Consider the following 144,179-nt stretch of genomic DNA (forward strand, 5'->3'; position numbering starts at 1 on the left):
TCATGTGATAATACGATGCACCCCCTCACACTCTAATATAACCTTTGATACACCCAGTGTTAAATACAGACTACCATTCTTGAAACCATTGACACACCAATACCAGCTACTACATACGCACTCACAGATTCCTAGGTCTACACACACATTCACTCATTCACCCATAGAATCACTCATACATACAGTCACTCATCAATACAACACTATCATATGCACTAATACACCTATACAGACACTCACACACTGCCACTCATCCATGGAGTTACTCACACACCTAGTCAGTCATGCAAAGAATCAATTACACTTCCATTTCCTCAACTATACAGTTATACACACAACACCTTACTTATTCAAACATATACTAACACATACTTACTCTCTTATACAATCACTGATACAAGTACACAATGATCCATACAGCCACTCGCACATTCACTGGCTCTCATGTATAGTCATTTATATATGCCAACTCTCACATTCACTGTGTTTTACATATGTACTTACTTGGACATGTAGCACTGAGATATCCATTCACTCACCAACACACCCTTGCACACAGTCAACCTCCCATATATCTGTTCCCACATGCACTCTTGAACTCATACACCTAGTGAATCAACTGCTCACACATCTATGAACAGAGCCACACACCTCCCAGCCACCCACACACACACTCAGTCTCCCATTCAAATACGTGGGCAACCAATCAAAACCCATATAGCTACTGATCAACACATGCAGCAGCTTACACAACAACAGACATACTGATGCACACATTCAGACAGTTTAGTCACTAACCCATGCATTTAGTAAGACACATTTAATCACTCACTCATACAGTCAGTCACGCACCTACTAAATCCTTCATCCAGACACTTATACATCCACTCATTCTTCAATATGTAAAACTGATTTAAACTTTACAGAAACACACAGTCACTGGATGATGTCATCAGTGATGTCAAATGAGATGTCATCAGTGATGTCATCAGTGATGTCATTTGAGATGTCATCAGTAATGTCATCAGTGATGTCACTGACCATGTCATGAATGATGTAATATGTGACATCATCAGCAGTGGATTGCGGGTGCGCGAAATATAGTTAGTACAACTAACTATATAGGAGCAATTTCAATGGTTTTTTAAATGCTAATTCCTAACTATATAAGGCCTGAAACCTATGGTTTTTTAAGTGAATATATATATATATATAGCCACAGCTTCTTCTCTCCACTTCTTGCAGATCAAAGGACACGGCACAGCAACAGTTCGTTTTAGCGTTTTTTATTATTTACACACCAGTGCAAATATAACGTGCATCAAAAAAGGACGGTATATATAGCCACTTTCCTACAGTGTGATATTTAATTCACCTGATAAAATCTAACCCCCTCCGAATCGGAAATTATCGGGTGCAACAATAACCCTCGCACTCTGCCCCACTCTACATGCATACATCATCTTTACCCCTTCGGTTGTTTCCCCTCCCGCCAAGGAAAGCCACTACACTTCTTGTCTTGTGGTGGTCATTTGTTGGCCGCAGTTTATTAAGGTTACAAGGAAACAGGTATATTTGTACTTTGCATGTTATTTCATTCTACATTTCCTTGTGATCCTCTCTTGGCCCTTTGGGCTGGTTCTTTGGTAGGTTGGATTTTTCTTTGCGCCTCGTTTGCGCGGGGAAGGGGGTAGCCTTTGTCCCCAGAGTTAGGCCCCCTCGCTACCTTGTCTGACTTTGTTGTGCCCTGCTATCCGGCGGGGGCTGGGCTGCGAGCGCCATCTCTGCTTGCGACCCCTTCCCTTTTGTAGCAACGAATCCCAGCCGTGAGGCATCCCAAGGTCACTTTCCTTAGTCCACCTCACCCAGCCATGCGGCATCCGAAGGTGAGTGGAGCTATTCTGGCGCACCGCCCTCCGGTGTGCCTCCGTACCAACCTTTCTCAGCGTAGCCCTTCGCCACGTAGTTTGCCCTTCACAGCCCTGCGACATCGCTGTTCCTCTGGTGTGGGTGGGTGGGACAAGCTCTTCGCACTTCCGTCGCGCTGCTCCCCCGCTCCTGGATGCTACGAGCTTACCTGGGGGAGCTGCGCTTTTAAGCCCCCCAACTGCAACTCCGGGGTTCGCGGCACTTTGGGGATTGGGGGGTTTGAACCCCGCGCGCCCTCCTGATTGGCCGCTACCCCACCAGGGGGGGGGGGGCTGAGAGGGGTAGCACCGTCTCTGCTTGCTACCCCTTCCCTTTTGTAGCAACGAATCCCAGCCGTGAGGCATCCCAAGGTTGCTTTCCTTAGTCCACCTCACCCAGCCGTGCAGCATCTGAAGGTGAGTTGACCTATTCTGGCGCACCGCCCTCCGGTGTGCCTCCGTATCAACCGTTCTCAGCGTAGCACTTCGCCACGCTGCCAGGGAGGCTGCCATCTTCCTGCGCCCCCCCCCCCCCCCTCCTACGTCCTGCTTTTACTGACACCCTGCCAGTACCATGGCGCCCCACAGGTTGGGCCAGAAGATTCTCATGCCCTCCTCAGAGAGGTGCACCTCATCGTTGGCGTAGTACTCTGGGCGGCCCGTGTGTATCAACCCGTGCCTGACTGATCCCAGGCCGTTTATCCTGCAAAACTTACTCACTGCGAGGTTCAACTTTTTCCTTGAGTTTTCCACCCCTTTGTAGGATTCTGCTCCTCGCCATTCCTTTCTACTGATTAGCTCGGACAATACTATTGCTGTGCGCCCAAAAACCCTGGACGTCTCGATTAGGTCTTTTTGTATCCCGAGGAGCAGCGCTCTCCGCCCCATCCCGGCTAGGTCATTCCCTCCCAGGTGTATGATCAAGACGTTCGAGTGCCGGCCTGCGTCTTTGCGTAGGCCTTTGAGGGCTGACGCCAATTGTTCCCAACGCATGCCTGACCGACCGAACCACTGGATGCATGTGTGTGTCGGTCTGTCCCCTAGTGAACGCCCTGCTGTTTTCCACCACGCCTCCATTCGTCTGACAAATGAGTGGCCCACCACCCAGACTAGGTGTGGTGTGCTGCCTGTTGGAGCAATGAAAAAGAGGCCGGTCACTAACCAGGCTGCCCCGCGCGCCCTTTGGTCATAGCAGCTGAGGGCGTACGTATGTTTTGTATGCTTGCGAGCGCCATCTTCCTACCGCTTGTATTCCTGCCTCGGACATCCCATGCTGTGCTGCGGTCGTGGCCGCCCCTATCCGGAAGGAGTGGGACTCAAAGCTGAGTGCTAGGCGCATTACTGCCGTGAACTGGAATTTGCTGAGGTGCGTGCCTTCCCTGTGTTTGAGCAGTGGCCCCTCCCCCGCTGGGGGCACTGCCATGAATGCCCGCAGGCAGCACATGGCGCAGTGTCACTGATCCTGAATACAATGTAATCTGATTATGGCCCCTTTTCCTGCCTGGTCTGTTTTTGACCGCCTTAGGACCATCTTTACTCCCTTCGCCCTGGGCGTCACATCGCTGGCCTGAATGCAGTGCTCGGCCAGCCCTTCTCTGGCCGGTGCTACTTACTCGCGGATGCGGAATGCCCCGAAGAAGGCCATGGTGAACGTGGCCCGGAAGAGCAGCCGCTCGTACCCATCTGTTGTTACGCCCTTCAGTGCCTCTAGAAGCACTCCCAGCTTTTCAAAGTCTATTGGGCGTCTTGTGCCCACCGCCTTTTCTTCCTTCCTTCTCCACCCCTTCATTGCTGCCTTGATGTAATGGGATGCACTAGGGTTGTGCCCTGTTTCTAGTTTTGCGTGGTGTGTCACGGCTGCTAGGTGGGCCTGTGCCCACAACCTAGATTTCCCTTCCCTGTAGGCCCAGCCAATGAACTGTTCCGCTGCCCTGTTGGTGTCATTGTTGTTAGCTAGGGACTGGATGCCCCCCACTTCCATAACTGTCTCTATGTATTTACTGTAGCGTTTGGCTGCTGCTGGGGCAAGAGCATGTGTAATCAGTTCCGACAGGTCTGTTCTGCCAGCTCCCACAGCTGGGCCGGGAAGGGGGTCATGTTCCTCTCTGCTTTGGGTGCCAGCTCCCTGATTTTGCCCATCATGTTTCTTGAGAGTGCGTCTGCTACGTCCTTCTCCACCCCTGGTACGTGCCTTGCTCGCAGCTCTATGTTGCCCTCCAGCTGTAATGTAACCAGATGCCGCATTGAAATGAAATGAAAAATTCCACTTATATAGCGCATAACCACCCGGAGGCCTCGAGGCGCTTGGTGCATTAGTCTCAGTGTGTCTGAACACCTGGCTGACCCTTTGTTAATCGCCTGCACTACGCCCTTATTGTCTGACAACAGTGTCAGTTTCTTGTCCTGGAGCTCCCCTTTCCAAATTACTAACGCCATTACGATAGGGAAGAGCTCTAAAAATGTTATGTTGCCTGTTATGCCTTGCCTGTGCCAGCTGCTGGGCCACTGGCCTGCGCACCATTGTTTACTGAAAATTGCCCCAAAACCCGTGCTTCCTAATGCACCTGTGTATAGCTCGATTTGTTTACTGGTCAGCCAGCCCTCCCTCCAAATCAGCACCCCGTTGAAGTCCGCCAAGAAGGTGTCCCACATCTGCAGGTCCCTCTTCACCTCGGCCCGAGCCACACGTGGTGATGCCTGTGCTTAAGGCCCCGTGTCAGCTGTGTCAAACGCCTTGCGAACACCTTGCCTGCCGGTATGACCCTTGTTGCGAAATTCAGTTTTCCTATGAGCTGCTGTATGTCCCTCAATGTGGCCTTGTCTCGCCCGCATAGTTTCCTTATGTCCTGTCTGAATTCTTCTACCTTCTCGTGGGGGTAGCCTAGATGTCCCTGTGACTGAGTCAAGCTCGATCCCTAGGAACACGATCTTCGTGGTTGGCCCCTCGATTTTGTCTTTGGACAGAGGTATCCCTAGCTCGCCCGCTAGCTGAATGAATGCCCCCAGTGTATCCTTGCACACGGAGGACCCCGCTGGGCCGGTAAACAGGAAGTCGTCTAGGTAATGCAGCTTCCCACCTGCCGGGTGCCTATCGTGCAGTACCCACTCTATGAATGTGCTGAACAGCTCAAAGTATGCGCATGACACTGAGCATCCCATGGGCATTGCCTTGTCGTGATAGTATTGTCCCTCCCACTGGAAACCTAGCAAGTGGAAACTATCTGGGTGGACTGGGAGCAGGCGGAACGCTGACTCAATATCTGCCTTTGCCATGAGGGTACCGCTGCCTGTGGTCTTTATCAGGTCTATTGCGTCGTCGATCGTGGAATATGTTACTGAGCACACCTCAGCTTCAATTCCATCGTTCACTGACCTGCCTTCTGGGAACGAGAGATGGTGGATCAACCGGAATTGCCCTTGCTCCTTTTTCGGTACCACTCCCAGCGGTGATGTGATCAGTTCCCTCCCCTTTTTGGCCGGGAGGGGGCCCTCAATCCTGCCCAGTTGTCTCTCCTTCTCTATCTTCTTGGCCACCACCCATGGGTGTAGCATTGCTGACTTCAGGTTTTTCTCACAGGCGAGGGGGAGTGGGCCGCTGAAGGGAAGGGGAAAGCCATTCTCAAAGCCGTGCACTAGTGTCTCCGCGTCTGATTTGTTGTGGTATCTATTGGCTAGCGTCCTTAATCTCTGTGTGTTAATGGGGGACGACGCTAGCGGGGGCTGTCATGTTCCTCCGCCCCCTCTCTGCCCCTTCCGCTTGCCTCATTGCGTCTTTTTCTCCATTTTCTCGCGTTTGGGGTCGTCCTTGCGCCTACAGCTCGCTGCGGGGTGCCCTCCCCCGCACGTGGAACATGTGTGTTGGAATTTACATGCTGGCCCATATGTACATTCCCCAGCCTCAAATTTCCAGCATATAGCTGGTGGCCCGTTGGTGTGTGCCCCTCTACCTACGCTGGCGTGCTTATGCTTCTGAAATGGCTGAAAAGGCCTCCCTCTTCCCTTCTGAAAGGGGGGCCGAAAGGAGTGATCGCTTCTCCCCCACCATGTCCTGACCTCTTTTGCTACCATCATCTTATGGATGAACTCGGATACGTCTTCCTCGTTCCATTCCATCTCAGGGTGTGTCTGCATTTTTAGCCTGACGTCATATTCTAGCCATGCGTCGCCCTGGAACTGTCGCTGTGCGTTGTGTATGTTGGCTTCGTACAGCCATAGATCGGCCGCACAGCGCGGGAACTTTTCGACTATAATGCATGCCATGATCCTGAATGTGTCTAACCAATTGTCAAATGTCTGCTCCTTGCGCTCCTTCATTCTCTCCTTCCTATCTTCCTCCTTCTTATCGCACATTGTTAAATCCAGCCCTTCTAACTGAATCTCCAGCAACGAGAATATATCTATAAACTCCTTCCTCCAGATCCTTTCTTTTACCGCTAGGGGTATGAGGCTAGCTAACCCCGTGGCTCTGGTGGTCAAGGATGCCGGACCTGGTGAGGGCCGTGCGTATGTTTCGGGTGATGGACCTAGACCCGGGGGCAAGACTGCTGGCTGGGCGATACCCCAGGCTACCGTGGGCGACCCTGACTCCCCCTCCGCAGGTGCTGGCCCTAAGTGGTGCTGTTGCGCCGCCCCTGGGTTGATCAGGTGCCAGGGTAACCCTGTGGTCTCTCCCCCTGTGGGTTTGTGGTTCCTCCCGTCAGCCCCGTCCCCTGCCCCGCGTTTGCTTGCGCCCCTTGTGTCACTGTGCCTTGCACCCCCAATCCTTTCAGTAACATTGGCGCCATAGCCCTGCAACATTCCTGAATTATTTCGCTAATTTGCTCACCGTCAGTAGCTGTGTCCTTGGGCCCCTGGACCGGTCCCTCCGCCGCCGTGGTGGCTAAGGTGGCTGGCTCCGTTTTCCAGGCGCTTTCGTGACTTTCGCTGCGTCTGCGAATTTTGCTGGCATCTTCCTCCTCCTTTTTTCTGCCGATGGTGCACCCTCGCCGCGATGTTGTCTGCTGATCCCCTCCCCTGGGTCGCGGTTGAGTTGTTGCTGCAACCATTCCTCCCATGCACTGCCGCGGCTGCTCGCATCCTCCTCAGTAGGTCCTGCAGGTCCTCCTGCTCCTGCTGTTTGCCCCCTTTCCTTGCCATGTGTCCTGCGCGGGGTGCTGCCGCGGTGTTATGCACCAAATAAACTTGTGGTGGGCGGGGTGCTGCCGCCAATGCCCCTGCACCAAACTTGCTGTTGCTCCTTGGCGCTGCTCTTTGTCTTGCAGTTCACCAGGCCTGAGCAGCTTCCTTGTAGCAGCCCGTGCTTATTTCGAGTCGAGTCGGGCTTTTCGTCTGGCCGTCCCGCGCTGACCCGGGTGGGCTCCGGTCGCGTCGGGTTCCTTGTCCGGCAGTCCTGGGCTGACCCGGGTGTTCCGGTCACGTCGGGTGTCTGCCGCGGGTCGCTCCCTCGCCGGGTGGGCACCGGCCGGGTCAGGCGCTTCCCCTCGTACCATGCGCTGGCCGGGTTGGCTCCGGTCGCGTCGTGCAACCGCTGGCTGTATGTTCCCCGGGTGGCACCGGGCGAGAGTCGGTCCTGTGCTCGCCAGGTAGGCTCCGGTCGAGGCAGCTGTGCAACGCGGCGGCGTTGTCCAGGGATTCCGTTGTCTTCAGGTGCTCCTACGGCGTCGAGGCCTCCCACGTCGTCGCACACAACAAGCTCTTCGCACTTCCGTCGCGCTGCTCCCCCGCTCCTGGATGCTAGGAGCTTACCTGGGGGAGCTGCGCTTTTAAGCCCCCCAACTGCAACTCCGGGGTTCGTGCCACTTTGGGGATTGGGGGGTTTGAACCCCGTGCGCCCTCCCGATTGGCCGTTGCCCCGCCAGGAGGTGGGGGGGGGGCTGAGAGGGGGACACCTTGCCCGGCGTGCCTGCCTTTTCGCGCCAATCCGTGTCACCCTCCCCTTTTCTTCCCGGTGCTCTGCCGGGTTATGGCGCCGGCTTCTGAGCCCCTTCGGGGGTTCGCCTCTGCGAATACCACCCAATGATGAGATATTGGGGAAAACATGCAGATTTCAGTACATACTCCAACAAAATGTGCATGTTCTGGTAAACACTGGGTATTTTCACCCACCCAAAAAATATTGGTAGGTTTGACCTATCCATAATATCAAAAAAACTCATAATTTCGTTATGTGTGTTAACAGGAGTTACTGCACATATTGCAATTATCTGGACTGTTCGTACTGATGAACTAAATAACAGTACATGTACTTGGGATAAGCCACAAAATATACGTGTAATTCCCCATTTTGAAACCAATACTTGTAATTACAAAACCAAATATTAAACTTTTGTTCTAATACAAAAACGAATCAATTTGTATACATTACACAAAATGAATAAAAGCACAACAAGCATTTTGTAATATGAAGTTTTTAAAATTAATTATGAGACTTCAACTGTATGTGTAAGAATAAGCATTTTATATAACGAGAAAATCATACGAGCGACGTAGTAGTCTTTCTTCTCTTTTTTTTCCTTCACATTTTGGAGGCGGGCGATAAACCCTTACAACGCAGAGCTAGTGCTGCGTGAGCGCTCTAGTGTTTGGCTGGTCACATGTTTGATTGAAAATGGCAACCTCCGTGCTGGTAGGTGACCTGAGAGAGTACTGTTGTCATACATATTCCTGCAGCTATCCCGTTGTTTGAGTTGTACAGTTTTGCCCGCATTTTCCTTGCGTGATCGTTTAGAAGAGCTGACTGCACACTTAGGGCTTTGCACCAGTGACCATTATCTTTGTAACTTTTATTGCTTTTTTTAGCAATGGGATTTTTCGGGCTCAAGCTACAAGTGAATTCAGAGGTATAATTGGGCGCATCGGTCTCTCGCAGTTATGCTGCGAATTGCTATTCGATTGAATATCGTTTCCGATTTACGTGAGGAGAAAAGTAATATTAATTTAAAATGGATTGAGTTTGAGCTCAAACATTTGGAATTTTGCACTGAAATACCGAAATCTAAAGGCAATTTCAAGGACTTCAATTATTAATAGTTTATGTCTGAGGGCTTGCGTGTCATATAGAAAGGTGAGAAACGGGTATCATAGTTGTATAAAATCAATATATGAACTTTAAACCCTGCCCCGGTTACAAAGCGACATGTCTCTTTCGGCGACACATGCAGGTGTTTTCATGCACACTTTTACTTTCATATGGAGGCATGTTACCAGTCTAGCAATTTCGCAAGACTGTAAATACATTTATTTTATTATCATCAATTGGCTCAATCGCACACATTTAGTCGATCCCAAAGAATGAAGGGCTAGACCATAACATTTGAAGATGTACATTTTCCTTAAGATGACAGCAGTAACAACTTTAACACATTGAACAACCCCTCCAGCTATTGACTGAGTTTATTCCGCAGCTAGACAGTTTAGAGGGTTAAGGTGCATGCTTTAGATTTTTGTCTTTAGCAGGTCGTCAGTGATAATATATCTTTGGTAGTTAATGCACTTGCTACAGTGACCTGTGTTTAACCGACTGGTCAAACGTTTATATCAACATAATCTAGCACATGCGTTGTTTGATGTGCTCACAGCAGAATACTAAAGGTGACCTGCGTGTCACAGGTTTGAATTCCTGTAAGCTTATTTTTGCTTGAAACAGTGAGCCCTGTGTAAACTGCAGATAGCAAAATCCAATCATCACTAAATAGCTCCTTGAATTAAGCTCCCACAAGAACTGCTGCATGTAATCTCAAAGGCCTATATTTGAATCACAGCTGACTTTCATTCTTCTTGGCACTTGCACTTTAAACCCCACCTATGTGTTACTGCTAATTCTAGCCATATGTTTGGTTACTTCCGCTTTCCTTTAAAAAATAGTTTAATGCGAGAATTCATGTTATAATGGCTTACTTGAATGAATTATACGGTGGCAAAACAGGGCGATAGGCACTTTGGAATTTTAATTCACCAAGAGTTGTGCACAGGGGCACAACTAGACCTGATCGTCTGGGGGTGGGGGCGGAGGGAGCTATCAGGTCAACCAGTAGCAGCAGGACTAGCACTTCAAACTATGGAGCATAGCTATCCTTAGAGCCAATACAACAAAATAGAGTGGGAAACTGTGCTCATTGAACATATTAGTCAAACTCAATATGATTATAACAAAAATGGTTTAGTGGTTTTGACAGTATTTACAGGCTACTGATAGACCTCTCTAAAAAGGGGATTGAGTGATGTGACTACCAAAAAGCAGTTTCTACAGATTTCAAGCCAAAGTGATTTAGAACTAGTTTTTGCAAAGTTATTTCGAGATGACAACTCCTTGGTGCCAATGATCTTAAAAAAATCCTCTTAAATAACAAGCTTGTGACATATGTAATCCCATCCTCAGATAAATGCTACTGCCGGTGATTGATCTAAAGTGTATTTTCAGTTCGCTCATCAGGACTTTGCAAAATATGCTTGTTTTAAGCCGGACACACATTATTGAGCTTAGTGGGTTAACCCATCTAATTTTGGGAAGTGGGACTTTCATTTCTTGGGTTTTATTACAAATGTATCTTCTTTTCCTCCTGAGAGTGTAAATGAGTTAGCAATATGACCACCTTTCAATTTCTCTGCCAGAAACATGTGCTATTCTAAATCCAAATAGTTGTTGTTCGCATCCCACATTGAGCTGTTCTCAAATGAGATAACTGAGCTACTTCCAGGGAAAAATCTAACCAGATGTTAAAAAAAAAAATGGCAAAAAGGTAGTTTAATTGAAACAACTTTGCAACAAATGGAGCTCTAGCTTGCAGAAGACACATGTATTAATTCAAGCTCCAGAACACGGTGGAGGAAGTGTGAAGAAAGAAGTGGAGAATGCTGACTGGGTGGAGCATATACTGCTTCTCTGTGCCTTGTCTGATGTTTGGGAAAAGGTCCTGGAAGGGTTCCAGACTACAATGCATGCTTTTCCGATGGTGATTTCATCTGCTGGATCTTCCGGTCTCTAAACTCAGGTTCCTTGTTCCTGCTCTCAGCAAATTTAGTTGCATGAATATTGGACCGCTTATAATTGTGCAGAACCAAATTCCAAACGGGAATTCCTCTATGCATAGTTCCTACTCTTGCCCCGTTTTTTTCATGGGCACCTTGAAGGACTGGGTTTTTCTAAGACCCAGCGGTGCCAGGGATAACACCTGAAACCTTCGTGGGTTACCTGTTCCGGCGTACAAATGACAGAGACACGGGACACTTCCTTTCGACGTCAAAGATTCGAGGTTTATTTACTGCAGGGAACACAGAAGTCACGAGAAGTACATAGCATGTAGGTTCACGGAGCCTGCTTCGAATTGTATCTGTGGATCGCTCCTTTTATACAGTTTTTCGTCATAAGATAACATGGCGAACAAAAGTTTACAACCCGGTTCCCACAGTACATTTCATAGGGGGTCGCTTTCATGTATTCAGGGCCCGGAACATAATTACAGTAGCATTTGTCGGTTCCCAACTGTAAAAGTACATCTTCCACCATTAGTGCATTCCGTTCGGCTGTAAACGAATCAAGGAAGAGACAGAAACAGGTGTAGAGGAAGACGAGGATAGCGAACAGATCGAAGAAAGTGTAAAAGGGGTGGTATCAGGAAACACGATTGCAGGGATCAAAGGAGACATGCCTAGTGAATGCACAACTGAGACAATAGACCGGCACGGCAAGATGAGCCTCGAGCGGGGCCCTCTGCCTTACAGTGTCATCCCCCTCATCATAAAGACACCCTCAAAGGAACACGTGTCTTCCGCAAGAGTTTGGGAATCCCAGGGTCGCGAAGCGGACAGTGTCCGTTCGCTGGCTACTTGAGGGCAAGAAACAAAATGGATGCCACATCTAAAATGGAACCCGTGGGTTCAGAGGAAGAAACCCACGAAACAAACGAACGGTTTAGGCTAGCACAGCGAAAACGTGCACACCCACTAAACTCGTCATTTGCGGTTCATAGATATCAGACTCGAACATATTCGGGCGAGTCAAAAACACCACTTACAATTGTCACGGAACCTCAGACGCTCCTATTGCCCTCATGTAGGCAAGCACTAGTCGGAATCAGAATCGATCTCGATATTCATCAGACCATCCAGATGTTGCTGCAACATTATTCTATCCATCAATGTTTCCTTGGTAACAGGCGGCCGTCTTATACACGTCGTAGCACAGAGGCCACATAAGGCAGGACCACACTGCACACAAAGACAACACATGAACAGAAATGCTACAACAACTCCAATGATCATCAGAAGCTTCCAACCCCACGTCGACATCAGGCCCCAAAACCACCCTAGTAGCGTCCAATCCCCTACGTCCACGTGTATGGACTCGGAGATCTTATGCAACTTTGAGATGGCTTGATAGACAGTTGGAGCGTTGTCAGGAATAAAAATGCAGCAACTCGAATGGATCACCTTACATACTCCACCTCTATCTGCTAGGACAACGTCTAAAACCATACGATTTTGTAACGTCATAAGCCTGTCCGCCTGAAGCTCTGCTGTAATATTGCCAAGGGCGCTCGCTGTGATATTAGCGGTCGATTCCACCACTCGAGTCAATTGTCTCAGGTTCCTACTATTGATCATAGGTCCCCAAAACGGCAAGAAACCCTTAAAGAAGTCTCCTGCTTCTTGACCGGCAGTGTCCTCTTCGCTAATCATGCCTCTTACAACTCTGGTCTTGTGATAATCAGACCCAACAGTAAAGGTCGGCGGCAACAAATTCGCAATATAACATGTGCCTGAGAAGTCACGAGGCAGCCATGTATATGCGCGGTCGTAACAAACAAAGTAAGTACCCTTGGCAGTCAGAAGAACAGGGGAAGAGGTCGTCGGCAAAACATAAGTTTCGGTACAGGCACTCCTCCCAAGCTGAGCTCGCGGGCTTCGGCCTAGGCCTTTCAGACAGAAATTACCGAGATGGGGGTACGATCCAGATCGGAGACGAGCTTTTAAGCTGCCGATCACCCACTGACATGCTATACTCAGCCTCACTCAGATCTCGGTATGCTCGCACCTCTTCCTCTGGGATAAGCGATGCGTCGAAGATATCCCTATGTAAATCGGCAATCGCTCTTGCCAAAGGCTTGTGGTACGGGCCAGGACCATGATCTGCAGTGCGTGGCTCTCGATGGGGGTAAGAATCTAGTGCGCTACGAAACATTGTTTGGAATGCTCGAGCAGAACCCTGGGAACTGTAAGGAAGGACCAAGTACGGAATTCCCCTATCGGTGGTATCTGGCATTAACCCACACACCCAACAATTGGTAGTGTTCATTACCAACTGATGCTGATGAAGGAGCTGAACGAAGGAATTGTTCATGAATTCCGCACGTCTAACCTGCTCGTGTTGGGGTAGAATATGAAAAGAATGAGGGGAAACAGTGGAAGTAGGTTTAGGTTCAGAAGAAGGGGTAGGTGAAGCAGAAGGCAATAATAACTGTATCACATAATACACTCCACCCACCAATAACGAGGAAACAGTTAGGAATAGAAGGAACACCTGAAACATGAAGCATTTAGTACGTGCAATCCTATGTAATTCGAATCTTTGAGATGGAGTCTTTTCCACCTCCGACAGCTTTGAGAAAGCCATCCTCTAAAACCGTCCGCAACGTTCTTGACGCACTTCGTTCTGCGTAGCAATAGTCAATCCCCAGGAGTTCCTAGGAATCGACGGCCTCCAACCTAGTGTCAGGACCTACTAAACAGAAGGAAGTACCCGCACGGCCCTACGGTCCACCCGGATGTAAGGGTCTTTTAATTAAACAATATATACAAAATTTCCTAGCTGTGGAATCAAAGGCACATATACGGAAAAGAACTCAGAATTTATACAAAAATCACAGTTGCTCAAAAAAATGTTCAAAGTGATAATGGGGTAACGTGCATTTTCAAAAAGGAAAAAGCAAAAATAATTTTCTTTTATTAGTCTCTAGTGTTAGAACGGAGAAAATATCTGCTTCTTCCAGGACGAGTCTGTTCTTCAAACAGTTGGTCGGATGATGGAACAGAGTCCTGTCGGTCAGACAATAGTTCAGATCTTGAGTTCTCCAATGACAAATGTTCAACAGTATCGTCCGGCTGCACTGCAATCTCTCCCACAGGCTGAGCGTCACTGAATGGCACAAAATTCGGCAAAACCTCCATTTCAGATGAGGCGATGCCCGTCCTCACCCACGAGTCCGCTGGTAAAGGTATTGGTACCTTTTTGGTGTGGGTGGCATGCACCCAATGCTTGCGGCCTTCCAAACGAACAGCAGTTCTCGTGGCAAGGAGCACTTGAAAGGGCCCGATAAACCTTGGCTCAAGATTTCGTTTTCGGCCAAAGTTCCTCGTAACCACCCAGTCTCCGGGTTGGAGCTGGTGGCCTGGACCCTCCGTCTGCGCCGGCAGTGCTTCAAAGACCTGTTGATGAATTAACCTCAGTTTAGCAGTCAGATCATGAAGGTAATCAATCAGCATTGGATACTCAAGATCAGTAAATGCACTGGGTCTAGGAACCCCCCAAATATTTGCAGGACGGCCAAACACAATCTCATGTGGGCTGAGCCCTACTCGAGAGTGTACGGTCGCCCTGGTTGACAGAAGGGCCAAAGGCAAAGCGTCAGGCCACGAGAGACCAGTCGTAGCCTGAATCTTTGCGAGTTTTAGTTTGAGAGTACCATTGTACCCCTCAACCAAACCTGCTGACTGGGGATGGTTGGCACTATGGAATTTTTGTGTAATTCCAAGGCCCTTACACACACTCTTCATCACACTCCCCACAAACTCACTTCCGTTATCAGACCATACAATCCGTGGCATTCCATACCGAGGAAAGTATTCCTTCAGTAGGATCTTCGCTGTAGACAGGGCAGTATTGTCTTTGAGAGGGTAAGCTTCGATCCATCGAGAGAATGCGCAAACCACAACTAAAACGTATTTTAGGTTATTGCATCGCTCCGTATGGATGAAGTCCAACTGAATTACCTCAAAGGGACATGAAGGGGGAGCAAAGTGGCCAGGGGGTGTAGGAGTTCCCTTGCCAGGATTGTACATCATACATACCATGCAATTCTTAACCAATCTCTCAGCACACTTAGTAATACCATCATTCCTCCATACAGGGGACAACAACTTACAAATACCTTTCGCACTAATATGTGACAAACCGTGTGCCATGGTCACAACAGCTAGCACGTATGCATCCGGCAGCAACCACCTTTTATTCTCCGACAAATCAATCCAACAGCCATTCGCATCCATCTTTCCCGTACTCTCTTTCCACTTGGTCTTTTCAGTCTCGGTGGCCTCATTCTGAATCGCTTTCCCACTCTCAATAGTGTCTTCACACATACCAGCTTCTGCAGGCCACCTTACCGAACTCGTCACATACATTCTAGTTGTAAGGTGTCTCGTAGTCTCCTTAGCAATCTCATCAGCAAACGCATTGCCACGACCAACATCATCCGTCACCTTACGTGCACTACATTTAATAATCGCCACCTGCTTGGGCAATGTAAGTGCATCCAAAAGATCATTCACAAGCTGTCCATGCTGAATCTTCGTACCATGCGATGTCATAAAACCTCTCTCTCTCCACAATCGTCCAAAACTATGCGCAACACCAAACGCATACTGACTGTCAGTAAACACATTCACCCGTTTCCCTTTCGACAACACACACGCTCTGGTTAAGGCAATCAGCTCTGCCGCCTGTGCAGAGTTCTGATTCAATCTTGCAGTCTCCACAACCGTACTCAACGTCACCACAGCATACGCAGTCGTCACATCACCATTCGGCAACTTAAAACACGAGCCATCCACATACAAAGTACCATCGGGTTCTTCCAATGGAGTGTTTTTTAGGTCAACACGACCCTTCGTTTCCTCCTCAGTTCGCAAGTAACAATCGTGTGGTGGTACTTCATCTGATTCCGTATTTGTTGGCAACAAAGTCGCCGGGTTTAGGACATTGCAGCGCTTTATTTGAATGTGACTTGCCAGAAGCGTCAACTCATAACCAGACAACCTTGCGCTCGTCAAGTGTTGGGTTTTCGTACGATTCAAGAGAGTGTCAACTGCATGCGGAACCATCACCGTAAGCATATTATCCATGACCAATCCTGCGGATTGTCGGATGGACACCGCAGCTGCCGCTGTTGCTCTCAAACAACTCGGCAATGCTCTAGCTACTGGGTCTAAGGTCGAGGAAAAATATGCACATGGACGTTGCTTACCACCAAATTGTTGCGACAAAACACTCAACGCACAACCTTCCCTCTCGTGAACGTATAGTGTAAACGGCTTACTGTAGTCAGGAGTACCTAACACAGGGGCCGAACACAACGCATCACGCAGTTCAGAAAAACTTTTCTGACTCTCTTCCGTCCATGGCAAAGGAGTTGGAACATCCTTGCACGTAAGAGCTATCAATGGTTTCGCTAGCAATGAAAAATTCGGAATCCATTGCCTGCAATATGACGTGATACCTAAAATGGCACGTACATCTCTCTGAGTTGTTGGCACATTCATTCGAGCGATCGCTGCGATTCTCTCTGGGGTCAACCTTCTTCCCTCCTTTGACAATAAGTGACCTAGATAGGTTACTTCTTGGCAACAATATTGCAGTTTAGAAGGTGACACCTTGTGATGTAAATCACAGAGATGTTGCAACAAAGACACCGTAGCAGTTTTGCAAATGTCCTGCGTGTCCGCAGCCACCAATAAGTCATCGACATATTGGATCAAGGCCGCACCAGCCGGCAACACAAACGCATCAAGTTGGCTCTTCAGGGCTTGGCTGTATATTGATGGACTCTCACAGTAGCCCTGAGGAGCGCGTTTAAACCTAAAGCTGCGGCCACCTAAAGAGAAACCGAAAAGGTCCCTGCTCTCTTCAGCAATCGGAATGCTAAAGAAAGCATTCTTTAGATCGATCACTGAGAACCAGGATGCGGATGCTGGAATCAGAGTCAGTAAAGCCGTAATGTCAGGCACCACAGGGAACTGAGGAACCACAATTTTGTTCACCTCCCGTAAATCAATGACAAAACGATACACAGGAGGCTTAGAGGGATCAGTGCGTTTCAAGATGGGTAACACAGGGCTATTACACACGTTTCCCCGAGTCTCTTCGATAACATCTTTCTCGATCAAGTCATAGATGATCGCTAACAACGCTCGCTCACCATCAAGGGAGATACGATACTGGGGAATACGTGGTAATCGCACATTCGATTTCAGCTGAACAACATAAGGGGAGATGTCTAGCAGGCCCACGTCATTGGGACCTGTTGCCCATAAAGATGCAGGAAGAGAACTCAATTCCGGTGGGAGCTTATCGATGGACAAGTACATAGGAGAGATCACTTTCTCACCCAACGTCAGCTTCACTCCCGCAGGAGAACAATACAAAGTCGCATACAAACGTTTCAGCAAATCCAGACCCAGAAGATTTTCACCACAACCAGTAGTCAAAATCAAAGGAGCCTTCAGCTCACGTGGCCCAATTGTAAGGGGCAAAGGGCGAGAAACCGGATTGCTAACAGGGGCGCCGGAGAATCCAACGGAAACATTTGTTAAGCCAGACAAAGGTGCGCCAGGGAGTTTCGAATGCATGATGGAACTTTTCGCTGCACCAGTGTCCAACAGAAAAGGCTCAACTACGCCCGAGGTGGCAACTGCGACGTAAGGCCCTCTCTGATCAACCGGAACTGATACTACTCCCTCTCCTTGTCTATGGCTGTCCTAGTAATTACCGTCGTCAGTACCCTGATCGACGTAATAATCATCCACATTGTATTGTGCGGATCTACCTGATGATGACCCACGCTGATCAAAATTAGAATCAGAGGAATTATTAGAACGATCATTTTGATTTTGCGTAACACTGCGACCTCTACCTCGTGAAGCCTGTTGAGGACCACTACGGCCTCCTCTAGATGAATTTCCACTATTTCGATCACGCAAAACTGGACAGTCAAATTTCAAATGACCCTCACCTCTACAATAGGCACACTGATTGTACCCAAGCATAGATCTCTGCGAAGAAAAGTCATTTCGCGATTGTGACCTAGCGGGCTGTGACTGCAATCTATTCCGCTGCTGAGAATCATTCTGAGTCGAGCGCGGAGGATATGCTTGTTGCAACAAAACTTTCGTTTTGAGCTCTTTCGTCTTTTTATCCGCACGATCGCTTTCTTCTTTCTCTCTATTTTCATAATATTGAGCCGTAGCCAATATCTGGGCGGAAGTAGAAACAGCCCACGCACTCTCTGAATTCTTCAATTTATTGCTCAGATCAGGCAACAAATTCGACACAAATTTGTCCACAAACAATCTCTGACCTCCCTCAGTGCCCATATCTTGTCCACTATGATCGATGAATGCCTCCTCAAATCTCGTAAAGAAATCGGAGACACTCTCATCCTTCTTTTGCTTGCAAGCAGATAATTTGTCCCAGTTAACTTTCATAGCTGGCATAAGCGTTTTCATAAGGGTAATTATTCTTTGGGGAAGGTTAGCGATGAGCTGTTCAGGCTTAGCTCCACCAACCTGCAAACCGTCAGCCGCCGTAAGGGCAGCCCAATCACCACCTAATTCAGCTGCATGGTCTTCATGACGTATTTTCGCCCATACCGGTTGCGGTACGACATTACCAAACAACATATCGATGTCGGCAAGATTCATTATCGTAGCATCCACTAACTGAGACAATTCTTTATAGTACCCTGCAGGATTTTTGCGAGGGTCAGGCAAAGATTGCTTGACCTGTAAAACTTCCGATCGCTTCCATGGGAGGTGTATCCAAACTCTCTGGAATTGTGGCAGGATCGGAGGGGCAGCACCAGGGTTACCTGGCATATACACTGGGGGAACCTCTCTCATAGGATACTGACCAGGCGTCGCCATCCACTCCTCAGTTTCGTCTTTAAACAATGCTCGGGGTATCACAGTGGGACGAAAAGATAGAAGATGCTCAAGAGCGCGTCGAACATTGCTACCCACAAGTATACCACTCACAAACTGAAGCTGAAGTTCAGTTACATCAACCGGTACGTCGTTGACCTCATCATTAGATATTGCTTCACGTAAGATTTTGCACATTTCGTCAAACACAAACCTCTGTGTTGGCTCATTGAATTGAGAGAAAGTCTCAACAACTATGCGCGGGGGATTTTTAAGGGGGTATCTAATCCAATTACGCGCCATTTTGATTAATTTATCACGTTCCCTACCACCAGGAAGCTGACTTCGTCGTTGGGGAACATCAGAATCGTCAGACCCAAGAAGCGGTCCAAAAGGAGAATAGAGATTAGCAATAGTGTTAGGAATGCGTCGCCGAACAGACGGAGAAGAGGAGTAAAGTACAGGGGCAACAACATGAGGACTAAAGGTAGGAGCAGCAGGAGCAGTAGGAGTAGCTACAAGAGCAGAAGTAGCGGAAACAACAGCTTGAGAAGGTACAGACGGTGGAGCAGTAGGAACAGGAGCAGGTAGAGGAATAGGAACAAGAGGATTCGCAATAGCAGGACCAGCGACAGGCGGATTAACAACTACCGGAACAGCAGGTTGAGGAACAGGAGGAACCACGGGAATTGTGGTATCCTGCGCATATGGAGGTGGCGACTTCAATAGATAGGACAACAAAGGGTCCTCTACTGCGTCCTCTCCTTTTTTATCCGTACCCGTCGGCAAAGCGGGGTAACATTTATCCACTGTCATACGTTGCAATCTATCAAAAACTTCCTTTTCCTTCTCTTCTTTATCTCGCTGAAACTGCTCTGCATTTCTCATCGTTTTAACGATACCTTCTCTCTTATTACGTTTAAGCTGTTTGATTTCTTTTTGCTTGGCTTCTTTACGCCACAACCGAAAGGAATCAAACATGGCCGGCCTTGCTTTTCTTTGAAACAATTTAGCTTCAAGATTATCTAAAATCGGGGTCTCAAAGCTACCATGAGGTGGCTAACTAAGGACACCGTCATCTTTGGTGTAGCGAACCCAGCAATCATTGAATGTGATAGGACCCACACCATGGCGACTATATAATTCGTAAATTGGAGTTCCGACCGGAGGTATCGGACACGAGTCCTCCAATCGGGAATCCGCACCACAACCTCCAAAGCAACTAAACAAACTACTACGGCCAGGCATCGTGCACACTAACCGAGTTTCACAAACTTCAAGGGTTATTGGATCACAATGTCCCCGCAAAAATGCAAAAACCCTTGGTTTTTGGCGACTGCAGACGTCAAATAGAACAACTAAGAACAGAATACGAAGGACCACAAAAGCAATGGAACCATGCAACAACTAAGCACCCACAACAACTAAGGATTTTGGGAGCGACCCACAAATACTTAACTCAAAGAACAATGGCGTCACCAGGAAGGCCCGTCAATCGTCTCGCTGTACCAAGGTCTACGCCAGGCGCCAAAACAGGTCTACAGTCAGGGCAGCAGTCCGTCGCAGCCGTCAGGAGGCGGGGATCTTCGCGGGAAAAAGTCTTCGGGCCACTTGTTTCGATAACAGGATCGATGAAGCGGGGTGCACCTTCCCTCGGAGATTTCACACGAAGTTCCTCACGATCGTCGGGCTTTGGACCGGTACCACTGATGCAGCCCAACGTTGGGCGCCAACTGAAGGACTGGGTTTTTCTAAGACCCAGCGGTGCCAGGGATAACACCTGAAACCTTCGTGGGTTACCTGTTCCGGCGTACAAATGACAGAGACACGGGACACTTCCTTTCGACGTCAAAGATTCGAGGTTTATTTACTGCAGGGAACACAGAAGTCACGAGAAGTACATAGCATGTAGGTTCACGGAGCCTGCTTCGAATTGTATCTGTGGATCGCTCCTTTTATACAGTTTTTCGTCATAAGATAACATGGCGAACAAAAGTTTACAACCCGGTTCCCACAGTACATTTCATAGGGGGTCGCTTTCATGTATTCAGGGCCCGGAACATAATTACAGTAGCATTTGTCGGTTCCCAACTGTAAAAGTACATCTTCCCACCATTAGTGCATTCCGTTCGGCTGTAAACGAATCAAGGAAGAGACAGAAACAGGTCTAGAGGAAGACGAGGATAGCGAACAGATCGAAGAAAGTGTAAAAGGGGTGGTATCAGGAAACACGATTGCAGGGATCAAAGGAGACATGCCTAGTGAATGCACAACTGAGACAATAGACCGGCATGGCAAGATGAGCCTCGAGCGGGGCCCTCTGCCTTACAGTGTCATCCCCCTCATCATAAAGACACCCTCAAAGGAACACGTGTCTTCCGCAAGAGTTTGGGAATCCCAGGGTCGCGAAGCGGACAGTGTCCGTTCGCTGGCTACTTGAGGGCAAGAAACAAAATGGATGCCACATCTAAAATGGAACCCGTGGGTTCAGAGGAAGAAACCCACGAAACAAACGAACGGTTTAGGCTAGCACAGCGAAAACGTGCACACCCACTAAACTCGTCATTTGCGGTTCATAGATATCAGACTCGACCATATTCGGGCGAGTCAAAAACACCACTTACAATTGTCACGGAACCTCAACCTTGCAGGTGGGCTGGCTAGGCAGAGCAAGTTCAGCATCATGAGAAGCAATGAAAAAATAAACAAAGCTCTCTACCAGTAAATGACTTTTGGATGACCTCAGTGGTTGAACTAGGTGGAATCTATTAGGAACAACATCTTTAATCTTTTAGAAACATTTATAATAACAGTTTCTGTAAAAAAAAAAAAAAACACCATTCCAGAACGGATTAAGGGGAACTCCAGGTGAAAGGACTATCTGAAAGGACTCCAAGGGAGAGGCAGACAGTGAAAGAAGAAACAAGCCTTCTTGCTACGGTGGCTGCTACCTGAAAAAAATTAAATCTGTGCATTTATTTAACCAGACCTAATGGCTGGTTGGGAATTAGTATATGGCTCAAAATGATTCAGTCATTAGAGGCTTTATGGTGGAAAAGGTTTACTCTTTTTTTCTAGGTAATTTAAGGGTGATATCGGCTGCGTTCTGGAGCACGTCCTAGTGCAAATATATTTTTTTTAAAAAAGGTTTGCACTCAGTACTTTCTGACTACATATTAGTAAAATACCTTTTTAATGCAGGTAGGCTAACATTTCCTAAGAATATACACCTGGTAACAAAAGTGACGGGAACCAGTGCAAACTGTTGATTTGGCTGGCTTTAACTTGGAGAAATGTTTTCTATTTGTCCAAACCTTCTCCATCTTTGCATGTGTGCTGCTCTACACTGCACATATACAAAGTGGGGAAATAAATTGTTAATCTATGATGTCTAAGCATAGTATTTTGTACGGGAAGGATACCCTTCCAGCACAATACCTCTGATTGTGGGGGGGGGGGGGGGGGAGGGAATCTGTCTCTCTCTCACCTTAAGTGTGTCAGCGCTTTTGCATAATATAATTTTAAAATAACGGCTTGCACATTCATGACTTTCAGTCGCAGCCTGGGACCTTGAACCACCATAAATACACATCAGTATTCTACCGATGCCCCAACCGAGATTCAGTTGTGTAACTGTCTGGTCACACCTACATCTGGAGTAACCACTAACCAAATTGATCCTTCATAGCATACAAGAATGCATTTCGCACCAATTATTTGAACACATTTTTTCCATGTAAGGTGTATGTGTTATGCTTTGTATGTATTTATCTGAAGGTAAAAGGCAACAAAAAAGCTGCAGAATATGATGATCTTTTTATTTTTTAATCATGTCACCTACATTCTCTCAGGATCAGAATTCACATTTTTATTTATGGATCTGGACCTCTCGATGACCTACATAATACTTTGTAAGAGGCGGTCATTGAGGCCCCATCTCCAGCACAGCCCAGCTCACATCAGCTAAAGAACTCTGTGTCTTGAAAGCTGCATCAACCCAGGCTGGGAAACACAATAAAGGGCGTGCTTGGGGGTGGTGACGGGGGTTAGTATTGTTGGATAAATCTCTTTCAGCCCTGTGGTCCTTACATGTATCGCATAGAGCCGATCCGATCTTTGGACCCATTCCCATGTGGGGACCCTTTTGTGCCCCCTCCCCTTTCTCTCCCCTGAGGCTATCCCTTCCCAAAGGTGGTCTTTCAAGTACTTAAAAAACAGAGAATCCGGAATCAATTTTACATACAAGGTTCACAAATTATTGTCTGCTGTCCCTGGGCAGCCTATATTTGTAACACCAATTCCATCGCAGGCAAAATGTGGGTAGATGGCATGTTATGATGTAGGCCATGTTCTTTTTCAATAATAATAGGGGCATTTTCTTTCTTTTGTGTTCATGTTTCAGCTATGGATAACTTGATCTATGAGAGACATTGGGCATTGTTAAACCTCTAATTTAGGGGTTATGTTGGGAGGTGGTGAGGCTATTTGGTATCTGATATATAGTGTTAGCATTCGTAAGGTTAGTGGTTAACAAAGTCACATGACTACAAAATAGAATTATATTTCTAAGTTAAACCTCACTAATGCACGTAATTCCATACATTCATTCCTGTTATGATCCTCATCGAGTTGTATTATAAGTACCTAGGTAACAGGAAGCACAGCACTCTCATCTGGAATAGATCTCTCCCTTAGGGAAAACTGAAATAGCCAAAAAGTAATGGATTTTTAGTGCTTCAGCCAGAGTTTCTGGAATGACACTCTATTTCGCCATTCCAAGGCAAACCCCTCACATTTGTTTGGCAATTACTCATATTTATGCAAGTGAGGACTAATTATTCTGTGTAAAAGGGTTGGTCCCTAGCAGTAGTAGGCTGGAGGTATAATGGCTATGGTTGTGTGGGTTTTTCTACCAATGGATGCCACTGACTTTGCACACCGTACATAATTCCAACAGTAGTCCCATTACACGAAACCGCATTTAAATAGAATAGGCTACAGATGCCCAACTTCTGATTATTACTCACGTTAGTACCCATTTAAAAAGCAGTCATGTACTCCCTACCTGCCTAACCTTGTGCAATTGGAAATCTAGGCAGAGAAGTCAATAAAATGTTCTAAAGAAGTGGGTTATGAAACAAATTAAACGTTATGGACTGTAAGGTAAACAAGCATTGATGAACCTAATAGGTCTTGGCTATGAGATCTATTGGCTTTCCAAATGTCTTTTGGCCATTGTGTACCGGAATTGGGCTGTTATGCAGCGTGACTGAAAGATACCAAAAAAACAGAAACATCATGACACGGCCAGCGCTGGCTACGTCATAGTGTTTTTTTGTTGTTGCTGACAGCAGGAGAGAGTGGGAGGGGCCAGGAACAAGACAGGACGTGGGACAAGCAACAATGCTGGACTGGGGCAACCAACAATGTGGGGTGGGGCGGGAGGGCAAGCAAGGCAAGCAACAACATGGGACAGGAGGGCAAGCAACAGTGTGGAACAGTAGGCCAAAGAACAGCGCAGGATGGGGGCAAGCAACCACCAGGTACGGGGCAAGAAATGATGCATGATGGGGGCAAACAACAACACTGGATGGGACAAACAAAAGCACGAGATGGAGCAAGCAACACCATGTTATTGTGGCACTTAACAAAATGGAGCACAACGGAGGGTGGTTTGGGGGACACAGAATAACGCGGAACAGGACAGGAGGATGGCTGGGAACAGGCAACAACATTGAGCAGGACATGAGGAGTGGGCGCAAGCAACAACACAGTGGGCGGAGAAGTGCGTGGGGCAAGTAACAACATAGAGCAAGCAACAATTCGGAGCACAATGGGGGGGTGGTTGGGTGGGCACATACAACAACACGGAACACACAGAGGTTGGGTGGGGGATACAAGCAACAATGCAGAGCACAAGGCAGGGTGGGCACAAGCAACAACACAGAATACAGTGGAGGGTGGGTGGGGGACAATGGATGTGGCATGCATCTAAAAGGTAGGGCGCAAAAGCACGCCGGTATGAAAGAGTGACATGGGATGTAGCATATGAGGGAGATGGTCTACAACTCATACACTCTTATGGAGTACTTATGCTAAAAGAAAAAAGTAGCTCCAAAAGTATGAGAAGTTGTAGGAGACGGGTACTTGGGCCATGATTCAGAGGAGGGACAAACGCAGGAAGAAGAAGTGAAGCATGTTAGAAATGGGGGTCTCTAGTTGGCAGAGGTATGCACCTGTGTCCAAATAAGGACTGTTCGTTCTAGTCAAGATAGGGGAGTTACACACTTTAGATAACCCTTGCTCACCCCCTTGATAGTTTGGCACGAGCAGGCAAGCTTATCCCAAAGGCAATGTGTAAAGTATTTGCACCTGGACATGCAGTAACACAGTGAAAACACTACAAATGGACACCCCACCTGTTTAGAAGAATAAAGTATTCTTATCTAAACCAAACAAGACAAAAACGGCAAATATCCAACATACCCAATTCAAAATATGGCTTTTAAGAGGTTGCAAGCAATTCTGTCTATAGAACATTAGGAATGCATGACTTTTACACAAAGTACCTCTACTGTATCAAAATGTATAAGGCCGCAGAGAGGGGAAGCATTGAAAAACACAGCAATGCGTCAGTTCCTAAGTCCTTCGGGAGGCGATGCAACAGTTCTGCTGCACGGAGGAGAAGTGATGCGTCGAATCCGGACTATAGGGTGAAGTGATGCGTTGATTCCCGGATGGTTCTGGCTGGTGGTGATGTCGGAAAACTTGCAGCACAGGTGTGATGCGTGAGACGCTTGAGGTCGATGCAGCGGCAAACAGGCGCTGCAGCGATTTCTTCAACCTCGGTCTCACTATGCTTAGATTCTTTCAGACTCACAGCAGGGCCGGAGCCGGAGTCGTTGCTGTGATCTTGGACTTCAGAGGTCGGTGCACTGGACTCGCAGTGCAGCGGATTTTTCCAGCCTCTGACAGACACTGCATCGATCCTTTAGCTGAATGGCGGCAGTGCGGGGTAATTTTTTATGTGTTGTGTCAGAAAAACAGGCACTGGATGGCCTATTTTCTTGTTTTCTTCAAGCTTTTTCAGCTCCCAGCAACAGGAACAACCTCCAGAGACCCAGAACTGGAACAAGCTCCTCCTGTCCGGTCAGAACTCCCAGCAGTGGAGTTTAGGGACGCTGGTGGTGTAGTCCTTGTGGCCTTTGGAAATTCTTCACAATCAAGTTCACACCAAAGTTCTATTCTTTGTCCTCTCCTTGATAGAAGCAGCAACTGCAGGCTAACCAAGCAAACCAATTCATAGGAAAGGGGAAGTCTCCTCCTTATAGTTCTTCAGCTCTTCTTCCCTAGCTGAGGTTCCTCTTGATTCCAGAAGTAATATAATGTTCTAGGTCTAATATTTATACCTCATGTACTCTTTGTAGTCTTTGTTGCAAGAGTCTCTGAGCTCAGTAAATCAATAAAAAACAAGTATGTCCTCCCTGGTCCAGCTTCACTACAGGAGGTGGCGACAGCATTGTGCAGAGCAGACACAGCCTATTCAAGTGCTAGTGAAAACTCCTCCCACCACTTTGAATGCAGAAAGGTCTATTCATTCTGGCTACGAGTCACCCAGGAAAGGCAGGACGCACCTCAACTCTCCTTATGACTGTCTTGAGTGAATGCACATCCCCAGCTCCTGTCACTCCAAAACCAGACGGTGAATACACAAACAGGTAGAGGCACACAGAATGGTTAAACAAGAAAATGCTCACTTTCTAAAAGTGGCATTTTCAAATACACAATTTAAAAACCACCTTCACTGAAAGGTGTGTTATTAAATTCTGAATTGAGAGAGCCTAAACTCTAAATCTCAATCTTGTCCCAATGGAAAGTTACACTTGAAATGTTACAAGGCAACTCCCATGTTAACCTACTGGACAGACCGCCTTTCCAGAGTGAAAAACGAAATGCACAGTATTTCCCGATCAGGACATGCAAAACACACCAGCACATGTCCTACCTTCCACATACACTGCACCCGGCCCATGGGGGTACCTTGGGCCTACCCGAGGGGTGCCTTAAATGCAAGGAAAGGGAAGGTTAGGGCCTGGCAAGTGGGTAAACTTGCCAAGTCGACATGTCAGTTGAAAACTGCACACGCAGATACTGCAGTGGCAAGTCTGAGACACATTTACTGGGCTACTCATTAGGGTGGCACAACCAGTGCAGCAAGCCCACTAGTCGCATTTTGTGTACAGGCCCTGACACACACACTGCAATTTACGAGGGACTTACCAGTAAATCAGATATGCCAGTCATGGAAAACAAATGAAAACCACAATTTACACAGGGGCCAATTGCATTTTGGAACTGATCAGCAGTGGTAAGGTGCCCAGAGTACATAAACAAGCAAAAACGAAATCCCGCACACGGTCCAAAAATACAGGAGGTAGGAGCAAAAAGACCGGGGAAACCATGCCAAGGATGCTAGATCTAACAAAGCAGACACAGGATGATCAAAGAAAAGCAAGGAAATGAGAGACAATAAAGCCAACTAATGGTAAGCAAAGGGCTACCTTTTAGCCCACTGTAACCTAACAAAACGGCTTGTAAGCTACAGCGTACACGCTGTATCAGGCAGGACCTAAATACAACAAACAATGGACTCTTTCTTTATCATGTTCAGCATGTGCATGGTGTACATTCATGAACTTCTGACACATTAGTAAGTATGTCGAGTCTTGTAACAAAGTGTCACTATTTTTAGATCTCGCCTGAGCCAAAGCATGTGCTGCTCTGGCAAGACTTTTAGTAAGTGGGCTTTAAAAATCCGACCACAAGCTTTTTGTGTGGCCCAAAGCATGCGGTTACGTGCATAAGCGCCATCTGGCTTTCCTCTCTCTTCCTCATTAAGCGCATCGCTTGCGGGCACCCTTACAGCATGCACACATCGAAAGTCAGCATTAGTTGATCCCGCTCGACGTGCAGGCATAGGAACGGACAATACAATGCACGCGAGCTCACCTGGTCAGACCGACGTCGTTTATTTTTAACAAGCCTTTAAACTGTTTTAATTCAATTTAGTACAACACCACTCTAAAACGGGTCCCTTCTCTTGCTCGCTTCCTGGATTGCTGTGCTCCTTTGCTTTTCTGTGGTGCTGGGTAAGAAGTTCCTTCCTCTCCCTATCGGGCCGCGTGAGGATAGGGTCTAATATATCGCACGCGCACGCCGTAATTAACTTCCTCCATGTCCGCTCAGCTGCTTGTAATGGATAAACCACTTTCTCGGGCCAAGCTAGTCTTCAGCGCACGCAAAAGAATTTTCCAGCAATGCGATTATTTCATTGTGTTGATTAATTCACTGTATTTTAGTGCTGTGTTTAACAGTTTGGCTCATTATTTTCTGGAAAATTAAATGACTCTAGATCAGATTTATAACACTATCCTGTATTTAACGGGATAGCTACTTAACCTGGAATAGCAATGCTGCATTATTAAGGTAACGGGCCTGCCCCACGTTATTGAATAGGATGAAAACATGCTCATAAATAAGACACACTTGCAAACAGATCTATACGTTGGAGCAGCCAATGAGAAACCTGTGTTCTGCCTCGGATACATGTTTAAGGGACAAGGCGCGAGGAAGCCGGTGAGCGCACCATATGCAACCGTCTCAATCAAATTAATGAATGCCGAAAGTTTAGACATATGTTATCAGTTAGGGTCACACATGGAGCATTTTGAAAATTAATCAACAGACGTTATTCAGAACTATTTTTTATATTTTGTTGTATGCCTATAAAGTACTGGATTTGTAAAAAAAAAATGTATACTCCCAGGGCCGAAAGTTTTTAGGGGCGGCTCTGTGAGCCTCTCTATGGCACCAACGGGCAGTCTTTGCTGCCACGTCGGCACCTCTAGCTGGGTCATGGATACTGTCTTATTCTACCAAAAGGATTCCACAGTGATGTAGATAACCAATTGTGTGAGCAATTGTACATGAAAACAAGCATTAAAAATGCAATAGGTCTCGCCTTTTATTAAGTTAAAGTCATTTGCTTTGCTATACAATACCATTAGCAAAGCAAATGGCTTTGACTTAACCAAAGGCGAGACCTGTTGCATTTTCAATGCTTGTGTATCTCTTCCTTTCATCTTAAATGCCGTCTTTTCTCTCTCTCTCTCTCTTTATTGCACTCTCTCCCATTTCCTTCTGTTCTTTCGTTTCCTTGTCTCATTTCTTCATTTCGTCCCTCTCCCTTTGCCTTTCCTTTCCTTTCTTTTTACCTTGCTCTTTCACACGCACCCACATACAGGTTGATATGTACGATGTCGGGACACGCATGCACTTCCCCAGGCACACTATGCTCTGTATTTCTGCCCAATTACTGACACGTAGTGCAGAAGTCCATCACGTGTTGGACGCTTTGTTTTGTCGTATTCCAAACCCAAGGGACCTGGCCCATTTCCAAGCTCGTGACAGTGTTTTACTCGAGAACAGCAATGTAACTGAACCAAGGAGCATGGCTATAACTCACGGTGTATGTCCTGCGTAAAGATGTCAGTATAGTTTCTACATGCCTAGGAGCACATTCTCAGAAAAAGAAAGGACATATAGAGCGGGCGGGTTGTTCAATCCATTGCGTGTCCCCACAGGCACTTGCCGAAGTCCTGCCTGCCTGTTTCAAAACACAACAAGCGTTTCCCAGCCATGCGCCATCATGAAATAATCGCAGAGAAATCTAGTAGCTTGATAAAAAAAGCAGGCGCTGCCCGGGTGAGGAGCGAAGAAGCCCCTCCCGCCCGGCGTCAACGAGTCTTCCGTTTCCAGGCAACGGCCCCACCGGCACCAATCCCAGCGCGGCTCCTAGTCTGACGTCAGAGGAGCTGCGCTCGGGATTTCTGAGGCTCCCGAAGTTCCCGGGCTGCGGCGGTGTTTACGGGGAGGCAACTTTAAATTTCCGTACAATGCCGCTGTGGGAGGCGGCGGTGATTTCAAACAGCGCTCCTTCTTGCACAGAGCTCCACAGTGCCTTCCCATGCGTAAGGGGAGAGGAGCCCGGTGAGTGGGGTTGAGGGTGGGGGTGTACGCGCGTGTGTCTGTTTGAGTGTGTCTGTGCGTGCGTGCGTGTGTCTGTTTAAGGGGGGGTGCGTGTGTGTATGCAGCGTGTGTCTGTTTAAGGGGGGGTGCGTGTGTGTATGCAGTGTGTGTATGTGCGCATGCGTGAGAGTGGCTTTGTTTGCGAATGGGAATATGAGGCACGGCGATGTGCGCGCTCCCGAGGTTAAATCTCGGCAGAAAAAGCGTGTGGAACTCTGCTGTCCACATTCCCCCAAAAGTAACAACATAAGTCGTCTCGCCCTAGACAGCAAAGCTTCGCTTTGCTTTCGCCTAGGCGAGACCTAAAAATGCATATTTCATAAAATAATAACCGTCATATTTTGCTTAAATATTGAATGCAAGAGTATACAAAAGTCAAAAGTAGAACATTTCTCTCTTCTCATAATTTGTCCTCCAGAGCATGTTGCATGAGCAGGAAAAATGCAGGTTTAGAGTATTAACTACTTCATCTTCTATATATTGGCTTTACACCATCTACATTTTAAAACTTTCTAACAGGGTGTTTGTTAGACAAGGAGCATTTGTCTCATTGTAATGCATTGCACTGGATTTAAATAGTGTATGTCGTATTTCTAATAAATACCATAGTTGAAATAAAAAGTTTCAGCCCATCAAAAGAGGTTTCATTTTACTCATCCCTGTTTTTCTATTGTTCTCGTTTTTGTCCTTTCATTTGAGCCATGTGTAGATATTGCTTTGTTGCTATGGCCTTGTGTGTGGATCTGCCTCTGTTTTACCCAAATCCAGATTGGGAATTTCTATTCTAGTGTTGATCTCTCTCCCAGTACCCACGTTTTGTTTACTGTCATTTAGCCCTGCTCTGTACGATTGTCAGCGTTGCTAACCTCGTTTTGGATTTCATTTTTCCAGCGGTCAGTATCTCCTTGTCCCATTTTATTATGCTTTTTTGTTGTCCAGTGACTGTGCTTCCGTCTCGGTGCTCATTTCTCTGGCTTGGGGCGATTTTGAATATACTTCTGTCCATCTGTCTCCATGCCTGTAGTCCGACTTAATCTGATCGATTCTGTGCCTTGCTCTCAAGGTAATGTCCAAAGTGTTCCCTATCCCCATGTCTTTATATCCTGATGCCCATGCATGTTTGCCACCTAACCCCGCTGATGGTACATTTGTAATATTGTTGCCTTAAATCGCACACATCAGCTTGAAATCAGATGCTTGGCATAGCCAATAGGTCTCGCCTTTGGACCTTATAAGTGTTAAGTTATCCAGCACAATATCCTTCTTGCAACAACATCAACTGTTGCATGACCTATTAGCTACGCAAATGCTTGTTTTTTCTTGAAGTAAAAATTTTCTGTTTTTGGCAGCATATTGGACAGGCACTTCAGAGGTGCTGAATGAACACCTGTATAAAGAACTAGGTGAATATTTAGATGCTCATCATAGTGACTGATCTGAAAAATACCGATTTATTTTTTATTTTTTATTTCATTTTGGCAAGACAAGTTCTACATTCTCATCTACATTTTGTGTAAGCGCACATCAGAAAGGTAATTTTGTGTTTAACAACATTGTATTGTATTGTATTGTATATGGCATTTATAAAGCGCAACAAACACCCTTGCAAACCTTGCACCATACTACTGTTAGTTCATTGTACTTTGATTAGGAAATAATAAACCATCTGTGAATCGATTGCAGTGTTTTGCATACCGGAAAGGAAGGAATCTGGCTTGTATTTTCTTTCCTGGGTTAATCTATCATATAAGGAACCTAAAGCCTAGGTGAGGGTTCACTGAGCACCATCTAGAATGTTCCTGATTCTAGAATGTTCTCGATTGAGTGAGAAACGTGGCAAGGGGACCATTCTGTCACCAATGCTGTTTCCCATAGCGATTGAACCATTGGCGGAATGGGTTTGAAGGGACGCTCAGATGACATTTTTGCTTTATGCGGACCACATCCTATTATTTATACCCAAACCAGAGTTTATTATTGGATTATGGCCATATGACTGTGTGGGAGGGTGGCACCCCTTCGATAGAATTAGGGACACTACTTAGGTACGTGTACAAAGGAGGAATAAGACTCCTAAATATTAGATTTTTTTTTAAATCAAGAGCTGCCTAACATTGCACAATAAATAATTGCTCACGTACCCCTGTGGACGAACCAGCTTTTAAAATCCACAGACCGGTATTGGGTTACAGAAGGTACTTGTATGCGCTGTATGAATGGGTAATGCTGGGCATGGTCCCTCCGTCAACCACCACATTGGTAAAAATATGGCATAGGCTTAATAAGGAAATGGGATTGGAAAGCCGATTTACCCCAAGACACTGTGACTAAGAGAGGTGACCGCCTATGGGCAATTCAGACACTGGGACAACATTCAGATATCGACTCTAAAGGGGATGCCAGTGGGATCGTCCCATTCACACACTAATAAGCGGAGTATGATATTCGTAAATCACAGACGTTAAGATTTCTCCAACATAAGAATGTATTATCTGTGAGTATTTTGGCCGACGTTGAAACCATGGAGGACTCAATCCTAGAAAGGAAGATACTAGAAGACTATTGGCTTTATTTACTGACATTTTGCCTGCTTGCCTCTAATTTTGCTGAATTAGTTTTTGTGGGCCTTAGGATTCTGTGCACTTTGCCACTGCTAACCAGTGCTTAAGTGCTTGTGCTCACCCCCTTAAACATGGGTTGATTGGCATATACCTAATTGGCATATTTAATTTACTTATAAGTTCCTTCTAGAGTGGTGTACCATATACCTAGGGCCTGTAAATGAAGTGCTACTGGTGGGCCTGCAGCACTTGTTGTGCCACCCACCTAAATAGCTCTATAAAACGTTTCCCAGGTCTGCCTTTGCAGCATGAAGGCATTATCACCCTGCAATGTCAACTTGGCATTTAAAACCCCTTGCCAAGCCTGAAACTCCCCTTTTATTACATATATCTCCCCTAAAGTGGGCTATAGATAGTCCACTGGGTAGGGTGCTGTGTAAGTAAAAGGTAAGACATGTACCTTTAAGTTTAGCATGTCCTGGTATTGAAAAACTTCTAAATTCGAATTTCACTACTGTGAGGCTTACTCCTCTCATATTACACTTAATAAGCTGTGATTCCTAATTTGGAGAAGGTAGATCATGTTTAGTACCTATGGAATTATAATGGTTAATCCTCTTTAATGGCAAAGTCACATTTATCATTACAGTTTTGAAAACGCCAAAGTTTACATTTTTGCGCTCTTAGCTCTGTGTGCCTGCAGCCTGTCTCTGTTACACATCAGGGGAGGGTGACAGCTGGGCTTTGTGTCTCCTCCTAGACAGCCACACAAAATGGAAGCTTAGGTGTGACTTGATGGGCCATCCTGAGAGGGTGGGAGAGAGAGGATCTGAGGACAGTCCACCTGAATAGGCTGTGTCCTGTCCCCACACAAAGGGCTGTATAACTTTGTGCAGTGAGTCTGGAGCCAAGGCAGGAAGAGAGGATCCCTGTGCACTTCAGAGTTCCTTCTTTTGAAGTCTCCCCCACTTCAAAAACATCATTGCGTATAAGAACTAGACCTCAGACCCTACCACTTCTGTACACTTCCGGACCTGCGGATACTCTGCCAGGAATAAGGACTGCTGTGCTGCTGAAAGACTGCCACTCTGCTGGACTGCTGCTACGGAAGAACTGCTTTCTTGCTGTACTAGCCTGCTGCTCCAGGTTTAGGCGAGAAGGACTGGACCTGCATCACTTGACCTCAAGAATCCAGAGTGTCTCCAAGGACTTGTTGGGTGGCCTCCTGATCTTAAATCTCAGGGACATAAAAGACCTCAACTATCCAGCTTCTGCACCTGGACTCTGTTCTGCCAAGTGGTGCCACCCCGGTCCTGAGCCCTTGGTAGTGGTCCTACAGTTCTTGTTTCAGCTAAACCCACACATCCTCTCCCGAACCTGCGCATCAGCACTGTTGCATGGATTGAAACCAGCAAATCACCTGTGCTGCTTGACCAGAACCGGCGCATTGCCTCTGCTGTGTGGACCAACCCAACGCATCACCTTCGGAATCTCCACTGCTTGACGCTCCTACCAGCTCGAGTTCTTCGTGTCTCCGTCGATAGCAGTCTCGACGTCAATGCCAAGAACTCTGCATCGCAGCCCCCTGCCCTCATTGGAGAGGTTGCATTGCTGAGGGTGCGCGAATAAGGACAGCGCATCACTGCTGCTCTGAGGATCAATACTAACGCATCACTTCGATATCAACGCATTGCTTTGGCTGCATCCCGCATCCTCCTCCTCTCCAGGATCTTTGACATTAATGCAACCCGGACTAAGGTACTTTTGCTCAGCGGGTCAAGCCTGGGCCCTTTAGTTGGCTCGCACTCCATCGCGGACGGCCCGAACATTTGACTTTGTCCTGGTCCAGCACGACAAGGTATCCCTTGTTGGCGCTTTGTGCTTTTTGGCGTTATTTTCACGTAATACTTTAAGAATCAATTCTCCGGTTTTCCACATTGGATTTTTGTCATTTTGGTGTCAAATAATATGTTAAAATATTATCTAATCTTTTAAGTTGGTTTGTGATTGTTCTGTTTTCACTTTATTACTGTGTGTGTGTGCTGCATATACTTTACTCATTGCCTCTAAGTTAAGCCTAACTGCTTGCATGCCAAGCTACCCAGGGTTAAGCACAGGTTAATTTAGTGGCTTTTTGTGGTTCACCCTGCAAGGAAGGGATTGTGCCTGTTGGTTGACCAGGGCTCACACCCTAGTCAACCACCAACCTCATCTCTTACACGTCTTGACTCCTGACCTTATGTTAACAATATTTTCTCTTAGAAAGTTGGCCACTTCTTACTAAAGGATCCTTCAGCGAACCCATGCGTTTTAATCGTAAGTTTGAGATGGATAATAATTTCACAATCAAGGATCTCCCTCACCTTTGGCAGGCTCAGAGGCCATACCCTTAGTAGCTCTCATATAGGATGTAAAGTGCCTTTCTGCCCAAATTAAGGCATAAGTGATATAGCATTCAAATCTTTTTTTACTAGAAATGGCAATGCTTGTTGTTTTTTGAAACGGTTAGACAAAAGTCTTTTTTGGTCTTTCTTTACTGTGTGTAATGGACTTTAAAAAATATTTTATCCTTATTAAAAAAACTTGCAGTGGATAGATTTAGTATGGCTGTGGGACATTGAGACATCAGATTGGGATTTCCGAATTTCAGACTGTTAACTGTTGCAATTATTTTGAATGGTTTAATCGACCTACAACAAACATTTTCATTCTGTTTAGCTAAGGCCATGCAGGAGATATATACGCGTTCTGGATATCTTCTGTCGGAATACCAGCAGCTCGGCCAATCCCTTCCAGAGGCCACTGAAGCAGACGATTCTCTCCTACCTGAATTCTAGGTTTTATGACATGGAAAACATCATCAACTGGAGCATCAGGTTGAAGCACTGGAGACTGCGCAAAAAAAATGCGTATGTGGATGGCGATAAGGTTTTTTTTAATCCATGGCTTGAAATGTAACAAACTTGTCTAATGAAAATATACCACTCTAGTTTGAAGTTTGCCTATTTCCATAACGGACATCTAACACTCATAGGGCACATGAATTGAACTAAAACAACCTTTGATTATGAGTTCATGGAGTTGAAAGACCATAGCTGCAACAATAGAAAGGTCCACCTATTATGCTGGCATCACAGTCTCCTGAAGCACTGTGTGCCTCACCTAGGGAATTATTACGACTACACGCGGTGGCGGTCTGTGGACCGCCAGATTTGCAGACCACCTGCCCTAATACAATTAAGGTGGTTGGACCGCTATAGGACCGCTGTGACCTCTGTGGATCTGTTATCCCGTGGCAGTCTTGCAGCATCCTGAGGCTGCAATATGCTGGCGATAGTACGGTGGCACCGCCAAGCTTACATGTTTCTTCACCGCAACAGTTTTCATGGTGGTGAGCCTGTCATGAAAAGTGTTGTGGTGAGGAAGTACTGCTGCCTCTGGGCCTTGGGATGCATCCGGAGGGGGAGGGACACATGATATGCCCCGCAGTCCATGTCATGCAGGAACGTGCTTTGGTGCTGCCATTGTGGTGCCTTTCTAAGGCACAAATATGAGCCTTAGAAAGGCACTGCCATGGGACCACCAAAGCACCTCCTGCCAGACCCAGATTAAACTCGATGGCTTTGGCAATCTTGCATTGGGGCGCTGGAGTGGCAGACCGCTGCTAAACTTCTGAAGTCTTAATAAGGCCCTTAGTCTTCAGCGCTCTATTTGCTGTCACTATACTTACTAATTTGTGCGTACCACAAACTAAGGGTATCAAGTCCTTTTATTTTTTTTATGGCAGCAAATTTACAACTTTTGCATTTCTGATTTATGCTCCAAGTTTGCTTGTTTAAGTTGACCAATACGTAAAATTTCTGAGCACGTTTATATACCTCAGTCTAGTGAAACCGAGAGAAGGTGGAAAATGTATGCATACCATTTGTAGGTGTCTATGCACAGTGGCTAATGAAAGCTATTATTTTTTCTGTTGCAACATATTTTGTTTCAGACCTTTTTAATTCCTGGATGTTGCTGTATTCGCTCACAAAATAATCCGCTCCACAGCGGGGACAGTAGTGACAGCTTTTATTATTTCCTTGTGATGTTTCAATTGTTTTAATTGGATCACAATCTTTCTATGTTTTGGATAGAATTTTTCTCTTGCTTATGTGCAATATCTGCTAAGCAAGCCTTTGGAAAATAGGAAGGATACCCTTGACATTGATTTTGATTTGTGATTATCAGCAACGAATGATGCACAGGTAAGCCTCTGAAATTAGCAGCACTTAGCCATATCTACTCATGGCTTACAGCCTACACCTCAATAACCAGAGGTAGAACCTCTCTGTTCCATAGATTGATTTGCATTGAAGTTACTGCAAGTTGAAACCACTGTTAAATATTGTGTTGAGTTGTAAGTCTCTGCAGGGCAGCTTGGAGAGAAATTAATCGAATATCATTATTGCATGTAATCGCCTACTGAACTGTAATTTTCCTTTACCATCAGGATGTATCCTACCAAAATATGCAGTAACTCTACTCCAGGCAAATGTGAAGTAACATTTCAGAACCTGTCTCCTGTTTCTGCACTTCTTCAGTGACATGTTAAGCTTTTTGCAATAAGTAGCATGATAGCAGATCATCTGCAGAAATTGCTGCCTGATATGAAGGCAACCTTTGAGACTAAATACATCTTTCCTTTACCTGCTACAGCAGAATATTTAATTTAAATAGAAACTCCCATGTTTTCATGTTCTAATGAATTACTGTTGTTCTCCCTAAGAAATTCATTTTGCTCCACAATTGAATTCAATACTCTGGTATCAAAATGTCAGGTGAAAATCTCTCCGGTGTTCCTACGTAGGCAGATCAGCTTTTGTATATTTAAATTACAGGTCTCTAAGCTCTAGATATTTTCTAGAAAATCATGCTGGCAAGAACATGTGCTGAAATAACTCCCTATTTTTCTGCAGGCATTTCACATACACAGAGAATCTGTACGGAAAGTATGTGGCAGCCGTATATTTCGTCCTTTGTCAAAAAGGGGCAGCAAGGTATGTATTTTGTAAAAGCAAGCATAGTAACAGAAGCAAGATGAGTTTATTTATTATATTTATTTATGAAATTTGTTAAGCGCAACAAATACCCTAAGGTGTCTCGGCGCTGGTCAGATCAGGTGCGTGGGCTCAGGACTACTGGTTAAAGAGCCAAGTCTTTAATTGCCTCCGGAAGATCATGAGGGAAGGACATGATTTTATGTGTAGGGGGAGAGTGTTCCACAGCCTAGATGCAGCGACCGTGAATCGCCTATCCCCCGTTCACTTTTTTAGTGCGGGGAATTGGTAGCAGGTTAGCAGAGGAGGAGCGCAACGCTCTTTTGGGTGTATCGGCAGAGAAGGCTTGCCTTAAAAACTCTGGGCCTGTGCTGTTCCTGGCCTTGTAGGTGATGCATAAGGCCTTAAATTTAATACGGCTCCTAATCGGAAGCCAGTGCAGGTGCCGAATGATTGGAGAGATGGATGAGAATTTTGGTGTATGGGTTAAGATTCTGGCAGCAGAGTTCTGGACGAGTTGTAGCTTGTTCAGAACTTGTGCTTGAGCGTTTAATAGTAAACCGTTGCAGTAGTCAGCCTTGGATAAAACCAAGGTTGACATCAGGGTTTTGCCTGCACTGGCTGGGAGGAACGGCAATAGTTTCTTAATCATCCTCAGAGTGTAAAAAGATGCCGAGACAACCGCGTTAGCATGGCTTACAAATGAAAGTTTATTATCAAATAGGACACCTAGGTTCCTGACTTAGTTCACCGGTGTCGGGGGAAGGCCTAAGTCAGACGGCCACCATGATGGAGACCAAGACGGGGTCAGGCTGCCGAATATCATGACCTCCGTCTTGTCTGAGTTTAATTTTAAACAGTTGCGGTCCATCCAAGAGCTGATGGCCATCATTCCGTCTTGGAAGTTAGCTGCAACCGCTCTTCCATTGTTATGAACGGCCAGTACTAACTGATAAGATGTTAAACCTATACCGTAGGCTTTAATGACCCTCGCCAAGTCCGACACATAGATGTTGAATAGTGTCGGACTTAGCGAGGATCCCTGAGGAACACCACACGGCAAGGTAAAGATAGAGGAGATGAAATCACCCAGTTTGACGGACTGCTCATGGCCCGAGAGAAAGGAGGTTAGCAGTGATTTGGCCTTGTCCTGAATGCCGATCCTTCCAACACGGTCGATCAAGATGTTGTGATCGACCGTGTCGAAAGCAGCAGCAAGTCCAATAGTATCAGGACTGCTGCACCTCCTTGACCATTATTACTCTGACCTCGTCTGCTGCCTTTATGAGGGCAGTTTCGGTCCCATGGCCTTTCCTGAACCCAAATTGAGTGTCATCAAGAAGATTGTTCTGGTCAATATAATTGGCCAACTGGTGATTCATGATTTTCTCGAATATTTTTGAGGGGAAAGGAAGGCATGCAATAGGTCGATAGTTTTTTGAGTCAGAGGGGTTCAAGCTTGGTTTTTTTAACAACGGTTTGATAAATGCTTTCTTCCAAACCGAAGGATAGGATCCCGAGTGAAACATGGCATTGCAGATATTAGTCAGCATAGGGGCTATCAAGTTGGTCACTGGTTTAATGATCCTAGGAGGACATGGATCAAGTGGTGATCCTGAGTTGATAGTAGTTATGATTTCCATTATCTGAGTAGGGGTGATATGAGCAAATTCTGACAAAGATGTGGAAGTGGGGGAGTGATTTGTATTATAACTGGTGGATTCTAAAGTGGGCTTTGTGGAAAAGGTGGAAAATATGTCGTTGACCTTAAGTTAAAAAAAGTCTGCCAGTTCATTGCAAAGCTTTTGGGTTGGTTCTATTGAGGTACAGGTCGGTGGGGTGGACAGGTTTGAAACCACTTAATAAAGTAATTTAGTGGAATTTTTAGCTGCTTCTATTTGCTCCGTGTAGTATCTTTGTTTTTCTGTGTTTAGCATTGATCTGTAGATGGATAGCTACTTACATGTATGTATGTGATTTACATAAAAAACTGACTGGTGGAAATCTGTTTAGGTTATGCTTTATCCACAAACCTGTGTTTCCAGAAAAATTTCAAATTGAATGACATTCAAAAGTTGTTTATTGTAACTTGGTAAGTGCCTTTCATCTATAGTGGTGCCGCAGTTCCTAGTTTTACCTTAGCTAACTGTTGTATTTTCTTCTTTTTTCTTCTCCTCTCGTCTTTACCCTCTCTTCTCCCGTTATGCGAATGCCAGCTACCAGCTCGCCACCACCTCTCTTCCCTCTTGTTATCGCCATAGACAAACCACCACCTTTTATGGTCTTGCTTGACAGCACAGCTGTCGCCAATTATGTGAGCATTACTAGAGAGGGGCTTTGACTCCGTCCACATGTTTAGTGCCAGGAATACATGTTTTGATTGGGTAGAAGTTATGAGCTTTCACAAAGAAAAAAGTGCTTGCCAAATTGGATTCAGAATTAAAAAATGTATTTTCAGCAGCTGTTATATTTTCTGATATTTGTGGTTCCAGTTTATTCTTTGGCATGCTGTTGGAACGGATAAGTCCTTTGCATGGCGATGGACATACTCTCCTCCCCTGAGTGCCCAAACGCACTGATGCCTGGGCTGCAAATGCTGATTTTTGTTGTCATAGGCAAACACAGTGCCAATTATACATGGATACCCTTATCTCCCCACGAAGACCAGGGTGAACATACTAGAATACAACAAATGTCAAGTAGGACTCATTCACAGCAAACCCCTTATGTGACTCTGAGGAATGCACTATTATTTCATCATTCATATCTTATTAAATAATATCAGATTAGCACATGACACTGTTCTCTTTATAGATCCTTGATATATGTTTCTGGAATCTTTGTGCAATATATGCAGTGTGAGGATAATGCAGATGATGCAGTGCTCAATTGAAAAACATATATGTACAATTCGTATACACAAAGACACTGTAAAACAGCTACCTGGTTGTCAAATAATTCTCTTCAACTTGAAAGGCAGTATATGTTTGTATCAGAATCCCCCATGTAACTTGAATACTAGAGCAACCAAGGGAGGGGTGCCGATATTTTGACCCGCATTTACTGTTCGGTCTAATCAGTACCAATGTCACCTGACTTTCGTACCTGCATCAAAAGGGAAAATAACACTCAGCCCATGTAATATGATGTCCAAAGTACACCTTGATCGCGCTGGTGCTCCTGGTTGAGTACACCTTGATCTCTTCAGTAACGAAGTCTACTCACTATGCTCAGTGTGAGGATCTGGGCACTTTCAGTGGTTTAACGTTACAAGCTTCAATCTATGTAAACAAATGGAGCAAAACTTTCATTCCCCCAATTCCCCCAAATGGTACCAACATGTATGCACGAAATCGCACCTCCTGGGTACAAAAAACCCGCTAAATGCGGCCACCTCAATGTTTCATGCAGTGATTCAAGGTAGAGTTATCTTAGTAACTATGAAGCACGTGTCCAAACTATGATTTATGTGTTATTCGAAACACTCATCTGTCCACTGCCGAACTGTGATCCGCCCATGCGATATAAATCAATCAACTTAACCCGGTGGGGCAATCCACGGAGTGTCCCATACTTAGGTGCGTTACTTACTTAAAGAGACCACACTACTGGTAACTAATATCATACTAACTGTGAGCTGACTAAACTTCTAATTAGGGCCTCTCCCAGGTGAAAATGGATCGATATTGCCAAACACATCAATCCTGTATTCAAGACACTGAGACTCAACTATCGTTATGCATGTAATGACCATGCACACCCCCTCGGCAGGGGCCAGCGCCCGTAAAGCGCCCATATAGTGATAAAACTTCCACTCATTCTTGACGCGGACAGCTTCACTTTGTGTGCGACTCATTCTGTGTATGTATCTGTGAAACACACTCCACCAGAAATTCATACCATGCTGAAGGAATCTGGCTCTTTATATAGTGGACCAAAAACATGTACACTGTGTAAAGAGTCCAGACAAGCCACCAAAGCAATTACAGAGGCACAAATAACATCCCAAATGCTCTTTTGTGGTAGTGTGGCTGAACAGTTACTCATATCGGAGGGTAGTGCTAAGCATTTATTGCACACTCAAAGACTGTAAGTGAGACACACACTCAATAAAGAAACCCAACACCAATTTATAAAAATAACATACTTTTATATGAATTTCGATACCAAGATCCTCAAAATCAGGTAAGTACTTTTCGAGTTATGAATTATTACAGTTTTCAAAAGTGCAATTTGTGCAGTTTTTGGCAGCTGTAATGTTATTATATGAGCGAAAAACGTGCTGCTTTCGGGCACTTCACAGCAACTTATGAGACCAATCTCCTAGACTTAAAGTGAGTATGGGGCAAGGTCCAAGGCCACACCAACAGGTCACCTCAGTCTGGGGCGTCCGCATGCAGAGGTGTTATTGCGTCAGGTGTCCCAAGTCTGGAGTCCTCACAGTTCTTTTGGAGTGCCTGCAGGGTGCGGGGAAGCAGCTCCGCTACTCCATGGGAGTTCCTGGGTCTTTGTTGAAGGCAGTCAGTCCTCCCAGGCTTTTGGAGGCACAGCAGCTGCACGACAAGATGACTTAGAGGCAAGTTTGTCGGGAACAGTAGACAGGCCGGAAGGGTTGGCACCAAATCAGTTGCTTCTCCACAGTCCTTGCTTCTCGTGTCTCTTCAAAGTCCTTCTTCTTAGGTCGGCAGGAATCTGATTTCCTGGTGCTCCCCTAAATACTAAATTAGGGTTGTTAAGGGAGAGTAGGGTAGTAGCCAATGGGCTACTTACCCCTTGGGTCACTATGCCCCCTATTGACTATTTCCTGTGGGAAGAGGGAATAACCCTGTCCCAGAGTTCCTATTTCTGCCATTACCAAGATGGCAGATATTAACATTTCGCATCCACATCAGGTAGCTCACCTTAGGGGTGGAACTAGCCTGAGGGCGGACACACCTCTCTGACTACTAATTTTCCTGCCTGTCCAGGTGCCAAATGGGCCCTGGTCAGGGGGTTTGGCATCCCCTCACCTGTGAGGGAAGCCAGATTCGGTTACGAAAGGCAGTGGACTCTTTGAAGCTCCTTGCTTTGGGATGCTAATTTTCCAGCCTTCTTGGAGGAGGTGTAAAACACCTCCCTCCAGAGCAGGCATTGTTCCTGACATCTTGGGAGCGTGGACTCTCCTCATCCCTGGGGGTCAGAAACTCGTCTGTGTGGCTGGTTGGACTGGACCAGTCAGTCAGCACACTTGAGGACAGGTAGGGTTGAGGGGGGTACCTCTAAGATATATTCTGGGTGCATGTATTATTAAATCCATCACTGAAGTCAGTGTGGGTTTATTAATGCGAGGTGTTTGATACCAAACACCATATATTTCATATAAACCATTATGTAGCTGGGGAACTCGTTTTGACCAGTACATACCTTAAGATGGCTTTCCTTTCACTTGCAATATCCAGTCATAGAACTAGACATCAAAGGTGCATATGCCCTGACATAAAATGATAGTGCACCCTGCCATAGGACTCCAAGGCCTGCTGTTGGGGTGACTTACATATATTCGATGCAGTGACTTGGGCATGACACACAGGAGTGTGCAATGTCCTTAACAAAGTCCTTAGCCAATTGTAGGACAATTCGACAATGCCTTGTTTTGGGGAAGGAGCACTGGCACTGAGGTCTGGTTAGCAGGCCTCATTGCACTGTCGGAGTCGAAAACCTGCATGTAGTAGCTAAAAAGAGGGCAAAAAGTGGGTGGATAACTGCAACAAAAGCCCAGTTACCTACACATGCAACTCGTGGGCCGCTTCTACTATTTTGATCGGGTCCCACTCACTAGTCCGATTCGATCCATTACAAATCAAAAACAGTATGGTCACACAAGGAGAAACAGGAGTATGCCCTGTATCATCATTCTATCTTTATTATCTACCAAGGCCTGTGATTACAAGAACCTTTGCCATCAAAACTGCCACACCTTCCCTTCATCTGTGAATGTGCTCCTCTTTAATTTTTCTCTGTTAATTTAAAGCCAGATTAACACGCGGCAAACACTCCTGTTTTATCACCGCAAGTGTCTAAAATAACTAGACCGTAAGCCTACCACTTCCATCCTGGAGGTACAGACCTATCATAAAACCAACTCACTACAGTACCAATTGCAATATTGAGTTGTTGATAACTGTGTATGTTCATCCAGAACCCTTATTAGTGTTTCTAGTCAACACTTAATTCATGTAACCCAACAATGGACAAATCAGTCCTACACTGGTCCATGAATGAGACACCAGGACTTCACTCCACGTTTGTCATTACATCACACCATACATAATACAATCTAAATTTGTCTCATAAATTAGAAACCATGATCAATGACTTACACCTTATAATGTTGCTGTCAGGATCCCTTTTAGAGGACCACTGGGCATGCAGAGAGTACTGGATCCAACCATGGTGGCGGAGGCCTTTTACTGCTGATGTTCCGGGGCCAGCCTACTATGTATTAGCAACTGGGCTAAGTACCCCTTCCTTACTTGACTCTCAGTGGTAAACGTGGGCCAGCAGTCCCAGGCTCCCTTGGGGGAGGTTGTGGATACAGATTAGTAAACACCGGCTCACAGCTCAAAATGTGTGGAGCAGCAACACTAAATCAATGCCCAGCCAATTACTCACTTTTATGAAAAAAATAAGTATTTTATTTCTACCATTAACCACCTAAAGAATACAACATTCACTAACCTCTAAACAGTCCTCCCCTTAGGTCGGGATTCTAGTATCCCTCTGCCGGTTCCCTGTCCCACTCCTCGCATTAGCCATTGTGGTTATTCTCCATTCGCTATTGGAAACCTCCAGAGTATGCCCACAGGTAGTCAGAGTCTCCACTTCAACTCTGATTTAAAGTTAATAATGTTCCAGCATACAATTGATCGACTTGGAAGCAAGTTCCCCTGGGAACATAACCGCATCAGTAGGAAGGAACCGTTCGGAGCACTGGAATGCGCCCCTTCCACAATTGCTCACAGCAGGTCCAGTCAGTTGAGTCAGCTGCACGCAGATTCCCCAGCTGCACTCAGCATGTGCTGGCTCTGTCCCTCGTGGCTGCACTCCAGCAGCAATCTGAGGTTTCCTGAGGCATCTCCTGCAGCGTAAGAGTTCAAACACTCCCTAGGGAGGGTGAGGGGGTTAATTATGACAATTCTGATCTTGACCCCACGCTTGTGTGACAGTGCTCCCATGGCGTCCTTGCTTATCGAACAGGGTAGAACAAGTTGTAGCCCTTGGTGGTTCCAGTGACTGCTGATATATGGGTTCCCCTCCGCTCACTGTCCACAGGATGTATCTTAGTCAATATGACAGAGTTATGCATGGCGGCCCCTTCTAGTATATGGGGTCCCCACACCATTGGGGAGAATGTAAGCGAAGCCTACATGCAGGATGCACTGTTCCTAGAGAATATTAATTCTTGTAGAGATCATACATATGTTCGTATATTTATGTACATAACTGTCTATGGAAGATAATTCTTTACATAGCACAATGACACCAAAGGTTGTGAAGCAGTGTCGCCCGATGCATTTCGGGAAGCCCTGTTCCCTTCTTCAGGGGCGAATACCTAAAAGAATATAGCTTGAAAATATACTGTGAAAATACATCATATGACTTTTATAGAGGTTAAGCTCAAGAAATTCTGCACAGGGGGGAAAAACATCATCAGTAACAAGACACTATGATGGTGTACTAGGGAATATCTCTACAAGATTCTTTTTGAAAAATAAGATATAGACACACATTGTGTTTGTGATGTATTATGATAACAATATGCAGGAGCATAGTATAGTTTTTTGTTTGAAAATGTATGTTGAACAATAAATACACTAAGTGTAAAAGAAGTCCATAGATTATTTATTTTCTAAAGTAGGTATATTATATTTAATTTGTTGAGAATTAATATTCTCTAGGAACAGTGCATCCTGCATGTAGGCTTCGCTTACATTCTCCCCAAGTTGTTCACAAACTGTGTAGCCAGCACAGTTTAGCAGTTTGCACCCTTGGTTTACTTTGTACAATCAAGTATATTTAGATGAACAATAGAGTGCTCCTCTCTCAACTAGTAAGTCCCCACACCATTACCATACAGGGCTTCGGCCCTTACCACACTGCCGTCTTTCACCACAGCGACCCCTCCTGGCATTTGGGGTCGCCACAGCGCTACTGTACAAGGCGTCGACCCTTACTGCATGGCAGTCTTTACACGGCTATCTTCAGGGTGGCCCTCTCCTGGCATACGGGGGCTTCCGACTCTGTCCTGTACACGTGCAACAACCTGATTGGTGTAGCAACATTTTCTCGTGCCTCACACAGGTAGTCCAATTGACAGGGCTCCCCACTGGACCTTCCTCCCTCCATCGCTCTCCTCTTCCTCACAGAGCACACTGGTCCTGGCAATCAGGCAGGCGCTGGTGCTCCAGGTTGAGTGCTCTTGGATTCCCTGGGGGATGTCCCCTGATCAAGCAGGGAGAGTAGCAGACCTTTACCCCCAGTCCACAGACAGAAGTCTCGCAGAGCTTACCCTCCCCTCCTCATGCAGCCTGTCTGGCTGCTTGGCAGATGAGTTTTTGGGGTCGCAACCTCCCCTTCTTATAGTCCATTTCCAGAAACAAAATGTGATTTAGGGTCTGAATGTTTCATGTTGGGCTTCTGCTTCTTTTAAAGCGTATGCTCCTCTGCTCCCTCTTGAAAAACAGTCTGTTACAGTAGGGATGTCTCTGAAGCTGACAGTCCCACAACACAGGCCTTAAAGTTCACATGCATGTGGATGTCGGCCACAGTGATATGTGCATCAACCGGTTAGCCTAGGGCTCCCAGCCCTGTTCTTTATTATTCTCTTATCGAACCCTTAAACTGCAAGGAGGAGCCAAAAATCCTATGGTTGATTCTTAGCATGACCACGTGTGAGGAACTCTGGCCCTGCTGAGTGCAGCCAGCTGGGCAGCGTGCGGTGAAAAGCCTGATTTAGCTGCTGTTGCTCTAAGACCTTGCAACTCTGGAACTCTAGATGCTCCAAACATGCAGGTGTGGGTAGCACTGAAAACAGGCCAGTCGGCCCTGGGGAAATTTGCTTGGTAGTTAGCTTTGTGGAGCTGGAAAACTGTTGACTTTAAAATAGTGTAAGAGTGGACTCCTAAGACTCGAACTACTAGTGGGGCTTGCCCTGGATATTGTCTATAGTGAATGGAGAATAACTACTATCGCTAGGATCGAAGCGCTAGTGGGACCGCCTAAAGAAACACTAGAGCCCTCATCTCAGGGGAACTGTGCACTTGTTTGAGAATGTCCTGTTTCTCCTTTGTGTTGGTAATGGTTTTTTTTCTCATAAAAATGAGTGTTTTGCTGGACAGTGATTTATTGCTGCTGCTGATAGCATTTTGAGTTGTGAGACCCCGTTCACGTCTCTGTATCCACCTCAAACCACCTCCCTCCCGAGGGAGTCTTGGACGGTTTGGTCCCGTAACAACCCTTGCTTGCCCTCTGAAAGGGATACTGACCCATGCTGAGAAATTCCCAACTTCATTCTTTGCTTTAAACAATTGTTGTTCTGCCCCTGCATTAGACATTTGTGGATGTGTCTTAGAGGAAAGTGGCATTGAGCTTTTCTGATAGGTAGTCTGTTGGGAAGTTGTAAAGGAGAGGAGGAGGGAAGGGGAAGCCTGATGCACACTATATTTGTTGCCTTTATCACTGTTCACCAATCACATTACATTGAGTCCATGTGTTAATTGCATATTCAAAGCTCCCATGTTGTTGCCTCTACTCTGGCCTCCCATTTTCACCATTATTCAGACCTGTCCTTTCCTGTGCGCTTTTGGGATCAAGGGTCGAGAGTGGGTAATGGAGAGCAGCAGCCACTTTGCTTGGCCCCTAGTGGCCTTATACTCGTCCGATGACACAGCTTCCCCCACCAGGCGCTGATCTTCACCCTTTAACCGCCACACCCTAAAGAAACATCAGAAGCAGCTACAAACCAATTAAAAGTGACCAGACTTATCTCTTCTTTGTTATATAAACACATAAAAACCATAAAAAAGTTTTACAACCCACCTGTAAACTTAAAATACTTGAGCGTCTCCTCTTGTACGTTTACTGCATATGAAAAATAAGGCGTTAGCAGTCTGTGTTTACTCCTGCCTCTTTAAAAATGTTAAGTACATGCACCTCTTGATTTCTCAACAAGTCAGCGTAGGTGTTGCTCACTAAGCTGTTATCTTGTAGGTGAAGATGTCCTCTGTGACAACCACAGCGTCCTCTCACTTCTTACACTTCTTCACACCTGCATCAAAAAAAAGTCAGATACATTTTGCAAGAATTTTCCAACCCATGCCTCCTTTCCCATGCTGTGCCTAAAACATAATAAAACAATAGTATGCTATCCCTCCTCAAAGATTATGACCTAGTGGTGTTCCTGAAGAAGATACAAGGGCTCTGAGCATGCACGTATCCTGGCTTGTAACTTCTAATGTCCTTTGAGTTATTTTTCTCTTAACCATTTCTACATACTGTTTGAGGACAAAACACTACTTCCTGCATTATATATGCTGTTCATGGACACCAATATTTCTAGTCTGGTATGCCCTGGAAAGACACGTTAGCATATTGGGGAGAGCGGAGGAGGGATAGTGTTGGTACTGGTTATGGCTTGCTCACTTCGTTACCTGTCTCTGTTCGACCTCTCTTTAAATGCTATACTTGAGTAGATATCCATCAAGCCTTAGACAGGAAGGGAGAAATACACCTTGCTGCCAGCCAGTCCCCTTGTTATTGGAGAGAGGCTATAATGTGTGCTTCTCTGGGTGCCCTTTTGAACCTCTCTCACCTGATCAGAGAATGATTGCTACTAAAAAAAATTATGCTGATGGACACATTTGATTCATGCATATTTGTCAGTGATATGTTTCACATAGGATGTCTCTCAGGCTTTAGAGGACAACATAAGGTACCTGTGCCATGTTTAATTTGGACCACAGGCCTCTAAGCCTGAGCAGACCGTTTTGGAATTCCATGATTGCCATGGGTATTTTATCTTTAAATATATGAAGTCTGATCTTTCTTTTTGTCTTATTGAAGGTTTCAGGGTCAGGAGGAGTGGTTTCTGGCAAACAAGAAAGGAAAATTTAGCTGGGATTTCATAAATCACAAAGATGTACCTGTAGAAGCTGTGGATTTGAGTGGCTCTCTGCTTAACTACGATGGGATGGAAAACATAGGTGAGGATGTGATGTATTTTGCTTATGTATATGGTCAAAGCTGCTCTGCGACAGATCTACTGTACATTTTCATTTGAATGTATTTACTATAGGTGGTCTATTTAATTTTTCATCGTAACCTCCTTACAATTTCAGTTTTATAAGTACGTGTGATAGTTTTCGTGGTACCCTTCTTGAATATGTGGCTGATTGCTTGGAGTGCCTAATTCTATGCTTTTTTGAGGATTCCATAGGTTTCTGAACCATTAGACACAAAGTCGACCTTGAGACTGTTGAACACACACCACCTGGGCTCTTATTTTGGACTCTACCCATTACCTTACTTCTGTACCTTGCTACCTAGGTTGTATTATAGAAGTGGCCTGGGTTCGTAACAGGTGTTCCGCCCACTTTACACCCCACCAGGGTACATTGGTATTACAGAAGGGGCCGCAGACGCTTTTGCATCCCCTTCTGTAATACCGATGGCGGACATAAGGCACCAGCGCCATCATCCAAGGGCGTTGCCTCCTTTGGCTTGACCCCATGCAAATGAGGGAATCCCTTTGTCTCTGTGCCGTATTACAGACTGAGGCGGAGAGGCAAAGAAGCTGTCAGGAGGCGCACTGACATTGTGCCACCTAAAAGGTGGTGCACTGTCAGTACGCCCCCCTGATGGCAGCCCTCTGTAGGGGGAAAGGGAGTCCCATGTACCCCCTCACACCCAAAGACATCCCCTTGCAGGCGGGTGCAGTCACTCACTGCATCCGCCTGCAAGGAGATCTCGAATACCCCTTAAAAGTGCAGGCAGTTTGTATCCTGCATTGTGAACACCAAGCAGCTTCAAAGCCGACACTTCGTTTTTCACATGAACGCGCTGGCCCTGATGCTTTGGAGGCAGCACATTCATCCCTGTACAATGCATTTTCCTTGTTTGTGTCCGGCGCACCTTTTAAAAAGTGCGCCCAGCGCAAGCAGGGAAAATCGGCCGTATGTGGAAAACGTCCCTGCTAAGCATGGGCTCTCAAAAAAGACTTCAGTTTGCTCGTTCCTTATGTTCTGTGTTTTCTGGATATCCAATATGAATAAGCGTGATAAAGATTTCCAAAATTTCAGCTGAGATTGTTTTCCATTTGTTGCTCATCTTTAAAAACCGAACTGGATTGTGCTATGAAGCCGCTGAATGATCAGTCTACTTGGGAACTTAGTACCACTACTGTGCTTTTTTGGAACGTAAAGAAAGCTCTGTTCCAGCAGATTTTCTCTGAAGCAGCAGCAGATTAGCGTAGGAGTTTATTACAAGCCCTTCTAAACCTAAGATGAATTAGTTACAAATAGAGAAATATCTATAGAGATGGCCACTGACTGGCTGTAGATGAAGAGTTTTGTCAGCCAATTGAGTGTATGTGCACAGTAGAAATTAGCTGCCACAGGTAATGAAGTCTAGCTTTATACTAACAAATTATGGTGTATTCAGTTTGAGGCACTGCTGGTGCCAAGTGACAGATGGAGAATGTCAGAAACAAATATACACGTATATAGTGGTGCAGTGAAAAGGAATGCAAAGAAATCACCCCTGGGACGCAGTACACAGATATACAATACAAACACACATATGATTGAAGGAAAAAGCTTTTAACATCAACATTACCTCCAAAATGGAAAAACTCACGTGTGGCAATTGGAAAGATTATGACCCGCTTGCGGCCTGGCCTGATGAACTGGGATCGCTGCATAAATTATTGAAGGAAGTAAGAAACCTCGGAATGGCCATGGACTCCCAGCTAACGATTAACAAACTAGCAAGATCCAACTTTGTTACTATAAAAACTCTGCGACTAATCTATCCCCATTTGGGATTTCCACACAAGGTCCAAGCTACCATCTCCCTTGTTCTGTCCAAACTTGAATACGCCAATAGCCTCTACCATGGATCACCTTTAACGTCCATGAAAAGACTACAACGGATTCAGAACTCTGCTGCCAGACTACTCTTGCATATCAAACAGCAAGACCACATCTCCCCTGCCTTGAACGCCCTGCATTGGTTACCGGTTGCCAAGAGATCCACGTTCAAGCTGCTTTTGTATCACCCACAAAGCCGTACATGGAATGGGACCGCTCTTCATCAGGAATAAAATCACCAAACACATTTAAAAAAGGAACCTCTGCTCCAGAGTGGCACCTCGCCTCAAAATCCGAATATACAAGAAAAAAACTATGGGTGGCACATCCTTCTCTGTTCAAGCAGCTAAACTATGGAACTCTTTACCCCCCAACATAAGATCCACAGACAACCACCTTATCTTCAGAAAACTACTCAAGAATTGCCTCTTCCCCACATAAGCACCATATGCAAACAGAAATATACAGCATATCACTCTGTATATAAGGATTTATTTGTATTATAGATATGTACCTACATATGTGTATTGCTTTGTATAACTATACAGTATATATGTGTATTGCTTTGTATAAACTGCTTCAGTTTTTTAAAAAATTCTAGAAAAGCATGAAAATGTTCAACTGACCTCCTTTTGTTGAGTCTCAGAATTTTACTCATACCTCGCAATCAGGGGTTAGAGCTGGTTTCTCACTGAATCAACTCTACTAGGAGTCACTGAAATGTTAAGGCACCGGTTCGATGAGGGTGATACGGTGGCACTTATCTTGCTGGATCTCAGCGCCCAGTTTGACACCAGTCTCACTCTGTCTTGTTGAGAGCCTTGCAGTCCTTGGGTCTGGCGGGTTCCGCCTTGCAGTGGCTCGGCTCTTTTCTACCGGATTGAGCTTTTGAGGTCATCTCTGCGTCAGCCAGCTCTAGCTCTTATCTGTCCCATTATGGAGTTCCTCATGGTTCTGTGCTGAGCCCTCTGCTATTTAATGTGTATGTCCTTCCTTTGGCGGATGTTGGTGAAAAAGCTTATATGTCCCTTTTTTCCTATGCTGATGACACCCAGATCATCTTTTCCCTTTCCTCTTCTAAGGGGTCGGAATCCTCTGTTCTTCACTTAAGTCTTCAAACAACCTGCTCAAATTAAACGGGGACAAGACTGAAGTCACGATCTTATGGAAAAAACATGATCTTTGGGGACCTCAACAGTGGCCCTCTGAAATGGGGGCCTTACCCTTGCCATTACAATATGTTTGTAAATTGAGCTTCATCGTTGATGAAAATTTATTGATGATACAACAAGTCACCAAGGTGTCCACCACCTGTTTTACTGGTTTAAAATGGTTGAAGAAAATGTTATGCAAGATTTCCCCTCTCTGGTCAGAGAACGGTAGTCCATGACCTAGTTACCTCTAGGCTAGACTACGGCAAAGTTCTTTATCTGGGCTCAAACAAAACAACGATCCAGAGACTTCAAGTGGTGCAGAATGCAGCTGCAAGACTGCTGTGTCATGTGCCTAAGTCTTTCTCTCTCACATGCTTCCTTCGTGACCTACATTGGCTGACGGTGGAGAACCGAGTCAAATTTAAAGCCTTGTGCTATATGTTTAAAATTAAAACTGGAGTGGGCCTGAAATATTTGCAAGATCTATTTCAGCGCACCCAATCCTTGCGCCCTCTGCGCTCTGCCCAGCAGACTAGGTTTATTGTCCCGAAGGTCAAACTCTCTTGCATGCATGGTCGGTCCTTTTCTTATTTAGGACCAACCCTGTTGAATTCTCTACCTATCTCACTATGCGAGGAAACCGTGTATGGTATATTCCACAGAAGTTTGAAGACTTGGTTGTTCAATCTCTAATTTCCTTTCTTTTGTTCTTTACCTTTTCTTTCCTACCGGGATGGTGCCGGGAAACCCTTTGGGTAGTTGTGCGCTCCTACAAATTCAATTTAATATCATTATTATTATTAATAATAATAATAATAATAATAATAATAATAATAATAATAATAATGTTTAAAAAAAATATATAACATTTTAAGTAGAACAACACTTGAAAACCAGAGTTTATCTAATGCATCTTTAATCTACATATACTCACCTACTTTATGCGCATCTATAGACCTTCTATGTACTTGGATCTATATATTTATCACTTTTCTCCTAAAAAATCATACAATACACCACCCTATACCTCTCTCAATATATCCTCTACCTCAACTCTCTTGCTTATCTTAAACCACTATCTACTACTCTTTCCAATTCACCACCCTATTTCTCACCCTGTACCTCTGTCGATATATTTAATCTACATATACTTCTTTTATGCATCTATGTACTTTCTATGTACTTATGGATCTATATATTTATTGTTCTAATTCAGCAGATCCAATGCACTACCCTATTCTCTCCCTATACCTCTCTCAATATATCTTCTACCTCAAATCTCTGACTCATCTCAAACCTCTTTCTACTACTCTTTCCAATGCATTGCCCTATTTCTCACCCTATACCTCTATCAATATATCCTCTACATCCACTCTCTCATTCTTCCCAAACCCAATACCACTACTATGATCCCCTAAATAACCCTATCTAGCCTCTCCCCTACTCTACCCCTCCTTGCATCATCCAACACCTCTTTTACTGTACAAATACCCCAAAACAACCCTTTTTAAACTCTTCCCTGACTCTTCCCCTCCATAACCCTTTTTACTCATCCCAAGCCTCCCCCTACTGCTATGACCTCCAAAAACAGAAAGTAAAAAGAAACTAATCTAAATCCTTCACTCTTCTGTTTCTCCACTATCCTTGCAATCACAATAACAGACTAACATATCCACTTCTCAAATTTCATATTTCACTATCCTAATTCACCACTAATCCTCTATGGGCCCCAGAGTAGTGTGCTACTTGCCGGAAGAGCACTTCAACACTTCATCAGGAGTAGCAAGCACTATATAAATGCAAACCTTTTTTCCCCCTCTCCTATCCCTCCTATCCCTCCACTACCCTTCTCAATCCAAATAACTAACTAACATATCCATCACTCAAATTACTTTCCCATTTCACTATACTAATTCAACACTAATCTTTTATGGGTTCCGGAGAAGCGTGCTATTTGCCGAAAAAGCGCGTTGACGCCTCCTCAGGGGTAGTAAGCGCTATATAAATGCAATTACAATACAATTACATGATACTAATATAACCTGTATAAGGTCCCTAAGCTGTGCCTTGATTTTGAACACCCGGACACTTCTATTTTTATCCTGACCACCTGCTTGACATAAATTTACCTCACTTTCATTATCCCCTATATTTCTTGATATTTCTTCATTCACAACAGCACCAAGAGTATTCACCAAGTGCTTAGCAGTGGTGGCAGCGCATTTACGAAGACAACACATCCATGTCTTCTCGTACCTCGACGACTGGCTCATAAAACCCAGTTCATACAACCAATGCGTGGAACACACTCATGGTACAATACAACTGCTTCACAACAATAAACCACACCAAGTCCCATCTACAACCATCCAAAGTACAACAATACCTCGGTGCCACAATAAACACCTCAAAAGCGCTTGCCTATCCCACTCCAGCAAGGATAGCCAGCATACAAACTCTTCTAACAAGGTTTCAGCTACAACACTCCCTTCCAGCAAGAGTGTTCATGCAACTCATAGGGATGATGGCCTCTTGCATTTTCATAGTGCCCCATGCAAGACTTCAAATGCGTCCACTACAAGAATGCTTATCACGTCAGTGGAACCAGGCTCAGGTCAATTGACAGACCTAGTGTTGGTAGACGGTCGGACTCATCGCTCTCTCGAGTGGTGAAATACCAAAAACCTGTCCAAGGGACGACCGTTCTTAGAGCCAGTTCCTCAGATAATCTTAACTGCGGACGCATCGCTCTCCGGTTGGGGAGCCCACCCACCGCGACACACCATGCAAGGCAGGTGGACACCACAACAAAAGTTACTCCACATCAATCATCTGGAGTTACTAGCAATATTCCTAGCACTAAAAGCTTTCCAAAAGCAAGCATCAAACAAAGCTGTGTTAGTCCGCACAGACAACATGACAACCATGTATTACATACAGAAGCAGGGAGGCACACACTCCCTGCAGCTATCTCAACTAGCACAGGACATATGGCGGTGGGCTATACCTCAAAACATAATCCTTCTAGCCCAACATGTTCCAGGAGTACAAAATACCATAGCGGATCTGTTAAGTCGACAAACACAACAGACCCACGAGTGGGAACTTCATATGCAAGTTCTTCAGCCATTCTTTCAAATGTGTGGACAACCTCAGATAGACCTATTTGCCACCCACAAAAACGCCAAATGCCCAAGCTTCGCCGCCTGATATCCACACCCACTGTCCAAAGGCAATGCGATATGGATGAACTGGTCAAACAGATTTGCGTACGCTTTTCCACCTCTACCACTCATGCCACTAGTAGTATGCAAACTACAGCAGCATTCTCTGACTCTCTCGTCCTAGTTGCCCCAACGTGGGCCAGACACCAGTGGGAGACCACTGGTGCTACAACTGTCGGTAGTACCGCACCAAAGATTACGCCTGTCTCAACACCTCTTAACACAGAACCGTGGAGAGATCAGACACCCGGACCCAGCTTAGCTCAACCTTGCGATCTGGCTCCTAAAATCCTAGAATTTGGATATTTGAACCTTCCTCCAGACTGCATGAATGTTATAAATGCGCTAGACGTTCAACCACTAGGGCATGTTATGCAGCCAAGTGGAAACGATTTGTAATATATTGTCAGAACAATATTAATCCTCTAGATGTGTCTATTCAACACATCATAGGACACTTACTGCATCTCCAAAGATGCAACTTAGCCTATACGTCTATTAGACTACATCTTGCTGCAATAGCAGCATATCTGCAAAACAGACATCTATCTCTATTCAGAGTGCTTGCCATTAAAGCCTTTATGGAAGGCCTTAAAAGAATAATTCCTCCCAGAGTACCACCTTCACCTGTGTGGAATTTAAACGTTCTCACACTGTTAATGGGGCCTCCCTTCGAGCCCTTACACAAATGTGAACTACAATTTTTAACATGGAAAGTTGCGTTCCTAGTAGCTATTACCTCTCTGCGGAGAGTTAGTGAACTACAAGCACTTACCATTCAAAAACCCTTTTTGCAAATGCATCACAATAAGGTAGTTCTGCGTACCAATCTAAAATTCTTACCCAAAGTCATTTCTCCCTTCCATCTCAATCAATCTGTGGTACTGCCCATTTTCTTCTCGCAACCACAGACCGTACCAGAAAGAGCTCTTCACACATTAGATGTCAAAAGAGCATTGCTATACTACATAGAGAGGACACAACCTTTTCGTAAAACAAAACAACTTTTTGGGTATTTCTCATCACCACACAAAGGTAATCCCATTTCAAAATCTGGGATAGCTAGATGGATTGTCAAATGCATACAGATTTGTTACCATAAAGCTAAACGTATGTTATCTGTTCCTCCTAAAGCCCACTCTACAAGAAAAATAGGGTCTTCAATGGCATTTTTAGGGAACATTCCCCTAGATGACATCTGCAGAGCAGCTACATGGTCTACACCACACACATTCACAAAACACTATTGTGTAGATGGATGTGCAAACCAAGCAACAAGCTAATGTGCGCCAGGCTGTTCTCAAAACATTATTCCATTCTACTGCAACAGATAGGGGTGGTCGCCGCTAGGGATGGGTACTGCTATACAATGTATGCACAGAGTGCAATCTGCAGCTCATATGCCTCGAACAGAAAATGCTACTTACCAGTATGCATCTGTTCTTGGCATGTAGAGTTGCCCACCCGCCTCCCCGGCTACCTTTGTCTGTTCCAGTATTATCTTAATTAGATGCAAATTACATGGGCACCCTTCCTTTTCTTGCAAAGCTCCATTTCCCTAATGGCGAAAAACAATCTGGGGATGGAGCCGATGGCCATGCGCAATATGGTCCAAAGGAGGAGTCACCTATCTCGTGACTTCCAAAGAACTTTTCAGGACAACAACAAACTGCAAACATCCGGGCCCAACACTAGGTGGCGATCTATGACAGTGTGCAACTCTGCAGCTCTACATGCCAAGAACAGATGCATATTGGTAAGTAGCATTTTCCGTACCTCCTGCTCTCCCTGGAGCACTCTACTCTTCAAGGGTGCATATTCGGGGATCCTGGGAGCTTCCAGGCCCTCTGCACACCAAGCAGGTCTGAGTGGTACATATTTGAAATATTGTGTGTCACAATGTTGGTAATTACGCTGAAGGGAGCCAGAGGAAATAAAGCCCCCGTCTTTGAAGAAATCATCAAGTTTAGATATCTCAATGAGAATCCAAGCTCTGAAACGCCTCCGCTTTCTAATTTCCTTCAATCTCGCCCTCAATGGGTCTCTCTGGTGTTCCTAGTTGCCCAACCCAAAAGCCTCCCCACCCTGCTCCAAACTTCCCCTGGGTTGCCTGCAGTAGCCGTCTCGTCCCCTTCCCCCTCATATAGGTAATGCACATAAGACCCCGATTGGAACGGACACCTCTCAGTGCATAGGTAGGATGATCTCCGGGCGCGTATTCCCAGTCATTAATGACGATCAGGTGAGCCGCTTAGTAGTAAGCTTGGATGTCCGTAAGGGCAATACAGCCCTTGTATTGATTGTGCTGTAGTGTCTGCAGCGCCACCCACAGGTGTTCATCATTCCATAGCGATTTTCAGACCTCCCCACCTATCCTAGTGAAAATATCATCTGGGATCTTATAATAGGTATTTTGGAGGATATATAAACATTTTGGTAGGCTGACCATTTTGAACATGGCTGCTCTGCTGAACAGTGTTAGTGGTAACACCTTCCAGTGGTTGCGTCTGTGTAGAAATCCGCCATCACCCCCGAAGATTCCGTTCTAAGCTACACTCTCTGTTTGAGGTTACATAAACCTCAAGGTACTGGAAATCTTCCCTATCTATTCGCAGTCTCCCAGGAAGGGCGGACAAGTCCAGCTCTCCTCCAGTCTGATACAAGACAGATTTGTCCCGATTTATTGGGTATCCCGCTTGGGCATTATAATATGCAAAGACCTGGAACACCACCTGGATTGGCTCCTTCTTGGTGACATACAAGAGGATATCTGCGTATAGTGAAATCCTCTCATCCTCTGCATTAGCTTTGTCGACCAGGAAACCTCTAATATTGGAATGAGCACGGACCTTACAGGCAATGGCTCCAGATTTTGGGCAAACAAGTGAGGTTAACCCTGTCGCGTTCCTGTCCCATAGGAAACTCAGAGGAGAGGGTACCATTTACCCTGAGCCCGGCCCTCAGGGCCTAATATAACAGTGCAATGCAGGCCAGGAATTTGGGTCCAAAACCAAATCTCTTCTGAGCCTGCTTCAAAAAAGGCCATAGCACTGCATCAAATGCCTTTTCAGCATCTAAGGAGAGGACTTTATAAGGTTCCTGTCGGGGTGGACTGTTGCCATACAATTGTGGAGTCTACGGAGATTGAATTTGCTAGACCTCCGTTGCAGCCTGAGTAGTCCCTATGAACTAAGGGGGGGATATGACTCCAGTGATCCACAAAGCCAACACCGTTGCTAAAATCTTGGCCTCCACATTGAGGAGTGACATCGGGCGATAGTAACTACAACTTGTCACTGGTTTCCCTAACTTATAAATTACCACTATAATAGCACAACTCCAATCTGGTGGCTGTGCTCCCACATCTCTAGCCTTAAGATACATATTAAGGAGATGGGGACCAATGATCCTGTCATTTCTCCTAAAGAATTTGACTGGGAGGCCAATAGGGCCAGGGGATCTTCCCAGAGTTTAGTTTTGCTGTAGCTGCATGTACTTTAGGTAGAGTGATTTCCTCTTCCTGGGCCAAACTGTCCTCCCCCGGAAGGGTCCGCACATTTACTGTGGCTAGGTAGGCTTCAGTTTCCTGGGCTTGCACAAGAGGGCGCCACAGATAGAAGTCCTCATATTATCTTGCAAATGTGTCCGCTATACTCCTATCTATACCATAGTTTGACCTATTATGGTACGGACCCATTGCACCTTCGCCTCCCGATGACCAAGCCATGCCAGGAGCTTACCTGCCTTGTCAGTCGTATTATAGAGACTGTGTAGCATAGCTAGTATCTGCTTTCTTGCCTCGTTTTGCACCAATGCATGATATTCCGTGTGCAGGCCCTAATCCTGCGAAGGGCCAAAGGTTCTAAGACCATACCCGAGGCCCCTTCTGCAGTCACCAGCCGATGTGCTACGTCCTCCATCTCCCTCACATCTCTTCTTTTTATGCACTATTATATACTGGGCTTGATCACAAAGTACTGTTTTTAGGCATCCCAGAGAATCACCGGCAAGTCAACTGACTCCTTGTTTTCTGGGAAATACAGCTCAGTATCCACCCTCAGTTCCAGTGAGACTCACGTAATTCCCTTGCATCCATCCACCACCCTGGAACCAAGCAACAAAAAATTCTCCCCAGGGTGAGCCGGAGAGGCGAGTGGTCTGCTAAGCCCCTAGCCAGATACTCAGCTTTTCCTATCCTACCTATCTCTCCTGCCGGGGCAAAAAATATAATCCAGTCTGAAGAACACCCTATGGGTCCCTGAGAAGAAAGAGTAACCTCTTTCCTCGGGGCAGTGGTGGCGCCAGAGATCCGAAAGTCCTAACGTATTCGCAAAGCGTGCCAATGGCATCTTTCTTGGCACATCCTGGATGGAGCCCTAGCGATCCCTCCTGGGGGGGCATATCTCACTCTATATTTATCCACCAATACGAGAGAATGTTTCACTTTCATATTATTTCTTTGAAGGTTTAAGTTCCCTCCGGGATGCTATAGGAAGGTATTTATTTTTTTTACACCTACCTCTTTCCAAAAAATATACTCAACATAAATTGGCAAATTGGACACCATAGTAATTTGCCTTATATTTCGGTACTCTCATTCTCGCCCACCTCTTTTGAGATTTTACTGAAATAGTTAATTTATCCCAAAATTGTGTTTTGGTTTCACAGTTCACATCCATGGCAATCTTCTCCATGTTCATGACTAGTTACCTTATGGCCACCAGAGCTGACTTCGTTGTTTCCTAAGACTTGTCAGATGGCTCACACATTACTTGTTCCGTTGCTGTTTTTTCCACCAACCTTTGGCCACCATCGTAAACCATTAACCATCTTTTAGTTTTGCACATTCCTAGATGAACTTTCTTGCTCAATACATCAGCACTGTTAAATTTTCACAAATCTCTGAAGGAAATATTTCCACTTGGAATGTTATTTCTGTACAGCTTAACTTGGCCTTTCTACATTAATTTACTAGCTCTGGCCCATCTACCACCCTGTTCCTCAATTACTTTTATCTGAAGATATTTTACTGTATCATTTCATCCACTCCTCTTAAAAATAATTAATTCCACAATTAGTACTACACCTGCAACCGTACGGTCATCCCAGTTGATTTACCTCTGTGTTCCTTCTTTGTTTCACAAGTATTCTCGACAAAAGTCAGGTGTGACTTGTCTGGCCGAGTCATATACTGTACACAGAAGCTGTGGTTGTATAGCTGTATGGACATTCTAGGAAACAGAGTAGATGCTCTAAGCATTTGCTTTTTGTTGGCATTGGGTTCGGATCACTTTGTAGTCTAAATTCTGACCCCTATACATATTTTCTGAAATAGTTTTGCACTTGCAGAGGGCAAAGTCTAGTTCCACCACAAAATATGTATCTTCCGATGCCGTGATAGATTTAAAAGAAAAGGCTGTTACATTTTCCTTCATAGTGTTTGTGTTTTGGGGTAGTGCTTATCTGCAACCAGATTACTTGCGCCCCTGTTGATTACAGTGTTCAAAATTGACTTGAACCGCCTTAAATGGTTTGATGTAAAATTCAGACAACATAATCAATAGAACATTACAACTTTGTATTCTTTTTAGTTAACAAACTTGTTGCATGACCTTCGGAAGTATGATTATGGACATTCCTCATGACCAATCCCTTTAAAAGGTATGTTATTGATTCTTATATAACTAATGAGCTACATTACGGTTATAAATGATAAAGCGATTTATCATAGTCACTAGCTTCACTTGAATTCCTACATCCTTGATCAACATGCAGGTAGGGTTGATAATTTGAAGTAATATCTGTGACTTCAGAAGGAAGGCAGCGAAGGATGCATAGCACGGTAGCTCAGTCCAGTTAGACAAATATGTACTGATTCTTAAAAATATACAAAGAATGGACTTTGGCTCCGCCCGTCAGAGTATTTATTCCTACTTTGTGCTTTTGGCTGTTTAGTCTCATCCTACCTCCTGTGGTGCTTCTTGCAAAGCATGTTGAGTTATTTTAAATCTAAAAAGTACAGCCCATCATCAAACATTCTGTCACATTAAATGCTTTCTAATACATGCAATACACATCACTGTCGGCAGCACCACACTCCAACAATACCACCACTGCACCACCAATATCACTAACAATACCACCACAAGTAGTAAACTACCAACATCAATGCCACATCACCACCAATACACCACTACAATACCAATACCACCAGTAATGCCACCACCCATGCTGTTAACATTTTTCCTCTCCACCACCACACCAATAGTAAACCCATTCATTCCATCACTAGAATACCATAACACCACCATAATCACCAATACCAACATATCTTCCACACTACGAATGTCACACCACCATCAATACAACGCCACGGCCAATACTCCACTGACAGTAGTAACACGAGTGACACCACAACCCCTCTAATACTACTGTATATAGCACAATTAATACCACACCACCACCATTACCACTGTTAATATTATCACCCCTCCACCCCACTGCTACTATCTAACTTCTGCAAAGCCAAAAAGTCTTGCTTTTAATGCACTGTTGCATAGAAATATATATTTTTTTCCAGTGTTTGATTTTCTTGTCATTTTAAAGCCAGGCCTGTTGACTAAGCCAATGCTTGTTCGTCATAATTGGCAGTACTTCAAAACACATCATTTTAGCAATTTAATTAATTGCCTTTTTTGAAAAAATCTGCTAAATGCTTCACAGTAATGCACCAAAAGCAAGATACTACTACTATACATTTCTACTAATGTGACAATCATTTGCCCATGTATTAAGCACATGGGTTTAAGTAGAACAGCAAGCCTGTTCACTTTCTGAATGGCTGTGGGGGTAACATGCTTTCATTAAATATTTGTATCGTATTAATACGAGACCTATTCTTACAGGCCACGATTTGGCATGTCACAAGCTTTGGATGTTTCGATATGAGATAGTTGTCCTTTTAAGGTCCACCTTCATTTAATCTGTACCTTGAGTTGGATTAGGCGATGCCAACAATGCATCAACGTGTTTGCCGCCAACAATTGTAGAACCATGTTTATTTTATGTCTTTCCGGCATTTAAAAAACAGTCCTCACATGCACCTGGTGCATCTGCATCAAGGTCTCAAATTGGACCCATAACGGGTCAAAAACGTATCTTGAGTTATGAACTGCCCATCTTTTTACAGTTAACAAGTTTTTTTAGGTCAAAGCCTGCGATGGCTGCGCATGAGCACTCTCACTGTCGAGATCCAATGAGATTGAGGGAGATTCACTAGCTGGCTTTAAGCCCCGCCCCTCTTTCCCATTGGCTGGTTAGGTCAAAGCCTGTGATGGCTGCGCATGCGCAGTCTCGCTGGCGAGATCTAATGAGATTGAGGGAGATTCACTAGCAGGCTTTAAGCCCAGCCACTCTTTTCCATTTGCTGGCGTCACCTTTCATGCTAAACGGTGGCCGGCCATTGGGAAAGAGGTGTTCATGACATACACTTTTCTCTTTTACAAACGGCCCACTTGGATGGGCTCGTCTGACTTCCTTCTGCTGCAAAAGGTTTCTAATCTTTATGGGGCCAAACACATGGCCCCATAAAGATAACAACCTTTTACTTCTGAAGGAAAGCAGACCTAAAAAGAGAAAAGTCTACGCCATGGCGCTCGTGAGTGTCGGCGTGTTTATATTTGCATCTGGCTTTCACTTTAAAGTGAAAGCGAGATGCAAAAATAAACCGTGGCTGCCTGGCGAGCGCATGTTTCCTTGAATGGTTTGATTGCAGGCAGCAGAGCCGGTGTTCTGATTGTGAAGGTGCTGGGGGTGCACGAGGAGCTAGGTACTTCACCAGGGGACAAGGACAGCTCTGGAGAGGACCCACCCTCTTACCGCAGGCTGAAGGTCCTCTGCACTAGAGAAACGGCTGCACTCCTCCGAGCGGCCTGGAGGACGTCATTCATATCCACCATGCTTGGTGAGTGACATAATCGCAAGCACAGCACACTTCCTGGAAGTGACTTCCGTTGTTTTACAAGGGTGGGCACTCCTTTCTATGACTGTGATTGTCATTCTTAACTGTTCCTGTTGAAGATGTCCGCTGCGGCCATTGTTGGGGCGCTTAAGCTGCCAAAGCAACTTTTTTTCTCCAGAACATCTTGGAATATGGGCGTCAACAAAGGGGGTGGGGGTGCTTGCCGCCCGCATCCCCACCTGGATTTTTCACTTGCCCTTTAAAAAAAAAATGTCAAGATCGCGCTGATGTTTGGAAAGGCTCAGAGGATGAATCACGTTAAAATTCTGCCCCCCAAGGCCTCCCACCCCCTCACCCCACCCAAACAAAAAAAACTGCAGACGCCCATGGCTTAGAACTAAGCGCTTCTGTATGTACAGTAATGGCCTTTACACTTTTTAAATCCTCGTCCCCTATTTGAAAAGAAAACTAAAGACATTTTCTGGATGCCACCCCGCCACTCCATCCCATGTTAATTAGCCTTTAGTAATGGCCTGTTAAGCGTTGAATACGCCCTGCATAGCACGTTACAGTTTATGGGGCATTTGGGGCATACACTCAAAGCCAGCAGAAACGCGTGATCTTCAGTGCTGTCAGGCTTCACCACTGCCTGTCATGTGGGGGACATGGGCTTTCTCCATGGGGGTTGGGAGATGCTGTGTCACCGGGTGAACATTAAGAGCAGCACTTTAAATGGGCAGGAACTGATGGAATGAAAATGCACAAAGCGCTAGGAAGGGGAGGGTAGATTCCAGACTTGATTGAGTATTGTATCCCCGCCCCCCCTCCAGCCTCCCTTCACACCTAGAACAGTGATTGTTCCAGCTCACCCCTGTTCTGTGGTGAGTTCACTCGAAGGCAAGAGCGAATATTCCCGAAGCTTCCTGGAGAGCTGGTTGTCTGTCTGTCCCTCTCATCCGAGGGTGATGCAGAGATTAGGACCGCGCACACCCTCTCACCTGCCCCCCTGTTCCACCCGGTTGGACAGGAGTTGAGCAGGCGTTGGACATGGAGGTCTGATTAGACGCAGTCAAATGTCACTCTTCGCGTCTACTCAATGCCTGTGCCCAAGTATACTTTGGGTTGGAGCATCAGACCTGAACTTTGACCCCAACATCGCCTGAGTCCCATAAGTACAAGTATGATGTGATTTGAGGCTCTCTTCAGTGAAGTTAGTGTTTTATTCCCTTCCTTAAAAAAAGCTCCCCAGCATGTACATGCGGATGACTCCAAAATGTTTAAGTATCCTGAGCGAAATGGCCATTTTGCCTAAAGAAAGTCACACCTTTAACAACATTGGGAATTGGCTCCAGAAAGGCCTTGAGAGGACCATTTGTTGCACTGCCTTCGTAATCTTTCTGCTGTAGACATCTTCTTTATTGAAACTTACCAAGATATTTAAATGGTGCCTTGGACACCCTAATAAGCAATTTCCTCTATTGTGCCACCTCAGAACCATATTATTGGATAGTATTGACTTGTTCCAATTAACCTGCAGCCCAACACAATTCCATATTCCTCCATGAACTCCCTGGTCTCAGGGAAAGCCATAATTGGGCGGGGGAGGGGTGGATCAGAGATTTTGGGGCAGAGTGGTTGGCTAGGACTAATGGGATACTATTAAACTGATAACACCTAAACAGCATAATGAATGCTGCCCTGCGTTAAGGTTCAGCGTAGCTTTTTGATGAATATATTATCATCCACAGTACTCGCCTTTAAAATAACCTCCCATGGATCAGACTGGTTTAGAAGACATTCAGCTTCACCAGTAACTATCCAGTGCTGCTCATTGGTGCTGTGGGGCTCAGCTGTGACTCCGCCAGCCGGACATGATGACACATGGGGTGTAGCACAGGCCCCCGCAGCCCCCGCTGTGTGGGGCGGGGGTCAAGCTCCAGGGGGTCCCCTTAGCACAGCACTCTGGCTGCAGAGCTTCTGAAGGAGCCCGAAGGGGCCCCCTCCACTTGCCTTGCAGTTAGAACCCCTCAAGTTTCGTTACGCCAGTGGATGATACTGGTGTATAATAGACACCAACTTGCATGGTGATGTCTGTTCCTGTTTTTAGCTTGTCATTGATGTGGTCTGGAGACTTCACCCAGTGGTTCATTGATCAGATTTCCTGACTTTTGACAGTGACTAGGTCAAATGTATCCTCCAAAATGCTTCAGGATTCAAGTCCCACCATCAGTGCTGCAAGCGGATATCTCCATTTGGTCCATATAACATCTGCATGTGGTGTCTGGCCTCCTATCACAACTTTGTTGCTTGAGACACGTTGTTCCTGTGGCTCCTAAAGTTATTTTAGGGCAAGGCCAGCAGGGATACACTAAGACATCCCATATAACCTTAAACAGCAACACATGAAGGAGACATTCTCTTCTTCTTTGAGGAAATGATCTCTTATCTGGAACCATTCAGAGTCGTGTCTCAATTCTCCGATCTTGCCAGAATTCTCTGCTCTGTTGAATAACCCTGCTCAGGTCTAGACCTTCCATCTGACCTTGTTAGATGTCTTTAGAATGACTCCATTACCCTCTGGGCCACTCCTCAAGGGCAGACCAGCTTCTATGGGCTGGCCGTTTGAGTGTCTCTGACCCCGAATCCTCCAAGCTTCATGCCTCCACTGCCTCCAATTTGGCACCTATTAAAAGGCCTCTGACGAGGGTGTCATTCTCTGGCCTCTCTTTGCTGATGATGATGACACACTATTGTCACTGTTTGAACTCAAAGTTGGCTAATATAATCTGGGTGCCAAATGAGAAAGTCAGAATTTGCCTAGAGGGGGAGTCTCTTCATAGGGCCCAAAATATTGCCTGGATGGGAGTTATTTGTCTCTGTTGCTTGTTAATCTCACACAGAAAATGATGATTCTGAAGCAGACAATCTGCTTTCTCTCTCTTACTTCTATGCTGGTCTTTACGGTGACCTACAAAATGTCAGTTGTCTAGATACCTATTCAGAAGAAGACGTCCCTTACCCATCTGGGCCACTGACCGAGGAAGTATCCATTTACAACAGTGGTGCGTAAAGCAGCAGAAACTATATAGCAGGTTTTGCCATCTAACATAGTTAAACTTCTTCAGCAACAGAATCCTGGTTCCCATTTAAATTAGGCCTCTTTTGGCTCCTAGGAAAAGCCCTTCTCTGATCCAGCCGAATTCTTGTCACCACATCCATTCCCAGAGAGCCTTCTTTGTCTTCCAAACTGCTTTCCCTATCGTCCCTCCATGCAGTGTTGGTCAGCTACTGGACGTCATGGTCATGAAGATATTTCCTTCTGGAAGCCTCACTGTCCATACAGTGAATGCCACGTGCCTGTTGTGCTGCTATGTCACACACTAGGAGTTGTAACCCATGCAGAATCTGTTCATTTTCTGAATTGGTTTTTGATGGCTATGATGATTCATAGCAGATTCTGAAGTGTGGCCTGGATTCTGTGGATATGATGGCCAGGCCCACACACACACCTACTTCACCACTGTGCTTGGATGTACTCCACTGGGTTCTTGGAAGATGTCAAGTCCACTAAGGTGGACATGCCTTTCTTGTGGCATTTTGGGAAGTAGGCTGAAATTGATTACGAATAGCCGGGCTCACTGAATCTGACCTCACAAGTGTGGCAGTTCTGTCCGCAATACAGGAAATTCTGGGACTATTTCAGCGCTCAGCAGTCCAGCAGAAACCACCCTCTTAACCAGTCACGCCAGACACCTCAGCAAATGTACCAATCTATTAGTGACAAAGGAGCATCTAAGGGACGTCAAGAGAAGCAGGTTCAGTCCCCTCCGTCCTTTACCAGCCCTTCTGCCTCAAAACCTCTGACTTCCCCCTCCTTGCACAGCTCTCTTCTTTGGTGGAGGGAAGAGTGGTCTCACACTTTTTCCTATCAGTTGGGATACTATCGTGGAACACTCCATATTTTGCTGTCATGTTTGGGACTGCGAGCTGCTGCTTTTTTCTCCGCTCTTCCCGTCACTTCTCGCGGAACCCGCTGCGCGGGTCCCGCTTCGTGTGGGGCTCCTGACACCGCATTACCTGCGAAAATTGCCTGAAGAGTACGCCTGTTTTTCAAACTTGGGGCGGTTGCTGGAGCAGGGCTGCGAGCGAGGGTGGGCGCAGGACTACAAGTCCCAGGAGCGCCCGCCCGCCTCCATCGTCAGCACCTGGACGCTCTCCCTGCAGGCTCCTCCCCATCCATCACCACTGAAAAGACTCGTGGATCTGATTACTCGGTGGAACACTCCTTATTTTGCTGTCACGTTTGGGACTGCGAGCTGCTGCTTTTTTCTCCGCTCTTCCCATCACTTCTCGCGGAACCCGCTGCGCGGGTCCCGCTTCGTGTGGGGCTCCTGACACCGCATTACCTGCGAAAATTGCTTGAAGAGTACGCCTGTTTTTCAAACTTGGGGCGGTTGCTGGAGCAGGGCTGCGAGCGAGGGTGGGCGCAGGACTACAAGTCCCAGGAGCGCCCGCCCGCCTCCATCGTCAGCACCTGGACGCTCTCCCTGCAGGCTCCTCCCCTTTCACCTCGATCATATTAATACAACAGCCTAGTCCCGCTGCGCGGGAGCGACCGGGAGAAGCCCGGGACAAGGGCGGGCCGTCTAAGGTCGACAAAGGACGGGACGGGCCATCCCCCTAACGTTTAATCCCTGGTAAGAGACTATCCTCCCTACTACCTTCTGTCAGAAAACGGTTAAAGAACAACGGACTTTAAGACATTGTGTATTGCTCCCCGCCTATTGTGTTTGCATATTGAAACCTTCATCCCTGCATAATTATGTCTTCGGACACTGGAAAATCTAGGAATATAACTGTCAATACCTCCAAAGGGGGCTGTAACAGGCACTATAGACCAATTTTTTAAACGGGTAACTATTGTCCTAGAAAAGGAAATTGCTACACCGAAAAACGCTTATCTATGGACCTGTTAACTGGTAAGCGTTCCTCTCTAGGACTGATTGGGAAAACATGTTCACCCGAAGTGATAGCCTTAGAATCCCCGAGCGTCATCATTCCCCCTATTAGTATTGACTCCCTTACTCCCCTTGGGACTATAGGGGCTGAGGGACTAAACAGGACAAACATCAATGAGGCTACGCCCCCCTCTAATTTCCCAACTAGTCCCAATTCATCGAGACTATCCAGTTCACCTAAACTACCTGTCTCTTCCCCGGTAACTTTAGAACAAGCAGAAAACCACCCAAAGAAAAGAAAGAGACGTCCTTCTCCTTCATCTCCAAATACAATCATCACTTTGGATACAACATCCCCACTTATACGGTCTCCTAAGCCCAGTGTCCCACATACAACGAACAACATAACAGGGCAATCTCCTGACATAGAGAACAAACTTCTCTCCAGAATAGAGGTAATAGTGAAGTCACTTTTGCTTCCGCTTCTGGAGAGAACGAGACTAATAAGTACACATCTAGATAAGCTGGGTAAACAAATAGAAGGGAACACCATGGCTCTAACGAAATTGTCATCACTATCTCACAAAAATTCCACGCCAAATTTTACTGCTCCCAATGCCCTACCATCAGAACAACCATCTACCAGCGGAGCCCCCCCAAAACCCGGCACTACACAGGGGAAAAAGGCATTAGCAAAATCCTCAAAAGAAATAACCATCCAAGAAAACCCCAAGCCACCTGTAAATACTCAAGCAAAAGATGGAACCATAGTAAGTGACAAGGGAAAAAACATACCAGAGAAGAATCAAGTAGGAACAAATCCCCTGGCATCGAAGACTATTCCACCCACGCAAAATAGACCATCTAGAGAAATGGGTGAGCAGTCAACTCAGCGCCCAAAAAGACCAATACCTAGGATAGTTGATCTTCCCCCGGAATGTGCCCCATATACAATAGTTATGACAGGAGTTCCGGAATTAGCAGAGGGGGTTAGAGAGAACTATCACGCCCTAAAAAACAAAACCATCTATTGGCTGAAGCAAAATAGACCCCTTCCCGCACACGTCAACGGGGAAATTTTATCAGTAAGGCGTGCTGTCTGGGTGGGATCAAGACCAAAAGACAAGAGGGGGGACGTGATAATCATCAATTTCAAAGATAATAGAGCGGTAAGGAGTATAGGTGACTGGTATGAGGCCATAGGAGGAGACAACATCTCCACACACTATGTCAGCTACTTCTACCCACGAGAATTGATAACTACTCCTAAACATCACCAAATTAGAAGACATTGTTCAGACTGGAGAGAAGCAGGTTACCAACCCTTCCAGAAACACTTCTTTAACCAACCCCCTCAACCATCATACCCACAGCCACAGTGGGGGAACCAGAATAACAACTATCAACCCTTATTCCCAGAATTTAATATACCCACATTTAACCCTTTCTCAACGCTGTTTGGGCTAGAGGAAGTAGACTGACTCGACAGAGAACACCTTTCACCACAAAAACACACTATGGCAGAAACTACTACCCTGCAGGGTGATACTATTCTAAACGGTCTAGTAGAAAAACACAAGGTAGAAGGAGAAAGTCAGTTGGTCCGATCAAATGTGATATTCGGGAGGGGGGGGGGGAAATCTTACCCTGGGGAATATAATCAGCAATACACCTGATCTAACACATGAGGAACAAAATTCGGTCATAGGGACATCCGTCCCTAATAAGGAGAGTTGTACAAATGGAGGACAGGAGTTTGGCAGGAGAGTAGTAAAAACACAAATTATGTTTTGGAATATTGCGGGCCTTCGCGCAAAAATTATTGAAGGCAGCGTTCTAGAGTTTGCCAAGGATTATCAGGTGTTAGCCCTTCAGGAGACCTGGCTTACCACAGAAATGCACCTGGCGGGGTATAAAAGTTTTTTTCACCAGGGATCGCAGGTACCCATGGCAGGGCAAAGGGTGGGCTGATAACCTATATAGCAAACACTATACCAGGCCTAGAAATTACCGCACTTTGTCTAGAACCTTATTATCAGATTCTGAGACTGTCATTCCAGATAAAGAGGGTCATTCTTCTCGTAAACATGTATGACAACTTAGTGGAAAGTGAGAGAATGAAAATACTGGGGGCTCTTCGTAAGAAACTTACTACTTGGACAAAACAAATACAAGGCCTAGAACCCCCGAGTATTGTTTGGGGCAGTGACTTCAATCACCACCCTTGCGAAAGGTTAAATAATAATATCTGTGGTATGGGACAGGATACAGATGAACAAATAACGCATTTCAGTCACTCCGTGGTGGGAGATTTCTTAAATGAAACTTTATGTAGCTTGGATCTAGTAATTTTAAATGAAATAAATCCCCATTGCAGGAAATTGGACCCTACCTACCTCGGAAGGGGAAGCGAAACAACAATCGATTATATTCTGACGACAGCGACCCTTGTAAATAGGACTAAGAATTTTAAAGTTAAAATAAACACATTAAGTGATCATGCTGCTTTAGCCTTTGACCTAATTATGGACCGGGGCCACTTATCAGCACAAACCTTAATGACCACCCTCGCTCAGAATAATCTACAACTTACAAAAACTAATGGTTATACCCTTGGGTGGGGGAAGATAGACCCTGATGAACTAACAAACAAGGTAGTAATTGCAGCATACCCAGCTATACTGAAGTGTTTAGACACCGATACAAGTGATGAGGAAGTCCTATCCCAATTTAAGGTAATCCTAGAAAAGGTAAATGAATCCCTGACAGTGAAACAAAAAGTGAAACAAAAAGGGAACCCGACAGCGAAAAAAGGATGGTTTAACCACGACTGCTCTGCAGCCCATAAAAACCTAAAGCGAGCGTTAACAAAAACCATTAGGGACCAAGAGGAGGTTAGAACCCTGAGAAAAGCATATGGGTTGGCATGCAAAGTGAGAAAAGAGGAGCTAAAGAAAGCCTTATGGACTCAGCTCCATGAGAGCGCACTAAGTAGAAACAGCGAACTATTTTGGAAGGTGGTGAAAGCACCCTTTCTGATGGATACAAAGGATCAGCCAAGTATAGAAGTAGCTATTGAGGGCCAAACTTGGGTAAACCATTTTTCAAAATTTTTTGGCAAATCCCCTGAAGTACCTACAATAGAAGGGAATAATAGACTAAACCAGGGCAATACATACCCAATCCCATTGAAAGTAGAACTATATGAGGTAATAAACGCAGTGAAAGCTAGTAAGAGCGGAAAAGCCCCTGGCCCGGATGGGGTACCAGTTGATTTCTTTAAATTCAAATTAGATCTGTGGGCCCCTATCATAAAAAGGGTGTTCGACACCACAATGAAGTGTGGATTACTTACATCCTGGACCCAATCAATTCTGGTGCCCAAACTCAAGAAGGGAAATAGAGAGGAGGTGACTTGCTATCGCCCGATCTCACTCCTGGACTCGCTGGGGAAAGTACTGGGCAGAGTGGTTCTCCAGCGTCTACAGGAGTGGGCGGACGATACCGGGACCCTCTCGGATATACAGTATGGCTTCCGAGAGGGCCTCGGAACAACGGAACAAGCCCTGAACTTGGCCCTGATGATGGGAAAGTATGTGTCGGCTAAGCGCGAAAGGCTGTACATGGTATATGTCGACCTTTCCGCAGCTTTCGACTGCGTTTCTCACGCAAAACTATGGTCAGTACTGACCGACATGGGAATGGATATAGTTCTTGTAACCTTCCTTAGAGAACTCTATTCTAATGCCTCCTCCAGGGTGCGTTTTGGAGTACGGGGGGAATTGTCAGAGCCCTTTACAGTAGAGCGCGGCGTCAGACAGGGTTGTGTCCTGGCCCCCTTTCTTTTCTCCCTCTACACCAATGGTCTTGAGGTAGAGATGCTGAAGGGGGGCTTGGACCTGCCCCGTGTGAAAGACCGCCTGGTGCCCGCGCTCTTGTACGCAGATGATGCGGTGATTTTAGCACGCACCCCACGAGAGTTACAAAAAGCCTTGAACAGCTACGCCAAATTTATGAGCAACTTAGATCTTCACATAAACATAAAAACGACATATGTTATGGTGGCAGGCCAAATAAAGAAACATGGAAAGAGTATCTTCCTTAATAATAAAAAATTAGAATCAACCCCCCAATACCCCTATTTAGGGATCACGATGGACGAGAAGCTTAACTGGAAAGCGGCTATAGAAGCACGTAAACACCAACTCTTGCGCTCCATAGCGGCACTTATGAAATTTGCCCAGAAATTAGGGAAAAAGCCCCCAGTTGAACTACTCCACATTTATAAAGCTAAATGCCATTCCATCGCACTTTATGGGGCGGGCCTCTGGGGCCATAAAAACACAAAAGCCTTGCAGGTAGCGGAGAATACCTTCATGAGATTTCTACTGGCCGTCCCAAAACGAGTATCTACTTTTGCTTGTCACGCAGAGTTGGGAATGCCCCACATTGAGGACTTGGCTAAGATTGAACCTGTACTTCTCTGGCGCCGCATCTGGGTGTCAACAAAAAACACTCTCACTAAAGCGATTGTTGCAGACTGTATGACACTGGACCACGTCGAAAAGATAGACTGGCTAAGATACGTAAAAAACGTTCTTACTGATTTAGGGATGGCTGAGTACTACTCCAACCCCGTAACAATTGCTGAAATTCCCAAGAAAGAGTTAAAGGCAAGGGCGTTGAGCCATATTGAAGAGCTACGTATCACCTCAGAGATTAAGAAACCATCAGTACAACACTCCTTAGCGGTTATGACTACACTGGAAATAGAACCCTACCTAACATACGTTGATTCAAAATTTGAGCGCTTTTTATTAGCAAGATTCAGGCTGAATATTTTCCACAGAGTGGTAGCCTTCCCCAATAGAAACAGCTGGGAAGAAAACTTAACGGTATGCCCGTGTGATGAAACATCCGAACAGTCAACGATTCACACTGTACTGTTTTGTAAGTACTATTCCGCACATCGCAAGCTTTGGCTAATCCTCCTGCTGAGAACTTTAGGTCTTAGAAAATGCCGCCCTGCTATGTTGTGGTTGCAATTCTTAAACTCTGAACTTATATGTAAAACTGTGAGTACTTTTTTAAAATGTATTTTCAAACACAGAGTAAATCTCTAACTTAATAATGCCTGCTTACTTGGACTAAGGAACAACGGCATCAATTTTAAATGAATTTACATTAAACCTGTACTAGTTTTGTGAAAATGTATTTTAATGTACTGTAAATACTTTTATGGTTCTTCATGTAAATTGAAACCGAATAAAGATTTTACTTACTTATTTACTATCATGAAAGATCATTGGGTCTTCCAGTTGGTACATAAGGGCTACGGCATACCCTTCCTGGTCCTCCATATGGACAGCCCCTCTTCTACCATGGTGTGCTGTCCGGTACCCCCATCAGTTCTGGAGACCATCTTCCTTGCTTTACTGAACAATGGGGCCATATAGGTAGTATCTCTGGAACAAGGGTGCTAAGAATTCTAATTCATTTATGTCTCTGGTCACAAGATGGATGGAGGTCTGAGACCCATCCTTAATCTCTTCCTTCTTAACTTACCAATTCAGTAAGAGAAGTTAAAGATTCTGCCTCCGAGCATGGTCTCATGGCTCTGAATAAGCAGTTTTGGCTGGTGAGCCAGAAGTTCCAGGATGCATAGTTCCATCTGCTTATTGCCCCCTTTCTTGAGGTTCACCTTTGGGTCCCAGCACTCTCAGTACACAGTCTTGCCAATCGGGCTGACAAATGCGCTTCATATTTTCTCAAAAGTGCTGGTAGGATTGGCAGCTCCCTGATACAGCCAGGAGTTGATGTATTTCCATACTTGATAACTGACTGGTGAAGGCAGAGTCCGCGGTGCTGGCTGAGGAACATCTTGGTACACCATGACTCTTCCACACAACTTGGGCTTCACCATCCACTCGAAGGTTGACCATCAAAGGAGTGGTGCTGAACATGATTTTAATGAAGGTCTTTCCCACTCCAAGGATTATTGATATTAAGGAGATGATTCTGAGTTTTTTGATTCTGATGAATCTCCAAGTCCTAGAGGTCTTAGATCTGCCAAGCCTCATGCACTCTGTTGATGGAAGATGAATGCCCTCCAGTGGTGCCTGCTACGTCAGTGGCTCTGCTCAAGTACAGATATTCCAGTTAATCCTCTCTGACCTGCAGTGATCATTGGACCTCTCCAATGTGGATGTGGGCTGTGTTTTCTCTCCTCTTTCTTGCATAGGCTACTGTGGTCACAGACGCCTGTTCACTGTGTGGGACACCCATCTGGATTACATGTGGACATGGTGCCTGTGGTCCTTGTCTTAGCAGTGTCTGCTCATAAATGTGCTTATGCTGTAGGTGGTTTGCCTTTTCATTGAGCGATTTCTCTATTCTATCTTTGGGAGCTCCATATAGATTCTGAAGAACAACATCACTGCAGTCCATTAAATTAGCAGACAGGGTGGTTTGAGGTCAAGGACACTATTTTGGGAAGCAGTTTGCCTGTGCAAGTGGGTGCAGCAACGAGGGATTTTCTTATTAGCAGATCATCTGACCTGCTCCCCTAATTTGAGAAGGGATGCTCGGTCACCTTTCAGTTGAGGATCACGAGTGGGAGCTATACCCAAAAGTGAGGTAGGCGATCTTCTCCGGATTGGGTTTTCCATCCGTGGACCTCTTCTTCACAGCTCAGAATAGGAGTTTTTGATCCCTCATTGGTAAAGTATAAGGAACTTTTCCCTATACTTTATCAAAATGTTAGTAAAAGCATTTTTGTGTTTGAATAACATTGTACACTAATTTTAAACAGAATTATTTGCTTAATTTTGAATGTTATTTTGTATTTAAATATATTAAAGTAAAATGATTCTGCTGAAGTTTCAGTTCAAAAATAAATTCCCACCAAAAGCAAAAACATTTTTATTATGCATTAAAAATGAATAAAAGAGATGTATAGAATTAATTAAACACAATTGAATTCTATTTGAATAACATGTAAACTAACAACATTTTGTTAAATGTAAAAAGTTGGTAAATAGTTGTTAAAATAATAAAGATGTATTCATGTATAAATATGCATCATTTTGTATACTTTTTAACAATCAATAGTAACATTAAATAATATTTACATTTTCAACAATTTTAAATAATTAAAAAATACTTAACATTATTTCCTTTTTTCATTTTCTATGGCACCAGTGGTTGGCCATGTTTGATGCTGGACTTCAGCCCTGAGCTGTTGTAATTTACTACTATTTTGGTTCCTTTTTGGCTGTATAAACTTCAGCAGTATAGTTGGGAACATCAATGGGCTTACTGTTTTGTGGGTGGATGTTTGTTTGTCCCTCAGCAACCCTTCCTAAAACCCCTCCTATTTAGCACTAAGTATGCCCCTTTTCTAGTCACCCCCTGACTCCTCCCACATTTATGAAGTTCTATGTGTGGGGATCTCCCTATAGGTTTGAGAATAGCATATTGTAGTACTGAAAAATGTACTACAAAATGCACCTTGTGAATAGGGCCTAGAAAGTCTGCCTAGCCCCTTAAGTGGCCACTCAGCAGTAGCAGCCATCAACCCTCCTCATCAGCGTGCTGCTTGTTATTTAAAACCCTGTAAGAGCTTACCCACTCCTGCTTCTAAGTGGGGAAAGCCTCTCAATCACAGTCTGTGTGCCTTTTCTAAGGAAAAAGGTCTCCTTAATAGGATACTTCACCTTTCAGATGTTTATGGGTATGTAATGTGATTCTGTGTTTGTACGGAGTGTTCAGTACGCCATCATTAAACAATATGACCTTTAAGTGTCTAGCCATCAGTATTATGTATGTATAGGCATTTTATATAGCGCACTACTTACCCGTAGGGTCCCAAGGCGCTTCGACCGCTGCGAAACCCTTCCTGGCTTCCCTGAGAGATGGTCCCTTAATGGGTATCTCCAGGGTGAGACCAGGCATCCCCGGCGGTCTGGTGGGGCCGTTAGTGAAGATGAGGCAAGCTAATGCCCAGAGTTGCCGAGTGTGATCGCTGATCAGAGTGGGCGAGAGAATTATCGAGTCCGCTGACCCTGGTCCAGAAACCTGCCGCGCCGGGAATCGAACCCTGGTCCCAGGCCGTCCTCTGCTCTCGGGTCTGCCGCCTCTAACCAGTGAGCCACACTACTTATGTAGTCTCAGTTTTGTGTTCTCTAGTCTTGGTACCTATGGGACAGTCACCTAAACATCCTTCCCCCATCTTGTTGCGGGTTTTGGCATGAACGGCGTCTCTATGTATCCCATCCCTTCTTTTACTACATTATGAACTTTCCCAACAAAATTTGACAACAACATTATTTTTCCCTTTTCAGGATTATCCAGAGTTCAAACTGTGTAGATGACCCCTTCTCCTCTCAAGTCAGACTGACCTCCAGACCCACCAGCAAACCTCATAGTTGGGGCCCGTCAAACAAGGGCCAGGTTCTCAGCCTCCATATTCCTCAAAGGCAATTGTCTGTTTTAGAGCCCTCCCCTCTTCATTGCCTGCAGAATCTCTGACTTGGTTAATCTTTGCCCCTTTCTCTTCTCTGGCCACCTTTGTTGAATGCCTTGCATCACTCTGTCTTCTTGTGGCCTTTTTTCATTAGGGCTCGTAGCGAAAACACAGCGCGTAAGCGCTGTGTCTCGCCAGAGATCTTTTGTTGCTGACTCTGCTTCCCAGGAGACAGAGATGGCCGCGCGCATCTCGCAAAAGGCGATCGGCGCAGGCCACGCACGCTCGAACGCGCTCGCCGCGGCTGTCTCATGGGAAGCATACATACACAGGCACACCTCCCCCTGCACGCATGCGCACACAGCACCACACACATACACAAGCGCACATACACGCACGGGGAGATGTCTCCCCCACCCCTCCACCGTCGCACACACACACGCACACATACAGGCATTCCCCCCTTCCCCTGAGGGGGTCACATAGCTCCCCCCAGCTCCCACAGTGCCCCGCGCGCTGCCGCAGCTCACCCCGGCTGTCTCCCATCCCGGGGGGGGGGGGGCGGGGTCGCTCGCTGGTGCCGGGTGCCCCCCTCCCCGGTGTGAGCCGCTCCTTGCGGGCTGCCGCCAGGTCCTCCGCAGTCTTTTCCACCTACTATCTCCCAGGGCTCCGTCAGCCGGGGCCCGCAGCCGCCCCCGCGATCCCAGCCTGCACCGCGCGCGGCCGGAGGGAGGACCTCCAGCGATCCCATCGACCAGCGCGCAGCGGGGACTCCGCCTATCCCTTTGTTGTGCTTAAGAAATTCTGTATTCCATGGCATTGGGGAGCAGGGGGCATATCAAATCAAGGCATATGTGTGCCAAGTAATGAAAAACATGTAGGCCAATGGTCTAAAGCAACTTGTCTGTTCAGACATCTCATTGTATCTTGATTGTTTGTGAAATTCGGCTGTACACACTGAATTGTTTATGTTCGCTCTACTTGCTGGCTGTGCATGTTCGTTTACTTTTGGTGCACAGTCGTTTGTCAATTTTAATTACAACAGCAAGTGAGGCCTTTTGTTCCAATATTTTTTCTAAATAGCACTTTCTACCATACGGAGAGGCGTCTCGATTGCACTGTTTCTTGTTTAATTGGATCATGGCTTTTCTCCTGGATCTCTTCAACCCCCCTCGCCCCCACACCCCCCGTGAGAGCGATAAGGGGTGGGAATGTTTACTAGGAGAGTGAGGTTACTGCTTCGGTCGAGTGGTCTGAGTGAAACTCTTGACTGTCCCCTACTCTCACTACCCCCACGCCTCCTCTCCCGGGAAGAGAGGGCGTGCACATACCTGGTGGTTGCGGCGAGCAGGGAGTCCGGGATGCCCCCGCGCATATCTGCACATAACATACACAGAACGATGTCACGTCGTCGTAACTTCCTCTGCTCGATGTGGGCACCCAGAGACTTAATCAGCAGTATTTACCGACACTATTGCACATACTGTGTGCGCAGCCTTGATTCTGGCAACCGTTTGCCTCCACTGTATTTATTTAAAAGAAATCTGTGTGCACACAAACACCACATACTCACGAACATGCATGTGATGTATGCAGATGCCCAGAGTGCACAGTGCTGTTTATTACCGTTACTGAGTGCGGAGACGGACACGGGGCGTTTCCGGGGATGCTATGCCTGTCCCTCAACGCCTTGTAAACAGCGTATTCCTCTTTGCGGAAGAGCGCATGTCGGATTCGTGCCAGGGGGATTCTGAGCACCAGGGGTTAAATGATCACACGAGTGAAATGAAATATCTCATTTAATGGGCCTCTTACAAGACGATTAGTTAGCATGTGCCGTGCTAACACCATTCATTTCACAATTGCTCTAATACCCTTGTACATATGGTTATTAGCAGATGTCATCAGTAACATTTAATTGGTTCACAATTATTATCATGGCATGTCACATGTATAGCACACGTAAAGCACTTCAGTATGTGCTTAGATGGAACGCATGTTTCAGTGCAGACCGGTTAGCGCTTTAACTCCCCCACCTCTCACGGTTGCCCCGTGATCTTGCACCAACTAATCCTCAACCCATGCACAGGATATGTAGGCTACAGAAGCGGCAGTATAAGCTGCGCAGCAGCCGCATGGCCGTCTGTTTACATTCCTGCAGGTGAAGGTGATGTGCTTAACTTGCACCCTAGCACTGTTCTGTGGAACTTCACCAACACGTTTCAAAATGTATTGAACTAATGTAACCCCTTGCAAAATTCGCAGAGGGCACAGTGATCTTGTTTACTCATGTACAATCCCGCCGTTTATGTCACGTTTTTAACCCCCGCTACGACCCCGAAGGAGGGTGTAATGATGCATCATTAGAGCTGTGTGAATAATAACAGCTGTGAGCAACAGCATACTCTTGCACACACTCAAACTGCTCACCAATTCAAAGTTTACTAAAAGATTTATGCAACGCATTGTCATACACAATGCCAATAACTCAAACTTTAATGCTGCGAGACCTATTGCATTGCAAATGCTTGTCTACTCTGGCCTAGGGACAGGCTTTCCTCGATCCCCACGGCCCATTTCTGATGCAATGTCACTGAAATTCAGGATTTTATTATTTTCTCTTTTACACTGTTTGTGCCAATAGGCCGTGGTTGAGCTATCCTCAGATGCCTTCCAGTGTAATGGGCCCATTTTCCTTCCCACCACCATGATCTTCTCCTTTAGTAGAAAGCAGTGGTCCTGCTTGAGGATGTCTGATGCCGTCCCCAGCAGTCTCTCACTTCTCCCATCCTTTGTGTCCTGTCCAGTTCAAATTCCACGTTGTCTTCCATTTGCAGCAGTGTCTTAAATATGCCTGTTTGTTTGTTTGTTTTTAGAGTTTTATATAGGGCGAACTAGATCCGAGACATTGGGTATCAGAGCGCTTTACATGTGCACCAGTTTCGTTACATATAAACACATTCCTTTTTGTTAGGCATGCTGAGATTAAGTGATTTGCCCAGAATCACAGGATGTTGAGCGTCGTTGCTGAGACTCGAACCCGGTTCCCCGGGTCCGAGGTTGACTGCTCTAGCCGTAAGGCTATATCCTCTCCCCCTGTGACATATGCCCAAACTGAGGTAGGCTCTGTTTCCTGGGACCTTCCTTTGACACGAATGTTATTACAGCAGGTGCAGTTCTCTAAATCTTTACATTGCTTTTGGGGCAGAGTGTACTGGTCCTCCTGTGTTATGACCCATTGCTGTAGTAAGTCTTCCTCCATAGATGTCCTGGCTGATGCGTCTTTCATGAACAAAAATATTTAGTCTATCTCACTGACATCTTTCTTAACTTCTTGTATGTTTTTTCTGAAACCTGTCGGTAGGGCAGTTGCATCTTTGCCACACTTCTGCCGCTAAAAAAAAAATCCAATGTTGAATCTGGGGTGCTATCTAACTACAGACCTATCTCTTTATTGCCGGCGCCAGCCAAGATGCAGGAAAATGTTGTCCAGCGAAAATTGACTAAATTCGTTGAGAGCAATAACATTTTACATGGCACTCAATCTGGCTTACTTGCCGGTTTTAGCACAGAGATGGCCGTCTTAGAGGTGGTGAAATCAGGGAGGTTAACAGTAGATTCGGGGGCATCAGCTATGCTGGTGCTCGTGGATCGATGTGCCGCATTTGATACGGTAGACCATGATATTTTGGTGTGACCCCTCCAGGACTTCGGCATTAGGGGGACCGTCCTTGAGTGGGTGAGGCCATTCCTCCACAAGTGGACTCAAAGGGTGGCTTTACAACCATATCAGTCCGAGCAGAAGCGCTTGTGGTGTGGGGTGCCCCAAGGATCCGGTTTAAGCCCACTGCTGTTCAGCATCTATTTGGCACCCCTGTTTTCACTCATTGCCAACTGGGGGGTGAAGGCAATAGCTTATGCCGGTGACACCCAGCTGGTGTTCCCTTTTAAAGACCAGTCAGCTGATTCCTTTAAGAGTTTCAAGAGCCTCAAAGATTAAAATGAAATGTCGAAAAGACAGAAGGGATGTTCTTCGGGACCAACAAGCCTCCAGACTCGGATTTGTGGTAGCCACAGGAAATGGGGTTACCACCCACCCCAGCGGGCACTGTTAAAAATCTTGGAGTACAAAGGGAGGCAGAAATGTAATTTTCCTCTCAAATCCAGCAAGTAACATCCTCCTACTTTGGAAAATTATGGTACATGAAGAAATTCTTACACCGTAGTTCATGCAACAGTGACTTCCAGACTGGACTATGCAAATGGCCTCTGTTAGAAATGGGATTTCCGGTTTTCTAAGACTTGCGCCAAAGCCAGGCAGAAACCACCACTCTAGTCAGGGCAAGAGAGTTAAACGACAAAGATAACCCCTGCTCACCCTCTAGGTAACGTGACGCGAGCAGCAAGGCTAATCCAGGAGGCAATGTAGGTTAAGTGTTTGCGCGCGCATCCCAAGCAACAAAATCCCAGGCCCCCCACAAAAGGAACTCCACACAAGGTTATATGTAAAAATAGCCTTTGTATTATACCAAACACATTAGATAAGAAACACACACTTTACTGTGTGCCAGAGGCACGGGCAGAATTTACTGGGGATTATATACATGGGACAGGGCCACATGGACCACTGTCAGGAATAAGCACTTTTAGAAAATATTATATTTGTAGCACCATATAGCAAATGTAGCACACAACCAGTAACCACTGGTAAAAGGTAAGTACCACCTACGCAACCCTAACCACCTTAGGAAAATATCACGCAGGGAACCATGAACTCACTAGCATAACTATACTAGGAAAAACAACCACCTAGGCATAAAAATACGTTTAGGGGTATAGGACAGAAACTTTACACATGATGCATAAAAACACATTCAGAGGTGTCAGAACACCGGGTGCGCACAACATACTACCCACAGTACATTTCCTAACACCCAAAGCATTAGTGCATGAATCATAATAGCACATAAATCACATTAGGGTCCAGGTTGCGCCATTGCGCAAAAACCTAATCGTAGCAGCTGACCACTACTTGCTGGGCAGCTGGGGACAATAGCAAGGGGCCTAAACGCTGCAGCTGGCACTAAGTGCTGCGCAGCTGGGGAAGGCCAAGGTAGGGCGAAGGAGTGCGACTCACTCTTGAGTCCAGAAAAACACATGTCCCTAAAAGGAAAATCTAAACGTAGCAGCTGCCCATTACTTGCTGGGCAGCTGGAAAGGATCACTGCGACAGGGCTCTCACTAGCCCTTTGGACAAAAGACTGCGCAATAGGCTGGAGCCCTCTGGCTCTAAATGAACAACAGTGCCCTTAGGAGCCTCTTGGGCTCTTCAACAATAATGCCACCACACGTTGGAGCTTCTGGGGCTCGAGACCAAGTATGGGGCCGCACTGGGGAAGCGGCCCTCTGCCAACCGGGGCCGCTCTACCCTCGGAAATGCCCCCAATGCGCGTGGAGGCCTCTCGGGCTCTAAACAACACAACAATGTCCCCGGGATCGTTGGAGTCCCCTCCCTGAGGACTCGGAAGGACAATGGCCCCTGGAGCCCTCGTGGGCTCTAATGCATCAATGCCCCTGACGTTGGAGCGACCCTCCCTTCAGGCGGGGGCCGCTCAAGACACAGGCCGGGCTTGGACCGGCACCATTGAGGCACACCTGGAGCCCGCCCCAGCACTTGCTAACTCACCGGCTGGGGAGGCGGAGGCAGAAGTCCTCACTCAGCGGCGGTAGCGGGGCTCTCCCGATCCCTGGGAGCCACGCCCGACAGTGTCTTTGTTCACCTGGTCCCCCATCTCGGGACCTGGACTCAGGGTGCAGCCTGGGCGGCTCGGCGGCTTCTCCTTCGCGGGCGGGCAGCAACTCCGGTCTCCTTCTCCACACGGGAGACCGGAAAGGCGAGACCAAGGTTGCCCCCAATCGGAGCGCGGCGGCAGGCAGGACTTCCTCTCAGAACCGGAAGTCCCGCCCGAGTCAGGCACTACTGTGCCTGACTTCCTATTTTGCGGCACGAGGGCCACGGCGGTAATTCTTACAGGCAAATGAGGGGTGGGCACCCTCAGTATATAAATTAAGAGTAGGAACGGGGTGGGCACCCGTTAAGGTGCATATCAGAAGGGGTTGAACCCTCAATTTAGAAAATAGCGAGAATCGGGCATAATGCAGGGTAGGCAGCTACGAGGTACACACAAAGACAGGAGCGCTTCCCCCCGAGGGAACACAACAGCGCTCTGCCTGAAAATGCAGAATTAAGCGCCCACCAGGCGCTGGGGACACAGGAAGGGAGGACCCCTAAAGAAGGGCCCCCCTTGGCAGCATCTAAAAAGGAGGAAATTGGTCCCAGAGGTCCAGGACATAAAAGGTGGAGCACAGCAGCTCCCAGAAAATGAAATTCCTCCAGGCATCCAGGGGCTGGGCAGGGCCCAGGGAGCCTTCCCCTGGGCCCCAGCAGCAGCACGCCCCTGGTTGTTTCAAGTTGGCAAACAAGAACATTTTACAAGAGGTCACAGCCTCTTTTTATACACACAATTCCTTTGTATAAAGGGTGCAGGCAAGGGGCGAACCAGATACAACTGGTTCCTGATCACTTTGTTTTGCTCAGCCCCTCTGCCTAATCACAGGATGGGTCAGGGACATCAGACACACCACAGGGGGTGGAGCCAGCATTGTGAGGAGAAAGCCCAGCCCTATTCAGGTCTCAGGTGCACTCCTCCCCAGCCATCAACATGCAGATCTCCCATTCACCACCAAGGCAGACCCATCCTGACTCCTGGAGCCTGGCACACCAGCCAGCTCCAGCCAATCACAAGCCAGCACATTCACTGCACAGACAGGCCAACTTCTAGAAGTGGCACCTCCACACTAGACACATGAACGCCACACACATCATCGCGCAGCATTCATTCACACGAGTCCGCACATACCAAACTCACACCTGCACTTCCCACGCATCAGGAATTACCATAGACACACACATTCCCAATGCATTCCTATGGGAGGGCAGGCCAATCTCACACACGCACTCAGAGAGCGCACGCACTTTATACTTCGCCACATTGCTAAAGTGCGCAAAGACCAGAAATCATTATAATTATGTAACACTAAAAGGCAAAAAGTTCAGGGGTGAACCTGCCAGAAGGGGCAAGTCTAACACAACACCCTTCCAGCCAAAACGCAGGGCAGACCAATCACCACTGTGATGGACTTCCCTGCTTTGGGCGATAGAATACAGACGCGGGCCCGCACTGCAGGGACACCCTCCTGTTCTATGCCATGTTGTTCCACAAAACAAGCACACACAAAAAAAAGTTCAGGACCAACTAGGCTACCCCACTGGTACTCCTTAGTTGTCCACGACTAGGACCAGGCCCTAGGCCACCCAGATACCACTGGTCCTTGCCAATCCACAGAGTGGGGGGTAGTAACCCCAGGCATACAATAACCATTCTCCACCCTCCTTCTCAGTGTAGTTCCAAACTACCACTGATCCTACAAACTAGGGTCCACACCCTCAGGCTGACCAGAGGTCACGGGCACGAATGCCCCACCCTACCTCTACTTCTGGGGTTGCGCACTCTCCCAGGAGAAGCACCCTCCTTAAAACAACCCTCTCAGCAGTTCAGGACCTCTCTCCCTCAACTGGTCTACCACCTGGGATCCAAATTCACCGGATGCACAGGGGTCAGACTCCCTCTGACCCCCTTCCAGACTTCTGCACCCTCCCAACTGGAGTGGTACCCCTAGAAGACAAACCGGCCAGGACACTGGCTACAGTCGCCCTGCCATCCAGGACAGGCAAACATCTGAACCTGGCTCCCCAACCTAGGGACGCTATCCTTTGGTCAGATGCCTGGCACACCAGGACTTCTACAAGTTCAAAATAAAATCTAATACTGTCTCTCCTCCTTCAGCAGCAAGGCAACTACTGCAGGCCAATCCTCCAGGTCAGGGACAGTACTCCTCCATACAGCTTACCCGGTTCCTTCTCTTCAGGCAGAAGTTTCTTCTTGTAATTTCAGGATACTGCTTACAGTTGCCCTTACGTCCAGATCCGGAAACACCGGCTACTGGCTCCCCAACCGAGGGACGTACCCTTTGGCCAGATGCCTGGTGCACCAGGACTTCCTTGAGGGTGACATATAGCTAATGTGTCGTGTCACAAGTCTGTCTGTTATCCAGGACAGAAGTGGCATCACCATCGTCACTCCCTGGCGTCATAACACTTCTGGCTGGCCCCTGACCCACTGGTTCTTCCACTGAGGAGCCTATCCCCCTCGCACCCCTCCATCTAGACTTCTGCACCCTCCCAACTGGAGCAGTACTGCCAGACGCCAGAACTGCTGGACCCCTGTTTACAGATGTTCCACGTTCTCTAGACACTCTGGGAGATCCTCCTCAAATGACCTATTGGTACAGCCTAGGCCCCCGACCTGATGTTCCCTTCAGAAACAATCCAGGCCCTGAGACTGGGGTTCGGGCACCTAGAGACACGCAGTCCCACCCACTCCTTCACCTCTGAGACAGGACGTGAACCCCTACACCGAGACCTAACTGGGCTACACTGAACCTCTTCCACCACGCTGGGCTGGAAGACACCTCAGCCACTCCTTTTGGAATCACTCCATCCCCTATGTCTCTCTCTTCCCAGAACATTACCAACTCCAACATACTGAATCTAAACAGACCACAGAAATCAAAAGCAGGCTCCACTTCTGCGGACGTTCTCGAGAAAAGTTTAACACAAGGAACTTAAGTGTCTGAGCTTAAAACAGGAGTACACAATTCACAAAGTATTCAGCAAGCTCCCCATCCCAGAGAACTCACACTCATTCATTCAGCAAGCTCCCTATCCCAGAGAACTCACACCACTTGTCCAGTGCAACACACCATTCATCCACCCCCCCCCTCCCCAGACCGGTAAGGCAGTTTCTACCACCCCTGATTTCTCAACCTGACCACACGTGACACAGGTACCATTACTCCGGGAACGGGACGGTGAACACATGCACTGGACACACTTATGCTGCCACCACTGGATCCCACCCTTACTGGTGAATCCAGAAAACTCATACTGCACTTAGGGGATGATCTACCTTCCCGAGCTAGGGACACCTAACTCACAGTGCACAAGAAACACATTTCCAAAGAAATTACATTTAGAACAAATTAAAAACAATAATCCCCTCTATGTGACTATCTAAAATGCAGAGTTTTGTAGTGGAGCCAGTTGTCGCTGTGGTACTGCGCAAACACAAATCCGGATCCCACCACGGCCACCAATGTTAGAAATGGGATTTCTGGTTGGCTAAGGCTTGCGCCAAAGCTAGGCAGAAACCACCAGTCTAGTCAGGGCAAGGGAGTTACACGCCAAAGATAACCCCTGCTCACCCTCTAGGTAACGTGACGCGAGCAGCAAGGCTAATCCCGAGGCAATGTAGGTTGTGTTTGCGCGCGCACCCCCAGCAACAACATCCCAGACCCCCCACAAAAGGAACTCCACACAAGGTTATATGTAAAAATAGCCTTTGTATTATACCAAACACATTAGATAAGAAACACACACTTTACAATGTGCCAGAGGCACGGGCAGAATTTACAGGGGATTATATACATGGGACAGGGCCACATGGACCACTGTCCGGAATAAGCACTTTTAGAACATATTATATTTGTAGCACCAAATAGCAAGTGTAGCACACAACCAGTAACCACTGGTAAAAGGTAAGTACCACCTACGCAACCCTAACCACCTTAGGAAAATATCACGCAGGGAACCATGGACTCACTAGCATAACTATACTAGGAAAAACAACCACCTGAGCATAAAAATACCTTTAGGGGTATAGGACAGAAACTTTACACATGATGCATAAAAACACATTCAGACGTGTCAGAACACAGGGTGCGCACAACCTACTACCCACAGTACATTTCCTAACACCCAAAGCATTAGCGCATGAATCATAATAGCACATAAATCACATTAGGGTCCAGGTTGCGCCATTGCGCAGAAACCTAATCGTAGCAGCTGCCCACTACTTGCTGGGCAGCTGGGGACAATAGCAAGGGGCTTAACGCTGCAGCTGGCACTAAGTTCTGCGCAGCTGGGGAAGGCCAAGGTAGGGCGAAGGAGTGCGACTCACTCTTGAGTCCAGAAGAACACATGTCCCTAAAAGGAAAACCTAAACGTAGCAGCTGCCCACTACTTGCTGGGCAGCTGGAAAGGATCACTCCGACAGGGCTCTCACTAGCCCTTTGGACAAAAGACTGTGCAATAGGTTGGAGCCCTCTGGTTCTAAATTAACAACAGTGCCCTTAGGAGCCTCTTGGGCTCTTCAACAATAATGCCACCACACGTTGGAGCTTCTGGGGCTCGAGACCAAGTATGGAGCCAGACTGGGGGAGCGGCCTGCTGCCAACCGGGGCCGCTCTACCCTCGGAACTGCCCCCAATGCGCGTGGGAGCCTCTTGGGCTCTAAACAACACAACAATGCCCCCGGGATCATTGGAGTCCCCTCCCTGGGGACTCGGAAGGACAATGGCCCCTGGAGCCCTCGTGGGCTCTAATGCATCAATACTCCTGATGTTGGAGCGACCCTCCCTTCAGGCGGGGGCCGCTCAAGACACAAGCTGGGCTTGGACGGGCACCATTGAGGCACACCCGGAGCCCGCCCCAGCACTTGCTAACTCACCGGCTGGGGAGGCGGAGGCAGAAGTCCTCACTCGGCGGCGGTAGCGGGCTCTCCCGATCCCTGGGAGCCAAGCCCGACAACGCCTTTGTTTACCCGGTCCCCCATCTCGGGACCGGGACTCAGGGTGCAGCCTGGGCGGCTCGGCGGCTTCTCCTTCACGGGCGGGCAGCAACTCCAGTCTCCCTCTCCACACAGGAGACCGGAAAGGCGGGATCAAGGCTTCCCCCCAATCCGAGAGCGGCGGCGGGCGGGACTTCCTCGCAGAACCGGAAGTCCCACTCAGAGTCAGAGACTACAGTGCCTAACTTCCTATTTTGCAGCGCGAGGGCCGCGGTGGTGATTCCTACCGGCAAATGAGGGGTGGGCGCCCTCGGTATATAAATTGAGAGTAGGAACGGGGTGGGCACCCGTTAAGGTGCATATCAAAAGGGGTAGCACCCTCAATTTAGAAAATAGCGAGAATCGGGCATAATGCAGGGTAGGCACCTGCGAGGTACACACAAGGGCAGCGGCTTTCTTTAGACGCGGCTCGTCTAAAGAAAGGGGCACGGCCTCTATTTGCGTTTAAGCGCAGCACGGGGCACTTGATAACAACAAAAATTTAAATAAAGTGTAAAAAAATAAATAAAGGCGGCTGCGTTCAGCGGCGCAAATAAACCAAAGGCATGGCTGCCACTGTGGCGTCGGTGCCATGTCAAGTCATAAAAAAAAAAAACGTCCGAAGAGAGGTGAAAACAATTTAAACAAAATAGTGCTCAGAGGCTGTAATTAGCCGCATCGCTGCGGCGCGAATATCCCGCCCATGCTGACTCCGCCTTGCGCGGGCGGAGTCATGACGGAACCGTTCCGTCAACAGCATCGAAGGGGTTAAAGCCTACTTAATAACAACACATGTAAGGCGGCCAGTCCTTATGGGAGGTTACAAGATGAAACAAGGCAGTACTAAGGAGGGACTACTAAGCCTATTGATCTATGAAGAGCCAGAATTTACAAAGGACAATGACTCAAGCCAATGAAAAATATGAGCGGAGAGTGGGCAGAGCTTCAAGTCCATACCTGAATACAGCATGCCTTGCAGAGCAGCGCATGCGCTGCCCAGACTTCACCTAAAAATGAGTGACAGAGGGGTTAGATCACAGATTCGAAGTATAAGCTACATATACATTTTATGAACTTTACATCATAATTTAAGAGTCAGTCATAAGAAGCACAGTTTAAATGTTATTCGATGCTTATAAGAACTGATACACAGCAGTAAAGCAATACCTTAGTTATTAAATACCAAAGGATTCCTAAAGATGAAGTGCATGCTACATAGTATGCCTCAAACTAGTAGTCTGCTTATGTACAGTATGCCACATTATTACAAAGCTCATCATTATCATCCTCTTGAAAATGTTCTTTTAAAACCTCAAAGCCCTTGCATGCACAAGTTTCCCAACTCAATGTTTACATCCATTTGGATTTCTCACTGATCACGTTTCTCTGCAGAACATTCTGCTGGATATTCCAGATTAAGTGCTCTCTAATTAGGTGCTGAATAATTGTTGTGTTTAAATTGCTCTGTGCCTTTTCTATAAAACAAAACGCATCTTTTCTGACCGTCAAGTATTCTGATTGTCAGTGATCATGATTTAAATGGATTGAAGAGTAGCCGCGATAAGTCTTCCTGTTTCTCTCTCCTTTCTCTAGTGCCCCTGGGAGAGCTGAAATATCTGAACCTGAGTAACTGTCCCAACGTGGACGACTTTTGTCTGAGCCGGCTGCATGTGTTCAAAGACACACTGGAGGAGCTGCACCTTTCCGGCTGCCCACGAGTGACAGAGAGAGGCCTTGCCACGCTACACCATTTAGAGTCAGTATATCTTTAATATGATTACCTTTGATCCTTTAGGTGGGAGCGGGGATTCGGTGGTGGTACATCATCGGTTTGTAGTGCGGTGGACATAACGTATGGTCTGGTGTCTTATTTCTTAGTCTTTGTGGTAAAATGGCATGCTTGCTCCCTAGGATTGATGCAGATTATCTTCCAAATGGGCCACCCCCCTACTGTCCAAATGCAGTGTTGAGTAGACTTGCTTGAAAAAAACACAGGCTTCATAGACCTCTATCTGTTCGCGGAGTCTTCATAAGTTGCAGAAAGAAAATTATAAGGGTTGAGGGCATGCAGTAAGAATTGAAATGCTCACATATCAAACATGCTGAATGAAGGCTTTGTGCTTCACACCACCTCAGTGCATACCAACATAACAGGTGCTTAGTTTTCAAATTCGAAGGCAGATGAGGCATAGATGCCCCCCGTGCTGTACACCGAAACTCAACGTTGTCTTCGACATCTTAAGTTTGACATGTTCTGAAAAACCCTTATTTCCCGGATGAGCAATAAGCTTCCTACTTTGTTTTATTGGAAACTGTGGCCGGTTTCCGCTTATTATTTTGAGGAGGTGCCTTTGAAGAATGGCTGTTAATTTGTCCTCTTCTAAAATGTTTGTGTCCACGAAGTTTGCAACACCAAACAGGCGAATCTCGCTTATTTCTGCCAACTCGCTCTTACGTCAGTTATCAGAATGAACAGCAATTTATATTGCATACATTTTGTTCTAAGTTTTGTTTTACATGATCTACCAAGTATGTCTTCGGCTTAAAAACCATGTACGTGTCTCCTGTAAATTAGGCCCATTTACATTTGCTAAATCTTTTTATGGTTTCCTAAAAGGAAAATGTATATGCTGCCTGTTGTTTTTATAGTTCTGTTTTCTCAATATGGTTTAACATTAGGTTTCAACTATTTACCCTGGAAAGGTTTGGCCCAGTCATTTTGGAGTTAATACTTCTCATAGTAGAGACTTTAGCATATCCCCTCTAGCTCCTCTTAGTCAACCGCAATAGTTAATGACTTGCACTTCTGAAATATAACATATTGACTGAGCTGAACTCTAATCTTGTTTTGTAAGGGAGGATTAGAGCTCAGTAAGAAAAGGTTCTGCCTTGAGACATTTACTCGCACCCTTTTGTAGCTCCTGGTTCAGTGTGTTTCTAAAAGCATTATCTCCATATGTAACTGTGTGAATGGACTTGGTGTAAAGAGTGGTTACGATGGGGAACAAAATGGGGCTGGACAAGTTCAGGCAGAGCCTTCTCAAAGAATGCTGTAATAGAGAGGATATTAATTTCAATGCATTCGTGTGGATTTCAGGACCCTCCCTTCTGCCCTTCCATACCCCTAAATAGTGGTATAAATCCACCTGTCCGTTTTGTTCGCCCAAAAGCTCAAGGAAAACGTGTTTTATACCGCACCCTATCACTTTCTTTCCAGACATCCACCACCAATTCATTTCCTTTATTACAGTTGTTCAGAGTATCACAAGACCCTTTGCAGACCAAACTGGGCTGCAACCAAGATGACTGTATTGACAGCACTAGGAAGCACTGAAACATGCTCTCCTCCCAATTTGGGCAGTGTGTTTTATTTCCTGTTGGAGCCTCCATGTCAGCGGTGTATAAACCACAGCAGGACCACCATGCAACCCTAGTTCAATCCACGGTTAGTTGCTGTTCTTCTGGTCACACTGGTGCAATTTCCCACTTTCACATGTTCCCATTTTTTTCTGGTGGAGGTGTTGGTTAGACCTTAAAATGTTGCATCTGGAAAGTAAAATCCCCAAAGCAGTCTAAAATTAACCATATCAAATACTACGGCATGATATGAAAAGCCTGTATAAAGCACTCCTCTCTCTGCTAAAATATTTAGCCATTTCCTATTATCAGTAATCTCACACTGTTTCCTGAAATGTGTCTGGTAAACTGAGAATTTTGCTTCATCCCCCCAAACTTCGCATTCTTGTAATGATATATTCGCAAACTAGTAGTGACTTCACTCTTGAGGCCCAACACTGTTCATGCACATACTGGGGATTTTCCAACTTGAGTGGCAGGCTACATAAACTCAGATAATTGTGGGTTAAGAACAATTCAACACAGATTGAGTAGAATTTCAGTCAGTCCCCAGATACCACTTGTAATGCATTACATAACCAATCCGTTCCATCTGCCATGCCTTGGACTAAATCTGAAGCCCTTTTTCTAATGGTAGAGACAGAAGAAGTATCGATGGAAGAAAGGGAACATTGAGTGTAGTCAATGTACCTCCTAATCCCCAAAAAGAATGGTACACTCGGACCAATACTGGATTTCTGACATTTGAACCACTACGTAAAAGACTATCTCCTTCAAAATGACCACATTGTAAGATGTCATCCTTCTCCTTCAGCAGGGAAATTTCTTGTGCACATTGGACCTGAAGGACGCATATTTTCACACCCTCATGCTTCTGGCTCATCGAGGATATCTAAGGTTTTCGATAAGTGGATGTTAGAAATGGGATTTCTGGTTGGCTAAGGCTTGCGCCAAAGCCAGGCAGAAACCACCACTTTAGTCAGGGCAAGGTAGTCACCCGCCAAAGATAACCCCTGCTCACCCCCTTGGTAGCTTGGCACGAGCAGTCAGGCTTATCCCGGAGGCAATCTGTAAAGCATTTGCGCATGCACCCACGAGCAACAACATCCAAGGCCCCCCACAAAAGGAACTCCACACAAGGTTATATCAAAAATAGCCTTTGTATTATCACAACACACCAGAATCATAATCACATGATGTACATTGTGCCAACTGGCACGGGCAATATTTACAAGGGATTATGTACACCTGACAGGGCCACATGGACCACTGTCAGGACCATCACAATGTGAACTTGGTAAAAGTGAACTGAAACATACAAGTAACAATAGGTCATCGAAGGTACAGTCAGTAAACACTGATAATCTCTGCACTTGCAACAGTCTGCGTCATGAAATCCATCATGCACAGTATCCCACCAGTCTAACTACATTAGACCCTTACCACCTAAGTAAAACCTTACACTAGGGGCGTAAATCACACCGGGAAGTATAATCTTACTAACACAAACCTAAACAGGTAAAACAACCTCCTATGCATAAACCATATCTAGAGGCATCAAACACCAAGTGCGCAAAACATACTACAGACAGTACATTTCCTAACACCCAAAGCATTAGCACATAAATCACATTTAGCGCATCAATCAAATTTAGCACATAACTCACATCAAGGTCCAGGTTGCGCCACTGCGCCAAAACCTAAACGTAGCAGCTGCCCACTACTTGCTGGGCAGCTGAGGGACAAGAACAGGGCCTAAACGCTGCAGCTGGCACTAAGTGCTGCGCAGCTGGGGATGGCCAACGTAGGGGCGAAGGAGTGCGTCCCACTCCTGAGTTCACAAACGCAGGTCCCCTAGAAAGAAAACCTAAACAGAGCAGCTGCCCACTACTTGCTGGGCAGCTGTAGGTCAAAACTGCGACATGGGCTCTCACTGGCCCTAGGACAACGACTGTGCCAAATGCTGGAGCCATCTAGGCTCGGGGACAATATTGCGCAAAGCGTGGGAGCCATCTGGCTCTGGAAACAACTTAGGCAAGGACTGGAGCTCAAAATAACAAAGGGGAGCCACTCTGGGCTCTAGGAACCATGATGCCCTGCGAGGGCAGCAGCCCGGGGCTCTCTGGCTCTTTAAACGACAATAGTGCCCTCACTGGCACTAGAAGTACACAGGCCCAGGAGATCGTGGATACAACGTGGGGGTGGCCCACTGCCATCCGGGGCCGCCCTAGATGCACCCCCTACTACGGTGCCTTTCTTCGGCACCCACATCAGCCACTCCGGAGCCCCCCAGCCCTTCACACTTACCGAGCTGGTTTTCCTCTGGCGGGGGCTCCTCCCGGCGGCGGCGCATGCGGGGCTCTCTCCCCGCACGAGAGCCCCGCCTTCCTCTTCACCCGGCCCCCTCTCGGGACCCGGGACTCGGCGGCCATGCTTCGGGAGGCGGGGTAGGCTCCCGTCCTCCCACGTTGTAGATCTCGGGCATCACTCCGGCGGCGGGCGGGACTTCCTGCCGGATCGCCGGCCCCGCCCACGTCCTGGGCAAAGCCGCCTGACTTCCATTTTTTCCGGCCCGGCAGCGGCTGTGATTTTCTTTGGTACGGGCAGCAGGAGGGGTAGGCTCCCTCGTGATTTGAAATAAACAGCGGGGTGGGCACCCGCTCAGGTGCATATAAACGGGGTGGCACCCATAAATAAAAATATAAATGCGGGCATAATCGGGGTGGGCACCCGAAGTTAAAGAAGTAAATTGGCGTAAAGAAAAACACAATCGCGGCTCTCGGGCCAGCGATCAGGGCCCAAGCCTCCCCCAGTCTCTTCATGGCCACGAACAGGGGAGGTCAGACAGCTGGTGCCAATTAACCCTATGCTTCCTGCAGACACCAGTGGGGATAATTACAAGAAAGGCAGCACAGCGCTCCCATGCTGCAAAAAGGTTTGCGAAAGTCCTGGGGGCAAGGAAGATACAGCCCAAGGGTCCCAGAAGTCTTTCCAGGCATAAAGGGCAAGGCAGAAGGGTCCCAAAGAAATCCTCCAACATCCAGGGCATCCAGGGGCTGGGCAGGGCCCAGGGAGGCAAGCCTTCTTCTGGGCCCCAGCAGCAGCATGCCCCTGGTAGATTCAAGTCAGAAAACCAGAACATTTAACATGAGGTCACAGCCTCGTTTTATACACAAAAATCCTTTGTTGTCAAAGGTGCAGGCAAGGCGCGAACCAGACGCAACTGGTTCCTGAGCACTTTGTTTTGCTCAGCCCCTCTGCCTGTTCACAGGGTGGGTCAGGGACATCAGACACACCACAGGGGGTGGAGCCAGCATTGTGGAGGGAAAGCCCAGCCCTCTTCAGGTCCCAGGTGCACTCCTCCCTGCCATCAACTTGCAGATATCTCCATTCACCACCAGTGCAGACCCATCCTGACTCCTGGAGCCTGGCACACCAGCCAGCTCCAGCCAATCACAAGCCAGACAGTCAATTCACATTTACTGTACAGGCAAGCCAACTTGTAGAAGTGGCACTTCCACATTAAGGCCGCACACATCATCGCGCGTTGCATTCAATCTCACGAGTTCGCACATACCAAACTCAATCTTGTACTCCACACGCATCAGGAATTACCATGGACACACATATTCCCCATGCATTCTTATGGGAGGGCAGGCCACTCTCACACACGCATTCTGAGAGCGCACGCACTACACACTGCGCCACAGTGCTAAAGTGCGCAAAGACCAGAAATCACTATAATGATATAACTTTAAAAGGGAAAAAGTTCAGGGGTGAACCTGCCAGAAGGGCCAAGTCCAACACTGGAAAAAATAAATTCAGGGTTATTCCATTTGGGGTGCTGTCCGCCCCGAGAGTGTTCACCATATGTCTGCAGTGGTGGTAGCACACATGACGCCAAATTATATTTGTCTTTCCTTACCTGAGTGGCGAGCTAATCAATGGGAGAAAACAGCAGGTGTCTCGACAATACCAGACTGGTAATTCACATGCTCCTCAGACTGGGGTTCACAATAAATGTGAAAAATTCGCACTTCAACTCGAACTCAGAACTTTATGGAGACCCACTCAATTCTGCGGTAGCAAAAATGTATATGACTTGAGTGTCTGCATTTCAACAGCTGCTTCCGTCCACTTTACCAAATGTCGCATCCTCTGACAGTGAGGAATGTAATAAATTGCATAATGCATAATTGCATAATGTAATTGCATTTCCAAATGCACTTTTGCCCATGTGCACTTTGCAGTAGTGGCTAGCACAAAAATGTTGGGCAAAAGATACTTGGACATTTGGAGAAGCTAGTGTTGATAGGGTCAAATGTTAAGGGCAAAACTACTGTGGACTTGGCCAGCAAACCTATTACAGGCAACAGTCAACACTGATGCCTGATTCACATGGTGGGGGCACACACAGCACACCTGATCATTCATCAAAAGTGTAATGGAAACTGCAGGACAGGGAGGAACACAAAATGTGTTAAAATTGAAAGCAAAACAGGTGATGTTACCAGTCTTCCAGTGGTATTGTACAACAAGTCACCATTACTCATTTTGGCTATTTGCCTCACTAGGTGTTCGAGTTGGGGTACTTCAATCTTTAAGAAGAAAGGAGGCTAGATGACTAATAACAAGAGTCTGCTACATGGCTAAGTGTAACATGTTTGTGCTGTACTCTGCTAAGGCACAAGCAGATCATCTGCAAACATCTGCTCAAACGGTTGTCCAGTACCTCTTGCATCTGCGAAAAGCAGGTCCTGCCTATGCTTCCATTCAAGCCCATCTAGCTGCAATAGCAGCTACTTGCAAAATGGACAACTCAAGTCCACTTTAAAAACCCCAATCATTAAAGCATCCATGGATAACCTAAAATAAATAATTCCTCCTAGAACAGTTCCAGAAAAAAATTTGTAGGACTTAAATGTGGTGCACACATGCCTTATTGGACCATGCCTTGATCCGATGCCTTCAATCTCACCTCACGTTTCTTTAGTTGAAGGTGGAACTCTTATTGGCAATCACTTCTTCAAGGCGCATTAGTGAACTGTAAGTGTATCAGCCCAGAAACTTTACTTTCAAATATATTAGGGCAGATTCGTTATAAGGGTGCATGCAAACTTTTTGTCAAAACTGTTCACGCCTTTTCATGTACACTAATCCATGGAGCTGCCCTCTTTCTTCACAGCTCTCCATTCCTTATACACCAGAAGGGATCTTATCTTATGTACTGTGTAAAAAGTACACAATGTTTTAGAAAAGCTGATTTAACTTTCTGTTGCATTCTCACAGTCATATTTTGGGTAATTCAATTTCTAGGCAGAAGTAGCCAGGCGGATTTGTAACTACATCCAAATCGGTTATATTTGAATGTACACTTGATAGTCCTGCTCAACTCGTGTAAGAAAAGTGCAACCATTACTTTTTTGGGACAAACCTGCATTTGCTGAAATCTGCTGAGAAACTATGTGATGATAAAAAACAGTTTTGTGCAGAGATTCATGCTAAAAAAGAATCTTAGGTTGAACAAACAGTATTTAAACTCTTTCCAACGGTGCCCTCTTAAACTCATCATCAATAAAACTTTACTCGACCACGACCGCAGAAGATCATAAAGTGCAGCAAACCTTGGTCCGAAAAATCATCACAGGAACAAGGTTTCAGGGTCCCTAACTTAAAGAAACCCTTGGGAACCGAGAGACACCGATGAATACAATTAAACCTAAATCTTATTAAAAGAAAGCGATTATGCAAATTATTAATAAAAAAACAAAAGGGTTGAACTAAAATACCAGGGCTTATTATCATATAATGTCTAATCGTGGGTTTCACTATTTTCCACTTAAACTCCTTGCGGGCCACTTTCTTTGAAGGGCGGTGACACTGCTTCACAATCTGTGTACAGTACGTGATCTATAGCAACTGAGGCTGCAAACGGAAAATGTTACTGATTTGTAACATTTGGTTTGAAGCTTGTAGTGCTGTCGATTTACATGCGCCCTCATTCCTCGAAAACAGGGAAGTCTAACAAAAGGCACTTTCTTATTTTTTGAGTTATTCATTATTACATTATCATTTTTAGGCACTTGTACATAGACAACTTTCCGATGGGGGTGCAATGAATGTACACTAATCTATGGTACTTGTCTGGGTCCCTGTGCATTGTGCGTTATGAGGACGTAGTAGCAAATCACTTTGTTATAACGCACTCTAAACCGGAAGCTGTCAGAGAAAAAAAACTTGTCATATTCTCAACTCAACACTAGATGTCAGGAGAGTACCAGGATATGATGGACAGAATTACAAGCTGCATCTGAGCATTACTGGCAGGGTCACTAGCATAATGCGATTCTTATGCGGCACCGTTTTCTGCACAATTATTGATGTGCCACGTAATCCAACATGTGCTGCATTTTCACCAGATTTTAACAACATTTTTTTTTAGCGTAAACAGATCAAAAGTTAATAAAGACGTGGCGACACGCCTTGATGCAGTGGAAGGCCCATGGTTGACTGGTCATCATTCATTTGCTTATTGCTTTATTTGGTGGTTAAACTGCTTCTAACGAGGTGAAATATTTCCCCTGACAGTGTTACTATATGTAAAACTGATAAAATAATGAAATAAAGCTATCACAAAATGTGCTACATTGTGCCAGATAATTGACTACCTGTGCCGCATAATTTAGTCAGCAGAGCTGCACAATTTGATCATTCCCCGAGGCATAGATTCAGTGGTCCTGATTGCAGATGAGTAATGCTTTCTTTACTCTGCAGCTATTCAAATCAAGTTCATTTTTCTTTCGTAAACTAGGGGCTTTGCGTCTGAGCTTGGTTCACCAAATTCTGCAAATTGTGATCTCTAATCACTGTCCGGTAAATTGCAAAAGTATTTAGAGTAGCATATATAAATATAAGTAAATATAGAGTCATATTTTACAACTACATTGCACACAACCATGACCTCAGAAATAATTAAAGAAATTAGACCTGCAGAAGTCCACAAAGAAGGATTGAAACGTTATCATTAGAGCTCAGGCTTCAACACAAACTATTAAATGTAATACAGCGGATAAATATTTCCTGCAGAGGAGAGGAGTGGTACTGCTTCCTTCTGTCTCGATACAAATGACTAAGGGGTTTGTCCTTGATTCACTATTAGGAGCCTGTGGCTGGGAATGGGCAGAATGAACTCGTGGTCTACTTTGTTGTGTAAATGCTTCAATTTTAGGACCCATTTTATTTACTTCAGTGCATTGAATTTGTGTTACATTTTTCAAATTGATATGGAAGAAACTTGCCCGTGCCTTTCCACGTTTATAAATAAGTGACTGAGTTCTTAGAGTGGCAAGATTATTCAGATGGCAATGGCAAATGTAGAAATGTCTTTGTTTTTTAAAGACTTGCAACTTGCAAATAAAAGTTTGTTTTGATCATAAGGGCATCTTTTCAATGTGCCTTTTGTAGGGATTCATCTGAATCGCAACACGATATTTTTAGTTCTTTAATTTTGAGTTTAGCATGTTTTAAATTGTTACCTGCAGGAAAGGCTGAATGTGGGAAAGTCTTGGGAAGTCAGACACGAGGTTGCACTTGGTCAAAAATGTATGCCTACTCCATCGTCAAGTTATCGTAAAAGATGCTGTATTATCCATGCCAGGATTACCACATGATCGTTTATGCTGTGTAGTTATCTTCACTAGATTTTCTGACCATGTACATACCAAGATTAATCTGTATCGGTCGTGGTAGAATGAATTTTGTGTAGAGTGGCCTTGCAAAGACAACTTTTTTTAGCCATTTGTTTCTATTCTTTTCACGCTACAGAAATCTGAAGTACCTGGACGTGTCTCGCCTGCCATCGGTTTCAAACCAACCTTTGATCGCAATTCTGTTGGAAGAAATCCTCCCAAGGTGCAACATTGTGGGGATGAGTTGCAAGATCCCCTTGAAACTGGACTCTTGAGTATAAAGATAGTGCCCAAAATGGTAGCGGTAGAGGGAATGAGAACAAGATGGCCACCGGGCCATGAATTATGTGCGTGGAGTACATCACTGTACCTCAGCATCATGTCATGAGGATCCTGTGGACAGACCATTATGCAATATGCAGCTATTCACTTTCAGCTGATAATTTTTAATATCCTTGATTCTTCAACGAGTTGCTGCAGGTTATTTTTCTGGAATTGAATCTGGGATGAAGCCGCACAAGAAAAGCTTTTGCACGTTTGCCTCCTGGGAAGCAAAGGACCTAATGCAACAACTAATTTATCTTTTTACAGAATTGCAGGATTACTCTTTCCCTTCCCAGGGGGATCTCCTTACTGCTTTCATTGCTGGAAGATGTAGTAAGGCATTCTTTAAATCCTGCTACCAAAGAGGTCAGCTTTTTGGCATCCCTGATCAGTGAGTACCTGTGCTCAGCGGCGTAGCGTGGGTTGTCAGCGCCTGGGGCAATTCAAGTATCTTTTAACATTTTGGGCCCCTAAGAATGCCCGTGTGGCCCTAAGAATTTTGAGCAGGGGCAACTGCTCCTGTGGCCCCGCCCATGTTGCCCCACTGCCTCTGCTTCCTCAGTACTACGGAATCTGCAAAGTGAAAAATAAAACTAAAGGGTGTTCCAAATGCCAGTGTGGCCTCAACATGTGGTCAGGCCAGTGAAGGACAATTTCTTAAGCATATCTGAATTTTCTGAAACTTCATTAAGTTACTTACGGACCTAGCAAAAGGGATAACGATTCTGTTTTCTTTCAAGGAAATCAAACTAAAATGGATAAGTTGTTGTTACTTACCAAATGAAATGTGGTGCTAAGAAATAAAGAGCACAGCAATTTCTTCCAAATTTTTGAGTGTTTATTCTTTAATGAGGCATATCTGTGCAATTGTGGAGTGTGTTACAGTTCTTTTAGCGGGCAATTTTCCCTCTTCCCCAACCAGGGCAGCGGGTAGTGCGAAGACCATGTGAAGCCTAACTTATGTGAAAGGCAACAAATGATTTGGCTGTCCCTTTTTATTAATAATACATGTTTTCATGTTGACGTGTACACTCATTTTACATTTGCACAACTAATAACCGACTGTTAAATGCAGTGAAAGAAAGAGTGCTGGTACCTTAAGCTCTGCTCAGAAGCAGGTGGCTGGTGTAGTTAAATGTTGGCATGCATAATACCAACGCTAGTCGGCTTTAATCCACTACCAGACACTCCCTGCCTCTTTCTCTCGCTCTTGCAGGTGCGTGCTTTTCCCCTCCGTGACAGTTTTGCTGTCTTTCTTTCTCAGTCTTTCCGCACTGTGTTTTTCTCCCTCTCTTGCACTCGGTAAATATCTGATGAGGAAAATGAGTGCCAGTACCCCCAAAAAAGTGCAGGTGGTCCCCACCTGCATCCACCTGCTCATTTAAGCACTGGATACATGTTTTCACAGTGACATTTTCTGTAATTAGAACTATTTGTTCACAGAAAGTGCCAGTTGAAAGAAAGAAAAATAGCTATTCCTGCCTTAAAGGCCTATATTTCATACTGTGACTTGAAACATATCTACCTTACTAGAATTTTAGATATGGTGCCAAGCATACATTCCGAAAACATTGAAGAATTCAGGTTTTTGCTGGTGCTTGTTCAACTTCCAGTCTCTAGCAGAAAAAATCCAGTATATGATGCTTGCTGAAGATGTATAAGCCTGCGGCTTGATTCTCAAACTGCACTTGGTAGTACATTTTGTATTGCTACAAACCATTCTGCAAAATGCAGTTCACAAACTTCATGCAGAGTTCTACGACTCCTCCCTACCTATACTTGTGTGTGAGGAGTCCTCCGCCCCAACTGGGAAGTCACTGGGTGCGGAAAACTTCAGATACTTAATTATAGGGCAGGGGTTTCCAACCTTTAATGTAATAAGATATACATATGTTCCATAACTATCATCCTGAGCTACTAACGTTTATTATTCGTGTTCTAATAGGGCTACATTAGACAAGATTACATTAGTGGCCACCATATGCAAAATTACCAGTAGTGATAACCTCAGTGCATCAGGCAGGGATTCTCTTTATCAAAATGGAGTACCTCTACATAGGTAATGCATATCAGCGATGGCTGCAAAGCTGCCTGACACTAATAATATTAGTAATAAGACTAGCTAACACAGCATGATTTATCAATTAAACATATTTTCGAAATTCAACATTTTCTCCAGAAATCAGTTTTAGTTCTGACAATACATACATTTTAGTCTTGAATACTCGGTTTGTAATTCTGGTATACATATATAAATTCAACCAAGCAAAAGCTTTTAATTTAATAGGCTAGACTGCCCATATGTGAGCTACTTACAGGCAAGAGAGCTACTTGTTGGAGAAGCATGGTATAGAGAGTCCTAAATCTTTGCATGTAATTTGTCAGTTCCAAGAAAGTATTAAACTACTACAAATTGTAAGTTTACCTTTGTGAATGAGGTCATACATGTTTTTTTACCCAAATAAATAGTTCAAGCAGTCTCCTTTTTCAATCTGATTTTAGTTTTTTCCCCATAGAATACGTTTTTTTTCTCTTTAGACCCCCCTGCAATACAATTTGTAATAGATAAGTGTTTCTGGTTTGGGCAGTGTCAAGCATTTTGACATTACCTCCTGCCCTCTTTTCCTGCTAGTTCCCTCTGCCTGTGAGTGTCTGTGCTGTGAAATGTATTGGTTTGTACAAAAGGCAATTTTAGATCACCAGGCCTTCATTATTTTCCTGTTGGGATGAAGCTCAATGGTGCCCAGTCACTGGCCCGCCCATGCATATTCTACCCTCTTCCACTCAAACCAGCAAAAGCTCCAAGGTCTCAACTGTCTGATTAACATGAACTGTCCAGTATAAAGTCTTACTATTGCAAATCGTAACCGCCAAGTTTTCGCACTAAAACCGGTTAATTGGAAGTTTTCATCTTCAATTACAAATGCAGACAAGTTGGTACCAATGATGGACTAGTAAGCCTTTTAACGAATGAAAAGCAACGATTTTGAAAGTACTATAACAGGAGCCAATTGACTCCGTCTTGAGGTAGTGTGAGGGGGGACACTGTGCTTTCTTTGCCCCACTGCAGGGCTTCGCTGGTGAAGTGGAGATGTAGAGGCTCTCCCTCCTGCCTTTAGCATTGCTTCTTGTCAGTGGAGAGGTCTCTCCTAGGTGCCTGCCTGTTTTGTCAAGCTTCTTGGTTCATGCGTTGCGCAACGCGGACTCTGCGTTTTTGGACCTTCTTCAGTTCCCCCTTCTTCTCGTGCTTGGCCTGCTTGCTCTTTCTTGTGATGGTGGCCATTCACCACAAGTGGCATGTTGTGCATTTTCCTTGCTTGTGGTGGCGTCAGATGGTCACTGGGTCTGCACACGTCTCTCTTGTGATTTACTGGGTTTGCGGCCTAGAGGCTTTTCGGTCTTGTGGCTCCTAGTATGACTGGACTCTATGCACCTTTCTTGGTTGGGCAGCTTTAGGCTCCTTGGGGCACTTACTGTGGTGCCTCGGAGCAGTGCTCCATCTCTTCTGCTCATTACCTGCTTGTAGTTGGGGGCTGTCCTGTGTCCTCACTGGGCATATGTACATATCCCGTCACAGGGACTTCTTTCCCCCATGTTCTTTGTGGTATGGGACGCTAGTAGTGTTTCATGACGACACACACAAATTTGCTCCTGCTTTTCTGGCAGCAAATGTCCACTAGGTGGCACTGCCACCACCTATGCTCTTAGGCCACTGCAGCTTTCATCAACGGTGGGCTGTGCAGCCATCACTTGGTGAGAGGGGAGGCTAAATATGTCGACCGGCACACTAGGCACGTTGTTTGGTGTCCTGAAATGTGGTGCCGTGTGGTGGGACCACCACTAGGTGGCACTGTAGTCACTTTCCATAAGCCCAGCCAGCATTCCTGACGCTGTGGGCCTCAGGCTCTGTAGGTGATCACAGTGAGGCCACAGCAGCTTTCATGATTGCTGCAGGCCTCGTGGGCGCTGTAGGTTACCAGTATGGGGAAGAGACGCTTTCTGTGTGCTGCTGCAGTCATTATTCATAGGCTTCGATGGCTTAGTGAAACTATGGGCCTGCAGGTCACTTGCAGGGAGGTAGGCCACCTTCACTGCAGCACAAAAGCAATTGATGGACAGAATGCAGAACAATGTCATACATTCACCCTAGTACAGAGATTTAAGCCTAAATCCATAGTTTTTTTGCTCACTATGCCTTTCCAGTTTGAACCCAGCCATATGCAAATCAGCCTTGAACCGGTGTCTTTTAGGAACAGTCCAGCCCGAACTGCCAGGCCAGGTCCTCCCTGGACTGGAAACAATCATCCTAGGACCCGTTTCGGGGTTTCACCCCTCTTCAGCCAGGATAGCTTGACTCCAGTGGCATGGAGAGCACAGAACCCACGTCTGGGCATACCCGTCCCACTCTGGATAACAAATGCAAAAACAACAATTGATGGACAGAATGCAGAACAATGTCATGCATTCACCCCAATACAGAGATCTGGGCCTAAATCCATTGTTTTTTTTTCTCACCATGCCATTCCAGGTTGAACCCAGCCATATGCAAATCAGTGTTGACACTGTGCCAAATGGGAACAGTCCAGCCCGGAAACAAGCATCCTAGGACCGGTTTCAGGGTTTCACCCCTCTTCAGCCAGGATAGCTTGACTCCAGTAGCGTGGAGAGCATGGTACCCACGTCTGGGCATACCCGTCCCACTCGGGGTGACAAATGCAAAACAACAATTGATGGACAGAATGCAGAACCGTGTCGTACATTCACCCCAGTACAGAGATCTGGGCCTAAATCCATTGTAAACTGGGGTGGCATGGTGAGCAAAAGAACGATGGATTTATCCCAGATCGCTTGACTGGGGGTGAATGTATGATTTGTTCAGCATTCCGTCCATCATTTGTTTGCATAGCACTTTTCACCCTATGTGGGATGGGTTTGTCCAGACGTGGGTCTCTTGCTCACTGTGCCACTGGATTCAAGCTATGTTTATTTAAAAAAAACAAGGGAACCCGAAAATTGGCTGAGGACCACGAGTAGCAATTTCACCCCTCTTCAGCCAGGATAGCTTGACTCCAGTGGCATGGAGAGCACAGAACCCACGTCTGGGCATACCCGTCCCACTCTGGATAACAAATGCAAAAACAACAATTGATGGACAGAATGCAGAACAATGTCATACATTCACCCTGTACAGAGATCTGGGCCTAAATCCATCGTGTTTTTGCTCACCATGCCATTCCAGTTTGAACCCAGCCATATGCAAACCAGTCTTGACCCTGTTCCCAATGGGAACAGTCCAGCCCGTACTGCCAGGCCCTCCCTGGACTGGAAACAAGCATCCTAGGACCGGTTTCGTTCAGCCAGATAGCTGGACTCCAATGGAATGGAGAGCACGGGACCTACGTCTGTGCATACCCGCCCCATTTGGAGTGTCAAATGAAAAAACAACAATTGATGGACGGAATGCAGAACAATGTCATGCATTCACCCCAATACAGAGATCTGGGCCTAAATCCATTGTTTTTTTTCTCACCATGCCATTCCAGGTTGAACCCAGCCATATGCAAATCGGTCTTGACACTGTGCCAAATGGGAACAGTCCAGCCCGAACTGCCAGGCCAGGACCTCCCTGGACTGGAAACAAGCGTCCTAGGACCGGTTTCAGGGTTTCACCCCTCTTCAGCCAGGATAGCTTGACTCCAGTAGCGTGGAGAGCACGGTACCTACGTCTGGGCATATCCGTCCCACTCGGAGTGACAAATGCAAAACAATGTATGTGTCTTGTAAAACAACAATTGATGGACAGAATGCAGAACAGTGTCGTACATTCACCCCAGTACAGAGATCTGGGCCTAAATCCATTGTAAACTGGGGTGGCATGGTGAGCAAAAGAACGATGGATTTAACCCAGATCGCTTGACGGGGGGTGAATGTATGATTTGTTCAGCATTCCGTCCATCATTTGTTTGCATAGCACTTTTCACCCTGTGTGGGATGGGTTTGCCCAGACGTGGGTCTCTTGCTCACTGTGCCACTGGATTCAAGCTATATTCATTTTCAAAAAAACAAGGGAATCCGAAAATTGGCTGAGGATCACGGGTAGCAATTATATTTCAGAGAACAATGGTCCTAAGCAACAAGTAAATTACAACAATAATGGAATATAGACCGTGATAGGTTACTATATACATCCGATGTCCAGCCGGACAAGGAGTTTTATTCATACAATGTTGGGAATAGAGTCAAGGATATTCGAAACAAACATTTATAGTGGGGCACAAGCCTGTACCCTGCAACGAGGGGAAGGTGCGGGGGAATGGAATAACAATGCAGACAATTTAAACAAAACAAAAAATACAGGCAAATACTTTGAGCTGGTGCAATTTGCATTTAGAGACACTTTTCAGCATGTTTAGCCAAAATAGAGACCACAATAGTTAGACACAGTGGACATTTGTGGCACTATTTAGAAATGTCGATGTTTCGATCCCATGCTCATTACTTATCGGGATCATCATCAGGACTAGAACATAACATTTGAAACTGGATTCAAGCTAGCCTGGCTGATGAAGGGTAATACCCAGAAACTGGTCCCAGGATGCTTGTTTCCGGTCCAGGGAGGACCTGGCTGGGCAATTCAGTCTGGACTGTTCCCATGAGGCACAGGGTCAAGACTGCTTTGCATGTGGCTGGGTATAATCTGGGGTGGAATGGAGAGCAAAAGAACAATGGATTTAACCCAGATCTCTTGACTGGGGGTGAATGTATGATTTATTCAGCATCCTGTCCATCATTTATTTTCGTAGAACTTTTCACCCTAAGTGGGATGAGTATGCCCAGACGTGTGTCGCTTGCTCACTGTGCCACTGGATTCAAGCTACCCTGGCTGATGAAGGGTAATACCCAGAAACCTGTCCCAGGATGCTTGTGTAGGAGAGTAGGGTCTGCAATCCTATGATCACCCAGATTTTTTGCTTTTGTTTCACTGGTTTACGACTTTCTCTGGCTGTGGGCCTGCCAATCAGACCCACAGCGTAGCTGTTCTCTCACTAAATTGACATGTGTACCTTAGGTGCATTACCCAATTGGAACTGGGCCACCTTATCAGACCCTGTAACTCAGGGCATAGGTGTACCCAGGGCCTACCAGGGGCTGAAGCATGTATTATGCCACCCCTGGATGGCCATCTAAATCTGACACAACTGGCTGCACGACAGCTGGGGCAAGGTGGTGTAATCACCCTTTGCTTTAGATATAGTATACCTATATCTAACCCTAAAACTGGACACACAGATTCCTATCAGTCACTCCTATGGCAGGCCTTGACAATCCTGAAGGCAGAGTGCATGGAATCGTGTGAAATGGTTCTCTGGCATGAGCTGAGCCCGTTTGCAGCTTGCGGAACCAAGTCCTAATAGCTGTTCCATGATAACGCATACCATATACTCTTAAGTGCATTATAATCCTCGCGGTTAAATGCTATCTTTGGTATTGCTTTATCAAAACATGTCGAGTAAGGTGTCATACGAATTGGAATACTAACCCCTCGCCAATTCTGGCGACGGGGTTAGCATTCCACCCTTCTAGAGGGACACGACATGTATGTAACTGTGAACCCCGGTTAAAGTTAACTGAAGCCTCAGCTCCACAAAATGGATGCTGCCACCACAGACACGAGTCTGACCTCCTGCTGCTGGGAGTCCTTCCAGCGAGGAGAGCTTGGACAAAGGGTTTCCTGTCAGGGGCGGTGCTAGAACCATCCCAGACAGGGTTTTGTGTATCCTGGGTAGGCAGGGCTTTACAGGAAGGTGACTGCAGAGTGGCACCCCGGTGCTCACTACGCATCTGCCGGCTAGAACCAGTTCCAGGGGCACACCAGCCCCTGGCCTGGGAAAAGTCCGGCATGGTAGAGGGGTGACCACCCCCCTTCCTGGTCCCACCCCTAGGGCAGGACCTAGTCGCGTACCCACCCCTTTCTTTAGGATAAAGGCAGGAGCGGGGACCCTTCCAAATTAGATCATCTTTGAATCAAGAAACTACTTTCTACGAAAGGAACTCTCGACTTCTTCTCAAGATTTCTCCCTTGTGGCTAAGGAGTAGTCACCCTGCATCCGCAGGCACCATCTAAGAACTCTGCGGTTTGCTGCATGTCCTTCCTCAGGAATCCGACTGACCAGCTCGACGAGACCCGGCTTCCCTGGCACCTCTGACCTCTACCTACCTCTACAGCTAAGCTGAGAACCGTAGGTGCGACGAGACCTCGAGGGACCGGCCATCATCAGAACTGCACGACTTCTATCCAGCACGACCGCCGAGGGATCCTCTGGTGAGTGCTTTGGGGTCCGGGAAGCCCCGACCCTGAGCAGCTCCAGCACCGAAGTCCAGCCCCCCAGCATCTCCACTATCTGCGTGGGGCCCTTCTGCTTTTTGGATGCTCACCGCGTTGTCCGGCTACTAGCCCGCAGGCTTGTGGCCTTCCTAACGACGCCCGACGACATCACTGCTGCTGGTCTGGTTGCTCCAGACTGGCCCTTGCTCCCTTCCAAAAGAGGAGCACCCCGGACCCTCCTGGTCCACTCCAGACGCCATTTTAGGTCCACCGCGTGGGCTTGAATTTGCCAAGACTTGTTGCCCCAATCCTGGGTCCAGCGACGTCGACAGCATCATCCATCGTGGGACAGCTCGCACCTCCATCCTGGCCGCCGACAACGCCTCCTGGTCCGTGAGACTGCAGAGCCCAGCGTCGCCCACTCACATAGTCGAGGTGACTACCATCCGGTGCCCTCCTGGTGCCACCTGACTACTGGCTAGTAGTCACGAACTTGGTCCCCTCTGCTTTCAGGTGTCATCCATCTTCGATCCAGGCTTGGATCACTCGGACAATCTTCACTGGTCGCCTGCCAGCAACTTCTTTCTTCAGGCTCCTGGTTTTGTCTACGAGGATTCCCAACGTCTTTTGAGACCTATGCAGCTGCAGCCCCTGGGCTAGGTAACTTCGGCATTTCGGTGCACCAGCATAGCCTCACTATCCAAGGGTCAGGATCCACTGTCGTTTTCGATCTACCTAGTCGGGTTCGCCCCAGAACACTAACTTTGCCTTTACTAGCTCCCATAGACTTTGTCCCGCATCCCGCGTGAGAGTGCACACTCTGCACCCGAGTCCCCTAGGCCTCCTACTAGTAATCTGAAGGTTCAGTAACGTAGTCCTAGCGATTCCAAAGCCTATTAGTACAGTACTTACCTGCTAGTAATTTCGCATTCCACTTTCAGAGTATATGGTCCTTCGTGCCCCTCGGGCATTTGTGTAAATTGTGCAACTTAAAGTATTTTCGTAAGAGTTTTGTTGTGTGCTTAGTACCCTGTCCTCATAAAGAGTACAGGGCTGTTGTGATCTAAATAAATACACTGTTTATTTTCATAACACTTGTGTGGTGTCCTTTCACTTGGTGTTCAAGGGGTGTATGTGATGGTATAACAGCTGGCTTAACACGCCCTCTAGAGTTTAGCCCGAAGACTGCTCGTATCCACGCTACTAGGATAGCTGGTCTATAAGGTTGACTTACAACCAATCACCATAAGGGTTGTTTGGACTGATACAAAGTGCTCACTAGAATAGTGAACATTATATATCAGGCCAACTTCTCACAGCTTGTTTCCGGTCCAGGCAGGACCTGGCTTGGCAGTTCGGTCTGGACTGTTCCCATGAGGCACAGGGTCAAGACTGATTTGGATATGGCTGGCTCTAAACTGGGGTGGCATGGTGAGAAAAAGAACTATGGATTTAACCCAGATCTCTGGACTGGGGGTGAATGTATGATTTATTAAGCATTCTGTTCATTTGTTTGCGGAGCACCTTCACTGCAGGGAGCGCTCTGAAGAGGTATGGGGGTTGCACTGGGAGCCTATTTCTTTATACCCTGGGTGTCAAGGTGGCTTGTTCTTTTTGTTTATTTAGCACTGCGGTCCTGCTCATATCTGCCGCACCTCTGGTACGGTTCAGGCCCTGTGGCTGGCACTACTAGTATGGAGTAGCTTGCAATTCAATTTCTTCGGATACAATTCTAATTATTTACATATGAACAAATCATCAAAGTAAAATGTATAACACAGGTATATGTATTCAGAGAATAGATTTATGTTGACCAAAAGTTGTAGAGGGTAAAAAGGATAAAACCTATTCCGTAAAACACACAATGCAACCAGAAGTTTCAGTCATTTGATGTTACATATACTTAATCATTACAATTTTTTAAGATCGTAATAAGACAATGTGACCAGACTAAACAGAAAATTGCCTTTAATACAGTGTTGCAAAAAATAGGTGTGGTTGTCGACGTTTCGGTCGAAAGTTGTCTAGATGCACTAGACAATCTTCAGGACATTTGATATACAGATGAATGACCCTTCGGAGTTTGGCAATAAGATACAGCAAGTACCCCAATGCTTTGCCAGAGCCTATAGGTGCGGAACTCTACATTTCTAATAAAACACGTGCATGTAATTAAGCAGACTCTTTCCCTGTTTGTGCAGCCAGTGATCAAGGGCGCATTGGCGCTCAAAACGCATATGGCACTAAGGAGAGGAGTGTGACAGGCTGTGAAGCTGCTGCCGGTGGCACGTGTGTGGAAACCCCTTCGTGTGTGGCATTCCTTTGAGGGCAACCTTTCTTTGCAATACAATTTGTGGCTAGTCCAGCCACTGGAATGCAGCGCCGCTGCTTCAGGCGGATCTCTGCTGCTTAAGGATCTCGAGCAGTAAGGAGAACGAGGGGGGCTTGAGCCACTGGGGGATATTGGCAACTCAGCAGCGCTGTGCACTGTTTTCCACCCACTTGGGAAAGACATTTTTCAAACGGAGTACAGAGGCACCCACTGGGGTTTTTGCACGGAGTTTGGCAATAAGATACAGCAAGTACCACAATGCTTTGCCATAGCCTATAGGGGCGGGACTCTACATTTCTAATAAATCACGTGCATATAATTAAGCAGACTCTTTCCCCGTTTGTGCAGCCAGTGATCAAGGGCGCATTGGCGCTCAAAACGCGTATGACAGTAAGGAGAGGAATGTGACAGGCTGTGAAGCTGCTGCCGGTGGCACGTGTGTAAAAACCCCTTCGTGTGTGGCATTTTTTTGAGGGCAACCCTTCTTTGCAATACAATTTGTGGCTAGTCCAGCCACTGGAATGCCCCGCCGCTGCTTCAGGCGGATCTCTGCTGCTTAAGGATCTCGAGCAGTAAGGAGAACGAGGGGGGCCTGAGCCACTGGGGGATATTGGCAACTCAGCAGCGCTGTGCACTGTTTTCCACCCACTTGAGAAAGACATTTTTCAAACGGAGTACAGAGGCACCCACTGGGGTTTTTGCACGGAGTTTGGCAATAAGATACAGCAAGTACCACAATACTTTGCCATAGCCTATAGGAGCGGGACTCTACATTTCTAATAAAACACGTGAATGTAATTAAGCAGACTCTTTCCCCGTTTGTGCAGCCAGTGATCAAGGGCGCATTGGCGCTCGAAACGCGTATGGCACAAAGGAGAGGAGTGTGACAGGCTGTGAAGCTGCTGCCGGTGGCACGTGTGTGGAAACCCCTTCCTGTGTGGCATTCCTTTGAGGGCAACCTTTCTTTGCAAGAACCGGCTGTCTCTAGTTGGCAGAGGTATACACCTCTGACAAATAGGGACACACCTTTTCTAGTCAGGGCAAGGGGATCACACCCTTTGATAACCCCTGCTCACCCCCTCGGTAGCTTGGCAGAGCAGATAGGCTTATCTCGGAGGCTGTGCGTTAAGCATTTATGACCACATACAGTAATAAAGTGAATACACTACAAATGGACACGACACAGTAGTATTATAAAAATAAGTATTTTTATATAAGGCTTAGCACAAGACCAAATAACGACAAAAATATACACAATCTTGATAAATACTCTTGGAAGGGAAAAATAGTTCAAAGGTAGTTTCTTCTTTAGCACAAAGTCTTTCGTAACAAAGCAAATCTTCTTCTTGGAAACACAGTTCTTAGCAACAAGGTAACCCACACGGGGGCTACACGACGTTGGGGCAAAGTTAATCCAAAGGTTCGGCGTCGACCGCGAGGAGCGCTACGTCGAGCCCGGAGTCACACGGACCCCCAACAACACAGTACCTTGGAAAATGAGGCACACGATGATCAGCGGCGTCGAGCAATCCGGCGACGCGTCTTCGGTGTCGATCAGGCCTCAGCAGGCGTCGTCGTCAATGATGCTGTTGCAAAGAGTGAGCAGCGCCCACAGCGTCGAGAGGGCACGAGGGCGATGCGATCAGCAGCGGTGCAGACACGAGGTCCCTTGGAGCTGGAGCCGAACTCACTACTCACTGGTGTTGCTGCTGGCGTCGATCGGGCCCGGCGGCCGGCGTTGAGGAAGCGGGACACTTGAGCCGTCACTCACGGTGTCGAGCTGGATTCGGCGACGTCCGTCGGCGTCGAGATTGCTGGCTCTTTCAGAGGTGCTGGATTCACAGGTTCCAGCCAATAGCACTTTAAGCAGATGAAGTCCTTTAGCCCTGTGACTTCAGCAGGAGACTGGCACTCTTCCAGTCCTTGGAGATTTTCTTAGCAAGCGTGAGAGTACACACACAGTTCCTCTCTCCTGGTTCCTTGGCAAAAATAAAGAAGCACTGCAGGATTCCCCCCAGCAAACAGCACACTGGCAGAAGGGGTAGGCAAGTCCTTAGATCAGCAGGCCTCTTGTCTTTGGTTACAGGGTTCCTTGTCAGAAGTGATCTGATTTCATGGTTCAGGGGTCCTTCTCTTATACCCCTTTTCGGCTTTGATCCCTTTGTCCATGCAGGGGAATTTCCCAACATCCTGGGTCTGTTGTGGGTGGAGCCAGGCAGAAGCACCTGGCCTATTCATTGCGCAGGGCTGGGTCTTCAGACGCCCAGCAGGAGGTGGAGCCAGCATTGACACTGGCAGGAGCAGAGCTATCGGCCTCCTGGCAGGAGGTGGGGCTAGGATCGTCCATGGCAGGCACAGAGCCATCAGCCGCTTGGCAGGAGGTGGAGCCAGCATTGTATCAGACAGGGCAGGCTATCAGCAACTACTCTCCCCCTACTCTCAACGTAGATGTCCCACTCATCCCACACTGACTCATCCAGACCTGTGGAGCCACCCAGCTCCTGTCACATACACGCAAGACCAGCAGAAACCAGATATGGTTAGACAAGAAAATGGACACTTTCTAAAAGTCATTTTTTCAAACCCAGAGTCCAAAAACCATCCACACCAACGGATGCGTAATTAAACCCCAAGTTCAGGGATACCAAACTCGACATTGCACCATGCTCCCCGAGCCAGCTAGGATCATAGCATTAATAATCCCGGCGGCCCATTCTAACTAATGGAGAGCAGGCTACCTCGCAATAGTGAAGAACGAAGATGGCTGTAATTCACTATTAGGACATGCCAACTTGGTCAGGCGTGTCATACCTTATACTTACAATGCACCCTGCCCATGGGCCTACCATAGGGGTGACTAACATGAAGTCAAGGGAAGGTTTGAGGGGCTGGCAAGTAGGTATACTTGCGCAGCCCGCGTGACAGCACTAGGCTGCACGTGGGTCTCGCAATGACCGACCCGGAGACATTCTTTTACGAGACCGCTCTTGTGGGTGGCACAACACGTGCTGCAAGCCCACGAGCGGCATTTGTATTTACAAGCCCCGGCACTCCTGGTGCACTAGACTAGGGACTGATAGTAAACCAAATAAGCCAAACATGGATACAATCGATACATCAATTTAACATAGGGAGCACTTGCGCTGTGGCACTGATCAGCAGTGGCACAGCGCCCAAAGCATATACCAGCAAAACATCGTAAAACAGTGGAGGCAAACAGAAAAAATGGAGGAGAGACTCAAGCCAATGATGTCAGGTCTAACAATATATATAGTGAAATATTTATCTAAATTGTAACTGCACAGTTTGGGAAAGCCCCATGGGACTCCATGTTGTGTCCTTTAAATAAAATGGAGTCTTATGGTGTTTGCTGCCACGGTCTTACGTGAGTATGGCATAAGGGCACTGGGCGGTGTGTGTGTGTGTATATATATGTATATATATGTATATATATATATATATCTCTGCAATACCTCGCAGACTTTCACCGTTCCTAGGCGAAAAAACAAGGCAAGGACCACTTCTTGTAGTTTTCTGCAGTGTTTATTTACCCCAACAGCTAGTCATGACGCATTTCGGCCGTCCCTGCGGCCTTGGTCACATGACGATGCCATAAATTCAACCTCCTTTTAAAGTGCAAGTGCTCACCTATACAAATGGACATAGAAAAAATACTATCCGTTTAAATACAGTGAAAGTAATGGAGCATTTATAACCGTTTAAATACGTTTACATATACACATTTTTGAACCACTCATTATACAAATAATTTGTACCATATTCAGAAAAAACTACATTCCTTCAAAAAATGAAGTTTTTGAAAAATTAACTGCATGAATGCTTTAGAGTTTCTGAGCTTATTTTCAACTCTATTTATCCATTTGTAAAACTCTCTAATTATAATCCGTGCTCACCCTATCGTGCTCAAACCATAATAAATGAAACAAATTCTCAAATAACATTTTCATTATACTTATTTACAATTAAACATATGAGAAATGACAAAATATTTTAACCTCAATACAATTCCACTGGTGTATTTGGGGGTCACTAAATCATATAGATAGCGAAATTTCCCGTTGCTGTTCATGAGTGTTTATCATTTTCTAACACCTTAGTCCTCCACAGATTATCTGTGGCACTTATTGCTGCCCATAGTGCCTGTTTCATAAACATTTCACTTAATTTTATAGTGGGATCCCCCACTATAAATCCTTTAAAGTGAACTCATGCAAAGGTGCAAATTAGATAAAGTGACTCATGCTTACATCATTTAGTGAAATTATTGTATACATATTTTACATGTCTCCTTTCAATTAGGTTAAAAGTGAAATTCATTATAGCGCATAGTTGTTAGAAACATCTTGGAGGATAATTCATAAATAAAAAGTTCATATAAGGGACATATTCATGTTAATTTATACAGTACTACATGTTAATTAGCAGTTTTTTTTTTTACTTGATAACTGCAAAGATCTAAAACACTCTAGTGGATACAAACATCATCAACTAAAATACTCTACCACATTACAATTTCATAGTTATAAAAGGAGGAAGTCGGTGACACAATTAAAACCAGCTAAAAAAGACACCTGGATAAAACTACCCTGATATCTAAAATCCGCCAGAGATAATTGATCGTTAATTTAAATTGATTAATACTTGCACTCTGTCCAAAAACTAAAATGGTTTTAAAAGACAAATTAATATGAGTACAAAATATGTGCAAATCTAGCAATTGGATATCCCTAAATTCCTCCTTATTATAAAATGGGTATTTTGTTGCTGTGTTTTGTTGTTAATTACACAAATGCCTATGGAGGACCTCACATATATATATATATCATTGGCGTCATTTGACGAATTCTCACAAAATTTTCAAAACTAGTATGACGCCCACTCCACCTGATGTCTTGAAAGTTTCATGGTAATCCATCAAGTGGGTAGCTAAGAAAAGGGGGGAGTCCCAAAACGTGTTTTCCCCATGGTAATTCCCATAGAGATTTTAAAAAGAACCACAGCCCAAACTGCTGAACGGATTTACTCCAAATTTGTCAGAAAGTTAGCTGTTGGTCCAGAAAGTGATCTTTTTGTGATTTGGTGTGAATTAGTTTAGTAGTTTTATATATATTGAGAGAATAATCCAATTATATATATATATATATATATATATATATATGTATAGAGACGTGAAGGTTCCACAAACCCTCCCGATCTCGCGCTCAAAGCTGATTGGCTGCCAACACTTCAAACCAAGAAACATTTACAGCAATCTTGGGACTAGGCTTGAGCCAGGACCCAAAAGAAAACTTTTTTTTAAAAAAGAGAAGGGGTAGGGTAGGGGTGCCGTGACCCATAAGGCCTGTTGGGAGCGGGGTCCAAGAAGGACCTCACCTTGGAAAAACATTTTTTTTAAAAGAAATATTTTGGTGGGAGAGAGCTGCCTTAAAAAATTTGAAAAGAGAATTGCTGCCTCTCGTACTTCTCCGTTATTAAGCCTCATGGTGGGCCAGGTCCCAGGGGCATGTGGCCATAAAAGTTATAAACATAAGGGGGGTCTTGCGGACCCCCCATGACCCGAGAACGCTACCCCCACGTGGTATATTCATAAGTAATGGGGGGTTCTCTGGGGAGTGCCACATGCCCGGGGATATTTGTCAAATTAATGTGGGGGTGGGCCATAAGGCCTCCCCTGCAGCCCCAGGGAGTACCACCTCCCCGGGGCTACTACAAAAGAAATTGGGGGGCATCGCAGACCGCCTGTGCCCCGGGAACCACCACCTCCCGGAGTCCAAATTTAGTTTTAAAATAGGAGGGGAACTGTGTTCAGCCCCAAGGACCCCCACCTCCCTGGGCCAGGCCCTACTGACTGAAAGGAGGGGGCCATGCAGCCCCACTCCTGGAGCCACAGATGGTCCTGGGGACCACGTCCCCCAGGGCTGGCTCCTGCTTCGTCCCGGGATGCTCACCTTGGAACATAGCTATTTGCTCTGGCTTAATGGGAGCTTTACCGCTCCTGTCAAGTCAGAGCAAACGCTACGCTTCCAGCAAGTGAGAGCAGAGAAATGCTCTCGCTTGCTGGAAGCAGAGCATTTGTCTGTTTCTCTGCTTACTGACAAGTGAGCAGTGAGAAATACAAATTTCTTACAGACACAGCCCCGGTTAGAGGGCTGCACTGCCCCCTTGTGTATAAAAAGTACATAATTGAACAGGCCGGGGGACGGGGTCCCTGGGGCGGGAATTGGCCCTGGGAGAAGGGCTGTGCGCCCCCTCCCATATTACATATGGGCCAGGCCCCGGGACCAAAATAGGCCCATGGTGGAGGGTTTTTGTGCCCCTCACCCCTAATTAAAGAAAAAAATGACACCGACCCCTGGGAGAAGTTGCAGGAGTCCACCCCCTTTCTCAACCACTCTGAAAACGCGCCTCCTGGCACACTACTAGTTGGGGGATGAAGTCTTCTGAGGATCCATTGGCCCAAAAACTCCTCCCATTACCTCCATTAAGTGCCACACAGCGGGATTCCTGAGAAATCATCTGAGGCCTGCCCCCTTTCTACGCCACTCTACAAATGCACCTCCTGGTGCACTACTGATTGGGGGATAAAGTCCCTTTAGATGCTGAGGATCCTTGGGGGCCAACATCCCCTCCTGTTACCTCCAGTAAGTCCCCCACAGCAGGATTGCTGAGAGGTTTTGGGAGGCCTGCCTCCTTTCTCCACTCTACAAATGCACCTCCTGGCGCACTACTGGTTGGGATATGAATTCCCCTTGGCTCCTGAGGGTCTTTGAAAGCTAACAATACCTCCAGTAAGTCCCACATGGTGTGCGCCCCCTCCCCAGGATGATTCTGGCCCCTTGGACCCCAAGGCCCAGACAATTTTTTTAAAATTTAAGGGAGTGGGGTGAGCAGCACCTCTCCCCAGGCCACTTTCAGCCCAAGGGACCGGCCATTTTTTCTGGCTCCCTGCCTCCTGCGGGAGCCAGCATTGGTTTCGGGCAGAGGGAGCTGGATGTTTGCAGTTCCCTCTGCCCAAAAGCAACTCTACTTCACTTCATGGAAGCGAGAACATTTTCAATACTCTCGCTTCCATGAAGCGAAGCAGAGTTTGCTATGGCATGGCTGGAGCAAACTGAAATATCCTGGGGGTGTGCACCCGAGACATTGCTGGAGCCAGGCCTGGGGGGTGGCGGTCTGCAGGGCCATGGTGGTTCACATGGACCCCCTCCAACTATAGTATAGCCCCTGGGAGGTGGGGGTCCCTGGGGCTATGTGGAGGGGCAGGAGCCCCCCACACAGCTTTCAGTATTCAGCCTCGGGGAGGTGGTGGTCCCTGGGGCTGCGGGGGGGGGCAGGAGCACCCACACTTTTTTTATGAACAAAGCCCCGGGGGGTGTTGAATAGATGAGCCCCGGTGAGGTTGCGGTCCCCTGGGCTGCAGGGGCCCATGTGGATCCCCACATGTATTTTAATCATTGCCCCAGGACCTGGCCCACACTGGGGCCTAATTAAATGAAGAGCAGGAGCCCGCACTTAGATGTTTTATTTTCGGCCAGATTCATGGATCCAATACGAATCCTGCAGAAAAAAAAATTATAATGCTCTTTTTGGCCCTGGGGATCAGGATGTTTCTACCCTGACCCCTTTACTTGATGTTTAACATTTTTTTTAACCTTTTTTCTTTTTCACAAGATGGCTGCCAACATTTTCTGGTTTGAAGTGTTGGCAGCCAATTAAACCGCAGGTTCGAGATCGGAAGGGTTCGCAAATCCTCCGTGGCAATATTTGTATATCTGAGAATTAGTTACATTTCTCAGGAATTACTATAATGATTTACACCATTTACTAAAAAGAGTCCACTCTGGACCAGGGGCTACCTTTCTGCCAAATTTGGTGTAATTCTGTTTAGCAGTTCGGGCTGTAGCTGTGTCAACAGTTTCCTATGGAAATTAATATAGAGAAATAGCGTTTTGGGACCCCCCTTTTCTCAACCCCTGCTTGACGGATCACACCGAAATTTTCAAGACAGCTGCTAAAGTGAGCGGGCCATTAGTTTTGAAAATGTTGCAAAGGTCGATTAAACGGTGCCAAAGATATTGGCAAAAAAAAGCTCTTTTTGAATAAAAACAAGGTCCTAACTATAAGTACCTGCTGGCGAATACATATATATATATATATATAAATATATATATATATATATATATATATATATATGTGCAACCTTCACAGGGAGCGGAGCAGTACTGGGAAACAGACTCCGCAGGCAAGACTTGTTGCTTAATGATGTTTATTTAGTGCATCAAATGACCAAATGACGCGTTTCGGCCGCCAGACGTGCGGCCTTGATCACATAGCGCTTGCAATGATGGAAGGGTGCAATATATACAGTGTTACAAGTGGCAGTATTTTTCTATGTTCATTGAAGTGACTCAACAGGTTTGCAACGTGTGGTAAAGCAACATGTGTGACATCACAGGTTTACTGCACACATTTTACTACAGTGCGCCTAAACATAATAAAGAGACTATAAGTACTGGGAACATGGTTCAGAGCCAGTGATGGCCACAAGAAAGAAGTGCTGGTCAACGAGGTTCCTAGGAATCTACTCTCTCCCATGTGTAAAGATAAGTAAGAATGTTGCCAGTTTCCTGTGTTAGAGCATGAGACCACGAGTGAATGCCTGTCTCCACCGAGACTTCGCTAAATGTATTAAAGAAGCGAGGTAAATGAATAAAGGGCGGCATGTTATGCCAATGAAAATGTTAATTGCGACATATTTTCACAAGTGTGAGTCTGTCGGCGGCTGAGGCAATCTCTGTGAAATGGCGTGGTGTATAATAGAAGTATGCAATTCACGTAGAGGTGCGACTTCCAGTTATAAAGAAACTGATCTAGGTGTATCAGATGGCGCCTGCTGTGTGTAGGTCAGTGCATGATGTAAAGTAAAAAATAGCACATTACTAACGTTGCAAGCCAAAGAAACTAACTGCATGAATGCTGCTTGCCACTGATTTTGAAAGTAGTGATTGTGAGGGAAGGGGTAACAGTGGTTACGTGAGCCTTATGAGCGTGTATCTACAAGGTGAGGTAGGCGTGAAGGTGCTCAATGCGCGAATGTACCTTGATTGTAATAGATGTGCTGCCTACCTCACAGGCATTAGAGCAGATCATGAATGCCTAGTGGGTGAACTAAAACAAAAGAAATAGCAACCTAATTATGAGCTGTCTAACAAAAGTATTGCTGGTGAGCCACTCTGATGCCACACTAAACAAGTGCATTAAGGCTGTGTGTGGACCACATAAAGCATAAGATGCGTGATGCCTGACAGGAATACGAAGATACGTATGTCCTATCACAATATTCACAAATGTGCTAGTAGTGAGTAGGCTAGCAGTCCACAAATGGCAAAAAAATAACGGTATAAATACCCAGTGGTGACTCATAGCTCTGGCGCCAGGAAGCCCTTTGGGTGACAGATCAGCGCTATATAAGTATGCCAAATAAATAATAAATAAATAATTCAAATGACACAAACCATAATGCATATCCATGTGGATACAATACAGTGAGTAAACTAAGTACAAACATAGATATCGACAGTTACAGTAGAAAATATATATATATAGAATACTGATGCAAATAGAAAACAGCAGGAGAAAGCAACAATGAATGGTAGTGTCATGTGTACATGTAATCTCATATGTGTGGTGCGCGATGTTCGTGTTAGCCACCTCCTCTGGGTTATAGGAGGTGATGTAAATCCTCCGTGGTATTGAGACCTTCAGGTGCCTTAGTGTTGAATTGTAAAATATATCTACTCTCCAACTGTCTCAAGAGCCTTTCCCTGTTGCCACCCCGCTTAAGTGGCAGAACACAATCAATGACAGAATATTGCAGGTGCTCTAGGTTATTGTTGTGCAACTCCTTAAAGTGCCTCGCTACAGGGTAAGCTGGGTCATTATTCACTATAGCCCTGAGGTGTTGGAGTATACGGAGGTGGACCTGGAGCTTAGTGCTCCCAATGTAGCGTAGTCCACATTTGCACTCCAGCATATAGACAGCAAATTCTGTCCTGCATGTCAATCTGTGTTTAATAGTAAGTGGAGCGTGCCTGAAGGTCGACTCAACCCTGGTCAAATTCTTGCCAAACTTACACGCTCTGCAACTCAGACACTTGACAAAACCCTCTACCTCAGCTAGCCAGTTTTGAGTGGTGATAACCTCCGGACTGTTTCTGACCAGAGCATCTCTTATGGAGAACGCTCTCCTGTATGTAATGTCTTTTTTTTGTGCTAACAAACTCCCCATTGTGGGGTCAGATTTTATAATTCCCCAATGTATATTGATCACTGTGGGGCCCGCTGGTACCTTAATCCTCGCTGAGACGGACTCCAGGACCGTCCTTTTTCCCGGGCTTCACTGTCGCATTCCAATCTGCGCGGCGGAAGTTCGGTGCTGTTAAAAAAATTCCTTCAGTCCAAAAACATTCCATACACTATGTTGTATCCTGAGCGTCTGTGTGTGGGATCGGGGGAATTTCAGAATCTTCACAAACCCAAAGGCGGCGTGGGATGGTGTGGACATGTACTTTGGTATTTTTGTACTAGAGCATGTTATCCTATGTGTGCTCGTCTAGGTGCACGCAGATATTTATGTATGTATGCTTATGTCTGTGCGTGTGATGGTGTGTGCATGTACTTGAGCGTTTTTTTACTAGAGCATGGGATTGTATGTGTGCTTGTGCGTGTGGATGCTTTCGTATGCATGCTTGTGTGCGCCCTCTGTTCGCGTATGAGTGTGCGTGCTTGTGCATGTCTGTGCGTGTGATGTTGGGTGTGTGCATGTACCTTTGTGTACGCCCTTGGGTATTTTTGTTCTGGGTTTGTGATTGTATATGTGCTTGTGTCTTTAGTAGTTTCTGTATGTGCGCGTGTGTGTGTATGTGTGTGTGCGTGTATGAGAGTGTGAGCGCATTTGTGTGTGCTTATGCATGTCTGTGCATGTGATGGTGTTTGCGTGTGCATGTACTTGGGTGTTTTTGTACTAGAGCATGGGATTTTATGTGTACTTGTGTTTTTGGATGTCTCTGTGCTTGTGTGTGTGCGCGTAAGTGCGCATATGAGAGTGTGCCCACATCTGTATGTGCATGTCTGTGCGTGTGATGGTGTGCGCACGGTGGATTTGTTTTTCTCTGGCAGCCACTGTCCTGGAAATTGACTCTAACTGCCAGATGCCTGACCTTAGGATGGCCACCAGTGTACATTACAGTCTCCTGCCTGACCCCAAGATTGCTTCCATAGTGGTCCCCTCCATGTTGTATTACTTCCCAGGTAAACAATTGGACATTGATCAGACCTTGAACCTATCCCCTAACCTGCTTACAAATTAGGACTTGGAACCTGTGGAACTTCTTTTTATTGATTTTCATTAACCAAACTAAGTATAACCATTAGTTAATGGAATACAGCAAATGCCAGTACACTCCTGCATTCTTCATCCAGATGCGTTCGTTACAAGTAGATTAACATTATAAGTTAGTAAGAGTCAAGCAATTTAGATAGCAGCAAATTATATACAGCACTTACGTGGCTCGTCAGGAAAGAGTTATAGGACACAATCATTTACAACATTGCATGTACATCATTTTCTTGCAAGTAAAATGTTAAGTAGCTCCAATAATTCTTTGGTCTGGATTTAGCTGGCAGTTCTTCCTCGTATGTTAACAGCCTATTTCTGCAATATGCCATGTCCTGTAACCACTGTTTAAGGTTTGGTATGTTCTTGCCCCCCCCCAGCATTTAGATATCTGCCTCTTGGCCCTTAACAGAGCAATTGCACAGAATTTACGTCTTTTTGCTTTAACAGTTGATAGGAGACCCAACAAACATACCTTCATGGAGTAGTCAATTTCCGCACCTACCATCTTTTTAAGCATATCTGTTACTGTCTCCCAATAATCATGTACTTTCCCACAATCCCAGGCTAGATGGTCAAAATCCGCCTCCCGCTCCCCACATCTTTTACAATTAGCGTTGTCACGCAGACCATATTTATGGAGTCTTGCCGGGGTATGGTATGTTTGGTGTAGATATTTTAGATGTAAGATGCGCAGGTTACCGTGAGTAGCTTAATTAATGTACATGTAGTGTACCACTCTTTCTCTGATATTGGATCTGGCAATGCCTCGTTCCACCGTAGCATTGCTTTCATGGAAGTGTATGGGATCTCATGTTGTGCCACCGTGTATAGGCGGGAGACTAGGTGCGTGGTGTTTGAAGATGTTAAAATTAACTGTAGCGCTTCCAGGCTTGGTGGTTCTGCCGTGTAGTCTGGATATAGATCTTGAATAGCTCTTTGCAGTCTGTAATAGGTAAAGCGAAATAACATGGATTGATTGCTTATGTAGGACAAGTCGTCAACTTGGCGAAACCCACCCTCGTTATAGAAGTCCCCGACCGTATCTATTCCTACTCTTTTCAGGAGATCCATACCGACTTTTTCGTTAGTTACTGTTACTTCAGGATGGTAGTGTTGGGGTAGTGCTGGTGCGTATAGCAGCAACTTGTGCGCCAAGCGCCCCAGTGTTCTCCATGCGTGAGTGGTCGTGTCAATTGTGTTAATGTCTGCCGAGTGAAGTAGTGGACGTTTATGCGTGATTATTGCTGTTAGTGGTATCGGCATAGCATCCCCTTCTTCAACCGCTGTATGTGTTAAATAAGGCGTTGTGTGGTACCAGTATGCCGCGTATTGTGCCTGTGCACAGAGGTAGTATATGAAGAAGTCTGGAACGCAGAAGCCACCTCTTTCGTATGGTAGCGACAATGTTCGTAGCTCTATGCGTGCTTGTTTACCCGCCCCTATGAGTTTTAGGACTAACGATGTTATGTTTTTAAATACTGTCTTCCGGGGTGTTATTGGTATATTGTTAAATAGGTACAGAAGTTTAGGAAGAATATTCATCTTCACTATTGCAATGCGATCAGCCAATGACAGTGGTAGTTGTATCCATCTGTCAATTTTTTCTCCTATCTTGTCCAGTACTCTACCGTAGTTGGTACGTATTACTTCCTCTGGGTCTCTACTATACCAGACCCCTTAATATCTAATCGATTCAGTTTGCCAGTCTAGTGGGAAGTCCGTGGTATGTGGTGTAGTAGTGTTGGTGAGTGGGATTATGGAGGATTTATCCCAATTGATCTGTAAACCTGAGTGTCGTCCGAACTTTATGTATTCCCTTAATGGGTTCAAGTTTTGTTCTGGGTCCCGGACGTATAAAAGCATATCGTTTGCGTATAGTGATATGTGTAACGGCCGGCCAGGGAAGTGTAGGGCTGAGTGGTTATGCGTTTGCCTAATGATGCAAGCTAGTGATTCTAACGCTAGTGCAAATAGCAATGGTGATAAAGGGCAATACTAAAGGCATTTGATATATATCCTTTCACATGGACCCTGGCTATAGGGTTTGTGTATAAAAGTGTTACCCAGGTTATAAACCTCGAGGGAAATCCCATACGTTGTAAGATCGTCAGCAAGTATGACCACTCTATCGAATCGAAAGCTTTGGCGGCATCAAGCATGACCGCCACCGCCTTTGTGCTTGGTGTTAAGTAGTGAGACACTGCAAATAGTGTTCTGGTGTTGTGTGAGGTCGCCCTTGTGGGTATAAACCCTGCCTGGTCCGGTAGGATCAGATTTGTCATTAGGGGTTGCAAGTGGGCTGCTAAAATCTGTGCTAGTATTTTCGAATCCACATTTAGTAATGATAATGGTCTGTAGGATTCACAGATTTCTGGGTCCTTATTAGGTTTCAGGAGGGCTATCAGCACCGCTTCTCGTAGTGACGGAGGTAGCGTTGCCTGATCAAATGCATTGCCATACATCGCAACCAGGTGGGGGGCTAAAATATCTACGTATGTTTTATAGAATTCACATGTATATCCGTCCGGACCTGCTGCTTTACCATTGGGCAGTGTTTTAATGATTTCTGTCACTTCCTCCACAGTTATAGACTGTGATTGGTATTCTCGCTGATGGTCTGAGTGCCATGCAATAGCCACGTCGTTCAAGTAATGGAATGTGTCTTCTGGGAGCGTTATCTGTTTGGATTTATATAATGTGCTGTAGTTGTTTACGAAACTACGCAGTATGTCTTCAGGATGGGTTAGAAGTGTACCGTCTTCATCACAAATTTGTGTTACTATTTGTGGTCCCTTCCCCTCGCAAATTTTCGTTGCTAACACTCTGCCCAGCCTACCACCTTCCCCAAATTGTCTAGCGATTGGGCGTTTAGTGACCTACTTTAATTCATCTGTCACGTAACCTTGATGTTCAGTACATGTGTGTCTAATTTCGCCTAATAATGTAATGTTCTTAGTACGCTAATATTCTGTTTCTAGTTCTTTCATCCTGGCTTCACATTTAGTGATCTGTTCTCTAATGTCTCTCAGAATGCCAACTGTGGTACTCATAAAGACCCCTCTCAGTGTCGCTTTAAACGCCTCCCAGAGTGTACCTGGATCGTCTACTGTTGTGACATTGAAGTGAAAGTATTCTTTGATAGCGTTAGCAATATCCTCATATATCGGATCCAAAAGTGCTTTGGCGTTGAATCTCCAACTAAATGGAGGTGGCGTGTAGTGTGGTATCTGCAGTGTCAATATAATTGGGTTGTGGTCGGAGAGGGTTCTGGGTAGCGTTTTTAAAGTACGTGCCCACAGTAAGGCGTTTTCTGTACCTAACCAGTAGTCTGTTCTGGACCAACTACCTTGTGCCACATTTACGTGTGTAGCCCCTGTCATATCGGGACATCTCACTCTCCATAAGTCTTTAAGGGAAAGCTCTTCCATGAGATCCCATAGTTTCCCTCTGGCCTTCTAATGTGGTTCTGACGAGGCAGTGGAGCGATCTAGGGAGTCGCATAATGCCACATTAAAATCTCCCCCCCAAATGATGTTGGTGCCAGTGAATTCGAGCAAATGGTTCCATATTTCTTGAAAAAATTCAGGATCGTCTACATTTGGACCATAAATGTTTACCAATGTCACCCGTTGTCCTCTTACCCTTCCCGACACGATAACATATCTGCCATTTGCATCTAGGATGGTCCGGGTGATTTTAAAATTGACACCTTTCCTAATTAACGTCATCACTCCTCTTGAGTTGGAGGAATAGGTAGCAGAGTGGCTGGACTCTGCCCATTTCGTCCCAATTTTCCTACACAGCGTTGGGGCAATATGCGTTTCTTGCAAGAGTGCTATATCTATATTATATCTGTCAAAGCATGCAAAAATGTGTCTAATTGTTTTAGGATTTGTAAAGCCCCGCACATTCCAAGTTAGTAGGTTCAAGCTATGTTTACCTGACGTACCCGTGCTGTAGTGTAGTATATAAATGAACGTATCTCACTGCAAGACCAAGCAATATAATATTCATTGGTAAAATGACATTTGACCCTGCTTGTTCCAATCGTAAAGTAACATGGATATCAGCAATGCATCTTAAATGCCCTGGCACCTGTGTAATAACTAAACCCCAACTTGCCCCAGTCCCTCCCACTCCAGTATCTCAATTTTGCCGAAGCCATAGCTCCCTATTAATTGTTTCAACAAACATAACTTTGTGGGGACCACCCATGTAGAGGTCCGCCGGGGACACATTTCGCCATCCCACAAAAAGGATGGGGGCAGATCTATTACTTTTGTACAGACCTCATGTGAAAAGTGGAGGGGGTTCTCCTTGTGGAAGTACTACATTCTTAGTGTGGAGTTCGTACCAGAGTCTGTGAACCTTTCTTTAAATGTATACCTCGTGATAGTTTCAAGTCTACACTTAATGGCTCTTACAGTAATCAGTTCTGTCCCGCTCATTTACAGTCTACTGCTATTTGCGGATTACGATGCAAAACATGTAAGTTAAATTATGCAGCTCGTCTTTGTGTGGTAGTTCAATGGCAATCCATCTAGTCGCATTACAACCCAATTTTTCCTTATGCAGTTTAACCACAGAATGTTCTTACCATTATCCAGCAATTGTTCTATCCCTTGAGGGACGCGGATAGGCAGTCAGTCACACTTCTGGGTTGTTGTACAGTTCACAACCGTAGTCTGTGGTTCGATATCTTACCGTCAGTTCGAATCTGGTTGTCTTTCTCTTCTGTTCGACTTTTTCCCTTTGGTTGCAGTCTTTTTGATGAAATCCATTGCAGCTTTGGGGGTAGTTTTAAAATGAACGTTTTTCCTTCCCAGGTAATCTTCAGCCGAGCCGGATAGAGCATGGCGCATGGTATCTGCAATTCACGTAGCTTGGTTTTGGCTTCGGTAAATTCTCGTCTCGCCTGTTGCACTGTCACCATGTAGTCCGGGCAGAACTCCAATTTGTTTCCTTGGTGTTGAATCTCTCCCTTTTCATGTGCTAGGCGCAGGATGTTGTCTCGATCTCTATAGTTTAACACACGGGCAACCACAGGTCTCGGTGCTGCTCCTGGCGGGGGTTTTGGTGCCAGGGAGCAATGTGCTCTCTCTGCTATAAATATAGGTGACAGAGACTCAGCTCCGAATATGTCTTTGCATAGTTGCTCGATGTATGTCTCCATGCGTCCTGTGTTGGTAGTTTCAGGCAGTCCTGCGATACGAATGTTATTTCGGCGGGATCTCGCTTCCAACTCCTCCGCTTTCGTCTTGATGACCTCCAGGACTTTCTCCAAACCGGTGCATTTGGCTGTTGTGGAATGTGATTCATCCTCCACCGCAGATATGCGATTCTCAGCTGTTTCCAGTCTCTCCCCATGTTTGTCCATTATGGCCGCCATGTTATCCATCCGTCCTGTGAGGTGGTCCAGCTTGCCATTGATATCTTGGAGGTTGGCGTGGATGGCTTTAAGAATGCTCTCCATACTGCTTTCTCCCGTGTTTCCAGTTTCTGCGTCTTCATCTATTGGCTCCGTCAGTCCTTTCGGTGTTTTCCGTGCTTCAAAGGTAATCTTTGCTTGTAGTTTGTCTGGCTTACCCATGGCGTCCGGTAGTGGTGTGTTTTATATTAAATTATTCAGAGGTGGTTATGTAGCCCCGTCGTCTTGCGGGGGCCTTACAGTGTAGATGCACTAATCGAGGCGGGCGTCCACCAGACCACGTTATAGTCTAGTTCTGTACTGGGAGAGATGTAATGTTCATAGCCCTAGACAATCTTGTTCGTGATTCGTCTGGCAAGGATCAGTGGTTACTCTATGCGTATGCTGTTGCGGTACGCTCGCTACGTCTGCACCTTGGGCTACGCACTAGTCGCATCTTGTAAATGGCGTGTCTATTTCTCTATGCTGAGTGGGTCCAGTGTCGCCCGAGCTGCTGCTCACCCCAGTGCTCTCTGTGTAACTCGATCAAGGATTCACGGCGTTGTAGGAGGTGGTGTAGGCGTTATCTCTGCCTTGCTCTGCGATATGCCCAGAGTACCACGTTGCCACCCCGTGTTGTCAGATTATTATAGAACGGTGCATTAGCGTTCAAGGGCCGTAAGCTAAAGTCTCTGTTTGTGCCACCTCGTGTGGTTGTGGTATGCATAGACTGTGATGCCAGGGTTTGGGGGGGAGATCGGGTCTCTTTAGGTTAGTGAACTGGATAGTTCTCATTCCAGGAGCTAGCGTGCAGCGCCGCGATCGTCCGTGCCGCTTCTACTTTCAGCAGTCTGTCGCACACGCGATATACTCACAGGAGAGGTGCCTTGTCTGCCAGTGTCGTTCAGTTGTATTCGCAGTGGCTCAGTCATACGTTTCGATATGTCATCACAAAACTTTACATTTGCATTGTTGCGCAATCGCCAGTGTGGTGGGGGATGAGCTCACAGCGCGAAAAGAGGTCATCGACCCAGACAGCCGGTACTTTCATGCAGAGCAATCACCCCAGTCGTTCAATAGGTGTCTGCTAATTCTGACTGGTGCTCCGGTTCAAGTTCGTGTTGCAGGCACTAGTGTGGAGTTGTCACCGTCTATTGGCGCCTTCGTGACCTGGGTGCCGCCATTTTGTGAGTCTGCCCTGAGCAATAATGTGAGTTTTAGTCAGCGCTACCGTAATTTAATAAAGCGGAGATCTAGCAACAGTGTCATGTGCCCCCGCTGCCCCGCATGTGATTGTCTCATTGGAAAATATAACCTGTCGGCTCTCCCCTCCGCCGTTTCTCCAGGGCTGGGCGTCAGTCGGTATCAGCGCTGTGAGGATATGGGCGCTGCCATTTTAAGTTCCCGAGTTAGTCACTGCTGTATCGTAGTTTAACATTTCTTTTGATAGTACCCTGCAATATCTCCGGTTTCGGAGTTGGCCCACCTTTAGATCTGTGCAGCAGTCAATTGCGTAAGCACCAATTCTCCCTCATGGCGTCTGGCAGTGCATAGGTGCTCTTCCGGGGCTGTGGGGACTAGTGGTCGCCATGTTGTCCCGAACCCGATGTTACTTTACCAGTGCCATTTTCATGGAAAGAGAGCCTGCAACGGGCGCACATTACGCTCCATCCACGCAGTGGATCTTCCCATCTACTTTGATGCAGTTTGCGTTGGTTTACGGTCCATTTTCGATGATTTATCGCGTTAGAATCAGATCTGCCCGGCGGAGCTACTTGCTCAAGCGGCCATCCCACTGTGCGCCCCCTAGCGCCTCTGCCGCTGCACTGTAAGCTTCAACCTGTTGAACTTACCCCAGACTGTAGGACCAAGTGATTTGGCTGATTCCCGGTGGAGCAACCACATAGCTAAAGAGGAGATGGGTTGTGGACTACCCCCCTGCCATCACCAACCCAGCCGGACTTTGGGCAGATCTTCCCCTCATCTCTACGTCCTATTTTCCTCCTACCCCTTTACCCTATCCCCTTACCCTTCCTTGCACCATTCACATTGTCCCCTATGTTCTTCAAATGCTTTTCTTGACACTTATGTAATTTTTAACTGATGTAAATTGCAACATTATTGTTCCTCGTGCAAAGCGCTCGGTTTCCTTCAGGTCTAGCCAGCGCTATATAATAACTCATTAATTTAAATGTGTTCCCATTTAGTACTCTTTCTCTCTTTGTCTACTTCCCTAGCTCCTATCCCCTCTCCCCTGAATCTCTCACCTTGCCTGCTAGTCTGCCTAGCCCCCTGTCCTTTGTGCCCTTTGACTAAGCACTCCTTCTCCCCTTGTTGGGGAAAAATCCAATATTTATACTCTGGGTTCTCAGCAAACCCGCTGACAGTCCACTGCGCCAAGGGAGCCACTCACAGCTGAGGTATGGTATGGCATCCCTTGCCAAAGCACTCCCTCTCCCCTTTTTGGGGAAGGATCCTGTATGTAGGCCTTGAAGTCTCAGAGACCCCCCCGAGAGAGTCCACTGCGTAAAGGGAACCTCCCACAACAGAGATAGAGAAGTGATACCACTTCCCCTGGGATCACAGCTTACTGGACTTTGGACGTTGCTTTGACTCGTCTACCGGTTTGTGTCCCCGTCGCCCTGCCCCTCCTCTTTCCATGCTGTGTCCGTCACCCTCCGCTTCTCTTTCCCCCCTCATTAGCCCTCCCCTGAATCTTTCCCCATGCCTGCTTTTCCCCTTACCTATCTGTGCTTATTATTTTATCTCGTCCTTACAAGTAACTATGTTGCCATGCTCTAATAACTGTGTAACCTTTGTAACGATGTAACCTGTAACTATGATCTGATGCTCATGTAAAGTGCTCTGATACCTCCGGGTCTACCCAGCGCTATATAATACCTTTAAAATAAATAAATGCATTTTTTTTAAAATCATTGATCTGATGGTTCTCTCCTCTGTGTTATGATCAATCTGGGAGTGACCACCCCACTGGGCTCCAAGAGAATAGTGTTAGGACTGGGAACCTCAACTGCTGTTGGACCCACTTACAGCTCGTCTCTAGGTATGGCAGTAGCTCTGTCTATGGCTTTGCGTATGACTGCTGTGGAATAACCGCGTGCCTTAAATCTTTGGGTTGCTTCCGCCTGGCAAACTAGGAGATCATCACGTGTGCTGCAGATTCTGGCCAAGCGCAACATCTCCCCATATGGAATGCTCGTGATTAGGTGTCTAGGGTGGAAGTTAGAGGCGTGTAGAGTGGAATTTCCTGCAGTGGTGTTGCGGTGGAGTTTGGTCTGGATAGTGCAATTGGTGATATACAAACAGACATCTAGGAATTCAGTAGAGGTGGCGCTGACACTGGCATTAAATTCCAGATTGAGATCATTATTATTGATCTCTTCAATGAAACTCTCTGCACTGCTCACATCCCCTCACCAAATCACAAAGAAGTTGTCTATGTACCTCAGCCACAACACTATGTTGGTACTGTAGACTGCCTGGTGTTTGACCTTGAAAACCCACTCCTCCCACCAGCCAACATGTAAACATGCGTAGCTGGGTGAAAGCAGGCTCCCATGGCCACACCTCTTAGTTGCTGGTAAGTCTTTTTTATTAAACATAAAGAAATTATGTGTCAGGCACCAGTCAATGAGGAACAGAATGAGTTAATTGTGTCTATGGCAGTAAATAGGTCTTTTGCTGAGGAAATATTTGCAGGCCGCCAGTCCATCTGAGTGCTGAATGGTGGTGTACAGCTATGTGATGTCCTTTGAAATTAACGGATAGTTCTCATGCCAGGGGACATCTTTGAACTTGAGCAGGAAATTGCTGGTGTCCCTTAGATAGGATTTCTGGCTCGTCACAAAATCCTGCAGAAAGAAGTACACATACTTGGAAATATTCTCACAGATACTTTTTCTGGCCGAGATGATAGGATGACCTGGGATAGGGGTCACATTTTTGTGCACCTTTGGGAGCAAATACAAAATTGGTAGAACCGGTGACTCAATGTTGAGGAAAGCACACTCTTCCTTAGTTAATTGTCCTTGTGTTCTGAAGTCATTAAGATGACGCTTGAGGTCCTTATTGCTGCTGGCTATTCTTTTTGACTGGAGATTTTGTAGCAAGTGATATAGTTGAGGTGCCTGTTGGCCTCCTCCAGATAGAGATGACGTGGCCAAAGCACAATGTTCCCTCCCTTATCAGCTTTGTTAATGATGACTTCGTTATTATTTTGTAACTTTTTCATCAGCTCCTTGTACCTCAGATTGCGTTTGCCAATTGTTCTGGATTGCCTCTTAGTTATCAGGTGCAATGCCCTTAGTTCATAGGTGATGACATTACTGTAGATGTCTATAGCGTCTCTCGGCATCATAGGGGTAAAGGTGGAGTGGGGTTTGAAAGGTCTGGGAATATGGCTTGGACTCACGATGCCTTCATCCTCCAGGACTTGCTGTGTAGGCCTAGGAGTGCAGGGCACTGATAATTCCCCCAGGGTGCGAAGTGTAGGGATATCAGCCACAGTGAGAGGTTGCTCAGCGATAGGGACAACATATGCAGTGTTAGGCTCAGTTGCATTGTTTTGTTTGAGCTTGAAGAATTTGATCAGCTTGAGTTTACCGATGAACTTAATAACAACAATCCGGGTATTGCTGTAGTCAAAAGTGCTTTCGGGACAATAGGTGAGTCCCTGCGTGAGGAGCTGTTTTTCTGCCTCGGATAAGTCCATAGTACTCAGATTGATGATGGACTTGGTGTCATTACTTATTTTTTTCTCCAATTTCCTCTTCTTCTGTCCGTTTGCTTTGGTTTTCCTGCGTTTCCTCCTTTCGCGCCTTCTTCTGTTTCGCCAGTGTTTTCTTTCCACAGAAGCCGTGGCCTGAGGGTCTGCCACCTGTCGTAGACTAAAAAATCCATCTCCTCTCCTGGGCTAGGGTTGGCTCTTCTTAGCATATTGCTACTGCTCCATCTGGCCCCATCATCCGAGTCAGCTCCACTTTCAGCCAAGGAGCTTAAATCTGACAGTGATGTTGAGTCTGCCCCCTCAGTGTTGCCGGTTGGCGGTCTGGACGGTCCTTGTTGGCTCTGTTTATTCATTCGCTGTGTCCTGATAGGCATATTTTCTGGCAAATGTGAAAATTTGCCCGCACTCATAATCTGTTTTGTCTGGGGCGAATTTAAATACTTTGCGGGCCTTTATTGTGTCCTCTTGTTTGCTCAGGTTTTTGTCAATTTCTTCTCTTCCCTTTGCAATTGCATCCTTTTGATCCATGGAATCCAATTCACTACTCAACTGGTCAATTTTACATTGTATGCTTTCCCTGTCAATTTCTGCATACTTGATTAGTATGTTAACGAGGCAAATTGAGGCCTCCAAATTGCTCGCAGCCCATTCTTTCAGCATTTCAGGGTTCGGTTGTTCAAAACTGGGCGCCAGCAATATTCTGAGCCCCCTTGGGACCCGCTCTGCCTCTCTGTATTTTTGCAGCGATTTGGCCTCCCACCATTTGGCGATCTCGGTGCACATCAATTTTTCAAGCGCTTTAAGCTTGGTCTTGTAACTGTCATCGGCCATGCCTGCATTAGTGTCCACATTTTTGGTTTGACCAGAAGTGCTCGGTAGGTTATCGAAGAGCGCTTCAGCAGCTGCTTCCCTCTCACGCAGCGCTTTGTTGGACATGATGTATGTGCAAAGTTATTGTGTAATGATGCTCCCGGATTCCACCCAATTCTGTGAGTATACACCGGGGCTGGTGCATGCTCCTCTTCTAACCTGACATAAGCTTGTGCTGCAACTAGTACTCACCACCGGGTGTAATGAGACGTCCGGCCAGGTCCTCCGACTCGTCATGGACCTCCAACTCGATGGGTATTCAAGGCATGCGTTGTGAAGCTTTCAGGGGGCCGTGAATAATTGCTTCTCCTCCCGGAGCTCATGTAGATTTTCAGCTTCTGGAAATCACGTTGGCTCATCAGACAATTAGACAGCCGTGCTCTGCATAATATGAAACATCAGAATCCCAGCGATGCAACCTTCACAGGGAGCGGCGCAGTACCGGGAAACAGACTCCGCGCAAGTTATAGTGAGTCCAACTAACTATAACATGGGAATTTCAATGGTTTTGTATGAGTGAAATAGCTAACTATAACTGGTGTGAAACCTATGGTTTTTTAGTGAATTTCCAAGGATTTTTAAATGCTAATTCCTAACTATAATGATTGTGAAACCTCTGGTTTTTTCAGTGAATTTCAAAGGTTTTTTAAAAGCAAATTCCTTTGTATATCGAGTTTGTAACTTACGATTTTTTCTGTTTTTTTTATTAGCTGTTTTGTATAACTATTAATTATTATTAATTTATTGTAAAAAAAATTGTTGATTTTATTTTTTTTTATCATTTTTTCCTTGGGCGCTCAGGGTGCGCGCACCGGTGAGCTTACCCGTATCATTTTGCCTTCGAGCGCTCCGGGTGCGCGCACCGGTAAGCTCACCAGAGAGCGCAGCGAGAGCGCCATTTCCGCATTCGTAAAAAAAGATATGTATGAAAACTAAATAATAATGCAAGACATTCAGTACTAGACTTATAAAAGTAGTATTTTTGATTTTCAGAATAGATATGATTTTGCATTTCCGTAAAGCTAGCAAAACGTGCGTGCCGCGTAAGCGCCCCCGGAAGCGCTTCGGTGCGCGCAGCGTAAGCGCGTCAAGTGACCTTAAATTAGCACTTTCCATTGGTTGCTAACAGTTTTTTTTCTTCAAAGAATGAAAACCTCACCCATTTCCTTCACTTCTGCTTTCACTTTTGTGAATGCAAGACCTGTTTGTTTCTGCTGAACCTTTTTGGGATTATAATGGTTGCTAGATCCACCAGTAGCAGTGAGGATGAGAATGAATTTATAGATGAAGAGGTTCCTCAGCCCAAGGTAAAGGAGCACTTCATTTGGAAGTTTTTCAAAATACCACCAGATCAAAAAAAAGTGAATGCACCTAAGGTAGAGTGCAAAATTTGCAATACTGTCCTTTCACGGGGTGACCCTACAAGGAAATACAGTTTCGGAAATTCAACCATGATTCGCCACGTTCAGAGGAGGCACCCCCAGAATTATGCTCGGGAGAATGTCCGAGCTCTGGCTGGAGATGCTCCAAGGGATGGTGCTTCGACTTCGACTGGAGGACCAACTACATCATCGGTGAGGGGGCGACCTGAACAGCTGATTCCTAATATTCAGCCTGTTTTTAATGGAATCAGCATCAAATGTAAAGACTGTGATGAACTACTTTGTTACGGTGAACAAAGTATTATGAACATTGTCCGAACAAGAGTAAACCACCAGTGCCGTCCCCAGCCCTAATTTTGACTCTTTTTTTTTTGCTCCTGTTGAGCAGTTTGACATACCCTGTTTTTGTTTTTGTTGTTAAAAAACTAAAAAAGAAGAAAAATAAAGTTCTTTTTAGAACTACCTCCAATTCTCAGAAAAGAGCTGTATTCTTAAAAAAATCAAAAAGAGTAACTGAAGTGGAGTGCAGTGAGAGAGGAAAGGAAAATGAGTGAGAAAGCAAAGAAAGGGACGAGAGGGGAAGGGAAGTGAAGTAGGGAGACTGAAAGAAGGTGAGTGTGGGAGGTGAGTGAGGAGAAGGAGAGTGGACATGGGGAATGAGGATAAGTGAACAAAATGTAGTAAAGGAACGGGGTGTGAGGAATTAGTGAAGTGAAGTAAGGAGAGTAAAGGAAGGGAAAACAGTGAAGGAGCGAAGGAAGGGAAGAGAGAGGAAGGGAAGTAAAGGAGAAGGTCTGAAAGAAGGTGAGTGTGGGAGTATGGCTGAGTTATAGGGAGTGAGCGTGATAGAAGAGGAGTGAGAGACTAAAAGGACAGAGAGAATGGGGGTAACGGAGAGAGAGTGAGAGAAGGGGAGTGAATAAGTTAGAGGACAGAGGGATTGAGAGAAGGAGTAACTGAAGTGGAGTAAGGGGAGTAAGGGAAGGGAAAAGAGTGAAGGAGCAAAGGATGGAAAGAGAGATGAAGGAAAGTAAAGGAGAAAGTCTGAAAGAACGTGAATGTGGGAGTATGGCTGAGTTATAGAGAGTGAGCGTGACAGAAGAGGAGTGAGAGACTAAGGGGACAGAGAAAATGAGGGTAACAGAGAGAGAGTGAGAGAAGGGGAGTGAGTAAGTTAGAGGTCAGAGGGATTGAGAGAAGGAGTAACTGAAGTGGAGTAAGGGAAGGGAAAAGAGTGAAGGAGCAAAGGGTGGAAAGAGAGAGGAAGGAAAGTAAAGGAGAAGGTGTAAAAGAACGTGAATGTGGAGGTATGGCTGAGTTATAGAGAGTGAGCGTGACAGAAGAGGAGTGAGAGACTAAACGGACGGAGAGAATGATGCAAACAGAGAGAATGAGGGAAGGGGAGTGTAGAACTAAGAGGACAGAGGGAGTAAGAGAAGGAATTAGTGAAGTGGAGTAAGGAGAGTAAGGGAAGGGAAAACAGTGAAGGAGCGAAGGAAGGGAAGAGAGCGGAAGGGAAGTAAAGGAGAAGGTTTGAAAGAAGGTGACTGTGGGAGTATGGCTGAGTTATAGGGAGTTAGCGTGACAGAAGAGAAGTGAGAGACTAAAGGGATGTAGAGACTGAGGCGAACAGAGAGAGAAAGAGGGAAGGGGAGTGTAGAAGTAAGAGGACAGAGGGAGTAAGAGAAGGAATTAGTGAAGTGGAGTAAGGAGAGTAAGGAAAGGGAAAACAGTGAAGGAGCGAAGGAAGGGAAGAGAGACGAAGGGAAGTAAAGGAGAAGGTTTGAAAGAAGGTGAGTGTGGGAGTATGGCTCAGTTATAGGGAGTGAGCGTGACAGAAGAGGAGTGAGAGACTAAGGGGACAGAGAAAATGAGGATAACAGAGAGAGAGTGAAAGATGGTGATGAGTAAGTTACAGGACAGAAGGATTGTGATAAGGAGTTACTAAAGTGGAGTAAGGGAAGGAAAAAGAATGAAGGAGCGAAAGATGGGAAGAGAGAGGAAGGAAAGTAAAGGAGAAGGACAGAAAGAAGATAAGTGTGGGAGTATGGCTCAGTTATAGGGAGTGAGCGTGATAGAAGAGGAGTGAGAGACTAAAAGGACGGAGAGAATGGAGATAATGGAGAGAGAGTGAGAGAAGGTGAGTGAGTAAGTTAGAGGACAGAGGGATTGAGAGAAGGAGTTACTGAAGTGGAGTAAGGGGAGTAAGGGAAGGAAAAAGAATGAAGGAGTGAAGGAAGGGAACAGAGAGGAAAGAAAGTAAAGGAGAAGCACTGAAAGAAGGTGAGTGTGGGAGTATGGCTCAGTTATAGGGAGTGAGCGTGACAGAAGAGGAGTGAGAGACTAAAAGGAGAGAGAGAATGGGGGTAACAGAGAGAGCGGGAGAGAAGGGGAGTGAGTAAGTTAGAGGACAGAGGGATTGAGAGAAGGAGTAACTGAAGTGGAGTAAGGGCAGTAAAGGAAGGGAAAAGAGTGAAGGAGCAAAGGATGGAAAGAGAGAGGAAGGAAACTAAAGGAGAAGGTCTGAAAGAACGTGAATGTGGGAGTATGGCTGAGTTATAGAGAGTGTACGTGACAGAAGAGGAGTGAGAGACTAAGGGGACGAGAAAATGAGGGTAACAGAGAGAATGAGAGAAGGGGAGTGTAGAACTAAGAGGATAGAAGGAGTAAGAGAAGGAGTTAGTAAAGTGGAATAAGAAAGTAATGGAAGAAAAAAGAGTGAAGGAGCAAAGAAAGAAAAGAGAGAGGAAGGAAAGTAAAGTTGAAAGTCTGAAAGAAGGTGAGTGTGGTAGTATGGCTCAGTTATAGGCAGTGAGTGTGACAGAAGAGGAGTGGGAGACTAAGAGGACAGAAAGAATGAGGCTAACATAAAAAAATTGAGGGAAGGGGAGTGTAGAACTAAGAGAACAAAGGAAGAAAGAGAAGGAGTTAATGAAGTGCATTAAGGAGAAGGGAAAAGAGTAAAACAATGAAGTAAGAGAAAAGAGAGGTAAAAAGTAAAGGAGAAGGTCTGAAAGAACGTGATTGTAAGAGAAGAGTGTGAAAAAGGGGAGTAAACGTGGGGATTCAAAATAAGTGAGGCAAGCGCAACAAGGCAACAGAGGTGTGGGAGCATCAAAGAAGAGTAGTGAGGTTAAGGAAAAGAGTATAGGGAAAGTAAATTTTCTACATCAAACTTACCTTATATGTAATGTAAACTTAATTTCATATTTCCATTAAAATGTATATCTGTCAAAGACAAAAAAAGTTAGTTAGTAAGAGAAAGAAAGATAACTAAGGGAGTGTGGGTGAGTTTTAGGGAGTAACCGTGACGGAAGAGGAGTGAGAGAGTGAGAGGATCAAGAGACTGAAGCTAAGAGACAGGGAGTGAGGGAAAGGGAGTGAGGATGTAAGAGGACAGAGGAAGTGAGAGAAGGAGTGAGTGAAGTGTAATAAGGTGAGTGAGAGAAGGAAAACAAGAGGAAGGGTAGTAAAGTAGAATGACTGACATCTGGAAAGTAGTGGATGGGAGAGAGGGAAAGGGCAGTGAAGGAGTGGTTAATGCCAATAAGTGATGAAAGTGGAATAAGGGAAGGGAGGTGAGGGAGAGTGAAAAAAGGCTAGTGAGGGTGAGTTAAGAGGAGTGATAGAGGGGGAAAGTAGGTAACTGAGCATAAGACAATGGGTAAATAATATATATTTAATAATAGAAAATACAAAATAATTTGAACAACATGTTATATGTTTTTTTTTGCTGTTCTCCGAATGTATTGAATTTCACTTAAAACAGTGACTTCAAAAGTACTCATCATATAACAGCGGGCAAAAAAAAAACACAATCAAAATGATTGTGTTAAAAAAAACCATAAAATCTTTTCTTAAATAATGTAAAATTTTGAAAAAACATATCTAAACTCACTTTTGATCCATCCACTTTTCCACAAGGCCAAATAGTATATGGAAAGTCCTTTTCTTTGGAAATTAGTCCACAGTATTCTTAATTACTCATTTACCCGACTTTCTGAAAGAAAAGCTGCAACATCTTTTACATTATGAAACAAGAGTTTTATTTCCACCTCTAGCTTACTTTTTATAAATATTTTGTATAATCCTCACAGCACACACTATATGATATACATATACTATCTCTATGACAACTACATGTCTTTTATTATCTTCATCACTCTCATTTAGAAAATAATTTTGAACAGCAAACTAAGTTATATTAACTGCTGCAATCTTCATAGGCCAATTACCTTCCCTAAAATTTCGGTTGTAAGAACACTAGGTAAGAATTTAGTAAGTCAGAAGGCAAACGTTGTTTGAAAGTCAATTGAGTATCATTACAGTGTTTCCAGCCTTTTTGACATTTTAAATAAGCTGTGTAATGTCCTGATTTTGTTGAAGGACCATCATGGTAAATAATTGCTGCAGTTGTAAAGGTTCTTCCTGAAATTGATAATTGAGAAGCCACATAATTTTTAATTAATGTTGTCAATTTAGTTCCATCAGGTCTACATCGTTGGAACATTAAAATAACATACTGTCCATATCTTTGTAAAAATAAAGTTGATAGCATTGCAGATTTACATTGAGTACAGACCCTTTTTTGATCTGCTCCTCTAACTAGATTATTAAAAGACACTGATTTGCAGTCTGGTAAAGTCAAATATATAAATCTTTCAGTGTCTATTGTAGTACTACTTGAAAAGAAGCAATTGTCGCAGTCATGTTGCCATTTACAAGAAAGGCCAAAAAGATTTTCTACATCTACACCTTCATCTTGCAATACAACAAGCATATACATTAGAAATTCCTGACAATCTTGCTGAATATTCTGTGAAAATTGTGTTTGACCAGAACATATATCTAAAACCTTTCGAATTTCAGAAACACTTTGTATTTTTGTTCTATCACTGCTACATTTCTCTAATACAGAATTTAATAAACAACAAAATGTTTGATCACGATTTACAGAAATCTGTTCTTGTACAGTTTGGAAAAAGAAAACAACATTAACCACTACATTAGCATAGCAGTTGACACCAGCACTATTTTCAAACTGAAATCCAATAACATCTTTAACTGAATCCATTTAGTTTCTGCTTACAATTACTGGTTCATCTACCTTATTACTTTTTGCTTCAACTTCACTACAATTTTTCACATTTCTTCTTTTTCGGCCTACCACACGCTTTTCTAATATAGGATATTGAGGTAAAATTGAAGCATACGCTCTTCTTAACCTATTATATTCTTTTACACAATTTAGATCTGCACTAATCTTTGTCTCATCAAAATCAATCAAGTACAATCCAGATAAGGTTCTGACTCGAGATAAAGCAACATATCCCATACCCTCCTTGAACACAGAACTTCCAAAATTCACCAAAGCAGTATCCACACTTAAACCTTGACATTTATGAATAGTCCCTGCATATGCTTAAGAAACAGGAAACTGTTTTCGCCAGACATATAAATCTTTCACAAGCAAAAATTGAGCAGAACAACAACTGATTTGTTGTACTTCTTCAATACTATCAGATTTAATTTTTATAAATTCAATTCCATCTCTATTTCGGTAATTCACAAAATCAACAACATGACCCATTGCTCCATTTACTAAACCTCTTTCAACATGTAAATTACATCGTAAAATTATACGACAATTTAATGATGCATACAGAGTCTTTTCTAACCCAGCAGTTTTAGATATTGTCTTCTCTAAAGAATCCAATTTTGATTTCAATTTTTTAGACAAAACAATAGTTGCTCCTTCATGTTCTATTTTATCAATAGCTTCCAGTTTCACAATCTCTTGATTTTCCAACTTTAACATTTTATTGTAGAAGATTGAACATTCTTTCAGAGTTGGCATCAAGCATATGACAGATTTGTTTTTAGGAATTTTCTTAAAAATAGTCTCTGGGAGAATATTTTCATTTGTAAACAAATTTGAAATTAATCGTTCATGTAAAGCTTCTTTGCCATGCTCAGTTAGTTTTCCAATTCTTACATCTTGTAGAATATTTTTTATAATCTTCATCCTTTGCCTGTCGCATATTTTGAAGCAGTTCTGCATATTTGAAATGTAACCATATTTTAACATTTCCAATGCTTCCTAAGCACTTCATGGTATCTTCATGCGTGAGCATTTTAAACACTGGCTGTCCTTTCACTGGAGTAAGTTGCAGTAAATCTCCAAAAACGGTGATGTGTTTGCCTCCAAATAACACATCATACTCTGTTTTAAGAATTTCTTGCATTCTTAAATGCACAAAAGTAAGCATTACATTTGATACCATGCTTACTTCATCAATGATAAGAAGTTTAATTTTCTTTAGGACTCTTGAAACTTCACAACAAGCTTCTCCAGATAGCTTGTGGTATTGTAATTCTCCACTGGCAGCATCAATAAGCGATGTAAAGTAATCCCTTTAATGTTGTGTGCTGCCAACCCAGTTGGAGCAGTAACAACACAAGAGAGCAATGACTCCGTTGTTTTCTGCAAATATGTTGCAATTGCTTTAATCAGGAAACTTTTCCCTGTTCCTGCTTCTCCACTCACATATAGTCGGACAGGTACAAATGATGTACATGAACACTCTTTTTTGTCATGAGATAAACCATGCTCAATGTGTTCTGTGACTTCGTCATATATTTGTCTCTGCTCAAAGTTTAGTTCTTTTTCCAAATCTTCTAAGTCAACTCCATCCTCCTGAGCTTGTTCCATGGCTCTTTCAACTTCATCCATGGCAGTAGCAGCTTCATTTTGTATAATTGGTCCTCCTAGTGGATCCTGACTCAATGAAGCAGAACTCTGACTATCTTGAGAACTGTCTCTAGCAATCTCTGCTGCAATTGTAGCTTCTTGCTGTATTTCCTCATTCAACATTTGCAGATAATTTGAAAAAACAGGACATTCTATCGTATCCTTAGTTGCATTGAACGAATCTTCATAAGTAAGAAAATCTCCAAGTAGTTCCTCTTCTGTACGACAAGGCTTAAAGAGTTGCACAAGAGCTAAGTAATAAAATTCCCTTTTGTCTGGAGAATCACAACTCAATTTTCGATGATTAATCAAATGGCCTTTTCTTTGTTTCACTAGACATCCTTCACAACCAATTACAGCATATACACCTTTATTGATGTCTTCTGTGATGTTCTTTTTAAAAATATAGGTTTGCAGAACTTCATAGAGACAAAGATTCTCAAGGAGAGTACTTCTATTTGGATAGTATGTATCCAACATGTTTGTCTTCAAAATATCTGTACTGTCTGGTTCTTTCTCCACCAAATACTCAATTTCTTGTACAGATTTCAAAACTCGGTTTCGTGTTGCAGCAAGACCTAGACTCACCCAAATGATGGTTCTAGATTTGGCATATAGACTTGCTGATGACAACCGATCAGAACATTCATATGCTCCAATTTCACGATGCGACAACATCTTCAGACTGTAACTGTATAATTTCTTGCTTAGACTCTTTTCATGTGAAATTTCCTCCCACATTTCCTTCAGTTCTGTCTTTTCAGATTTTGTAATGTAAGAAGTCACATATCGAGCCACAGCAATAGAGTTGTCAACCACATATTGAATATCCATGTTAGCATTCCACATGGACAAAATGGCTGGGTTGTAATCATTTATGAATTTGGATTCCTCATTTCTTCTTAGGTTGTATGTATTTTTGGGTGATTTTCTTGTCACAGTATGTCGCAGATAAGACATACAATTGTTGACTCTTCCTTTCGATGTTACTGGACGTGGAAATGCAAAACGACATTTAGTGTAGAACTTGCCCTTGGATTTGTATTTTCGACGACAATATTTCCCACAACGATGGCTTTGAAAGCGTAAAACTTGATGTCTTAAATTGTTTTCTTCCGTACTTTTCGGAACAGCACATGTAGAATACTGCTCAATGAAACTCATCACTTTCTCATCTGAATCTGTTCCAAATTTTGGTGCATCTTTAATCCATAGCAGCATATGTATGTGAGGAGCACCTCTTGCTTGATACTCCTTTCTCCAAAAGAAATCCAACACCTCTCCAAGCGGAGGATTTTTTTTGTTTGTAATAAAAGACATCATAGCTTCAAACCTATGATTGAAATCTCTGCATACATTAACTGTATCCAAAGAGCACAGTTCTCCAGGTGTCTTGTATTCAATATTTTCAATGTTTTTATTTGCCTCTCGTAGAAATTCAAGTAAGTCTTCCCAAGCATACTCAGCACAGCTAAGAGTGAGGAACCATGTAGGAGTTCCTAAGTTTCTTAGCATACATTACAATTCCCCATGACGACGGTACCAATACTCGTTAGTACCACGCTGACATGCCATGAGATTAATTAGCTGAGATTCCAAAACACTGTCTTGCAGTTTCACTTTATCCATAAAATCCCTTGCCGAAACATTTTGTAGATGTGTTCCACTCTTCAGTATATGATTTACTGCATAGGAAAGTCCAGACAAGTCACTCTCAAACAGAAGATGGAACAAATATGGAATGCATTGACGAAACCTTGGATCTTCTGCATATAATCGTGAAGTCCGGTATTCAGATGCAGGAATTTGAACAGGTCGGTTGTCATATCGTCCACCTTCACCTGTTGGAAATAACTGTGGTAAACAACGAGCTTCCAAACTTTCTTCCCATACACTAATGGGACTTCCTTCGGCTTTTTTCATCTGAAACAAGTCTATAGCATTCCCCATTACTTCTTTGGAATGCAATGGATGAACACTATAATGTTCATAAATTTCTTCACTTCTAGAGACATCAACTTTTTCTATTTGCCCAGCAGAGACATCAGTGTCGTCTTCTACAGTTGTTTCCTCTTCTTCCACATACACATTTTTATAATACTGATTATTTTTTACCAGATACAACGTTGCCTTCTTGACTTTCCTAACATCCACTAATTCTTGCCAGATTTTCTTACTTTTTGTCGGAACACCATTAACTAGAAATACCAGAGGTTCCTCATCTACTTTTTCAACACCAATTGTATCAATATTTTTTTTAACCCCTTCAATGCTGGTGACGGAACCATTCCGTCATCAGTCACGGTTGAGCTGTGCTGATGACGGAATGGTTCCGTCACGACCACACCCATTATCATTGGGGCCCAGCACAGGAGGGAAATATCATCCGCAGCGATGAGGTTAAAATCTAGAGGCAAATAAACAACTCTTTCCTTTAATCCTCTCTGTAAATCTGAAGCAGGCAATTTCCCTGTCTTAGGCTCCATGTGAACAATAGCCTAAAAAGGATGCACACATTCAATCAGAATAGACTCATAGGTATTTAAATCCATCAATTCAGAAGGAATGTCTACCAACTCCAGATTATTATGAACAGCTCTAGCAAGCTTTTTGTTTTGATTTAATTTATTATAGCAATATTTACAAATACGTTGGTCAGAGTCCAAATCAAAACAATTTTCAACCAACAAATAAGTTGCAAAATCCTTCCACTCCTTATTATTTATCTCTTCGCTTTTTTCATATAAATCAACTAATCTAGTCTGATGCTTATAATGAGTTCGTCGACAACACACACAAGAAAAATTAGGCCTTTCACTTGAATTGACCGTAAACTTTGAAATTTCATTTTCAAATTTTCTGTACTTAAAATCTCTACATTCTCTTCTACATTACCTTCTATTACTGTATCAATTTCTGCACTGACCTCTTTTTCACCAAAGTAACAAAACTAAATTTCATCACAAATATTTTTGACATCTAATTCAGTTCTATGCAAAAGAGCACTGTTTAACTGTTTTAGTTTAAGTGCTGGACTTTTTGCATAATACAACCTTCTCACTAATTTTCTCACTTTATTATGATGCACTGGTAACATCCTAAAATGGTGAAAAACACTCTGACATAGTTTTCTTGAAAAACAAACCAGTGAATGCCCTTGCAAACCTGTTTTTTCTCCCACTCTACAAGGATCTAACTCTTTCAAAATTTTCATTTTTTGTTTCACACTTTTCTTAGTATATGTCCGTAAGAAAGTGCGAAACAAATCAATTGAATCCTGTCGCACACTACAAATACTAGTACAATTCCATGTATACACTGGAGCCTTAGGACATCTCCCTAAAACTTCATCAGCTAACACCTCTTCTGTATTTGTACGCACAATCTCTTCTTTTTCAACCGGACAACCGTCCTTCACCTCATATGCTCGACCACTGATGTCAACTGCATGCACCAAATCATTATCCTGAAAGTAACTTTCTTCATTAAAAAATGGCTCACAACTTGAACTATGCTTCCATTCTCCAGAAAAAACATCACAGAAATTAGTCTGATTAATTACTCTCCTCCACTTACATTTTGATTTGAACACATTGATTACCTTATAAAGTGTACAAATTCTATTCATTACTAAAATAAACAATTTATTTTTAACTTTAAATGCTTCATCCACAATCTTAACTATGTTTTTTTTTCTTGTAAAAATCAGTCTCTTTGATACCTCTTTACATTTTTTAATAAATTAGATATAATTCTGTTAAAAAACATTCGTCTACGAATTTCCAAAAATTGGTTACTCCTTCTTTTGTTATGGAAAATATCATCTCCTTGAACAGGTCTAACATTTTTAGAAGGACATCTTGTTTTCTTTCTAATTACAGATGTTTCATTCTTGTTTGCAAAAAAAAGGTTTTTTTCTTGACATTTCAATAAGTTCCTGAGAAAATTTTTAGTTTGCTTACCAGGAACATTTTTTTTTCTCTGAAGATTTTAATTTGGTTGGTTCTAGATTTTCTTTTTCCTTAGACCTTAATTTTCTTTTATAAACTTTTTCACGTCTTTCTTTTGTCACATGTCTACACATGTTCCAGGATAAAGGTCATTCTGTTATCCTGGTTCTGTTGGATCTGTCTGCGGCGTTTGACACCGTGTCACATGACATCATGACCACCAGGCTTATTAATATCGGCCTGGAAGGTGGGACTCTAGCGTGGTTGAGGAGTTTCCTGACAGATCGCACCCAAACAGTCACCTTGGGTGCCTATCAGTCAGAGGAGTTGGGGATCTCGAAGGGGGTGCCCCAGGGCTCTTGTTTGAGCCCCACTCTTTTTAATATCTACGTGGCCCCCCTAGCGAACATCATGAGGTCCCATGGGGTTAACCATGTGTCATATGCGGATGA

General features: G+C 45.4%; 1 protein-coding gene across 1 annotated transcript; it reads left to right on the forward strand.

The window, feature by feature from the left end:
• Positions 1-8,459: 8,459 nt before the first annotated feature.
• Positions 8,460-99,370, forward strand: DMAC2 (distal membrane arm assembly component 2). The gene is made up of 6 exons (XM_086938652.1): positions 8,460-8,532; positions 35,183-35,373; positions 37,423-37,503; positions 48,604-48,743; positions 88,768-88,930; positions 98,356-99,370. Exons 1-6 carry the CDS (start codon positions 8,515-8,517, stop codon positions 98,492-98,494), a joined length of 732 nt encoding a protein of 243 aa, XP_086794778.1. The 5' UTR covers positions 8,460-8,514; the 3' UTR covers positions 98,495-99,370.
• The last annotated feature ends 44,809 nt before the right edge of the window (positions 99,371-144,179 follow it).

The sequence above is a fragment of the Lissotriton vulgaris genome, chromosome 9 (assembly GCF_964263255.1).
Source record: "Lissotriton vulgaris chromosome 9, aLisVul1.2, whole genome shotgun sequence".
Taxonomy (NCBI): domain Eukaryota; kingdom Metazoa; phylum Chordata; class Amphibia; order Caudata; family Salamandridae; genus Lissotriton; species Lissotriton vulgaris.

What these genes read in the sequence shown, in the direction of transcription:
- DMAC2 (XM_086938652.1), top strand. An exon ending in AGACTGCGCAAAAAAAATGC is followed by an intron (nt 35,374 to 37,422) that starts GTATGTGGATGG and finishes ATTTTTCTGCAG; the next exon opens with GCATTTCACATACACAGAGA. An exon ending in TGTCAAAAAGGGGCAGCAAG is followed by an intron (nt 37,504 to 48,603) that starts GTATGTATTTTG and finishes GTCTTATTGAAG; the next exon opens with GTTTCAGGGTCAGGAGGAGT.